General features: G+C 42.3%; 1 protein-coding gene and 1 long non-coding RNA gene across 2 annotated transcripts; one reads left to right on the top strand and one right to left on the bottom strand.

The window, feature by feature from the left end:
• The first annotated feature begins 80,528 nt into the window (after positions 1 to 80,528).
• Positions 80,529 to 91,965, top strand: LOC309352443. The gene is made up of 3 exons (XR_014161321.1): positions 80,529 to 80,647; positions 88,216 to 88,327; positions 91,363 to 91,965. It is a non-coding gene; the product is annotated as an uncharacterized lncRNA (long non-coding RNA).
• Positions 91,966 to 103,091: 11,126 nt separating this feature from the next.
• Positions 103,092 to 138,327, bottom strand: SLCO4C1 (solute carrier organic anion transporter family member 4C1). Its single transcript, XM_081880640.1, has 13 exons — positions 137,754 to 138,327; positions 132,463 to 132,726; positions 121,330 to 121,527; positions 120,255 to 120,351; positions 119,642 to 119,763; positions 117,343 to 117,452; positions 116,391 to 116,535; positions 114,398 to 114,593; positions 112,059 to 112,215; positions 109,936 to 110,117; positions 106,844 to 106,908; positions 105,124 to 105,261; positions 103,092 to 103,372 (listed from the first exon to the last, which is right to left on the bottom strand). Exons 1-13 carry the CDS (start codon positions 137,989 to 137,991, stop codon positions 103,248 to 103,250), a joined length of 2,037 nt encoding a protein of 678 aa, XP_081736766.1. The 5' UTR covers positions 137,992 to 138,327; the 3' UTR covers positions 103,092 to 103,247.
• Between the last annotated feature and the right edge of the window lie 5,852 nt (positions 138,328 to 144,179).

Raw genomic sequence — 144,179 nt, 5'->3', positions numbered from 1 at the left:
TATCTCATTATACATGACAAAGCCATTTTTCACCTTCTCACCCCTTGCTTTTTCCTGTTAGACCTATTGCAGTCGTTAAGAGTCGTCAACAGGCTCATCGCAGCTATCTGCCAATCACCCATTCCCACCACCCTTCTGAGTAATACCCCTCCCCACCTTCTCACTATATAGAAAGGTCCGGTGACTTCTGTTTCAGTGTATCTGAAGAAGTGTGCATGCACACGAAAGCTCATACCTAGAACTAACTCAGTTGGTCTTTAAGGTGCTACTGGAAGGAATTTTTTTATTTTGTTTTGACCATGGCAGACCAACACGGCTACCTATCTGTAACTGGAAATATGTGTATTTGTTACTTTTTATTCATTTCCAATCATTTTTTTCTCCTGGTTTTAGTTTGCTTGTTCAGGGCTTTACCCTTCTCTCTTTGGTTTTAGAATACCAGATGAATTACTGCTGTCTCATATTATTTATATTTTTATTAAGGTTTTCGCACCTTCCCTTGCTATGACTGATACTCCCCCCCCCCACTTAGCTGAACCTTCTTGTCCCTGAAGTCAGCTTCCAGTTGTGTTGTTGATTTCCAACCCATTTATTTCCACTTACCTAAGGAAACCTCCTTTGTGTCACCAGCTTTCAGACTGATTACTCACAAAGCATTGGGGGGTGAAGTTAATTGATTTCTGTTTTACCCACCTCTAAACTCCAAAGTCTGACTTTGCAAGAAAATCACTTCACCTATTATTTTGAAAGTTGTCGGGCTTCATCTCCTCAGAAAGGACAGCCACTCTTGCAAATTGCACCCAATTCTGGCAGGGGAAAAAAAGTATTTTTCCCCCTTTTCTTTATTTTTTAAAAACACCTTTAAAAAGTTTCCTGCAACAATAACAACAAGAACCTTGCAGGTAGGTATCTGACAGGCTTAATCCATTATGGAGGGACATGTTTCCCTGCAAATTTCATCCACTTCTGCAAAATGGAAAAAAGAAAGAGGATATGACCATTTTTAGATTTTGCATTATCATCCATAGGGGAAACAGAGATTTGGATTCAACAGATGAGTAGAATACTGTTCTGATTTGATCAATTTGATCAATTTGGTAAGGTCTTTTATGCATCCAGACACCATATAGCAATGTGGTATTTTGTCCTCACTTTGTAAAACGCATCTCTCTTGCTCTTCTCAGATTCTTCTCAGAATTAGGTAACAACTTCATCAAATGGCCAAGTGAAGGAACAATAGATCTGTTAGTCTTTAAGGAGCCACGCAACTCGTTTTGCTGTTTTGTTGTAATTCTTTACACCACACAGGAACTTGGCAATGGCTGATGTCGCTCTTAGAACAAAAAAAGATAAATGAAACATTTTAAAAGTTAATTTCAAATGCAGATACTTTTTATATATATAAAGTTCCCTGCTGCAATATGACCTTTTTTCAACTGCAACTTATGCAATCACAGAAATAAATGTAAAAAATGCTGAAGTTAATAAGAGGAAAGAAAAGGTGAAAGTGAAATCATTACATTTCACTTTAAAATAATGGCTAGTACACTGGGCAGCATATCCTATAATTAAGGTGATATTGAACATTCGTTCCACCTTCAATTTTAAATTACTGTCACATGCTGATTTGAAAAGGAGGTTCAGGAATGGGAGGTAAGAAGGTAATCAAATAAGTGCACCTTCTATATTTTTCTTTCTTAAATGTGCTTCTTGAATTTAGGACATAGGTGCTGAGAAACCAGCTGAAGTTAGTAGCTATGATATATGCTATTGAGATGAAAATCCACAACCAGTAAGCAGCACTAAGCATGCAGCAGACTGTAAATTCTTGGAACATTTGATCCCATGCCAGTGACCCTGGCCCCGCTCTGCACATCTCTTAAACACATGAAGGTTTTAACATTTTTTGAGAGTCTATCCATAAAAAATTAATAAATAATAATCATAATAATGTTGTTGTTGTTTTGCTGGCCAATCACAGGGGAGCAAATTAATAGTCATGCCTTCATCTTTGGCAATGCAGTTCACCTGTGTAGAGAAGCAGAAGGTATCAAATCCAACAAAGGAACTTACCTTATGCTTAATCAGGACATCGGTCCCTCTAGCTCAGTACTGTGTACACTCACTGACTGTGACTCTCCAGGATTTCAGACATGGGATATTCCTAGCCTTCTGGGAACTGAACCTGAAAGCTTCTGCATGCAACACAGATGCTCTACCACTGAACTATGGTTCTCGGGTTGGAATCATTCATCCCCTCTTAAACAGATGATCAGGACTGTCAAATGGAGAAACATTGGCCATCTGATTAGAGGACCGGCACACACAACTCTTTGCTTTCCATGTGTTTCTGGATCCAGGCTTCATGAGTACTTCCTTGGGATGAGGGATTGACTGTTAAGCCATGTTGAGAATTGCAGCTATGTTCTGGGGAATGAGGATCTTCTAGCAACACTCAGCACTCTTAACAAACTACAACTCACAGCATTATTTGGAAGAGCCCATGACTGTTGGGCAGTACAATACCACTTTGAATGAGTGCAGATCTTTTGCCCTGTAACCATGGATAACAATTTCCTCCACTTTTTAATATGGTTCTGTCCAAGTATTTTGTGCCTTGATTTGGCACTGCAACTTGCTTCAGTGCAATTTTCTTTTTTCACTATGAGACAAAACCAACAATAAATGTATTCATTCTCCCTTTAAGTACCCAGTACGTCTCCAACACCCACATGTAGTAAAGCAGAGGGAGACAAAATTATATTTCCCTTCCTCATTAAGTGTTTAACAGTTCCAGGCTAGAGCATCTTCCAAGTGTACTATGAAACAGAAAGCAACAGATGTTGCTGCCATTATTGCTAAGAATGAGAAGGATCTCTGGTAATGCCACCACTTGAAAGAAAACAAAACCATGCATTTTACTTGACTTTAATTTGCCAGCTTGACCCTGCAAAACACTGACATTTGGGGAATGTGTGGCTAAAAGACAATTCTGTGTATCTCTAACTATTCAAAGATGCCATCGGGGTAAAGTCAGAAGGGTTTGAATAAAGATGCTTGGTGTTTTTAAGGACATTACTGACTCTCTTTATGTCAACAAAGCTTGCAGAGTGGTGCCATGAAGGCAGTTGGTGAGAGAGTGTGGTATAAAATTGCCTGAAATTGGTTTTGATAAGTGTATCTTGAGGACAAGATATAATGCAATATAAACAGAGAAGTGACTCAGATCAGTCTACCAAAGAAAATTACATTCTGCCCCCTTGAAGCTAAGCAATCAATATGGGAATCTGTTTCATAAAGTCATGGCGCTTCCAGCATAAAAAAAGCTAAAGGTCATCTAGTCCAATGAATAGCAGTAAGTCAGGTTCCACAAGTTATATATTCGTAACTTTGAAATGTTTAGGTCTGGAGGTCCCTGACTTCTATATCAAATATAGAAAGTTAACAGCCTGTTATCAAGAGTGTCAGATGCAAGAATCAATAGGGACCAATATGTAGAATAATGGAGGTCTTTCGACCCCCAAAACGTTTGCACTGTGTTCTGACGAAGCGGCAACTGAAACCGTATGCAACATGATAAAATATCAATAAAATGAAATGGTAAAGCAATTAAAAAACAAATTAAAACACTGCTATAAAAACATCCCCAGCAAAAGAAACCAACACCAGTTGCCTTTGGCCAGCACAAAACACCTGTCTGAACTGCTAACATTAAACAGTTACTGAAATGCTAAGATAGAGGTTGCTGAATACACCTCTGATGGCAGAATATTTTCGTATTGGCTCCATGGCACAGAACACACTGCCTTTACACTCCATTGCACAGAACACATAGAACACCTCATCTGCAGATCTGACCAAATACAGAGGAATATTTAGATGGTGGCTCTCTAAGAACTGTGGGCTTTAGGAAGGGGTTTAGAGAAAAATAACCACACTTTGAATTGGACCAAGTTGCTTATATACACTTGGAGTGATATGCTCCCCCAGACCTTTTCCTGATCAGAAGTAAACAGCAATACCCTGTACTGAGTAACCATGGCTAATTGAAAGTAAAGTGAAAGTTTTCAATATTGTCTCCATAGCAGCAGTGGATAATAAGAGGAGAGTTTATGGTTTATCATTATGCGCAACCAGACCTCTAGCTTGAGCATTACAGTACGATTGCTGCTGGGAAAAGGAGGTGGTTGGGGGGAAATATCAGGCCTGCTTTCAGGAGTGAGCCAGCAATAAATCACACTGTGCAAGTTGGAGTTAACTCTTTATTAGCAAAAACATGATCTGCACAGATTTGGTGGAGTGTGAGGCCTAATGAGTGCAGCAACTCATCTCTAGTAGGTCTTGCCAAATGGATCAGTTGCTGAGACTGAAAGTCCCAGCTTCCCCACAGCCATCTAAGTCCCCTCCTCTCTAGGGTTGTTCCCAAGTAACCAGAGACTGTGTCTGCATGAAGCCAACCTCTTTGCTGCCATTTTCATGCCTCTTCTGGTTCTGGGAGACCAGAGGGGTGGGGGACTTGTCACAGCAGGAGGGAGGGATACCTGTGACTCTTCACCACCCTCACTCATCTCTGCCTCCTGGCCTCCCTTCTCCCCTGCTTCAGTTTCTGCCTCTGATTCTGGACTTCTTTCTGCCATAGTCTCTCCCAGTTCACTAAGCCTTGATGATACCTCTTCAGCTTCCAACGCCTTCTCTTTCCAGTCTTCTCCCTCTTCTCCTTCTGACCACTCATTGTTGTCTAACCACCACTCCTTGGGCTCTGAGCCTCCTTTTTTTGGTGGTTCACCAGTTGGTTCATGACACCTGCTAGCTAATAATACATTGTGGAGCTTTCTAGAACCAAGACAAGACCCAAAGCTGATTATTGTTTCCCTTTTTTCTAGGTTCATAGCTCAACAATCCCAGAATACAGTTCAGCCGCAATTCTTTTAAATTTAATTAGGTTAGGATTGTTAAAAGCTAGTAATAGCAGACTCATGAAAAGCTGCCTTTATCTCATCCCAAGCAGCTGAAGGATAGCCATGTTTCTGTGCAACAATAGATTTGAAATTTTAATATTGCTGAAGGTAGAATTGCTTTCCCTCCACATTTTGTGCAGAGATTTATTGTTTGTATCCCAATAAGGACTTTAATATAAAAATGGCAAAGGACAAACACTTAAAAGTAAAGTTCAAAACCTTTCTGTCAGGTCCACAGAGAAAATAACTAAATGCCACTTTTTAAGTGTGCTTCTTCCTTGATATTGGCTGAAATATCAGCCAGACAGCAACTGTGCAAACATTTAGTGCATTTGTCCTTTAAGGATTATGCCCATTTTATATTTTGCAGGCAGTCCAATGACATACGGAGGGTTGAAATTCTGAAAGAATATTAAACCATGCATACTAATAAAAATGGGGTACAAAGTGCTTCTGTCAGTGACTTAACACCAAATAGAAACAGATCGCACACTGAAGGAAGTCAGCTGAAATGTGACTCCCCCCCAAAAAAAATAATACAAGAAGGGTGGATATGCTGCAACAATTAACAAAAGCTAGCCAATATGTCTTGAGACTTATTAAAGACTAAGGTTTGGTAGAAAAACTAAAATAAAAAGAGTATTTCATTATAACAGCATAAAGGCTTTCTCCTTTAGGTATTTCTTTTTTTTAATTGAAAAAGAGGAAATCGTCAGCATCAGAACTCAAATTGCTGATAGGCGCTAGATACAAGTTCTGTCTGGACTGGCATGTACCTTAAGACCAAATCCCTACAGCAAGCTGTAACTCACTTGACTATTTTTCAGGAAGAGTAAGTGAGTGAGGTAACTGACCTGTAAATGAATAGCATTATGGAAGTTATTGACCATATAATTGCCACTTTGATGATGAAATGTGATGCTGAGTAAATAGTCAAAGCAGCAAAATTTCAGAAGATTAATGTATCGGACCAGCTTACAATCATAACCATGTCTACTAGAAGTCCTATTGAATTCAATTGTGCTTACTTTGACGTAAGTGAGGTGAGGGTTGTAGCCTCAATATCTGTAGCTCCTCTCTAATATGAATCACTTCAGTGGGACAAATACTGTATTTGAGATCAATGCTATAAAAGTTGACTAGTTAAAAAGAGGAAGAAACCAAATGTTGGTCAGAACTTACAGAACTTAGCAGGATGGTAGCTAAGCCCACCTATCTCTCAATTATGTAGTGTCTTTCTATTCCACACAAAGCCCAAGAGAACCCCTACAAAAATCCATAAATGTAAAATACCTGCTGCCAGCCATTATACCTGCTGCATCATTTGTTATTTCACTCCAAAACATGTTAAAAATTGGGGAAGGTCTCCTTAAACAGATGGGTGACCTAGAAACAGATCTTCCTTGACATTAGAGTGGGGGTCCCATGACAAAAAAGTTTAGTTGGATGCAAGATGGAACTTGTAACAGAGACTTCTTATCCTAGAACCTTAGAGTTGGAAGGGACCCCAAGGGAGAAAACAAGCTTGCTCCATCCTCCATGTGACAGCCCTTGAGAGGCAACCAGAAGAAATCAGTTCTTAGGCAACCAGAAGAAATATATTGGGGAAAATAGCACCCTCGGACACACAGGGCCTGAACTGATGAGAGATTAGAAATTCTAGATCATCACATTTCATACAACTTGGAAACATACAAGCAGTCATTAGAATAGCTTTTTATGCCTTGCCACCACCAGGAGATAAACTGCATATTTTGATATGACCAGCCTACCCAAATATGCTGAACCATTTTCAATGGTAACTCTAGCTCTCTCAATGTGTCACTCACATGTAGAGGGCCAGTATAGGGGAAGCAGGCCTTGCTGTGTGTTTTGTCTCAGTTTGCTGAGCATAACTTTTGCAGAAGGGTAAAGAAAACTTCTCTTTGCATGATTTAGCACTTAGGTCTGTCAAGGATCTTCCAGAGCTATCATGGCACAGAAAGAGTATATGCAAATAAAAGTTATACTTTCTCTTCAGCTGAAAAGTTCTACTTAGCACAGAAAGAGTGGGGGTGCCTGAGTGCCCATTAAAGTCCAGGGGAAGACATCGTTAGTGTAGTTTTCATGAAGTACCTCTTCCCGAGGGAGTTCAGAAAGTGTGGACAGCCACAGAGGCTGGAGAGCACTGGATAAATGTTTACTGGTAAAATGGAAATTAAGCCAACACAGAACAGATACAAGTCCCTTGGCACCTCACAACAATAAGGCAAAACCTCACACTTGCTGAAATTATAGAGTGCCTTCAGAATGAGGCAGAAGAGGGAAACATTTGAGGAATTGGAGGAGAGACCAGCACATCACTAAACTGAACCATTCTTCTATGAGACAAGAGGCTAACTTTTCACAGAACTGAGCAGAAATGTTTTGCTTGGTGGTGTAATATATGTAGGCACTATTGCAAAATGCATTAGCAAGAGTAGTCAAGAAAATCCATGGGGTGGATCCAAAGGTGGCCCCATCAGTTCATGGAAAGCTTCTTGTGGAAGGGAGGAGGTAATTTTCCCACAGGCCTCACAGTATTTTGGACAGTTCCCCAACTTCCGTGAGCACATTTGCATGAGGAGAATCAGAAAGAGAGAGAGAAGGACGTATCTCACTACAAAATCCAATAGTATCCCATTCCAAGAGTGGAATTCTGCCCACCAGGGCCAGTCCACCCATGAGACAAGGTGAGCTAACCACCTTAGGCAGCAGGATCCACAGGGGTATCAAATTGCCATGTAGATCTTTATTTCCCCTTTGTTCCTGATGTAGATCCTCACTTGCCTCTTCTCCCTTGGCAAGGAGGGAGACACCTCTTTGTGGTTAACCTCAGGTGCCAAAATATCTTGGGCCAGCTCTGCTGCTCACATAACTCAAGAGCCAACCCCAAATTAAACTGTACTCCAGTTTGTTGATTAAGCTATATTCCAGCCATTTTCCTTCTATTTTTTATGATTTAGCAGCCCCAAATAGCTCAATGGACCAAGGACCTAGGGTCTTTGTAATACCAAATTAGAATTTGAAACAATAAACCCCTTACTTAGCAGATTGGTGTTCTGCTGTACCACTGACCCAAAGGCATCCAGGCCATGATTAATTGCAACCCACATTTCATAACTAATGTAAAAGTCACAGTAGTTTTATGGTTTCAGTCATCAATCTTGAAAGTGATGTCACTTTTTGAGTTTTTCCCATCCCTGTGGCAAAGACGAATCGAGTTAATTTTATTACTCATTACTTTGAACCCTACAGGAGACTATTGTTAAATTTGTACTTTTGTTTATTTCATCAAATCAGTCCTAGAAAATACAGCCACAGACAATTGTACCATGAAATACACTTGTGGGTGTTAGATAGAAAATTATATTTATATATATAATTTTCTATCTCTGGATCCATGCATCTGGGAAAAACTAAATCTCTATTATGATATAAATAGCGGCCCAAATATGTTTGGATTAGCAATACTGTCAGTTTAATTCAATGGCTATTTTGGTACATTTTCATCTGCCATTGACATTTAGTTGTTGCCCAAAAGTCAAAATGCTATGAATTTTTGTTTTAAAGAAAAAGTAATGCATGCATGATTTGTTAGCTAATGAAGTTGGAAGTTAGTTCAATTAAGAGATTTGAGGAATTAATGAAAAAAAATATAATGAGCTGAGTATAATTCTGCAGCTCCCAAGGCAGTTTACAAATTCAGGCAAGTTCTTGAAGTAACTTCATCAGCTTGGAGAGTAAATTGGACTAAACAAGCCTACAAATTTTAGTGTTGGGATTTTATATATACCTACCTAGTATAAATAAAGTTAGGCCAATTCATATGTCAACAGATCCCACACAATCACCTTTTTGAAGGTGTGAAGAGGGCTCTAGTTCCTCAGGAAAAGTACATTGTTTCACTAGAATCTTGAAGAAAAAGACCATTTCAATGTGGAGTGCGCATGTGGCTCTCTAGATGTTGTTGGACTACGGCTCTCATTATCCTTCATCACTGGCCATGTTGGCTAGTGCTGATAGGAGCCCAACATCTGGGTGGGTTCCTCATTCTGACATACATTAACAGAATAAATGTAATTTTTATACCAACTTTTACTAACCTTCATTTCAGCAAATAGCAGATCTCCCATTGCCACTTAGCATTATACAGTACATTGACAATTAATTGCCTGCCCTCCACTTTTCAGAAGTCCTTCTCCTCTAGACTTCAGCTTCTACACAGCAAGAATGTCTGTCTACTCATGGTCCACTTATACCCTTTTTCAAGAGAACAGAAAATATATTACTCATGTTCATTTATAAGGCTACTTCATTGTGAAAACCTGGAAGACAGACAGGTTTCTAATGCACACAGTATGATAAATTTGCTTGTCTGCTTGCTTTATTATTAATAATCTTAGCAGTGCAGGTTTTTCTATTTCTTTTAATGCTCATTTCATTTTCATGGCCATTAATTTGTGAATTCAAATGTAGAGATCCTCATGAAAAGGACTCTGTTTAACATTTTATGTTGTGTACTGATTTGATTTATGAGACTGTGCAGCATGAATATTGTTCTCTAACCTTTACTTCTGTTGAAAGCAGTTTGAATTTCATTTTCTTTGTGCAATTTAAGCATAGCTGTATAGGATGGTCTTCGTACATCTTTGTAATTATTCCAGAGTAGGACAGGTTGAGAAAAGTGAAAGAGCATCTTGATGGGTTCAATTAGACTAAATAATAGTTTTCTTTCTTTTAGAGTTGAAACAACTGGAGAAATGCTTGTCTTCCATGTATGACAGGACAGGTCAATGAGGAAGGACATGGACATGTCCCTATTCTCCCAGCAGTGGAGTTTCTGCCACTTACCAGGAGGGGAGGGAGAGGTGGCAGGCAGGTCAGCACTGTGCAGACACATCAGTGGGAGCTCCAGGTTAGCTCTGCCACCATGCCTACACAGCACCAACCTCCCTGCCACCTTTTCCCTCCCAGTAAATGGCAAGAACTCTGCTGCTGGGAAGCCAGGTGCCCTTCTTCCTCAACCTCTCCTGCTCTATGTCATTGACTGTTGTAGGTTATTGCCAAGGCAATGCCTTTATTGAGCCAAACAAAATGTCACATAATAGCATGTAAGTTTTTGAGTTCTCTGAAACTCTTCATCCGGCTAGATGACAAAGCAAAGATGGAGGAGAGGAGCAGGTGGCTGATGATGTAGCCTTTGATTCTATATCAATAATGTTCTATGTAGGCTTCACGTTGAATATAGGGATGCTAGGAAGGAGATACATACAATGGTTGATCCCCCATTATTGAAAATATAAGGTCCACCTGTTGCCAAGGTCCATCCTTAGTTACACAAGACACACAGATTCCTTGGTAGGTGGAAAACAAGAATAGACAGTTGTTAGCAAACCTAGAACATAATTTTAGATGGTGTGTTAAAAGGTAAAGGTAAAGGTACCCCTGCCCATATGGGCCAGTCATGTCCGACTCTAGGGTTGTGCGCCCATCTCACTTAAGAGGCCGGGGGCCAGCACTGTCCGGAGACACTTCCGGGTCATGTGGCCAGCATGACGAAGCTGCTCTGGCGAGCACACGGAAACGCTGTTTACCTTCCCGCTATGAAGCGGTACCTATTTATCTACTTGCACTTAATTGTGCTTTCAAACTGCTAGGTGGGCAGGAGCTGGGACCGAACGACGGGAGCTCACCCCGCTGAGGGGATTCGAACCACCGACCATGCGATCGGCAAGCCCTAGGCACTGAGGTTTTACCCACAGCACCACCCGCGTCCCTAGATGGTGTGTTAGGTACTTAAAAAAAACTAATATGGTTTTGGGATTCCTCTCCCCCCACCCCGATGTGCCAACATGGTTTCCTTTACTTTGTATGTGACATGTTATTCCATGGCATAACAATGTTTTATATTCTCTGTGTATAAATTATATTACAGTGGTACCTCGGTTTACAAGCGTCTCAGAAGCCGAACGTTTTGATTTTCGAACGCCAAAAACACAGAAGTAAATGCTTCCATTTCAAATGTGCCTTGGAAGTTGAACGGTTTCCACTGCATTTTTTTTCAATTTTCTCAATTGAAACTGCAGACTGCCCTTTGTGCCGCAGTTTTCAAACGTTTTGGAAGCCAAACAGTCTTCCGGAATGGATTACGTTCGAAAACCGAGGTACTACTGTATCTAAAACTGTATCTAAAACTAAACTGTATCTAAAACTTAGCAACTTGTTTCATCCAAAATTCATTAAGAGTTCAAATAAGTGCATGACCCTGAAAAATAATCAAAAAATGTTAGAGCTTCAGGTGTTTTCTTGTTCACCTGGACATCCAACATCAATGAAAGCAGCAATATTCAGTACAGAGGCTAGACTTCTTCCCCTCACCTTTCACAACAGGTTAGATTTGATGTTGATGGAGTGAAGCCACACTGGCAATGGTAGTCTAGCTGTGGAAATGGTTCATGTGATAGTAGGTTTCCAGCTTACCACTTTCTTTGAATTTCTTTCATATGTAGAGATGGGGAATTTGCAGTTTTTCAAATGTTATTGGACTACATCTCCCTTCTTTCTTGACCATCAGCCATATTGACTGAGGCTGATGGGAACAGAAATCCAAGATCTGGGAGATTTCTCTCAATCCCTGATCTAAGAGATTGTGAACAGCAATCTTTCCACATAGCACTGATACCTCATCAAATTCACACAGAGACCCCATGATGGTCTATGTAGCTTTATTATTTTATACAGTGATACCTTGGTTTACGACCATAATCCGGTCCGGTTGTAAACCAACACAGGTTGTAACCCAAGGCGCGCTTTTGCCAATGGGTCTCCCAAAAAAATTGGTTATGATCCAAATAAAATGGGTTGTAATCCAAAAAAAAGGGACACACACTTCAGGGTTTGACGTGGTTGTAATCCAAAATGGTTGTAATCCAACAGGGTTGCAAACTAAGGTACCACTGTATAGCATACCATGGCAATACATAAGATTCCTAAAGTGTGGCCTCCAGTCCTATTATCAGTTCTCCCAAACATACCTGTTTGTTCAGATCCTAAATTCCTGTTTATCAGAATTTCTCACAGCCACACTAGAAAAGACAGTATCCTTAAATCAACTTACATTTTCTTGTTGGAGTATAGGTGCCTTATTTAGGATTCATGGAAACTTCAGCCAGTGTTCACAACTAGGCAGAGTTCATTATGCATACACATAAACAAATCCCAAGTGAATTCATTTGATATAAAATGTTCTTTCACTTTATTCCTTGTGGAGGGATGGATAACAGATAAAACACCAATCAGAGGCACCAGAATCTTGACAGTTCTTTTCTGAAAGAAAGAACTCCACTCTCTTAGTTGCAATCCCCACTAGTGCTGCGTTCTTCGGAAATGACAGGCTATTGCTGCCACATTCTAATTTATCCAGCTATGATTATAGCAAATGCTGCAAAATGGGTACCAAAGATTTTTGTTTTATTATGTGTAAATATGACTTCCCACTTTTGAGCGTAATTTTTAAACACTGGAATTTGGAGGCCCATTTGGAACTCAAAAAGGTACAAAGGCAGACTGTCACACCCACCCCTTCAAATAACACGAGTTGAGTGTTCAAGCTTGTGAAGATATGCATTTCAGAATTGCTGCTGACAGGTTTTCATTGGCTGGTATTCTGTGATAGGAACGTGACATGCCAAATAGAAAGATGTATGATTTTGAAACATATAATAAATGAATCTTCATTCCTTTAATCAGATCAGGTCAGTATTGGATGGCATGGATTAAATACAATATTACAGGAAACGGTTCATTTTACTAGTTTTGTCAGATTTAAGTCAGTAGAGAAATGCCATCTGCAGTACCGTATATAAAATCCCCTACAACAGGGGTCAGCAACCTTTTTCAGTGGTGGGCTGGTCCACCATCCCTCAGACCATGTGGCGGGCCAGACTATATGTGGGGGGGGGGATGAATGAATTCCTATGCCCCACACATAACCCACAGATACATTTTAAATAAAAGCACACATTCTACTCATGTAAAAAAAACCAGGCAGGCCCCACAAATAACCCAAAGGTGCGTTTTAAATAAAAGGACACATTCTACTCATGTAAAAACACTCTGATTCCCGGACCAGATTCCAGGACTAATCTGGTCCGCGGGCCAGATTGAGAAGGCAATTGGGCCACATCCGGCCCCCAGGCCTTAGGTTGCCTAACCCTGCCCTACAAACACATATTCTTTCCTGAAACAGAGATTTCCTTAGAGCAGACAATGTTACAATGACATCTCTAAATTACATTTTCTGTTGCTACTTGCTACTTTTTTAAGGGGAGGGACTTTCCCGTGAAAATGTTGTTTTTTCTGTTACTGCAGCACTTTCCTTTTGCAAACCTCCATTTTGTTCTCATCCAATGCTCAAACCATATATGCACATCTTCCTATGGGATGAAAAAAGGGTAACCAGAGGTTAATGCTTAATTCTGGCAGCAGCTTTTGGGAGAATAATAATAATTGAAAAGTAAGGAGAACAGGGAGCTCATAGAAAATGTTTAGAGGCACCATTTCAAACAAAGAGTTGCAACTACCCAATTTCCATTTTTAAAGGTGTTTTCATTGGCAAGAATTAAATGAGAGGGAAGCAGGAGAGCGACGTCAGAGAAGAGCTGTTCTTGCATCCAGGCAAAATATGTAGATGAAAATATTTAATGTCTCAATAGGGTACTTCAAGATATGGCACTTTGAAAATTCCTGAAATGAAGTAGGAGCCCAAAGTGCATGCAAAGAAAAACATCTGCCGATGTATATGCAATGAGTGTGTTGCATATTTTTAGTACTTCAGTGAATGAGCATCATGTTGGTTATTGGCTTAAGTTAATTTAACTTTTTTTCTCTCCAAAAGAAAGGAGTGCCCTTTGGTACCTACTCTTTCTCCAGCCACAATTGCCACAAAAGCTGGAGAGTCCTGACTCAAAACCTTTTACAAAAAACTAATGGCTAACACTAAAAACAAGTGGGATTTGTAACAAAAGGCCAGTGTTGAGTAGTGGTTAAAGGACTGGACCTTAGAGGTCAAGGTTCAAATCCCTCTCTTTCAAATTTACTGGGTGACTTTGGGTCACTTTGTTTGTCTCGGTCCATTCTACCTCACAGGGTAGTGGTTAGGATAAAATGGGAAAGAACCATGGGTGTAAGTCCTATTCAGAGTAGACCCATTGTAATAAAAGGACAGAATCTATTTTAGGACCACACAATTAAATGGGTCTCCTCTGAGTAAAACATCACTGAATATAGTCCTGTGTGTCCAACCTTTAGCTCCTTGGCAGAAATTGGGATACTAATATAACTGTTGCAGTGTGGAGAGACGTTATTTAGGATGGCACCCAAACTCCCTCTGCCATTTTCTATCCTATATCTAACAGTCAGCCAGAATCCCATCAACACTGGGCATGCTCAGTACTCATTTGGGTATTTGGTGGCAGGATTCTTCCACCCATTCCATCTGATCAGTGCAATGCAAAAACAACATTAGAAAATGGCACTGAAGTACTAGCATTATAATTAGGAAAATTAATGCAACACACCACATGCCTGAAAGTACCTATATACAGTCCAGGACCAGTTTTATTTGTGATAAGCAGTGTTATGAGGGAGGTTCTTATTGAGTAAGTCAGGCACAGGCAAACTCTGGCCCTCCAGATGTTTGGGACTACAATACCCATCATCCCTAGCTAACAGGACCAGTGGTGAGGGAAGATGGGAATTGGAGGGCTGGAGTTTGCCTATGCCTGGAGTGAGTGATAAGGAATGGCTATCCTCACATGATCCCAACCACACGGTCCCGATTGTGTGAGGGAGGAAAGCCAGACTTTGCTCACTTACCCTATCCCTTTTGTAGTCAGGTATGTGTGACTCAGCTCTGATAAGCACATTCTCGGATCAGACCATAGATAGTATTTTCCACTTGTGAAAGTTGCTGCTCTTCCTTTATTGTTGGGCCTTTAAAAAAGAAAAGGAATTTATTCCTGTGGTACCCACCCATTTTGGCTTAAGCAGTGTTTCCTTGAAAGGGCCAAGGCCTGAGGAGAGGATAACAGCAGCTTGCACTGACACCTATGACAGGAGATTTTATTCAGACCTGCAAAATAAAATCTGTTATTTCCAGACACAAAGGAGCGGCAGTCTGTAGGATGAAGGCCAGTGCAGTTTCAATACCATCTGCCTCTCTCTAATTGTATACCGGAGAATAATTCTTCAGAGAACAGAAAACACCCACCCACCCCATTGTGTCAGGAACAACACCACCGCCAAAATATCTAATGGTACAGAGAAGACACATTAGAATATGGTTTATGGACTTGGGAACTCCTCCTGACCTCTGGAGCAAGACATTTCATTATAACATTCAGATAACATTTAATTATAAAATGTTTAGTGCCACAGCACTGCAAAGGAAATGACACCAGTTCTCAGTAAGATACAACTAGGGGACAATTGCACAGGCACCAGGATCTTGATGACAACCCTTTTAAAAAAAAAATCAAAGAAATTATGGTTCTGGGAATGAGGCTCACATTGTGAACATCAGATCTGACAAAAGGATGTGACGGTGACTAGTCATGAATGTTGAGGAATACATGTACCATGATAACTTGGCTGGCCTTGGGTACTACGCACCTTGATTGGGGTACACCACACCCTTTGCTTCTTTGCTTCAGGTGGCAAAATCCCTAGGGTCGGACATGCTTCTCCTAGCTGTAAAACATGCTTCAATGTGCAGGGTAAATATTTAAGCACCTAGGAAAGCAATGATATAAATAACTGTGCATTCACTGTTACTATAATTATTCCACAGTTGTTTTCTCTGTGGTGAAAGTGGATGGAGAGATGTATCTCTCCGTCTCTCACAACACTAGAACTCAGAGGCCTACAAGGAAGCTGAATGTTAGAAGATTTAGGGTAAATGGAAGAAAGTACTTTGAACTTGTGGAAGATACCGTAAGTTCAAATATCTTATGGTGGATTAAAGGTAAAGGGACCCCTGACCATTAGGTCCAGTCGTGACCGACTCTGGGGTTGCAGTGCTCATCTCGCTTTATTGGCCGAGGGAGCTGGCGTACAGCCATGTGGCCAGCATGACTAAGCTGCTTCTGGCGAACCAGAGCAGTGCACGGAAACACCGTTTACCTTCCCACCAGAGCGGTACCTATTTATCTACTTGCACTTTGCTGTGCTTTCGAACTGCTAGGTTGGCAGGAGCAGGGACTGAGCAACAGGAGCTCACCCTGTCGCGGGGATTCAAACCGCCGACCTTCTGATTGGCAAGCCCTAGGCTCTGTGGTTTAGACCACAGCGCCACCCACTATGGAAGAATAGTAATAATATTTTAGTCCAATTTATGGTCAGTTGGCTCCTCATCTGTGATCTGCTGGGCACACCACTGCCAATCACATTAAACTTGAGCACTGGCAAGTTAATTACCTCCCAGACAGGGAGCCAATGAACTAGGGAATTTGAAGTGGATTTTCAATGGACATCTCACAGCTGAGGTTACAAGAATTGCTAGTCACTTAAAATAAAGCCAAAGAGTGTTTGCAGACTTCCTTTCGTTATCTCTCTCTTTGATTTAAGGTCTAAGAGCAAAGGATTCTGTTAGCTTTTGCTGAGCTGTTAATACATCTGGATAAGGTATAAAATAAATGCTGCTGAAGGCAATTGATGGCTTCTGCACAGACAAATGAAGTACCAAAGATAAACAAAAAGAGCCACAATAAGATTATTTTAAAACAGAACTAATATTCCCCTATGCTGAGCTGTTTCAGTGAAATAGAACAGAAGTAATCCTTCTATTATTTGATTTCCCACTTCCCTATATACTTTTATAGCCCTCAAAGGCACCCACAAATTCCACTGTATACTAAAGTAGGTTTCTTGTATTCATAAAATTGAAATGCTGGCATTTTTGATATGGAATGAAAGATGCAAAGACAAAAACGTACAAAAATTAGGCTGGGTATTATAGCATGAGATCAACTTGAAGACCCAGTTCCAAGACAGAGATTGCCAACTGAGGTTGCTGACTGTCTTGAAACCCATATCTGTCCCACATCTTAAATGAAATGCACAGAATCATGTAGGAAGAGGAAGAGGAAGAGGAAGAGGAAGAGGAAGAGGAAGAGGAAGAGGAAGAGGAAGAAGAAGAAGAAGAAGAAGAAGAAGAAGAAGAAGAAGAAGAAGAAGAAGTAGCCCATCTGGCTGGGTTTCCCCAGCGACTCTGGGCAGCTCCCAACAGAACAGTAAAAACAGAATAAAACTTCAAACATTAAGAGCTTCCCTAAACAGGGCTGCCTTCAGATGTCTTCTAAAAGTCAGATACAGTGTTACCTCAGTTTAAGAACAGTCCAGTTTAAGAAAGATTTGGTTTACAAATTCCGCAAAACAGGAAAGTGTCTTGGTTTGAGATCTTTACTTCGGTCTAGGAACGGAATCTAAACAGTGGAAGGGCACCGGCAGTGGGAGGCCTCATTAAGGAAAGTGTGCCTCGGTTTAAGAACGGTTTTGGTTTAAGAATGGACTTCTGGAACAAATTAAGTTCGTAAACTGAGGTACCACTGTTGTTGTTTATTTCCTTGGCATCTGATGGGAGGGTGTTCCACAGGGCAGGTGCCACTACCAAGAAGGCCCTCTGCCTGGTTCCCTGTAACCTCACTTCTCACAGTGAGGGAACCGCCAGAAGGCCCTCAGAGCTGGACTTCAGTGTCCAGGCTGAACGATGAGGGTGGAGACGCTCCTTCAGATATGGGCCGAGGCCATTTAGAGCTTTAAAGGTCAGCGCCAACACTTTGAATTGTGCTCGGAAACATACATAGTGCCTATTTTTTATATTTTATTTCTCTTCCCCACGTATTATTTTGTGTAACATCTTGCCTGCTGAAGAGTTCTGAAAAACCCAAAACCTTGCCACAATTTTTCGTCAATTTGGTTGCTTCCTGACTGTGAATTTCGGATTTATTTTTTTTTCAGTGAGGTCAAAGCTATTATTTACCGTATGCTTCTGGTATATGTGATACAGCCGTATTTTGTACAGTTCTTCTGCCCTCTTCTAGCTTCCAGACATGAAAGCCATATTAATTAATAATGTTCACAAATATTTTTTTCCTCCTGTTCTAACTCTAGCCAGCATTTAGATACAGCTGCAAATGCATCAGTGTTTAGGCCTCCTTGGTTTTCATTTTTATCAGTGCCGATTTCAGCCATGTGATGTGCAGAAATCTGTGGCACAACGAGGCAAGATAAGGGATGGCTTTTCAAAGCAAAATATAAAGAATTGCATATGCCTTTTATAATGTTAATGTGATATGTGCATAAGATTCCCAGAGCTCTGCTACAGTGCTTCTCTCTGTCTGGAATGGTGAATTCCACAGAAGAGCTCCCAAACACATTTTCTTTGTAATGTAGATAAGGAAGACAATGGGGCAGGGACTGCCTGTTGGTTGTAGCACAAACAAGCATGAGATGAAAACACCAGAGCACATTTCTCTTTGCACATCAGATAAGATGGCTGTAAGAAGAGCCAAATGCCTTAAAAAACCTATATTAGGTGTATCAAACCATTGCTGCCTTGACACCAACAGCAAGGCCTTGTCCCATCAAGAAGAACTCAGCCCATCAGAGGCTCAAAACATCTGTTGTCTGCAAATTATAAAAAAAGAGGAGGTTGCCAAGTACTTGGCAGGCCACAATACATGCCGTGTATGTGCCATTTGGCTCATGAGTCACTAGTTGTGCAGGCCTGATATGCAAATATTATAATCTATAGTCAAGATGATGCAACACTGTTTTGATGTTGTCAGAATCTGTTCTCTTTTGTGATTAGGCAGGCCAATGGGTACTGTAGATGGATGGCTACGGATGCCACGTTGCCTGTGTGGCTTTGGAGCAGACATGGGAACAAAACACCCACATAAGAGATTGTGACACTTGTCAGTTTGGGCAATGCTGTAATCATACCAGCCTCCAGGGGGATCTTTCCTAGTCTCTCTCTTGAAACATATGATCAGCACTTACAACAGTTGGTGCTGTGGGTCAGGTTCTGCTGTATGCTGAGCTCTTCAACTCAGGACCAAGTTCATACCCTCCAACGTTCCTCGGATGAAAATTGGGACAATTCTCACTCCTCCCACAACTGACCCTTCTCAACCCCCCTCCACTTTTTTGTCCTGCAAAGCATATATATATATATATATATATATATATATATATATATATATACTCCTTGCACTCTGCTCTGCTCCACTCCCATTTTGTTCCTGCTCAGGGTGGCCCTGCCCTCAACCTGCCCCTCAGAGCCAACTCATCACACAGAACTGGCCTCGGTGAGCACAATCTCTCCTCTTCCCCCTCCTCTTCACCTGCTGTCCAGCAGCTGCTAGCAGCTGCCCAATGGAGGATGCCAGCAGCAGCAGCCACCATGAAGAGGCTATGGAGAAGCAACAGGATGCTCCCTCACAGCCAAACCACCATCACTGCCATTGTTGTTGTTGTCGTTTAGTCGTATCCGACTGCTCATGACCCCATGGACCAGAGAACGCCAGGCACCTCTGTCCTCCACTGCCTCCCACAGTTTGGTCAAACTCATGCTGGTAACCTCGAAAACACTATCCAACCATCTCGTCCTCTGTCGCCCTCTTCTCCTTGTGCCCTCCATCTTTCCCAACATCAGGGTCTTCTCCAGGGAGTCTTCTCTTCTCATGAGGTGCCCAAAGTACTGGAGCCTCAGCTTCACAATCTGTCCTTCCAGTGAGCACTCAGGGCTGATTTCCTTCAGAATGGAGAGGTTTGATCTTCTTGCAGTCCATGGGACTCTCAAGAGTCTCCTCCAGCACCATAATTCAAAAGCATCAATTCTTCGGCGAACAGCCTTCTTTATGGTCCAGCTCTCACTTCCATACATCACTACTGGGAAAACCATAGCTTTAACTATACGAACCTTTGTTGGCAAGGTGATGTCTCTACTTCTCAAGATGCTGTCTAGGCCTGTCATTGCCCTTCTCCCAAGAAGCAGGCGTCTTTTAATTTTGTGGCTGCTGTCACCATCTGCAGTGATCATGGAGCCCAAGAAAGTAAAATCTCTCACTGCCTCCATTTCTTCCCCTTCTATTTGCCAGGAGGTGATGGGACCAGTGGCCATGATCTTCGTTTTTTTGATGTTGAGCTTCAGACCATATTTTGTGCTCTCCTCTTTCACCCTCATTAAAAGGTTCTTTAATTCCTCCTCACTTTCTGCCATCAAGGTTGTGTCATCTGCATATCTGAGGTTGTTGATATTTCTTCCAGCAATCTTAATTCTGGCTAGGGATTCATCCAGCCCAGCCTTTCGCATGATGAATTCTGCATATAAGTTAAATAAGCAGGGAGACAAAATACAGCCTTGTCATACTCCTTTCCCAATTTTGAACCAATCAGTTGTTCCATATCCAGTTCTAACTGTAGCTTCTTGTCCCACATAGAGATTTCTCAGGAGACAGATGAGGTGATCAGGCACTCCCATTTCTTTAAGAACTTGCCATAGTTTGCCGTGGTCGACACAGTCAAAGGCTTTTGCATAGTCAATGAAGCAGAAGTAGATGTCTTTCTGGAACTCTCTAGCTTTCTCCATAATACAGCGCATGTTTGCAATTTGGTCACTGGTTCCTCTGCCTCTTCTAAATCCAGCTTGCACTTCTGGGAGTTCTCAGTCCACATACTGCTTGAGCCTTCCTTGTAGAATTTTAAGCATAACCTTGCTAGCGTGTGAAATGAGTGCAATTGTGCGGTAGTTGGAGCATTCTTTGGCACTGCCCTTCTTTGCGATTGGGATGTAGACTGATCTTCTCCAATCTTCTGGCCACTGCTGAGTTTTCCAAACTTGCTGGCATATTGAATGTAGCACCTTAACAGCATCATCTTTTAAAATTTTAAATAGTTCAGCTGGAATACCATCACTTCCACTGGCCTTGTTATTTGCAGTGCTTTCTAAGGCCCATTTGACTTCACTCTCCAGGATGTCTGGCTCAAGGTCAGCAACCACACTACCTGGGGTATACGAGACATCCATTTCTTTCTGGTATAATTCCCCTGCGTATTCTTGCCACCTCTTCTTGATGTCTTCTGCTTCTGTTAGGTCCTTTCCACTTATGTCCTTTATTATGGAAATCTTTGTACGAAATGTTCCTTTCATATCTCCAATTTTCTTGAACAGATCTCTGGTTCTTCCCATTCTATTGCTTTCCTCTATTTCTTTGCATTGCTCATTTAAGATTTCTTTGGAAATCTGCATTCAATTTCCTGTATCTTTCACTATCTCCCTCGCATTTTGCTTGCCTTCTCTCCCCCGCTATTTGTAAGGCCTCATTGGACAGCCACTTTGCTTTCTTGCATTTCCTTTTCATTGGGATGGTTTTCGTTGCTGCCTCCTGTATAATGTTACGAGCCTCCATCCATAGTTCTTCAGGCACTCTGTCCACCAAATCTAAATCCTTAAACCCGTTCCTCACTTCCACTGTGTATTCATAAGGGATTTGATTTAGATTGTATCTTACCGGCCCAGTGGTTTTTCCTACTTTCTTCAGTTTAAGCTTGAATTTTGCTATAAGAAGCTGATGATCTGAGCCACAGTCAGCTCCAGGTCTTGTTTTTGCTGACTGTATAGAGCTTCTTCATCTTTGGCTGCAGAGAATATAATCAATCTGATTTCGATGCTGCCCATCTGGTGATGTCCATGTGTAGAGTCATCTCTTGTGTTGTTGGAAAAGCGTGTTTGTGATGACCAGCTTGTTCTCTTGACAGAACTCTATTAGCCTTTGCCGTGCTTTGTTTTGATCTCCAAGGCCAAACTTGCCAGTTGTTCCTTTTATCTCTTGACTCCCTACTTTAGCATTCCAATCCCCTATAATGAGAACATCCTTCTTTGGTGTCACTTCTATAAGGTGTTGTAAGTCTTCATAGAATTGGTCAATTTCAGTTTCTTCAGCACTAGTAGTTGGTGCATAAACTTGGATTACTGTGATGTTAAAAGGTCTGCCTTGGATTCGTATCGAGATCACTCTATCATTTTTGGGATTGCATCCCAGTACAGTTTCCGCCACTCTTTTGTTGACTATGAGGGCCACTCCATTTCTTTTACGGGTTTCTTGCCCACAGTAGTAGATATGATGGTCATCCGAACTGAATTCACCCATTCCCGTCCATTTTAGTTCACTGATGCCCAGGATGTCAATATTTATTCTTGCCATCTCATTTTTGACCACCTCCAACTTACCCAGGTTCATGGTTCTTACATTCTAGGTTCCTATGCAATATTTTTCTTTACAGCATTGGACTTTCCTTTCGCTTCCAGGCATATCCGCAACTGAGCGTCCTTTCGGCTTTGGCCCAGCCGCTTCATCAGCTCTGGATCTACATGTACTTGCCCTCCGCTCTTCCCCAGTAGCATGTTGGACACCTTCCGACCTGAGGGGCTCATCGTCCAGCGTCATAACTTTTATATGCCTGTTGTCTTTGTCCATGGAGTTTTCTTGGCAGGGATACTGGAGTGGCTTGCCGGTTCCTCCTCCAGGTGGATCACGTTTGGTCAAAACTCTCCACTATGACCTGTTCATCTTGGGTGCCCTGCTTGGCATAGTTCATAGCTTCTCTGAGTTCTTCAAGCCCCTTCGCCACGGCAAGGCAGTGATCCATGAAGGGGATCACTGCCATTGCTCAGGATAAATGCCAGCCTATTCTTCCTCCTGAGCTCAGTGGAGGTGGCACAGGCAGGTGAAATAGTGACATTTTGGGATCAAATGTAAGCATGGACCAATAGTACCAAATAGTATGGGAAACAGCCTTATTAGAAAAACTAACCAATAAACTGAAACTGACACGGGGACAAATGGAAGAAGACTCCTTCACCCCGGTATGGCTCCCCTTTATCACATACACAGCCCACCAAGATAACGACAAGAATCCGCCAACAGTATACAAATCAATATGGCTAACCTGATACAAAAACACCCGCCCACCCCACTCACACATGAAAACAACGTTCACCACAGCCAATCACAAACAAACAACTACACCCTAGGTCAACCCCAACCTCTCTCACCACCAAAGGAACACAAGTGGATAGTAAAGAGAAACCACACAAGCAACGCTGACCCAAAACCCCACACATAAAGTAAAATAGAAACATCGCCACCCGACTCCACCCCCACTCAACATGGCCCCCTCCACCTCTTTCCCCCTTTTCTTCCTAATGTAACACTAAGGTCTCAACGAATGAAACTGGTCTGTAGAAAATGTAACTTGAAAAAAGAAACATTGCACATACTTTTGTAAACCAAGAAATCTTTAATAAAAAATACGTTACAAAAAAAATACGTTACAAAAAAATAATAATACAGTAGTACCTCCGGTTACAAATGGGATCCGTTCCAGAGGCCTTGCCATAGCCTGAAAACTTTGTAATCGGAGGTGTCCTTCTGCACACGCACACAGCGCGGTTGAGCACTTCTGTGCACACGGCGAAACCCGGAAGTATACACTTCTGGGTTTGCCGTGGCTGTAACCCAAAGATTCTGTAACCCAGAGGTTACGCAACACTAGGTACCTCTGTAAATCATAAGCCAGGTTGGCTTTCATAATTCTGGGACTGTCCCTAGAAAATCAGATTGCTTGGAGGATAGGCAACCGGCATTGATTTTGACAATATTCATGGCATCAAAAAGTAATCTTGGAATGATGCACAGAGAAGGCATTATGAACTCCTTGCATAAAACTCCACTTCTAAAAGAAAGATTCCACGTGTGAAGGTGTATGAAGAGAGTTATCTTTTCTTTCTGTGCATCATTTGTCCATTCCAAGACCTACAGCCTCTTGAAAACAATAAAGTACACTGTACAGCAAGGTTGTGCAGAAAGGATTTTATTTTTCCAGTCCTCAATTTCTAAAGGTAGGAATGGCAGAACATCAGAATGAAGTGAACTAAAGTGGGGGATATTCTAATTTAATGGGATTGTAAACATCAGTCTGCACAGAATTTATTTCAAACAGAAAGAGCTGAGAGAAACTATCTATCAAAGGGGGGGAAATATGCAGGGCTTCAATGAATAAATGGGAAAATGAGAAACATCTACTCCTATTGGAACAGATGGTGTTTGTATATGTTATCATATCTCATCCTTCAGCGGAAGGAAAGTACATGGAAGAACTGATTAGGTATTGAAACTGCTGGGGTTATAATGCATATACTTAGGTTTTCTGTGCCAAAGCTTCCCCCTAACAATTTAGAAGATCAATAAAAGCATAGAAACTCCATGCCTCTGAAGTCATTACCACATGGCCACAGATCTTCATCGAGCCCTTACAACACTCTGAAGCATTTACCTTCTTTGTTTCATTTTTTTATCCAAAAGTAAACTTCTGGTCTCAGACAATGAACAACTTTGAAAGGTGTGCTTGGGACTTGTGGTTGTGAGTGGTATGGAAGTAGTTGTGATTTTGCAAGTTGCCGTGGGACTTTTCTGTGGGAAAGACATATAAAAGCATTTTAAATGTATGGTATGGATATGACCAAAGAATGAAAAACATGTTCAGACTGCAGAAGACAGCTAAATCAAGGGAGCACTGTGAGAGAGGTATAGAGTGTCTAAAGTAATGAGATTTTCATTTCCAAGAATTGCAAGTGTCGTTTATTAAAATAGAAAAGAACAATTTGCCATGGACATGTAGGCTGTTCACATCAGTGCCTCTACACAAAGAAACTAGCTGTTAGCACTGGGAAGTTAGAAGATTTGAAACTGGGGTCCACATGGGAAGACTCTTTTCCACATTGACTGCATTATAAAAGGGGTTTATTTCCCAGCAGAATGCATCACTTCCTCTAAATAACGAATTCAGCTGGAGAGGCCAACAGTACTGTAGGCGAAATGGGGAGAAACAATGTACAAAGATGTTTGAGGGATCCCCAATGTTTGCAGAAGTACACGGAATTCTTTAGGAAGGAAAGCGAAGGGAGCAAAAAAAGAAAATAAAAGAAACCCACCCAAAATATATAACCCAATGAGAAGTGAGAATGCTAAGAAGTGAGAATGCTAAGTACACTTCAGAGAAACATGGGAAGTCATGTTATACTGAGTTAGACCATTGGTTCATCAAATTCAAGTATTGTCCACACTGATAGACAGCTGCCCTCACGCATTTCAGACAGGATATTCCCAGGCCAGCCTGGAGATTTATGGGGTTAAACTATACAATGTTTAGAAGTCATCCGGAGGCAGGAAGTAAGTTTTTAATGTTTGATGTTTTATTATGTTTTTATATCTGTTGGAAGCAACCCAGAGTAGCTGGGGCAACCCAGTCAAATGGGCAGGGTATTATTATTATTATTATTATTATTATTATTATTATTATTATTATTACCACTGAGCTATGGCCCTTCCCGGGGACGTGGGTGGCGCTGTGTTAAACCACAGAGCCTAGGACTTGCCTATCAGAAGGTTGGCGATTCGAATCCCTGTGACGGGGTGCAAGTAGATAAATAGGTACCGCTCCGGTGGGAAGGTAAACGGTGTTTCCGTGCGCTGCTCTGGTTCGCGAGAAGCGGCTTAGTCATGCTGGCCACATGACCCGGAAACTGTACGCCGACTCCCTCGGCCAATAAAGCAAGATGAGCAGGGCAACCCCAGAGTTGGTCACGACTGGACCTAATGGTCAGGGGTCCCTTTACCTTTATGGCCCTTCCCACAAATCTCTGAGCAACCATATCCTTCGAGCTTCATTCCCCTGTTCTGTCATTTTCAAAGTAACATTCTGTTGTTTCATCCACTAGCCGGACAAGTGTGGGGTTACACAAACTGATAGAAGCTAGCTATCAACAACCGTCAATTATTAAGAACCTTTCTGTCTAGACTCAAGTGGGCTACTTTGCACAGTCGGCAAGAAGTGTGTTTACATCTGTCAGTCACTTAACAGAAGAAAGTGATTTGGCACCTTTGACTGTGATGATTGCAAGCTATATTTCCCTTGTGTATGTAAGTAAGTTTCGCAACTGGCCTGCTGTTTGCTAGCAAAATGTCAGATATAGAGATTTGCTGGTTGTTTTATCCCATTTATTGTCAGTAAGTATTGTTGTTGGTGAGAGGATCCTAAGACACATGCTTGCTTTGCACCTGCCCTAAGCAAATGAGGCAAGGGATAATAGCACTTATTGACTAGCAATGGCTAGGAAATCTACTTACTTTTTGAGCCTTTTTAGAAATTAAAATGCAAAATCAAGCACAGAAGGAAAACAGATATGAAACATCGAAACAGAGACTTCGATGGGGGGACTGACTACATTCCAGACTTTTGATATAATAGAAATTATAACAAGCCTATAAAAATATAAACACCATTAACACGGCTATCCCTTATTTTGAGGGAGGGTAAGCTGCATTTTCAATGAACCTTAGTTTGCGAAGCTCTGCATGTATTCCTATTTTATTGTATCATCCACAGCCTTTTATAGGCTGGGGTGGGGGGAGGTCGTTTATGCTCTGCATTGTTAACAATAATAAAATGATCCCAAACAGAAATAAATTTGTCCTTAATATATTGACCTCTACAGGTTCTCAGTTTATACTGTATGTCATTTTTTTCTAATAGTTCAACCCCGTGCTTTTTTTCTTTTTAAAAAAACAAAAAATGTTTAGGGGTAGTCTCATTTGGACTCGAGAAAATCACCATTTTATAGTTCAAATTGGGAAAAACAAATACAGTAAATGGACAAAAGTACAAAGAACATGCATTACCTCACATTACACAGCTGAACTCTCACAGTAACTTATACATTGGCATGAGGTTGTGTGCAGTAACATCTTCCTTCCTACTTCCAACTGCTACGTCACACATTAAATGCTCCCTCTGAGACTCAGGAATCACCGTGAAAGGAAATGAAGCCACTATCAGGGGTAGTAATGGAACTGATGATTCACCATGCTAGAGAATAAACTTAATTTTTTTAAAAAAATAGTTTCTTCTCCTGTTAGATTCACAAAATGTTTAGGGGTATGCGTACCAGAAAAAGCACTGGTTCAACCCTGATCTCATGTTGAATGGGAAGGTCTGAAGGAGGGTACTGAGGGCAGATCCACAGCATACATTTAAAGCACGGTCAACACACATTTAAAGCAGATGACTTCCCTCAAAGAATTCTGAGAACTGTAGTTTCTCCCTCACAGAGCTACAATTCTCAGCACCCTAGGCTGTTTCCAATTCCCAGGGGAATGTGTTTTAGATGTATGCTGTAGATCTGCCCTCATAGCACATTCAGCTGAACCTGCTTAGAAGGCTCCCTGCAACTGAGAACTCTGAAAACACAAAGTTCACCCCAAAGCCCTTAGAAGCCCCCTTCAAACCTTCCTACTCATCTGAAGGTCAGGAGTGAGCTGGGACTCGGGATCAGGGTTGCGGTATGCAACTAGATTTCAAGCTTAAACAACCAAATATGGTATAAATCTACTGTTTCAGTTAGAGATGCTTTTTTCCTTCTCAAACATAGGGTGTTTGATGGATGTAATTGTTCACAGCAGTATTTTTCAAAGCATGATTCATTCAGAAGAGTCAAGGCGCCGTCTTCTGCCACATGACTCTGCTTAAATTCGTCACTCAGGTCACTCCTCTGACTCCCACTGCCTTCTGAAGTGAAGCTGTGGTGAATAGAAGAAGGTGGTGCCCTGTATTTATTTTATTTGTTCATTTTGATGATTTATATGCCGCCTTTTGCAAAAGCCAGAGAACAGTTTACAACAAAATCAAAGAATCACAAAAAATCATGCAATGTCACTGTTGAAATGTTCATGGCTGCCGTCTTAAAAAATTATTTCAACCAATTCATTACTAAGCAGTTTTTAATGCTTGTGTTTCATTGAATTTTGTGTGTGTGTGTTAAATATCATTTTTCATTGTCTCATATGGGTTTGTTTATGCTTCCAATACTGAAAATCACTAGAAGTCTCTGAAAAGAAAACTACTCTATTCCTTTTCTTCTTCCTAGGGCAATAACAACCTCCTTTTAAAAAGCTGTGCATTGCAGATAAAGACATTGCATAATATTATTTATGTGAAGCATTGTTAATTTAATATAAACAGTTCAGGCACCTTCCTAGTTGGACTGTCAACAATGTTTTCCTCTTCTGCTTTAACCCTATTAATATCAAACAACGCATTTAGCAGGCAAGCCACAAATCATCTCCTCTAAAGTATTCTCACAGATATGCTGAAGTGTAGGGAAACCAACTTGTGTTTCCAATTACACATTCTAAGTACACTCTATAAACAGCTCTGCTTTCCATAGTTGTGTCGCCGCTGCAATTTATTGGCCAACGAATGGGCCTTATTTCTCACAGGTATTGTCCCTGATGGTCATCAATGGGAAACATCATACATGTGTGGCTCAAAATTTTACTTTTCCCCCCAAAATGCAAACAGTCTATAATCCGAAGATGAGGTCCTACCTCCAGAGCTGCTTCCAGAAAGTAGTTATGGGCAGCTATTGTCTGACACCATTGTCTTGTGGTGTTCCAGAGGATTCTTTCTTGTCCTCCTGGCTATATAGCATCCATGTGAAGCCTCCGGGAGCTGTCACTGGAAGATTTGGAGCAAAGTGCCATCAATATGCAGATGACACCCATCTCCAGCTCCCTGTTCCATCTGCATCAGGAAAGGTGGTTGATGTGTTAGACCAGTGCTTGGAGGTAGTGATGGGTTAGATGAACAAGTCCGGAGTTTGGAGGTGCTCCTGAATTCAGCACTGTCACTGGAAGCTCAGGTGCAACATGCTCGTTGTGGGGCTGACCTTGAAGACAATTTGGAAACTTCAGTTGGTCCAAAATGCAGTAGCTGGATTACCCAGAGTGAAGGATGGGTAATAATTTCATCATCAACAACAACATCAGCATCATCAGCATCATCTTTGCATTAGAAGGAAAGTTCCTATTTGCACCACTGGAAGTCACTCAACCAGTGTAAACAGCAGATGAAGAGGACCTCATCCAACAGAGCCAAAGCAAGAACAGAAAGTTAGTGGCTTCTTGTACCAATTGCATTGTTGTAAGGTGGGGAGATGGCTTCCCCCGTTGGCCAATAGTAAAATCATTTAGATCAGGTTTCCTGATCAGTTCTGAAGTGTGATGCTAGGCCCACAATCAGTAGCTTTTCTGGAAAAAAATAGTAGTTAAGCTAGACAAAAATGTATCTGGATCCCCACCCCCAACCCCCCCAAAATCAATTATAGTTTATAATGCGAAAGATCAGACAGTGGCAGCTTATTATAAAGAATGTCTTCCAATAATTTTCTATTTGCTCTGAAGCATCTGGTTGCAAGAGAAGTCACTTTTCCTAAAATGAAAATGAGAACTGCTAACCAACAAAATTCTAACAAGAAGAAATCGTAAAAGAGCTGGGACTTGTAAATTAAAATTGATCAGTTTCTGCAATACAAACAATGAAATGGAACAATTTGCTTGTTTAATGCATTGTTGTCACGAATATAGAAGAAAAGAAGCTCTTTAACAAATTACAGTTCTTCTATCAATCTCTATCTAGATAAAAGCATTAACACATCTATCAAAATGATATCTGTACACACTAGAGAGAGTTTAATTTTCCAGTTTGCTTACTGATTTTGCCTGCATTGTTACTATATGCTACATCTCCAAAGAAAAATCAAGTCCGGTTCAGCTGCCAGATTATGAAGGCCTGGTTACTTTTGTTCATTCTCCAAAACAGATATGGGTACTTGTTACCAGACTTGCCCATGTTCACATTTATATATTTAAATAAACTTGAAGATCACATGTGCACCCACAGAAGTGCAGCTTCAGGGGAGGGCACAGTGTATTTGACAGGCCTAAAATCGGTCTAAATGAACCAGAGGAATGCTCGGGTGCTAATGACAAAGCATTTGGGCATTGCAAGGATTAAAAAAAAAACACCTCAAGATTTAAGAAGTGGGAGTAGAAGTCAGAGGAAGAGATAAGACACCAACAGCCACCTATCCTGAGGAAGAGGAAGAAGGACATGGTTTTCTGAATTACACCGTGACCTGTGAATGAAGGGTCTGAGCTGTACACTGGAGCTTTAGAGAATGCTATGCACAGCTTCTGTGGTGGTCAGTCATCTTTGAGCAAAAGAACCAGGTTGCAAGCCAGCTCTCTTTCACCAAGCAACTAGATCCAGTTCATGAAAAGATGGGATAGCCAAAAGTAGACCAGCCTTCACAGGTCACCCTTGTGCTAAGTCTATCCTGGCATAGAGGAGGAATCTTAGCTAAGGCTAAAATATCTCTTCTTGCAGTCATTCATGAGGGTGATACAGTTTACAGAAGAAAAAGGTGAAGTATGGAAGAGTCTCATGTAAACAATTTTGAGAGGGTTTTACATGGGCATAGGTTACTAATACAAAGAGCCATTTCATTATTGGTTTGTATTTAGCAGGATTTGTATAGCGCGTAACTGCAGAAAAAGAAAAAGAAAACCCAGTGTGAGGCTTACATGAACATTTCATTTCAGTATAGACCAAGAAGGGGACATTAAATGACAAAACATATAGGCACCAAGTTGTCCGCATGTATAACAATATGGGTATCCCCATATTGCAGAGTTGCAGATTGGTAATGAGGTATTCTTGGGCCAATCAGAACACACACTCAGGTGATTGAGGTACCCCACATGTTGGTATTTTCTCAGGGAACACAAAATCATACTCATTCCATGTAGAAAGATGTGGCTTGGAAGGGATGACGGTAGCATTCTGTTATTATACGTAGATATAGATCAAGCAAACATCCCAGGAATTAGACATAGGCATGTTCACAATGTGTGTGCTACTTAGGGAAGTCATTCTTCTTCAGAGAAGGTTTGCTTCCTCTGTTACTTTCAAATGGTACCACACTCAAAGCACAGGGCAGAGCCAAAATAGTCACATAGGTCATGCCAAGTTGCAGCTGAAATGAACTTCTAAATAACAGTAAGTGCTACAATTTTCCACGTTTAATTTCCGTGCATCATATTGTATGGGTTAAAATAGTTATTTGCTCTGAAATCTGAAGGGGCCTAATCTGATATGCCTAGCCTGTTTATATTATGTGTGCAAAATGTAGCAACATCACCTTCACTCCACATTTGCACAGCTAAGTGTCATAAACTTGGTCAACATTTGATAGTTTCTGAGAATGCTGTGCTGAAAGGATATAGCCATAGAGTGCCAGTGGGGGTAAAACAAGGATTAATGTGAAAGAATCAGACCAATTGTCTTGCTGGCTCACCATGTTGGCTGTTGACAGACCAAACAGATAATTCAGAAAAATTCACAAATAGTGTATAATAGTAGTAATAATAATAACAACCACAACAATAAACCCTTTGTTGATCCCTGACATATAATATTAGCAGTGCCTTTTTTCTAGATAAATAAGTGCCGGTATTCACCATGAAGTTGCTACAGTAGGTGCCATTCTGGTACTGGTGCTGCGTGCTCTTGAGTGCCCCCTGAAAAAAAAAAAACACTGGATATTAGAGGAGTCAGATTTCTAAAAAGAGAGGATGGGGTGTCACCTTTGACTTTCAGAAGAAGTCACTATGCAGCTAATTATAGCTTCCTCCACAGTATACAGGGACGCGGGTGGCGCTGTGGTCTAAACCACAGAGCCTAGGGCTTGCCAATCAGAAGGTCATTCAACTCCCCACGACGGGGTGAGCTCCCGTTGCTCGGTCCCAGCTCCTGCCAACCTAGCAGTTCGAAAGCACATCAAAGTGCAAGTAGATAAATAGGTACCACTCCGGCGGGAAGGTAAACGGCGTTTTCGTGTACTGCTCTGGTTCGCCAGAAGCGGCTTAGTCATGCCGGCCACATGACCCGGAAGCTGTACGCCGGCTCCCTCGGCCAATAAAGTGAGATGAGTGCCGCAACCCCAGAGTCGACCACGACTGGACCTAATGGTCAGGGGTCCCTTTACCTTTTACCACAGGAACACGCTTGTTGCCATTCCAATGCCCTATGGAAATGAGTTATATAGTAAGTTTGATTACATCTTGTATGAATAAATGCTTCTGTTTGCTTGTCATGAAGAGGCAGCATACCTTGCCTTCACTTGTGGATCAGGCCAACAACCTTAGTCATTGTTAAGTATCCTCCACAAGAATCATGGTACATCATATTCACTCAGCAGTGTCTGAAGTGCTGTTACTGCATCAAATGCCATAGAAAATTTAACAACTGAGCTTGTAGTGATTTTTTTTTTAATCTACCCAAAGTCACAGATAAGAAATCTGAGGATGTTTTGGACTCTTTTACTCAGTCCCCAGCTGTGCTTTGTAAGTGCCTACTTTTGAAAATAGCCACTTATGCACAGCACGACAGCTGGCCAACAAGGGATTTAATAATCCAAATTGGTCTAACGTTTGTTGAGGCTGTATGCTTTGAATATTTGAAACAATGACTCTTTCCACATTAGACTTTTTATCTGCAGATTGAGGAATGTTAAAAACATATCCACTGAATAGCCGAGCACTTAATGAATGACCAATTTCCCTTCAATCAGAAGGAAACAAAACAGGATTTCTGAACAAACCTTTCTGCATCTCTTGCTAGGCAGTGTTTTATTCTGCATTATCACAAGGTCAGCTAGAATTCTGCCAACTTCAGATATTTGTGTCTATTGTCCTCTAGAAACTGGCATTATGTAGAGCATAAAGTGTTGGAAGCACTTTGCATACAACATTCGTTCATTCGTACACATTCCACTTTTCACCCATTATGGATTTCAAGGTGCTAAATATAGAATACTCAGCCTCCCACCAGGCACTGACCAAATCTAGATCATCTTAGGCAATTAGAGCATGTCTTCAGACCATGTCCTAGGGCATGGGGGTCCCATGGGCCTCTGGGGCTGTTAGACTGCAACTCCCATCATCCCCAGTCAGCATGGCCCATGGTCAGAAATGATGGGAACTGTAGTCCAAGAACATCTTCAGGCCACATCTCTGCCCTGAGACCTTGCTCAGAAATCTTTACTTCAACTTTGCAAACTTGGACAGTATTACTATGGCTGAAGTCCACATTATGTTTGGAATATGGCTACATCTCTGTAGCAAACTATGAGTTTGCAAAATTCACCGTATTTGAGTTTCTAAATTCAAACTGAGTTCACATTTTCTGATAAATTCCTTTGATGAAGCTTTCCAAAGTGGATATTAATTACATGTTCACTTCATCGTCCATTACTGAGCCTCTTTCTTCAAACATGGCTGTAGTTTATAACTGATTGATTGATTGATTGATTGATTGATTGATTGACTAGTGACCATAGTAGATGAGAATTGCTGAGTCTTTAGTATGCTGATACATTGCTGCTACATATGAAGCCCCATACATTTCTCAGGCCATATGTAGGCACAGACACGTTTTTAAAAAGAATTTAGGCCAGTGACAAGTGGAAATGGGGGACAGTGGGTGACTTATATTCAAGTAACGTTCAAGAATGCAGACAATATGTTTTTAGTGGGGATAAGTACGAAGTTCAGGTATGGAGAACCTGTGACCTTCTGAATGTTGTTAGACTACATCTCCCATGACCCCTGACATTGACCATGCTGGTTGGGGCTGATGGGACTTGGAGTCCAGTAATATTTTTCGAGGGTCATAGGTTTCCCATCCCTACACATGACTCTAGCAGGGTAAGTTCTCCTTGAGGTCTACTGCACCAAAGCTCTGGAGCTTAATTTATGCCTAAAATTAAAATAGCAAATAATAAATTTTAAGTATTAAATGAAACCCAAATGGGTCCTTGGATCTTATTCCAGACTTCTCTGAAGCAATTGTTTATTTATTCCCAATATTTATAGACTGTTTATAGATTTGTAGATGTTCACAAAGCAGTTTCTGCTACAATCAGCAAAGCATTCCATCCACTCATCAAAATAACAGGGCGCTTAAAACAGCCAAAAGCCCAAGGTAAAAAAAAATAGTTCCATAAAAAGGCACAGTATATAGTAATGAAAGAGACTCCAATAGAGAGCATTCCATGTTAAAAAGGAGGGCAAGTGGGCACCCTATCAGGAACTACACAGAGCAGGGCCTTTTCACTGATGGTGCCCATTGTATGGCTCACTCTTCCCAGACCTGTTCTCTTTTGGCCTGTATTTTGGAGCTTTATAATTTAGGAAGACTTTGGAAGAACTGGTTGACAAGTCTTATCAGTCACTGACGTATGAGCATGTTTTATTTGCTACTATTCTGGGCTTCTGGTGCACCAGGGTTTACACCAGCATAATAGAGTTGGCCAGGATGCCAGAAGGGATACAATTTATGAACTTTCCCCATTATCTGAACAGTAAAGGGTGTTCAGTCAACAGTGCAAAGGCTGAGCTACAGCGTTTCCTGCAGGTAACCTGCTTTCAGCTATAGGGGTTGCTGTTTGGTAGTACCCAATTGATTCTAGAGTTCCCTATTGCTACATATTGGGTGTATATTTCAGTGGTTGAACATACAGGTTTATGGCCATGCTGTAGTGTAGTGCTTATGTGAATGTGAATAAAAGGTGGCTGGGCTCATTGTCTCAGGGTTTGGGGGGGGAGGTCACAAAACTGATTTCCAATAAGTGTCCCCTCCCTTTATTTCCATAACAAGTCCTTGAGTCTGTACTCTGAATAGTGACACCAGGGACTTAGAAGATGCAGGGCTTGTCAGTCCAACCCCTGCACAGTCTCATCAGGGCTGACCTTAAGGCAATTGGAGCAGTTTGGCCAAATTGGGGGCCCCGTGCCGCTCCTAAGGGGCCCTCCGCACCAGGGCAGTCTAGATGGATTTTATTTATATCTGTAAAAATTTGCAGACTTTGGCCCTACAAAAAAAATATTCAAGTTGTGTCCCACTGCTTCAAATTGGGCCCCACTGGCTAGCCCTGAGTCTCATAGTTGTTGGGCCTGAGTTGCCCTGCCCTTTCATGAAGTCTTGGGTTTGCAATTTTGGGAGAGGGGGCACTGTGGCACTGGGGAGTGGGCAGGTTGGCAAGGCCCCCTAGATTTAGAGGCCTGAGTTGCCCTGACCTCGCATGAAGTCTTGGATTTAATAGGTAGCCATGTTGGTCTATATATATACATATATTGCATATATATACATATATGCAGTCTATATAGTAAAGGTAAAGGTACCCCTGCCCATACGGGCCAGTCGTGTCCGACTCTAGGGTTGTGCGCCCATCTCACTTAAGAGGCCGGGGACCAGTGCTGTCCGGAGACACTTCCAGGTCACGTGGCCAGCGTGACGAAGCTGCTCTGGCGAGCCAGCACCAGCGCAGCACACGGAAACGCCATTTACCTTCCCGCTATGAAGCGGTACCTATTTATCTACTTGCACTTAATTGTGCTTTCGAACTGCTAGGTGGGCAGGAGCTGGGACCAAAGACGGGAGCTCCCGGGTGCTCTCTAAGGTGCTACTATGGGACACGGGTGCAAGTAGATAAATAGGTACCACTTTATAGCAGGAAGGTAAACAGCGTTTCCGTGTGCTGCGCTGGCTCACCAGAGCAGCTTCGTCATGCTGGCCACGTGACCCGGAAGTGTCTCTGGACAGTGCTGGCCCCCGGCCTCTTAAGTGAGATGGGCGCACAACCCTAGAGTCGGACACGACTGGCCCGTATGGGCAGGGGTACCTTTACCTTTAAGGTGCTACTGGACTAAATATGTGTGTGTGCATGTGTGTGTGTGTGTGTGTGTGTGTGTGTGTGCCTATGTGTATATGTGTGTATATGTGTGTATAGAAAGATAGTCCAGTAGCACCTTAGAGACCAACTAAGTTTGTACAGTGGTACCTAGGGTTACATACGCTTCAGATTACATACACTTCAGGTTACAGACTCCGCTAACCCAGAAATATTACCTCGGGTTAAGAACTTTGCTTCAGGATGAGAACAGAAATCATGCTCCGGCGGCATGGTGGCAGCGGGAGGCCCTATTAGCTAAAGTGGTGCTTCAGGTTAAGAACAGTTTCAGGTTAAGAACGGACCTCTGGAACGGATTAAGTACTTAACCTGAGGTACCACTGTACTTGGTATAAGCTTTTGTGTGCATGCACACTTCTTCAGAAGTCTTGGGGTTTGCAATTTTGAGAGAGGTGAGGTTGCCTTCTGGGGATAAATATTTATTTTACTGCCATATTTTTACCCATTTTCTTTCTGTTAAACTATATCCATGCATCTTCCAAAACCTTGCAATGGCAGCTGGTTGTTCATTTGCAATACAGTATTCTTCTTTTTTCATCCCTTAATCACAGCACATTATTTATCACTTTACAAATGGTTGCATTTTAAATGGTACAAACATATTGTTGTACTTTATTACAAAATTCCCTCTAGATAAAAGGTCTTAGCCCACAGTTGGTTTCAGGCTATGGAAACAAAATTTACAGGGAAGAAATGTCTCTGAAGCCATCTAAGTGAAATCTTTTTGCCAAATAATTCTTCGGTTGATCCCTTAAACCTTTAAACTAAAGAAAATTCACATTCATAAGTTAAGCTTCTGCAGCCTTAGGGTAGACTTTAGTTTAATTCCTGCAGAGAACCCAATTTCATCTTATTATACAGATCTTTTCTTTGTTGTCAGTCATTGCATTATTACTCCTTCTCTGTGCTTAATCAAACATTATTGCAAGAAAAAATCTAAACATTTCAGCCCAAAACTGTTTTGTCAGTTTTTGTGTTCACACACACACACACACACACACACACACACGTACACACAATCAGGAAAGGTGCATGCATGCATGAATGAATGGGGAGGGTCACATTAAACTATCCAAATAGAAATGTTGTTTGGAGGGGATGGAATTGTTCCTTTTTACTAGGAGTAACTTACTAATAGTAAGTTATCAACAAATGGCATAAATCTATAAAGTCAGATTAGCTGGTGGCTCTTGCGATATTAATTTATTGATACGTAAGATATCTGTGTCACTTTCCTGATCCACTTAGGGTTCTCAAGGATACAACCTAAATCAATCCGCTATTTAAAATATCAAAGTAAGTAAAATGTTTTCATCTTTCTCTTTGCTCCAGGGGAACGACTTCCCTTTACATATCAGGCAGGCACCATCTCTGCTATCTCTGTGGAAGACTTTCCTTTTCCAGCAAAGCCTTCAAATCGGAAAGTTGTATCCTGTTCTATCTCTGTACTGAAATTGTTTCTATTGTTGATGTTTTAATTTTTAAATTGCTTCAGGTCATAGGAGCCAACTCCTAGGGGCTGAGGTCCTTTTGGGCCCCTCCCCAATAAAATATTTTGGCCGCTGTCCCCCCCCCCCCAGTCCATGAGCACTGTCATTCAATGGGCATGTTTGTGTCACATGTTGTGATCAATTATGCAGAGCAGGACAAAAAGGTTTTTTAAAAAGTAAAGGTAAAGGACTATGGGGTTGCGGTGCTCATCTCACTTTCAGGCTGAGGGAGCCACCATTTGTCCACAGACAGCTTTCCGGATAATGTGGCAAGCATGACTAAACTGCTTCTGGCGCAACCGAAAACCTTGATGGAAACCAGAGCACAGAAACGCCATTTACCTTCCTGCCACTGTGGTACCTATTTATCTACTTGCACTGGAGTGCTTTTGAACTGCTAGGTTGGCAGGAGCTGGGACCCTGTCAGACAGGACAGGAACTTACCCCGTCAGACAGGACAAGGGTTACCTAGCCTCCTCCCCCAAATTTAATGATTTTGCCACCCTTGCTTTGGGTTTATTTTATGGGAAGTGATTCATAAAAAAATAAGTAACAAATAAATAAGAAAACAAGAGGTGTGTTTCTCTATATTCCTCCAATTCATCTGTTTTTGAGGTACAGTGGTACCCCGGGTTACAGACGCTTCAGGTTACAGACGACTCCGCTAATCCAGAAATAGTACCTTGGGTTAAGAACTTTGTTTCAGGATGAGAACAGAAATTGTGTGATGGCGGCGCGGCGGCAGCGGGAGGCCCCAATTAGCTAAAGTGGTACCTCAGGTTAAGAATGGTTTCAGGTTAAGAATGGACCTCCAGAACAAATTAAGTTCTTAACCAGAGGTACCACTGTATAGTGACCTGCAATAGAGGCATCCTTGCTCTCACCAGATATTTAAATTGTGCAGATGGTCAAAAGAAGGTTCTGTGCGTGCATGCATACTCAACGTTTTGAGTTCCTTATTATCCCACCTTCAACATACTCTGGAGAGAACACAGTGGGGCTTAATTCTCACAGAAGTGTGATTGGACTATACTACTTCATATTGCAAATGAGAATTCACATGACTGGATGCTCCTCATCTCCAGTTGAGGAGAATGGAGGTGTTCAAAGATTTGACTGGAGGGGGTGCTACCCCAAAAAAAACATGTGCCACATTAGGCAATTGTTTCATACTGCCCTGGTACAACATGCTTGCCACCTCAGAACTAGGATAGTAGATTCTGGGATAGGGGATACTACAAGTCCTCTACTGATACTTAAAAATATGTTGTAATTTGTTACTCACCTTGAGACTTGGGAGTTTAAAATCTAATCAATCAGTGATTGGATGGGTACATGTTTTTTTGTTCTTCTGAACCAATAAGATCTTTAGTTCCCAATGGCGTATGGCTATTTCCTTCCTGTCCAGAAAATGATCATTCAATGGGACTTAGTCACAATTAACTTTTGCAGTAACGTGCCTGTTGACTCATTTCATATTTCAGGAAAGAGTTGGTGCCAACATGCAAAACTCCTCCCAGCTACCCCTGCAGTTCCCATGGCTCCAGGGTTCTGACACTCTACTTCTGAGGGACTCTGGGAAGTATACCTTCATATTCAATCTAGTTCTACAGTTCAATTCATCTCTGCAAATTCCATAATACATAGTGAATGAGAGCTGTAGACACAGAAAGGGAGGCGACATGAAATGGAGGGAGGAAGCCATTCATTAACAAAGCCCAAAGTGCCAGAGGCCGCCATGCATTTGGCTGGGTTGTTAATGCGCACATTTGCACAATCTATGTGATGAACAAAAGGCAGGAGTTGTGCAGAAGACCCTTGGCACAGAAGCCGCAGCTGAATGTGTGAAGGTCATACACAGAGCTGGTCATCATGACCTCACCATCAAGACTGCCTCACCCTGGCACTTTAATTGGACGTGTGGTTTTCTGCTGAAGAGTGTTGCGTTGAGCAAAGTACGTACTACTATCGGATACAATCAAGTGCCATCATCATCTTTAAACATGTTAGTTACTTGTTACACATGAAAAGTTTTGAAGGAACTTTTAGCATTGTTAAGAGCATGGTGGGTGGGTGTAAGCTTTGGCAGCACAATTTACAGCCAGCAACATCACTGCTGTCCATCAAAAGCCTGAAAAAAGAAGTACGTTTTTATCTGCTGCCAAAATGATGTAGGCAAGGGCCCCAGGCAAACCCGATTCCCACCCAAGCAGTATCAGTGGGTCAAAGATTTGGTGATTTCAGAGACACTTGGTATTTTCCTTAAGTCAATGATTTATGTCAAAACAGTATTTTTGAGAGTTTTAAAAGATTGGTTTCTTCCCACTCTTCCTCTGCCAGTTTAATTATTTCTCAGATTTCCCTGTGATAAGTTTTGTGGCTCCAGTGCCCCAGCACAGTTAAAAGTGGTTTGCACCGTTAATCGTTTCATTGACACGAAGAGAGCTTGATTTTTTATATATAAAAAAGGATAAAAATCTAATACCGGATTATGCAAAAGTATTATTGACATAAGCAGGAGGGTATTAAAAAGTAGAAGAATTTAAATTAAAAACAGAGGGGTAGGAATTGTATGCAGTCAGCTCACAGCAATAGTTCCCTTAATCCGACTGTAGTGTTGATAGCAGGGCAGAACACTATTCCACGTCTCTGCTTCTGCTGCCTTCTTTCAAATCTATTGATGTTAAGAATGCAAAACAGAAAGCTGTTTCTGCCTTAGAAGAATATATATTGGATCACACCAACCCTCTTGAGTTAGGACAGTGACTAAACACATCATTGCTGTTTATATTATTAATCAGTGTTAGAATATGTTTGTCCACCTGCAGTTTGTCTTTCTAGTGTACTACATAAGAGTAATGTTTATACCATTTGTCTACCTTGATGAAGAAAGACTGTTAAGTTCCATAGAAAATGGGGAGGTGGGGTTTCTGTCACCTCCAGTAGGTTTAGTTGCTAAAGGTTGTAAGCCAGGGGTGGGAAACCTGATAAGTCATTGGACTAGTGCTGGCCCACCCATGAAGCAAGGTGAGTCAACTGCCTCAGACGGCAAAATCCACAGGGACAGCAGATCCGGCCTCCAAGGAATGCATCAGCCATTGGCAAAATGCAGTGCTTATAGCTGACCCAGGTCCTAAGTCTCTGACTTCCAAGTAGATAAATCCTTGTCAGCTCTCCCCCCCCCCCCCGCCGCCCATGATGTATCCTGTTCTGCTGCATATGAGACACCTATAAAGTATTGTCAGTTACTTCTTCTGCTCAAATCAAAAAATAGTTTCAACGGTTGGATACTTTTGTTTACCTGCTCCCCAAATTTCCCTCACTTTAAAGTACATTGAGTATTTGGTTTAGGGAGAGAACTGAACTTTTACATTCAATGCTGTCGTTTTTTTAAAAAAAACAACTTGTAAAACAAACACAGAGCTTAAAAATATCTGAAAACACCCTGCTGTACTGACACAAGTAGGTCAATTGGTTTACTCACGAAAATATTTCCAGCAAATTCACAAGGATGGAGTAAGCTTGCTGGCATGGTATCAAAGTCATCGCTAAATTATAGACAACCACCCTCGGAACGCAGAAGTCACAATGAAATATCCCATTTTTACAAAGAATAATATTGCCCCCTTCTGGTTGTGATAATCAAATATGGACATTCAAATTGATAGTATGTAATATGACTATTAATGTGATAATTATAGCCTGCATTGTTATACTAGTCCTCCACATAATGTGATGGTTAGACTCTGAAAGTAAAAGAATATATCCTAATTTGTATTTCTCTCTATAGAACAATAAATGTCAGAATATCACTTTAAAGGGATTGTTGTATTAAATTTGAGTCTAAAGATAGATTCGTTTTTGCAACTTTTTATTAAAGCAGCAGCAGCAGTCAGATGAAGCAATGGAACTGAACAGGATTTTTCAAATGACGAATATAAACATAATCTCAGTGTTCTGGAGGAAAATAGAATAGCACCCTACTGAAATTGCTAGTTTCTCTGCATAAAACAGAACTGGAGAATATGCAACACAGCTCTAGCAAACCAAACAAGATTCAAATACGGTAAAGATCCATGTCCTCTCACTGAATAGACCACTAAGGGTGACATCCAACATTATTTGTGAAGTATAACCACTGAAATCAAAGGACTTAAGTAACTTTCCCATTGATATCAAGGGATCTGTTCCAAGGCTGGCCTAGGACATTTTACTGCTTGAGGCATAACACCACCTGCTCCCCGCTGCCACTGCTGCAGCCCTGCACCATGCTGAAGGAGCTGGGGGGTTAAAAGGAAGCTTCAGGGGAGCAGATGGTAGCCAGCAGTAGAGGGCAGCAGAGGAGGAGGCTGCAGCAATGGCGTCAGACGACAGGAAGCAGTAACCCACCCACCCTACTCACACATGAAAACAAAGATCACCACAGCCAATCACAAACAAACAACCACACCCTAGGCCAACCCCAACCTCTCTCACCACCAAAGGAACACAAGTGAATAGCAGAGAACTGCACAAGTGACGCTGACACAAAACCTCACATATATTAAGTATAATAGAAACATCAACACTCAACCCCACCCATGTTTTTTCCCCCCCTTCCCCCCTTTCCCCCTCTTCTTCCTAATGTCTCAACAAATGAAACTGATCTGTAAAAAATGTTACTTGGAGAAAAAAAGAGAGAGAGACATTGCACATACTTTTGTAAACCAAGAAAATCTTTAATAAAAATACATCAAGAAAAAGAAACAGGAAGCAGTAACCAGCACATTCCTCGGAGAGTGGATCTACTGTCTGAGGTGACTGCCTCACCTTGCCTTATGGGTGGGCTGGCCCTAATCTACTCCAAGCATATGTGCCAATTTGAGCAGAAGATTGGGGGTGGTTATGCATGCATTGATGCACATGTGACACTGGGATGTGGCAGAAGCACCACAGTGGTGGTTTGGCTTCAGTGGCAGGCAGCTCCTTCTCACGGGCACCCAGACTCTTCCTCCTGCCACTGCCACCGGCCCAGGGCTGCTTCCCCACTCCTTCTCCTCCGCAGCAGTGAGCCAAGCGCAACAAAACAAAGAGCAGTCTGGGCAAAGGCTCCACCCAGACCACTCTTCGTTTTGTGGTGCTCAGATCCCACTTGAGCATGGGACCTGGAAGGCAAAAGGGGTCTTCTTGCATCCAGACCATTCAAGCCCTTTCCAGCCAATTTTGCTTTGCCTCACAGCTTCAGTCTTAGCACGGGGTACTGCAAGGCAGGTTTCAGAAGAGGGAGGGAGGGAGGCAGCAGTGTGTGGTTTAGGTGGGATGCAAGAGGCCCTGAAGCTGTGAGGCAGAGCGAAATGGGATGGGAATGGCTTGGCTGGCCTGGGTGCAACAGCCCTGATTCCGATGGAAACAAAACAACGAGTGGTCTGGGTGAAGATTCAACACAATCAGCCCCTTGCATCTGCCGGCATGACACACTTCTACACTTCCCTCCCCCCTCCTCCTCCTGCCATGGAGGAGAAGGAGGGGGGAGCAGCCCTGGGTTCATTGCATCAACCTTAACATGGAGGAGGGGTTATGCCCCATAATAATATTATTGGGGGCACGCAAAGGATCCAAGCCCCCTAGAGTTGGCACCTATGAAATCCACCCCTGATTGTCTTCAACATGCAGGGAGAAGGGAAATTTGCCCCCTAGAGTTGGTCCCTATGACTCAAGTATGACTTCCAAGTAAGAGAGGCTACAGACTGTACCCTTAGTTGGCTATCACCTAAGATGCCATAATGCAAGGTACTTTCTGATCTGGAAAGATCACACTTTATTAAATGAGTGCAGCTGATAACAAAGGCTATCTTTTTAAGCAATATCTGTTGACAAGGGTGATGATAGACTTGTATTAGAAATGAGTTATCTAGAGACTGAGGGGCAGGGAGAGATTGAGAAGGGGCTGTACACAGGGACGGGCAAATTCATCATTTTCTCTTGCTTTCAGTTCTCCAAATTTCCGCACCAGTTTGCATTTTATATTTTAAAAGCGCTCATGAAAATTCATACATATTTTACTTATTTCTCATATACACATTTTTGTATGCCATGTTGCCTGATTTACACATTTCTGCGAGCCATTTTCCCCATTATAATGCACGTTTGCATGTTATTTCTACCAATAAATGCATTTTTAAGCACACTTTGCCCTGGCAAAGATATTTTTTGTAAACATTACTTTGCTGGGGAACAGGATTGCAAAACTTGGAGAAGTTTGAATTTTGAACTGTGGTTGTGTTTCAGTTTGCATATTGTTTTTAGAGGGTGTGGGTTGGGTAGGTTTGTCTTTAAATAATTCAACTTTATCCCCTATTCCTAGCTAGCTATACAGAAAAACTGCTACTACAACTCTTAAAAGGTATTGTTCCAAACATGTACCAGATGCCATGGGATGCAATGGGGAGGGATGTAAGGAATAAACAAGGCTTTGGAAAGCTACATGTGCAAAATTAGCTCATGCTCTGTGTCAGCTGTAGTTGAAAGTGCCATAACTTTCCACTAGCTTTCTAATGAAAAGTACCGTATTTTTCGCCCTATAGGACGCACCGTCCCATAAGGCGCACCTAGTTTCTTTGGGCGGGGGGAATAAAGGGGAAAAAATTATTTTCCCCCCCCAGGCCCGAGCTTCCCCCGACCCCAGCCCCCTGCTGCTTGCGGAGAGATCTGCGAAGCCTGCATTCGCCCCATAGGACGCACACACATTTCCCCTTCATATTTGGAGGGGGAAAAGTGTGTCCTATAGGGCGAAAAATACGGTAATGATCTCATATAGTAATTTAGCATAATATCTCTCAGCCAACATACTGATGAGCTTACAAATTTCAGCCCTATCATGATACCTCTGACGTGACACAAGGAGCAGGATGTGGAAGTTGTACCTTTCTGTAGCAAATAAGGAATTAGTCATTTGGTAAAAGCCTTGGGACAAATGGCTGTGTCTTACCGTTATCAAACATTCGGCGACAGTTCTTGCTGTAGAACACATAGCTGTTTTTCCACCTGGAAGAATGTGATAAGTTCAATTTATTCTTTTAATTACCATTCATTGTGATGCCGAAGGAAGTGCTTCAAAATTATTGCGACCCCTACTAAGCCATGCGATTTTTCCCAGCTGACCAGCATGATGAAATTTGTTAGGAGGCATCTTCTATATAAATTCTGTTTGGCCATTTTGTATCTAAGAAAACCTATTTTCGTATATCTTAGGGACATGTTTGCAGGTTCTGGTGGGGATTATGCTTCTCTAACGCCACAAACCTAAATGCATTTACTGTACTTGGAATTTATGTTCCATGGAAATCTTAATGTACTTTGGATCAAAGCTTATGCTCTGTTTTTCATCAGCTGCTATGCTATGAGTGATTCACACAAACGAGGGACTACATGCACAGTCTCAGACCAGCTCAAATTACTGTAGGAGGCAAAAGTATACCCTTTGGGATAGAGGGAGCAATTTATACTAAGATTTAAAAAAAATAGGACAGTGAGGGAAGGCGTTAGAACTAGCAGAAGCATTCAAGAAGCAATCGTAATAATGTCTAGAAAAGGATGTGTAGCAAGGACAGAAGGTTTCATACTACAGGAAAGTGGTAAGATGCTTACAGTTTGCCGTTTTGTTCAGCAGTATATAGGATTCTGGGGAGGACATCATCCAGCACTCATCTTAATCTGGTGTGGAAGGGCAAATAGTTGTTGCCAGTGGTATCACTTCTCCTGAGCATCTAACCTATGAACATGAGTGACTTATTGGAAGGGACAAACAGAGAAAACGCCAGGGCCATTCATTACTAAGGGATACTTGAGTAACCACCAGCCAGCAAGGTCGGCTGAGAGTTAGTGATCAGAATACTTAACAGCAGAGACACTGTCTAGCAACGTTATCAAGAATCAGATAATAATAATAATAATAATAATAATAATAATAATAATAATAATATAAATAAATAAATAAATAAATAAATTTTTATTTATACCCCACCCTTCCTGGTTCAGAAAACCGGGCTCAGGGCGGCTAACAACAAATTTAAAACACTTAATACAACATAGAAGCAGCATAGAATGCAGTATAAAAGCATGAAGAACAATAAAATTCAAAGTTCAAAAATCAATTTGGGGGAAATCCATCCAATAAACATTAGATAGTCACCAGGTAGATAGCCACGTGTTGGACAACTGGGAAGCTGTCCAGGAGGTTACTAGACTAGGAGATGGCCCATAGTATTCTTGGACTAAAAGCTTCCAAGGATCAATCAGGAGTTTTTTGTAATAAACCTGCTGCCATGCTCTTCCTGGTGCACTCTGAACCTGACCATGCTCAGGGTAAGGATTCCTTCTCTTAAATAGTGTTTTCCCAGGGTGTAGCTTCTGTCACATTCTGACATCTTCTAGGAGCCACAGGTGAGAGCTGAGTGCAGGGTGGGGTGCAAAGGTGGAGAAACTACCCCAGAAGGAGCATGATGTGCCCCCCAACCAGAGGTACTACCCCTCCCCCTAACACCCCATACATCCCACTGTTTATTTCACCATAGGTGTCTGGTGCGCTATGTACTGGTAATGTAAACAGAAATCCTGATTTATGGCAATGAAATTCTGTTTGAAAGGACAGAAGACACTTCCCATACTAGAGAGTCTAAACACCTAACATGAGATGTTATTATTTGTGATAACAGTCCCATCTGCTGGGAAATATGAGAGCTCTTGTAAGTCATGACTCAAGACATTTCTGCAAAAAGATTTGCTGCAGCAGCAAAGACATTTCCAGATTCAGACAAAAAGTAGAGCAGTGGCGGAGGTGGGGAGGGATGATTTGTCCAAAAGAGAGTCAGATAATTAAACACAGCCCATCCCCAGGCTCTAAAGCATGCTGGCATCCTCCCAAATACTCGATTCAGCTTGCAGACCCCTCTGTGGTAGCATTTGCAAAAAATAGTAACTCTAATTTGCAATAAATTAACTAAGGGGACTGGAGGCAGCCGGCAAAGGGAAGGCTGCCACTGTTCGTGGTGTCAAAATAGGAAGGGAGGCTTTTTCTGATGTGACAGTTTCAGCTGCAAAGAGATGAGCATGCTGTCACATTGCCCAGCAGGAGTCAAGAGCAGAGTACTACTGATGCTGTGTGGCTGGCAATCAAGTGGTGAGTAGCCAAGAGAACGTTACGGTCAGGATGATCCCATTACACCATACGGTCTAAATTCTATTTCTCGGAACACAGAGCTGTCATTGCATCGGGAAAAATCTGCATTACAGCTGCTTCCTTTACATCTGCTCTTGCCCTGTTTTAGCTGTGACACACACTGGCATTCAAGCAGAGCTCATCTGGAGTACTCCATTCACCGTGGTTCACAGAGGATATTGATAAGCCGGGAAAGGACCAAGAAAGAGCGGTAGTGGTAAGAGAAGGCCTAGAAGATAAAATGTAATGTTGCACACCACCTCAATCTCTAAGCAGTGCAAGATTCCAGGAGTTCCAGGGTTTGAGTTTCCTTTTGGAAATGAGGCACAGTAGAGACTGTGGTGTCTTTAAGATATATGGTTTATTTATACATATGTACAATGTAAAAAGTTAAAGGACCCCTGGATGGTCAAGTCCAGTTGAATTCGACTATGGGGTGCGGCACTCATCTCCGCTTTCAGGCTGAGAGAGCCAGAGTTTGTCAGCAAACAGCTTTTCCAGGTCACGTGGTCAGCATGACTAAACTGCTTCTAGGACAATGGAACACCATGATGAGTGCCAGAGCTCACGGAAACACTGTTTACCTTCCTGCTGCAGTGGTACCTATTTATCTACTCGCGTTGGTATGCTTTCGAACTGCTAGGTTGGCAGGAGCTGGGACAGAGCAACGGGAGCTCACTCTGTCGCGTAGATTTGAAATGCCGACCTTACGATCGGCAAGCCCAAGAGGCGCAGTGGTTTAGACCACAGTGCCACCCGTGTCCCTATGAGCCTATGATGGAGGGGGTCACAGCATTAACACCACAGCCTTGGATTCAAACAGAAATCAAGCATTGCTCAGACTCTCAGCAGCTTGCTGCTTTGCTTCTGGCCCACATTTACTGCAATACAACTCTACCTTTTTGTATTTCTAACGAATAGACAGTTGAGGGAGGAGGACCACCCATTTGGCCTTTGGCAGAGAACCACTCCCTTTGTTCCCTTAACGACCCATACTTACAGGGCCTTTACCAGGATGCCCTGACTATTCCAATGATTAGAAGGGTAGCCCAGGCATTAGAAGGCTCTTGACCTACAGCCTACTTCCCTCAAAATGCATAACAATAAAACGATTAAAAGATGAAGGAGTTAGGCAGCTATGAGGGAAGATTGATGTATAGCCAAATGGTGTGCATTTTTGTGGAAATTCCTCTTTTTGGTGAGCATTGTCCTCCATCTGAATGCTTTTAGGAAAAGATCATGTGATGAAACTGAACCAGAGGGAGGACAAGGTCTCCTGCATTCCTTGCTCTAGAACCTGATTGATAAAGAAAAATGGTACCACTAGTATGGATGGGTGGCTCTGTGGGTTAAACCACAGAGCCTAGGACTTGCCGATCAGAAGATCGGTGGTTTGAATCCACACGACGGGGTGAGCGCCTGTTGCTCGGTCCCAGCTCCTGCCAACCTAGCAGTTCGAAAGCACGTCAAAGTGCAAGTAGATAAATAGGTACCGCTCCGGCGGGAAGGTAAACGGCATTTCCGTGCGCTGCTCTGGTTTGCCAGAAGCGGCTTAGTCATGCTGGCCACATGACCCCGAAGCTGTATGCTGGCTCCCTCGGCCAATAAAGCGAAATGAGCTCCGCAACCCCAGTCAGTCACGACTGGACCTAATGGTCAGGGGTCCCTTTACCTTTACCTAGTATGGATGGGGGGCAAGGAGAGAATGCAAGTCTGTTTGCATTTAAATGTGAACTTACCAGATTCATACTTTGCAAAGCAACATGCAAACTGAAATGTGACTGTCCTTCAAAATCTTCACTTTCCCAAATTTTGCAGTACAGTTCTCCAGCCAAGCAATGTGTACAGTAATATTAGGGTAAAGTTAGTACAGTGGTACCTCGGGTTACATACGCTTCAGGTTACAGACTCCGCTAACCCAGAAATAGTACCACGGGTTAAGAACTTTGCTTCAGGATGAGAACAGAAATCATGCTCCGGTGGCAGGGCGGCAGCGGGAGGCCCCATTAGCTAAAGTGGTGTTTCAGGTTAAGAATGGACCTCCAGAATGAATTACAGTGGTACCTCAGGTTAAGTACTTAATTCGTTCCGGAGGTCTGTACTTAACCTGAAACTGTTCTTAACCTGAAGCACCACTTTAGGTAATGGGGCCTCCTGCTGCTACCGCACCGCCGGAGCCCGTTTTCTGTTCTCATCCTGAAGCAAAGTTCTTAACCTGAAGCACTATTTCTGGGTTAGCAGAATCTGTAACCTGAAGCGTGTGTAACCTGAGGTACCACTATAAGTACTTAACCCGAGGTACGACTGTAGTGAAAATAACATACAAAAAGGAATCATATTGGTAAAAAAAAATTGCTTGCAAAATAGGTAAATTTGGTGAAATTGCATACAAAAATGTGTATATGGGGAATTCACATTGAAATGCAGATGAATTTCCTTGAACACTTTTTTTTACAACTGAACTTAAGGTTGAAAAAAACAAGAAACAGAGAGAACAAAAAATTGAAAGATTTGTCCATCCCTACATACCAGTAGCAGGATCATGATTGTTTTGCTGCCAGCAACTTCATTCCATGCCGTATTCTGTTTACACCACCTAAAATTGCCAGAATGTCTCCTCTGACTCCACAGCATGAGAATGGAATGACAAAGCTCAGGAGTAGATTAAAGGATGTTTTGGCAGCTTCCAATATATCACCTCTATGTATATGTTTGCTGACCCTCTCAAATAATTCTAAAAGGTGAATGAGACAGGACTTACAGCAGAAATAAAAAGTGGGACCATTTTCCATTCTTGTTATTGATGAAAAGGAAAGGATGAGCAAAATTAAATGGTAAGAAAACAAAAACTTCCTAGGCATTTCCTAATTCACACACACAGTTAGAATAGGATAAAACCCTTCAAAACTCATGCAAATGTCCAGCAGTAGATGAAGGCTGCCTCATATGAAGAATCTGCTTGGACTACAACACACTCTATGTGTGGCTACCTTTGAAGGTGACTTGGAAACTAAAACTAATCCAGAATGCGGCAGCCAGACTGGTGACTGGGAGTTTTCACTTGGGCCAAATAACACCGGTCCTGAAAGACTTACATTGGCTCCCAGTATGTTTCTGAGCACAATTCAAAGTGTTGGTGCTGACCTTTAAAACCCTAAATAGCCTCGGCCCAGTATACCTGAAGGAGCGTCTCCACCCCTATCGTTCAGCTCGGACACTGAGCTCCAACACTGAGGACCTTCTGCTGGTTCCCTCACTATGAGAAGTAAAATTACAGGGAACCATGCAGAGGGCCTTCTTGGTAGTAGTGCCCACTCTGTGGAACACCCTCCCATCAGATGTCAAGGAGATATAACCTTTAGAAGACATCTGAAGGCAGTCCTGTATAGGGCAGCTTTTAATGTGTAATGTTTTATTGTTTTTATATATGTTGGAAGCTGGCCAGAGTGGCTGGAGCAACCTAGTCAGATGGGTGGTGCACAAATAGTAAAATTATTATTATTATTATTATTATTATTATTATTATTATTATTATTATTATTTGAATCATTCTGGCAGTTTTTGCATTGCTTTTAAGGCTCTTTTTCTGGGTGGGAGTGTTGATCACACAATGCAAATAAGACCAGTATCACATGGGGAGCAGTTTCCACATGAATTCATTTTCAAATAGCCTAACACAAATGCCCTTTGACTATTCCGGCTATCTACCTGCTAATGCTTAGGTCAGCAGATCTTAAGAGGCTTACAGATGCATGCTCCAGACAGGCACTTTGCCATCTGTGCAACACTATCTGATTCTGTTTGATTCTCCCTTTCAAAAGAATCTTGTTCATAACAAAGAATTATTAAATAATGGTTGAAGCACACGAAAGCCAACATTTGGTCAATCCGGTGCAGTTGGGTGCAAGCAACACTGACTGTGGTGGGGTTTCAGATTCAGAAGAAGAGGGAGGAACACAAACCCAGTGTCCAAATTATACTGAGTTGCCATGAAATTAGGAGTTGGTGCTTTTGAGAATAAAATCCTCCTTTTTTTGAATTCTTTTTCAGGTATCACACTTACCCACATCAAAGCTTCCAAGTGAACTATTTTGTGGATTAATTTAAGCATTATGCTTTGCTTTCTTTTGGCTTGTTTGGGTTTTGTTTCGTGTTTTGTCAGGGAGACCAGAGTAGGGATGGAAGAATCTGTTGGTTTTCATTTCTCATAGTTTCTCATTTTTCAAATCTAACTCACCAAATTCCATACTAGCTTGCAGTTATTATTTTTCTAAGGGCCTTGTGAAAATTCATCACCATTTTGGTGCAAATTTTTCCATATATATATATATATATATATATATATATATATGGGTATGCAATTTTGCTTAATATGTGCATTTTTGCAGAGGAACTTTCCATAATAGAATGCATTTTTGTATATTATTTTCACTAATATATGGATGGCAGGGGTGTCAACTTGAATAAAATATTGGGGGGCAGGTAAGCCCCTTCCCTGCATAATCATAGAATCATAGAATCATAGAATCATAGAATCATAGAATCATAGAGTTGGAAGAGACCACAAGGGCCATCGAGTCCAACCCCCTGCCAAGCAGGAAACACCATCAGAGCACTCCTGACATATGGTTGTCAAGCCTCTGCTTAAAGACCTCCAAAGAAGGAGACTCCACCACACTCCTTGGCAGCAAATTCCACTGTCGAACAGCTCTTACTGTCAGGAAGTTCTTCCTAATGTTTAGGTGGAAGCCACCCCTCCCAGTTTGGTGTCATCTGCAAATTTGATCAGGATGCCCTTGAGTCCATCATCCAAGTCGTTGATAAAGATGTTGAATAAGACCGGGCCCAAGACAGAACCCTGTGGCATCACTCTTCTCCAGGATGAAGAGGAACCATTGATGAGCACCCTTTGGGTTCGGTCAGTCAGCCAGTTACAAATCCACTGAGTGGTAGCATAGTCAAGTCCGCATTTTACCAGCTTCTTTACAAGAATATCATGGGGCACCTTGTCAAATGCCTTGCTGAAATCAAGGTAGGCTACATCCACTGCATTCCCTTCATCTACCAGGGTTGTAATTCTGTCAAAAAATGAGATCAGGTTAGTCTGACATGACTTATTTTTCAGAAATCCATGCTGACTATTGGTGATCACAGCATTCCTTTCTAGGTGCTCACAAACTGTTTGCTTAATGATCTGCTCCAGAATCTTCCCTGGTATTGATGTCAGACTGACTGGGCGGTAATTATTTGGGTCCTCTCTTTCCCCCTTTTTGAAAATAGGGACAACATTTGCCCTCCTCCAGTCTGCCGGGACTTCGCCTGTTCTCCAGGAATTCTCAAAGATGACTGCCAATGGTTCTGAGATCACATCTGCCAGTTCTTTTAATACTCTTGGATGCAGTTCATCTGGCCCTGGAGACTTGAATACATCTAAACTAGCCAAGTAAATCAATCACAAGCCATGGCATGAACACACCATTTGAATGGCAATGCCCATCAGTTTGTGGGGAGCTTCACCCTCAAATAGTTGATTGAGAGGTGAAGGGTCCTCTGACCCTAGGAGTTGGCTCCTAAGATGGACAGTATTCAACTCAGAGTATATATCAAGTCCTGACCCCTGACTAGCAGCTGCTCCCCACGGTTTCAGACAGGGTGTCTCTCCCAGTTCTACCTGGAGATGTAGGCAATTGAACCCTGGACCTTCTGGCATGCAGAGCAGATGTGCTATCACTGAGCTATTGCCCTTCTGCCATAACGAGAGACCTATTGTCCAGTTACAGAAGACCTGATGAAATTAATCGCCTAACTTAGTCAAGTTCATTAATATCAATGGGTCTACTCTGAGGACAATGCTTTACTCTAGTATCCCAGCATTTATGTAGACATTATTTGACGATGCAAAATTCAGAGAATTGACACATTTCAAAGGATTGCTAGGATTTCACTTGTGTATTTTTTGGAAAGTGGATATTAGGTAGGCTCACTTTTCAATGCAAACTTGCACGCTTGATGTTTATCTGTTATATTTATGTCCTGCCATTTCTCTGATGAGATGAAGATGAGATCCATGCTTATCTCCCTCCCCACCAACTGTATCACCACATGCGTAATGTGATGTAGATTCATAGCGACAGATGGCAGCTGGTCAAAAAACATCCAGCGAGCTTCATGAGCCCAAGTCTCTCTAGTCTCAGTTTGCCACCCTTACCATTGCACCACACTGCCTCATTGGAACGAATTGGGTATTTATTTAAGATTTTAACAAATTCCATCCCCGCTGTGGTCCAGGAAACATTAATGTGCTCTAGGAAGGATCCAGCTTGTTAGATTTAATAGTGAGATGACTCCATTTAGCTCAGTTGGTTAGAACATGGCGCTGATAAGGCCAAGGTTGCATATTCCTGCACTGCAAGGGACTGGACTAGATGATCCACAGGATTCCCTCCAACTCTACAATTCTATGATTCTCTATCTGAGATCAAGATCTGCTTTCACTGTGAGTTCACCTGCTGGGATTGGTGAGACATTTTCGTGCCATTCACTTCCTTATTTGTAGAAGGTTTTCCTATATCACAGGATCGTTCTGACAACAAATACTAGAGGCTTATAGAAGTCTTTTAAATGCTATAGAAGTCATCAATCATAAAAAAAACCCTAACAGGCCAATCATATTTACTCAGAATTAGGTGCCACTGAGTTCCTGGTAAGTACAGTGCATAGTATTTTAGCTAAAAACCAATGGAACTGAAACAAGATGAATTTCCTAGCACACGGTGACATGCAAAATATCTAGCAAGATGGCCATTTCCGATTTTATGTGTATTCCCATTTCACTGAAGCACAATCATCCAAAATTGAAATGAAAATGTTGTGAAAAGACTTGTCTCCCCTTTGTGAACTCATTCCTGCCTATTGGGTCCTACTGGCAAGAATGAATTTCCACGCTTCCTCGCAGTATGTACTGATTACTCTTCTGTCTCTCTTCATGCTATGTAAGTCTCAAACTACCCTCTTCTCTTTTTTCCCCTTCTTTTTTCACCCATCTAATATGTGACTTTCCTGCCAAGGCTGTTAAATGAAACTAAAGTCGGTCCCAGTGCACAGAGATTGCCTCGAAGTCACTGCTGATTGCCGTAATATTCTGCTCAAAACCAGATGGAAAATCTCAAACAGCAGAAGGTTGTTTTTTCTTTAACTATTCACAAATCAAGTTGAGTTTAGTAGCTTAGAATAAATGTGTTTCCCCCACTCTAGTCTATTTACATACTTAAATAGAAGACTCCTAAAAGCCAATTCTGGGGTTACATTTTCGCTACTGTTTAAGCTCTGTGTAGGCATTTGCGGGGTTTAAAAAAACTGGACAATTTTCACACATTATGCAGGGATAATAAAGCACCTGCCACAAAGGGCATTCACATGTTACATTCATAAAGTGTATAATCTGTATTCTTGCATACACAAATGGCTGAGCTGTACACTCACATAGTTATTCACATGTAATGTTCAATGAGTGCACAATATGTCCACACAAAATTTGAAGCGCACAAACCAGCACCTATATACTCTTTAACGCAGACCCCTCCACATGGATAGAGTTTGTAACTGTGCTTAGTATAACGTGTGAACAAGCCTAGGCAACACTTGAACTACAGCGTTGAAAGATAGTTGAGGGAAGCTACGTAGCTCAGAGCAAGGGTGGTGGACACAGACCTGGGGGGCAAAATGAGCCCCCACCCAAAGCTTCTCTAACTGGCCCCCAGACCTCTTACCAGGGCACACACACCCCTTACCGGGCCATATTTCTCACCAGCAGTGGTGTGTGGTAAAAATTTCCATAGGGGAACAGTTAGGGCCAGAGGTAAGAGCTTGCTAGAGCGATTGGAGGCGGAGACAATGTAACATCACACATGTGAGCCTCACAACTCCCTTCCTAGGCCAGGCAGAAGTTTCCCAGGCTTTGGGAAGAAGGCAACAGGCTTTAATACTTTAATACTCTAATTTACCAGAAAAATTCAGGGAACTGGCCTAGTCCCTCTAGTCCACTGATCGCATGCCACTGCTCACCAGAACTACTTCATGGCCTCCTTGGCTGGATCTAGACACATCAAAAAGGCATTTCAGGAAAACACGTTTCATTATAGGAAATGATGGTGGCAAAATATGGGACCCCAGAGCCCCATAAGGTGTCACAGTGTTATAATGCATATGAAACACTTTTTCTTTACTAATGTAGCTGAGTCCCTTAAGTGCTTTTGACTGTCTGGAATGTGTCCTTGGACTCTGGCGATGCCTCTTTCTATCCTGAATGGAGGACAGAGGGGGCTGTGTGTGTGTGTGTGTGTGTGTGTGTGTGTAGAATCTAGCTTATTGTACAAGGGTAAAATTTACATCAGTTGTCCCACACACTGTTTCCTCTGGCCCAACCCCCCACTGTCATCTGACCCCCGGCAGGTTGGGAAATGCAGCCCTTGGGCTGAGAAGGTTTGCTGTGCAACCTCACAATGTAGGAAGGTCCTCTTTGCAAAAGAGCATGGAATAGTGGAGAAGTGGATTATGGTGGCCACAAACAGCCACAAAAGAAGCAAAGGGAGAGTAGCTGGTGTGTGCCTTGCTGGATTTTTGCTCTGTTTTGATGTGGAATATCAATTGCTGCACAAATTATAATGTGAAGGTCTTAGCAGGTAACCACTTATACTTCCACAGAATGATGGCAGATTTCTGAAAAAGTGTTTTCAGAGAGTAAATAAACAGCAAAAACACCAAATAGTGGCATACACTATCCCCAAGCTTCAGCTGCATATCTTTGCCACATATACTAGCAAAGATACTGTCCATTCTGCAATCCAAAAAGAAGGTATTCCCTTCTATGCAGTTCTATTTGTCCCTAATGCTTAAACTTTGAAAAGTGCATCAATCACTTCAGAGGCATATTGATTATGGTAGAAAAAATGCATGAAGCTAGAGAATAAATATTACAAGCAGTGACACCATTTTAACTGATGCGAGGAGACAATTGAGCCATAACCTTCTATGGGGTTTGGGAGTGGTTGCTTTAGGGCATAGTCAATGGAATGGAATAGTCAGTGTTTCAGGAGGCCGGATTGAGTTTTTACTTGGCAAATGAGAAGATTCTTGATGTAACGCTTCTTCTATTAGGATCACTGCCCGGGGGCCATTGCCGAAGGAACAGTAACTAGCTAAATAAAAAATGGCTAGAGAATATGACTAAGTATTATTATTATTTATTAAATTTTTATACCGCCCTTCATCTCACCTCATGCCCTAAACACCATTCTGTGCTGACTGATTTGCAACCAATGTTACTCTGAAGGTGCCCCCATGCACATACAGATCAATGCATGTAGGGCTCTCACCATGTAAATAAAAACCCTGATCACACCTCTGTGCTGCATAGAATGTTTAATGATGTTTAATGCTTGATGTTTTTATTAAGCTTTTAGATATGCTGTAAGCTGCCCAGAGTGGCTGGGAAAACCCAGCTAGATGGATGGGGTATAAATATTATTAATAGTAGTAGTAGTAGAGAGCCAGTGTGGTGTAGTGGTTAAGAGCGCTAGAACCGGGTTCGCTTCCCTGCTCCTCGACATGCAGCTGCTGGGTGACCTTGGGCTAGTCACACTTCTCTGAAGTCTCTCAGCCTCACTCACCTCACGGAGTGTTTGTTGTGAGGGAGGAAGGGAAATGTTAGCTGCTTTGAGACTCCTTCGGGTAGAGATAAAGCAGGATATCAAATCCAAACTACTCTTCTTCTTCTTCTTCTTCTTCTTCTTCTTCTTCTTCTTCTTCATATGCATATCAGAATATTTGTGGAAGCGAGGCCCTTAGGCTGATGCCAAATGTAAATCAGCTCTCTCTGTCTGTCAGCATCTAGGAAATGGGGCTATACAGCTGCATACTAGAGAACACCTTCATGTGTTTGACACCCATGGGTGCTGACTGGCTGAACAAAGTTATAGATTTATTTATAATTTTTGTTCTCTCGAGTCATGTCTCTCAAGAAGAATAGACGGAGGGTGCATTGAGACATGGGGAATATGGTGTTAGTTTTCATTATTATAATGCTAGCACTTTTGTTCCATTTTTCCCATGTTCCTTTCACGCTGCAGCTTTTTAGCTGCTATAGCAGCATGTCACACTAATTTTCATTCACACCTGTGGGCATGGCGTGACACAACAACAGGCGATGTTGCTGCCTTTCTCCACATGCCTGCTTCTATTCCCCTATGATTCCCACATGAAAACAGCGGGGGGGGGGACTGTATGCCACCCCAAATTTCATCACTTTACTCCTGTAATTTTACAGGTCATGGGGGCCGCAAACAGATCTTTTCTGGAAGCAAACAACATGGAAATGAGCACTAAACATGCTCTGTATTCCGTTAGATTTCTGGAAATAGGTTTTATGTCATGTGAAAGCTCGAATGTAATGCAGAAGCTAACACTTAGGGAACTGTCAGGGAAATGGAATATAGAATATACTGCCATGGGAATACATTCTGCATGTGGATGAGAGTCCAGCTAAAGATTACAGCTTTAGACTAAAACTGTGCCTGCTGAAGATGCTTTAATCCAATTGACTTCAATGGGATCTGAGGAGATTAATAAGGGGGCTCTCCATTTTACTTTGTGGCCTTTGGCTTCCAAATAGCTCCAGGCTAGCTAAAAAGTAGTGGGTTATAACAATAAGGGGAAAAGGCAAAACTCCAAAAAGATTGTGTGAGTATTCATTTAATGTTTAATGTAAGTTTAAAGTGAATGTGTTGCTCTTTGTAGAGTCTCATTGCCATTCTCCTCATGCATCTGCTATGAGGGAATGAGAAACGGCACATTAGGAAGATGAAAGCGTGTGATGTGCTAAAGCGAACGATTCTGCTTCTGTTCTGTGCCTCCCCATCTACACACCAGCATCCTTCTGTCTCTACCCATCTCTTCCAAATGACAACACAGCCCCAGAGAAAACATTATAGAGGAATGCTCTATAGGGACAGAAATTAACATCAGCCAGAATCAATTAAAGAGAGAGCGAGAGAGCACCTCTCGACACTAAGAACTGCAAATGAACACTGGGAAAACAGAGATGGCAACTTCCCAGGGGTTTAGGTTTCCTGTGCCCGATAATAAAGAATTGCTGAGTCGGAAACAACCATTTGACCTGAGAATCCCCTGCCTCACTCTCTCCCTTTTGCTCCTCAATCAGGGACACTTCTTTTTTAAAAAATAGATAAATAAATGCTTTGACAAGAACTACTGTCACATTTTTATTTTATTTTTATTTTTTTAAAAGCTTCAAGGAAGACATTAATAAATTCATTGCTACTATCTAATAATTCAGAGTGTGGCACAAATCATCTGTTAACCAAGAAAAGAAAAATCTTGTTTGCTGTGATGAATAAGATAAATTCCCTTGTCTTTTGTTCAGCTCATACATCTTATATTTTTTACAAAGTGCCTGCAATAGAAAGAGAAAGCAAACAATTGTGACATACAGCCTGAGTACAGCAAGCAGGGATTCATGAAAATCTATCATGGACAGATTTAAGGTTTTCCTTAATACCTAAATGTGATAGTAACAAGGTGGGTTTTTTCTTTTTATTTGTGCTGTGCCTGTTCCAAATGTATATCAGCTGACACCGATCCTGTTTGCACACTACCTTCCCGAAACACAACAACAGCACCTCTAGCATGAGGGCAAGGAAGATATCTTCTTCATGCTAGTAATGGTACAGGCTCAGCAGCAAGCGCTGGGTCCAGAAACCAGGATTCCAACATACATGAGCTAGGCAGGAGATGCAAAACTGAACAGAAGCAATGAAGATGTCCCAGCAGCTATCACATCCTTCCTGCCAAGCTTTTAAAGATGAGACTGTATGAGCTCACTCATGAGACCTCTCACCTTATGGTACTGCTGCTCATTCAAACACACACTCCTGCTAAATGGGTGCATTTTTTTAATATAATAATATTTATTAGTTTTCCAACAATTTAAACACTACAAAAAAAGAATACAATACAAAAACAAAAACACTACATAACACTAACACATTAAACTAACAAAACAAAACAAAACAAAACAGTTTAAAAACACATCAAATAATTTCAATATATTATCTTTCATTCACTTATTTCCGCGACCTCCTCACACCTCCCTTTTTGTATTCCACTTCTGTTAATTGTTTCAGCAATTCCTTTCCATCTTCCTCTGTTTTCTATCCTATAATTATCTTAACACATTCTAACCTTATTTTTTCTTTTAATACTCTATTAATCTATTAATCTATTTATACTTAATTCCTTATAACATTTCTACTAAAGCCATATTTCATTCCAACATTTTTCTAACATTCATTAATTTTACAATATTTCCGTAAATAATCTTTAAACTTTTTCCAATCTTCTTCCACCGACTCTTCTCCCTGGTCTCGGATTCTGCCAGTCATTTCCGCCAGTTCCATATAGTCCATCAACTTCATCTGCCATTCTTCCCGGGTGGGTAAATCTTGTGTCTTCCAATACTTCGCAATGAGTATTCTTGCCGCTGTTGTTGCATACCTAAATGGGTGCATTTGATCCCACCAGTGAAGGTGGTGCCTGGATCGTGGCAACAAGACAGTCTCTCTGACTTTAGCTCCACCTCTTCTTCCTCAGCCCCTCTGACTAGCAGGTCAAAGTCCTTCTCCCTCCCCAGTGAGGCTCTGTAAGGGGGATAATGGAGAGAACCAGAAGATCTGCTTCTTCTTTTCTGACAATTGGATGCACAAGGGGAGGACTTCCACCCTCCACTGCTGGGGGCTAGCCTCCAAGCTCCCCTCTCGACTTCTTCTCCTTTCTCCTCCTCTTGTTTCAACTGGGGCTGCCAAACCAGGTCCTGATTAAACTGAGGGGCCCATGACACTCTCTGTGCTTATTCAGGCATGGTGTTCAAGGTGGGTTGTACAAGAATTGCAACATTGTAGGTGTTCAATAGATTAGAATGGGGCATCACAGCATCTGCCTCCACCCTGACCTACACATCCTTCATTAGAATTCTTGTAGAGAGCGCCTATGGTTCACTTGTGCATAGGGATCACTTTTTGTGTGCACACATATACGTGGCTGGGTGCGGCTCCCTGCAGATTTTCTAATCATGCAAAGGTCATTGTGGAGCCTCCCTCTGCACTCCAGCTACTCTCCACACATTCCTAGAATCATAGAATTGTAGAGCTGGAAGGGACCCTGAAGATCATCTAAGTCTAACCCCCTGCGATGCAGGAATATGCAGCTGTCCCATATGCAGATGGAACCTGAGATCTTGGTGTTATCAGCACAATGTTATAACCAACTAAGCTGTCCAGTCTTATCCATCTTATCCCTGTTGAACATACGTAGGAGGCTACATTTTCAAAGGCCCACATGCTCTGACCTTGCCTTTAAAGATGAACCAAGTCGAATTTCTCCCCCAGCCCTATTGATGGCCCTGCCCTGTGACAACTGAGAGCATTCAATGTGACTGGTTGACAAGCCACTGGTCTAAGCAGCTCACTATGGGCAGCGGGGGTCTAGGGTGTATAACTGGGGAAGAAGCCATTGTAAGGTTTCATCAAAGGTATAAAATTGCCCGAGACTGATCCTGCAAATAATTATTTGGGTGCTGAGAATTTTGCTGTTGAGGTTGGATTTTATAGCCATCTTGTGAACGATACATTAAAACTGCAGCGTTTTTTTCCCTTCAAAAATGCTTACGAAAAAACAAGACAGAAATCTTTCTGTATATAGCTTCGCTATAAAACCTTTCCCAAAAGTGCAACATTGCTTTGCCAATATTATCCTGAGAGATCTTGAAGAAATTCAGAGTGATATCAGGAAGCTAATAAAAGCTTGCAAGTGCAGACCATTCACAAAATAAATATTAAAAAAACATCTCAGATGCTTGGATTTTAAAATGCATCAAAGCATTACAGAGTGGAAGATTGTGCTGAATGTACAGACATATTTGATATTTCCCTGAAAATGTCTTTTTACCTTAATATTGACTTTATAACCAAGCAATGTCATTCGGCTTTAAGTGGTGATATGTGGATTTAATTCAGCCAGGATGAGTTGTCCTAGGATCTATAAAGCTGAAATACATTGTTTCACCAAGGGGGCAAAATGGGTTTCAAAAAATCAATAAAAAATATTATTTTCTCATGAGGCTCATCTGGCCCCTACTCGTTCTTGATCATTGCCCTATGGCTTTTATAATCCCTTTTAAAAAAAACCAGCAGCTTAGCTATATACCCAAGAGTGGGTCGATTCCCTTTTTCTACACATGCAAACTCAAATTACCAAAAGCAAAAATGTTAGGAAACTGAGCACTTAATAACGGCTCTTAAAATCTAAAAACACACAACAATTGATCAGAAAAATTAACATGCTGAACTACTGAAATCTGTTCAGTAAGAGGACCTCCGAGGAGTAAAAGACTCAGTCCCTGACATATCCAGTTAAAATATCTATTTGGTTAAAGAATCCACTCTATTCTACCTTGGTCAGACCACACCTGGAATATTGCATCCAATTCAGGGCACCACAATTTAAGAAGGATGTTGACCAGCTGGAACATGTGCAGAGGAGGGCAACCAAGATCACCAAGAGCCTGGAAACCAAGTTTTATGACATTAGATCCCTGAGACAGAGAACAGCACCATATTGTGATGTCTGGCTTCCAATGGAAATCAAGCAGCCACAAATGTAAGCCCCTGCTAAAAGAATATCAATTGAGCTTTCAATATTTCAAAACAAACAAGGGGTCAGGGAACAGGGGGGTGGATTTTCTGAATGGGTACCAGGCACGTTGGTGGTGGTGTGTAAATAATTGCAGCCATGGACTAGAACTGAACTATGACTCCTTTTTCTAGATCCTTGAGTTCTCAATTACCGAAGAATCAAAACAAAGGCTGCGCTCCAGGCTACAACTTAAAAGAAAAGTTGGGACTCATTTTTCACCTTCCAGATAAGCTGAGGCTATATAAGTCAACATTATGGGCTCAGAGGAAATGTGCAATTCAATCATAGCCAAGTTGAAGAAGAAACTCTTTGTTGTCCTTACAGATTCATGATGCCTATCAGCAAAATTTGTGGGGGGTCTTATGTTCAGACTTAGTACCTCTATATACATAGGAAGAGAATTCTGGAAATGATGTATCAAAACATTATTCAAAAGTGGCTACATTAAGCATGCGTTAGTATTATGCCGCTTCTTCAACATTCCTAATGAGATGAGGATATGCAGCTATTTGCTATTATTCGTACTAACAAATTTGTTGCCTAGAGGCCATGATATTACAGAACACAGAATGAAGCATTAACACAGATTTATCGCCACTCCTATAACCTTTAACTCAGTATTTTATTACTAAAAGCTCTGTGGGAAGTGCTTATGGAATATGCAAAAAGCATTTAAGGTACTTTTTATAGCCAAAAACCCTTGCATGTTACTTAGCCATAAACAATAGTCAAACAACCCAAATTTACATGGAAGTGTGCCTATGCATAATGGAAAAAGAGCCACCGTGTCATAAAATAAAATATATGGGACAATGGGAATTATTTTCTTTTCTAATTCCTCCTCCCTAAATGCTCATTGTTCCCTTAAATCACAGCTTTTCTTTTCTTTTTAGTTCAAACTCTGTCCATCAGTGTATTTACTGCCTTGATGAATTCGTTCAGAAATGTGGGAGGAGGGGAGCACACATCAAAGCTTTTCCCATAAACTTTTTCCCAGTAAAAAGGGTATTTGTTATATAAAGTTGCCCAAGGGATGGCTGACAGGAACTAGGGACACTTTTTTGTATTCAATAGGAAATCATGAAGGAAGAACGATAGCTCAGGGGTAGAGAATATTCTTCATATGTAGAAGGTTCCAGATTCAATTCCTGACACACATACCCCTAGAGGTGGAAAATATGCTTGTTTGAAACTTCAGACTAGCCTACTGTTGCCTACACAGACTTGTAGCAGCACTCTAGGATTTCAGACATCTGTCTTTCACACCCCTGGGTGTGGGGCTGCCAGGAACTGAATCTCAGACCTTCAAACACTAGGCTAGGTGTACCAGTTGCCCAATTTGGTGTAAGATAGAGTCTTGCATTGCAATATCCATACAGTGGTACCTCTGGTTACATATTTAATTCGTTCCGGAGGTCCGTTCTTAACCTGAAACTGTTCTTAACCTGAAGCACCACTTTAGCTAATGGGGCCTCCTGCTGCCGCTACATGATTTCTGTTCTCATCCTGAAGCAAAGTTCTTAACCCGAGGTACTATTTCTGGGTTAGCAGAGTCTGAAGCGTCTGTAACCGGAAGCGTCTGTAACCTGAGGTACCACTGTATATGCATCTCTAGCAATTATATTCAATTTAATTTCGTTACCTCAACATATTGGGTCAGAATCGCCCATAATGACTGTCAAACCCAGTGTTTTTATCTTTCTACCAAAAGAAAAAACACTTCCAAATGTTTAAGGAGTATCATCTATATAAATAAGGCACCCGAGCTAAAATATTATGGGCAAAAGTAATCACAGTGAATCATAAATTCACAGGATGCAAAAACTGTCAAGTTTAAAACCTGGGAAGACTTTCTTGCACAGAGAAAGAGCCACATGCCTTGCATGCGGGAGATCCCAGGTTAAATGCTCCTCCTGGTTTTGTTTGGTTTTTTTAGAAAAACGAATCAGGAGTATGTGATGTGACAGCTGTATGCCAAGACACTAGAGAGCTGCTGCCAGTCAAAACTACACAATGCTGGTCTAGATAGAAGACCTGGTATAAGAGAGATTCCTAACACTCAAGTAACTTCTATGTTCAGCTATATTACATTTTGGAAGTGCTTGCGAATGAAATTCATTGGAGAGCAGGCAGGATATGTTGGTGAGAGTGAGGGTTGACAAATTTAGCAGCATCCTTCTCTCTTATCTTTTTTAAAAACATCAACCTGGTGATGTGGAAAGAAGAGCTGTGTGTGGACACAGATGCTCTATTACCGGTAATTTGCTCAAAATACTACTGGGCAAGTAGGGATGCATGAATCTGTACTTTGCTGTCTAGCATGCAAATGCATAATTTTTCCTGTCTCTTCTTCTTTTTCCATGGCAAATCATACGTTGTTTCTGTACACATCCAATTAGATGTTTTCCTTACATTTTCATTACATATGGAATCACGCTGAAGAGCTGGCTAATTTTGTCAAGTAGATATTCTTCTGTCATGTTCCCATTCGCTGGAAGAATGGTCCTTAGCATAACTAAAAGACTGGCCAAGTATAAGTGATTTGTTGCCATAGTAGTTAATAGTCAGAGACTGAGATGACACTTGCAAGAGGTAATGACAGTGTAGTACTAATTGCCTCTTGAGACTCTTGAACCCTCTTTTTTAAAATTTGGCTGCAGATGTACATATGTTTGTGGGTACTATACACAAAGAGGGTGTTTATCATGGATGAAGTGTCCCAATGAATCTAAGCCTGTTGGTACTTAGGATGTCCTGCTCCATCCACAGAGAGGATCAAAGTGGGGAGGCATGGACCAGCCAGGAAGGAGGGGTGGCTAGACAGCTGGAGGAGAAACCAGAGAAGCTGACTCCCATTCCCATCACTAGGAACTTGGTGCTGCTTCTGTCATTGACAGCAGACCCACACACCTTGGAGAAAGGTGCACCTCCAAGTCCACCATTCTTGTAAGGAGAGAGAGTCTCATGAGTAAGCATGCTCATCTTCCTTTGAAAAGGTGCCAGGAGGGGCATGTCAATGATACATTGCTATGGTTTTCATCCAGTCCCTGGTGTTATTCCTGAACTCCATAGCCATACCATAGATGACCTATAGCCTGATCTGTACTGTTACAAGCCTTGAATAAAGCTTACTTACTCGCACATAAGGGCACAGGAGACAGGGCATATGATCTGCGTCTGCAGAAAAGAACCAAATATGGTCAAAGCTCTTTTGTTAAGTAGATGGCCTGGCACATTTCTCTTTTGTTGGGATAATGGCTCTATGCATAATGAAAGAGTTGGCTGAGTGTAAATGATTTGTTGACATAGGAACTAATGGTGAGAGATATCGTTTGGAAGCAGTAATATCAGCATAATGTCCACTAAATGGATGATTTTACAAAACTGATAATCTTACAAAACCAAAACCCTTTTTGGCAGAGTCAAGAAACATGCAGTAATTCACCATGAACATGCAGGTTTCATTCCAAGATGGACGTCAGGGTGTCAGAACACCCCAAATCCATGTCTAAATGTGAACTGGGAAAATTTCCTCAAACATCCCTAATATTAGGGCAACAATGGCCTGCAACCGCTTTGCCTGGTGCTTCTTATCTGAGTGCTGGGCTGAGCACCACCACCCATCCCTACTATTCCCCATCAGTGCCTGAAAAGCCTCTGAGGGGGGGGGGGCACATTGCCCAAGGCCCCTCTCAAGTCTGTCACTGTCATTAGATTGTTTGTCTAATACTTTGGCAAATAAGCCCAAATACAAAGAAGCTCTCCTGTGACACAATGGAATGATTGGCAATGTTTTGGGCAATTGACACATTTTAATTTTGCAGCAATTACTTTTCATAAGTTAATACTTTTAAATCAGACGTTCCTTTAAACTCCTTGTATTTTGTTGTTGTTCAGTCGTGTCTGACTCTTCGTGACCCCATGGACCAGAGAACGCCAGGCACTCCTGTCTTCCACTGCCTCCCGCAGTTTGGTCAGACTCATATTGGTAGCTTCGAGAACACTGTCCAACCATCTCGTCCTCTGTCGTCCCCTTCTCCTTGTGCCCTCCATCTTTCCCAACATCAGGGTCTTTTCCAGGGAGTCTTCTCTTCTCATGAGGTGGCCAAAGTATTGGAGCCTCAGCTTCACGATCTGGCCTTCCAGTGAGCACTCAGGGCTGATTTCCTTAAGAATGGATAGGTTTGATCTTCTTGTATTTAGACTCCTGCTATTTCATGATTCCTCCCCACCCTCAGCCCTCCCTTCCTGAACATAATTTCTGGCTACAAGGCTGAAGCCAGTGTTCGACTCCAATAAAAATGATCAAGCAAAATATAGTGTGCCACTTGGAAAAGAACCCTGAGTAGCTCTGCATAGTAAGCAAATGCCTGTTATTGTGATGCAATCATCACTTGCCTCCATTTTCTCTCTTCTCGGTGCAATTAGACATAATTGTGCACAAATAAATATATACATTTGCAACCAAACTGTAAAATGGAAGCATTTCTGCTGGATTTTTCCACAGAAAGTAAGAGCTGGAAAATGACGTGCACCTCAGCTTTTACAACAATCAGCATCCATCCTGATTTGTTTGTGCTGTATTTGTAAGAGCCAATGTGGTGTAGTGGTTAAGAGCGGTAGACTCGTAATCTGGGGAACCGGGTTCGATTCCCCGCTCCTCCACATGCAGCTGCTGGGTCTGAAGTCTCTCAGCCCCATTCACCTCACAGAGTGTTTGTTGTGGGGGATGAAGGGGAAGGAGATTGTTAGCCGCTTTGAGACTCCTGAAGGGGAGTGAAAGGCGAGATATCAAATCCAAACTCTTCTTCTTCTTCTTCTCATTGCAAGCCTAGAAGAAGGACGACCACAAACAGGAAGGCGGGGAAAGAGTATGTGGGGAGATCAGGGCTGGATTTAGGTGGGGGCTTGTGTGCTTTGCTCCGGAATGAGAATTATAGCAGGCCTGCCAAAAAATGGTTTGGTGAGAGGAATGGAAATGAAACCTTGTAAAGTTGACCTGAATAGTGAAAAAGCCCAGGTGGGGCTTGGTAGCTTGGGAAGTAGGTGTGTGATACCTGAGCTGGAGTAAGCTCAGGTGAGGGTCATTGGCCTTGTAAAGCCAAGAGGATATAACAGGAAGACCAGTCTGCATCCTGGCCAGGCCTTCATCTAATATCATCATTTGGGGATGCATCCTGGCCCATCAACAGCTGTCTGGGTGTCAGGATGGAAGCAAACACCTTCCCCTGGGCCCCTGATTTGTTCAGCTTAACTAAAGGGTGATGGACTCCATCCTATTTTAGACCCTTCTAGACTACAAAAAGCAAAATATAATGGGAAGAATTTGCTTCCTGAATCATGGTGTAAATGAAAAATAAACACAGTAGTTCTCATACGTTTCCCTGCAAATGCAGTGATGTTTTTTGGAGACACAGTTGCTCTCCCATCAGGATCTAAAGCAGCGTCTCGTGCTGCACTTCTTTTCTTGAAGCACCGAGGATTTCAGAACTATTTCAATTATATCTGTATTGTAACCTCTGTAACGTGCATTTTTTATTTTAAATTAAACTAAAAATACATCTGAGTGATAATTGAATTTTAATATCATTACAGGATTATAAATTCTCATGGCACCTCAGCAAACTTTTAACAAGGTTGTAGCGAACGTCTTGTGAATCAGAATGTTCACTTTTTATAGGGAGAATGAAAACTTCCTTTTCGTACAGGGGTTGCCAATATTTAACAAGATACAAAAACGACTTTCTCATGGATGTTGATAGACAGCATTCAGATTCAATTTAGGAGTTAATTCACACCATAAAATATTGATGTGATTTCAGCTCGTGGGTGTAAAATTTATTTCTAACAGTGGCAGGCAATCAACGGTCTCTTGCAAATAACTGCCCCAGTAAAGCTAACCTAGGAAGATAAGACTGCTTTTAGTGCCACTGCTATCATCCCTAGAGACTGTGATAGCTTGCTCAAGCTTCTCTTCCATTGGTCAGCTTTCCACCATCCTATCCATCTGGAAAGGATGAATGAGTCTGGGTCATCAGGCATGCATGCAATACACAGGCTTTGCCATGGAACAACCCCTGAGTCCTGAGTGTAACTGGCTATATTGGCAGGTAACAGTCCAGAGGGAAGAAGTTTTCTCTCTGGTCCTCTCTCCAAACCTCACCCCCTAGCTCTCATGCCATTGACTGCAGCTGTGGGCAAGCTGGCAGTAAGCAGTCCTTGTCATTGTGACTTCAGCAGTAAGGGATGAGGCAGGAATTCTTCTAAGTGGGGTTCAGAAATGAACCTGCTTAGAAGAATGGGAAGCAAGTGTCCCGGCTCCCCCCAATTTCCTCTCTGTGGTTGGATCAAATGCCAAGAGACAAGAGGGACAAGTCTAGGGAATGGAAGGGGAGGGGAGGGGAGGGGGGGAGGGGAGGGGAGGGGAGGGGAGGGGAAACTATTTTGGAAGGTGGTGGGGACGGCATTGGCAGTGGAAACTGCAGAGGCATCTGGTTGGTCACTTGTGAGAACAGAAGGATGGACAAGAAAGGCCTTTGGTCTGACCCAGTGAGAAGATTTCACCCCTCCCATATCCAAGAATCTGCTGATGAGTCTGGTGATTTTCCAGAGAGGAGGGGCGATGTCCTTCTCTCTACTTATTTCGCTCCAGCCTAACATCAGTCAGTCAGTCAGTGTGTCGGAGAGAGAGAGACTGAGTGTTAGAGATTGTGTGTATAGATAAGGTTGCTGCTAAGAGCAGCTGCAGACACTCAGTGCAATTCAGCATTCATTTTAGTTTAGACCTCATTTAGCTTTGTATATAGTTGTATATTGTAGTTGTAGATAGAATAAAGAAGATATTCTACAGAGCTGCTCTCCGAGTCGTTTATACTCTGCTATACTCTGCTGTGCGACGACTGTCTTCTTGTGGAAGTGAATCCGGCGCTCACAACTCTAAGCTGTGAGTCCACAGCACTTTGACCAGTTCCTGTGCAGAAGGTGGTCTCTGGAAGTGCTACCCAGCTCGCCTAGCCCAGTCGGGGTTGAAGTGGATGAGTCCAGTTGGTGACACTGGCTCAAGGGCGATGCTGACACCCAGCAGGACTCTTCTTAAATAGGGGAATTTCCCCAAATCAGTCTGACTGGCTCAGCATATTATTATTATTATTATTATTATTATTATTATTATTATTAAAATTGGTATACCCCCTACACCTGCAGGTCTCAGGGCAGTTCCTATTTTCCCTATTTCTATTGAGAAAAATATATAAAAATCCCAAACTAATCTGGGGAGAGCCTGTGAGGATCATTACTACTCACGGGTTCTGAGGAAGAAACCAAGAATGCATTTTTTTAATATTAATGTTTTTATTGAATGAATTACAATTATAAAGAAATAAAGTGATACAAAGGGGGGGAAGGGGGGAAGTGAGCATCAAAAAGAACAAATATACATATAAAAGAGAGAGAGAGAGAAACAGTATACAAAAATGCAAGGTAATATTCTCCCATACATTCTTAAGTAAAATTGATATAGTGTTATTATCTTAATACATAGATGTTAATTGCCTACTGCATTCTGTATGAGCTCATCCCAAATATTGTCATATTTATCCAAAGTCTACATCTATAAGTGGTCGGTTCATAAGTTGCAAGTGTTGTCACATTGTGGATCCATTGAATAGGCTGTGCATTGTGAGAAACCTGCCCTTACTCTATTTCTATCCCTTGCTCATTTTAGGTTTGCTGAATTCACCCTGATCATTATATATGGTGACTGCCATGTTAGTAGGCATCAGGCTGATGGAATGAGCACAGAGGAAATCCTCCATTTTTAAAATTAAAACCTAGTGTACATCTGAAGAGAAACTGATTAATGAAGCAGCAGGACACCAAGACCTCCTGCTAGCATTAATAAATTTGAGCTTCTGTAGCCATCCTCATCCAAGGAAACCCACTGATCATAACTTGTCGTCTTGTGAAGACTTTAATATAAACTCTAGATTCATTAATTTTTTATGGAAATTTAGAGCAGCCCTGAGTGGAGACCTTCTTCAATAATAAAACAAGAAAATGAAAATAGACTCTGATTATGACTAGATATTAGAAGTGCAGAAGAGGGAAGATTAGTAATAACCGGACTGTGTGTTAATATTGGGTTCTTTCGACAACATCAGCCCAGTGAGTTCTTAAAAGACAAAGTGCTGGTGGTCTGATATCCGAGAGAAAAGCAAGCAATTTACCAACTCATTAGAAACATTTATTTACATTTGATTTGCAATTCATTTCTTTTTCATTAGGTCTCCTGGGTCCCATAAGAACAGGATTATGAAATTAATTTTGACTAGCTGCCAGTTGTCGCTGCTTCTGTACAATTGTAAATAAGAAAAGCACAGTCATCTTCTCTCTATACCAGCTATCTCTTGAAATCTGCAATGAACCTCAATCACCATTCGAGGGCCTCTGAATTTATTACCATCTTATTAAGGGATCTCTTGAGAGGGCTACGTGAAAATAAACTATAAATCAGAAAGCTCATGCAATGACAGAGGGGAAATTTTGGATCAAGCAAATGCTGAACTGAGGAAAGCTAGAGAGTGTCCATCTCCCTGTGGCCAAAAATACATTAGGATAATAAGATTTTGAGGAATGTTAAGAGGGGAAGCAGAGCTAAAAGAACACATTCTTAAATCTCTAGAAGAAATATTTCTGTCATCCTCAGTGCAAATTCTACATTTAAAGCACTATGATATCACTTTAAGCAGTCATGGTTGTGGTTCGAGGACCCGGTCCCTGCTTTGTGGAATGAAGACACACAGACACAAGTTCAAGTTAGTTTTATTGCGGCAAAAGCCAGCGACACACAGACACAGTGTATAAGGTTAATGGGCAAGAAAAGGTCACAACATTATTGATTACAGCAAGTGAGAAGGTATTGGCTTAGGCACTGGACCACGACAGATTGACTCCACCCACTCGAAGAGGGGTGAGCTCTGGGAGGAGAATAAGCACAAAATCCCTTATCTCCATTCTGAAAGTTATTGGGTCAAAAGCTGACACATTTTTTAAATGGACCTATCAGGGACTGAACCTTGTACTTATTTATTTTAGCATCCATATCCCACCTGTTTCTTAAAATGAGCTCAAGGTGGCATACATGATTCTCGCCCTCCTTGTTTAATCCCCATGACAACCCTGTGAGGTAGGTTAGGCTGAGAGGCAGTGTGTGGCCCAAGGTCACCAAGTGAGAATTTGAACCCTGGTCGGGACATGGGTGGCGCTGTGGGTTAAACCACAGAGCCTAGGACTTGCCGATCAGAAGGTTGGCGGTTCGAATCCCCGCAACGGGGTGAGCTCCCGTTGCTCAGTCCCTGCTCCTGCCAATCTAGCAGTTCGAAAGCACATCAAAGTGCAAGTAGATAAATAGGTACCGCTCCGGTGGGAAGGTAAATGGCGTTTCCGTGCGCTGCTCTGGTTCGCCAGAAGCGGCTTAGTCATGCTGGCCACATGACCCGGAAGCTGTACGCCAGCTCTCTCAGCCAATAAAGCGAGATGAGCGCTGCAACCCCAGTGTCGGTCACGACTGGACCTAATGGTCAGGGGTCCCTTTACCTTTACCTTTACTTTACTCCACTACACCACACTGGCCCTCGGTGTGCTCCACTGAGCTAAGGTCCCTGCCCTTGATTTATATTTCAACATATGACACTGAGATCTTTTGCCAATATTTCCAGCTCCCGGGCATACATTAAGCCATTCCCTTGAATTACAAGCAACCATTAACAGTTCCTCTTAGCTTGGTAAGGGAACAGAAAACTTCAATAGTTTGTTGTTCAAGATTTATTTTACAGCCATTAGGCATAGCTGTTCACAGGCCATGTAATTGCTGTTTATAGGATAGGAAAAAGGAGAGTTACACAGTATGCTTGCTGCCTCTCTTTGCTACAAACAAGAAACACAATTACCAATATTATTCTTTTCTTTTGTCTTGCAGATCTCAGATGTCAATGCACATTGTTGCTATACAGCATGGTTTTTGTTTTGGTTTTATTGTCTTAAGGTGCAATCATAGTTCATAGCTCAGTGGCAGCACATCTTCCTAGCATGCAGAAGGTCCAGGTTTGACCCCTGGTATCTCCAAGTAGGGTTGATAATGTCCCCTGCCTGAAACCCTGAACAGCCACTGCCAATCATCAGTGTAGACAACACTAAGCTTAGAGACGGAAGTAAGACATTATTTATCGGGAATATGAACTGGCTAGGGGTATGAGATCAGTATGCTGGACGATTTGGGCCATTGGCCTGACCCAGCAGGTTTCTCTTATTCCCAAACATTCCCCACTGCCTAACAAATGCAGATTCCACCTCCTGAAACTACTGTCTCAGCTATGCATTCAGCTTTCCCCATCTAGCCAGCCTTGTGCACAGAACCGATAGCATTACAGAGAAAGGCCTTGGCTTACAACCTCCTACCTGGCAAGCTAAATTTTGCTTCCATAATGTTTCCCTGCTTCATTGGTGCCAACATGCATTATGAGCACTAACTCCTCACTAGCCTTGTCTACCATCTGCAGCCCTCATTCCAGAAAGGCAGGTCAACATGCAATCTGGAAATCCAACTACCTATGTCCTTAATTCTCAAACTCTGCATCCATTAAGCCCTTCTTTAAAAACGGAATTTAATCTAGGTTTCTGGTTCCGTTTTACTGTGGTTCCTCAAGGCTGCCTTGCTAGGATAGAACTGAAAACTGGGTTTCTGCCATCTTATCACCCACTGGATTTAGGTTAAGGGATTTTCAAGTTTTACATCCTAGCACCCAGTGCCTTTGATATGTATCTTAGGTGACATTTTATTTATTTACTTCATAAAATTTATATACTGCTTGATTGTAGAGAAAAGCTCAAAGCAGTTTGCAAGAAAGATAGGATTTTTTGTAATATTTTAAAGAAATAAAGAAATACCATTATGTTGTTGTTGTTGTTGTTGTTGTTTAGTCGTTTAGTCGTGTCCGACTCTTCGTGACCCCATGGACCAGAGCACGCCAGGCACTTCTGTCTTCCACTCCCTCCCGCAGTTTGGTCAGACTCATGTTTGTAGCTTCGAAGACATTATACCATACAGTATACCATTATACTGTACTTCAATCTCTCCTCACACAACTGTACTTCAATCTCTCCTCACACAACTGCCTAACTCTCTTTCCCCTTTACACTTTGTCACTGAAGTCAAGATACTTTGTTAGCTGGGGCTGATCTCCTGCTGTAATCCTGTAGCTACAAGAGTGTCTCTTGCCAGTTATGGAAAAGGCAAATGCCTTGTTCCCTATTTACGGTATTTCTAATTAAGGTGTGAGGGACCCTCCAAATGTTGCTGGACTCCAAGTCCCATACATATCAACCTACACAACTCAGATCTTTGTAAACACTCCTGATTCCCCCATTAAGTTTGATGCACATAAAAAAACAACAATAGCCTATCTCTCTCCCCCCATCCCTGGGCTTTCCTTGGTGTACTATTTTTGGGAAATGTACCTTCTTTTACAGCCATGTTCCATAAATATCGCTAAGCTTCAGTCTAGTAAAATATAAGTGCAATCATGCTTCTTTACTATTGCACTCTAAAATGAGTCACGGCGGTCTTACAAGATTGACAATTAGGGGCAAACATTTTGAAATGAAGGACACAATAAGGTACATCAAGCTTGCTATAAATGATGGAAATGATACTTTACACAGAGCTGTAAGTTGTACTGCAATTGGATGGTTATTTTTTTTCTCTCTCAAAAGGACTGGGAGTTTATAGGACTTAGAACATCTGTTTCATGGAGCTTTATGGAGCTCAGGAATATTTATGGAACAGGAGTGTGTGAAATGCAGTGTATTTTCCAACAGTAGTTAAGCTGAGCATGTCATAAGGTAAGAGGAGCTATTCCATCAAGCCTTGACTGCAGAATCCATTGTGCCATGGAACATCTCCAGGCAACCTACTTGCTATTGATTCCAATAATGTAGCAACTGCAACAACAATGAAGAGTCAATCCATTTTTCCAGGGAAAGAGGGAAAGAGGACTGTCTGACCCCTACCAAAGCATATGGGCTTTTGAGGCCCATTCTGATTTCAGTTCATCAGTCTTACTCACCTCACAGAGTGTTTGTTGTGGGGGAGGAAGGGAAAGGAGATTGTTAGCCATTTTGAGACTCCTTAAGGGGAGTGAAAGGCAGAGTATCAAGTCCAAACTACTACTACTACTACTCCTCCTCCTCCTCCTCCTCCTCCTCCTCTTCTTCTTCTTCTTCTTCTTCTCTGCAGATCATAGGAGCCGACTCCAAAGTGTGGGATATAAAGGTGCAGTCAAGTGCAACATTCCAACAGAGGACTAACGGCCTCCATGTTCTAATCGGCTGCTGTGACAACCAGTTTGTCAGTTGCTGATAATTTTAAAAGATAACTGCTCAGTTGCAGTCACCTCAGGACCAACTTCCCTCTGGTATAGTTTATTTGCTTGTTATGTAACCTAAGCCTGCCTTCAGGTACAGTTCTGTAAACCTGAATGAATCTGAGAGTAAAATAGTTTTATATTAACATGAATCAGATTTGTGTGTGTATTCTTTAAGAGGGGTCCAAAGAGATTTTTAACCAGGAAGGCATCTTTATTAGTAGAACTCAGACGAGTCAGCAAGAAGCTGATCGCTGCATAAACTTATAAAAGGGATTGTTTAACTCTGCTAAAGTAAACCTTCCCACACCGAGTCTTTGGCCTCCCTAATAAAATATTTGAGGGGGTTGGACCCCCCCCAAAAAAAGTTGATAGGCATTGCCATTCAAATAGTGTACATGCATCACATAATATGATCAGCATTATGTGGGGTTGGACTTACCTGCTCCATCCCAATATTTTTTTCAAGTTGGCCCCCCTGCTGTAGATTGTGGGAAGCTCATGCAGGGGAAAGCTAGTAGGATGTACACACATTAAATTTCTAGTATTACTGCCTTTATTTGACAACTTTGTTGTTGTTGTTAGACTAGGAAACATTTTCTTCTCCAAATCAAAAAAAAAAAATATCAATATTTTTGAATCTCCATCTATCTACATGCCTCTTGCAAAAAAAAAACCCCCAAAAACCCCCCTGCCTTCCCTTCAAGAGGTCTTAGACCAAAATGTAACCATTCATTGCCTTTAAAATTGAGCCAACTTTGAAATGCTTGTGTGACAATTGGCCTCATAAAAGAAAAATGCATCAAAAATATGTTCAATAAATTCTTAACTAAAAGCATTTAACAGGTTTGGGGGGTTAGATTAATGATTAATCTGGATATGAAGTGCATATTATCCACAGTGTTTTCCTTCCCTTTACTTAGATTAATTACTCTCCAACCTCCTTTGATTCCCCCCCCCCCATTTTTCTACTGCTCTTATGGGGGGGGGGGGAATAGGTGTAGCAGTAGTAGGTAAAATGAATATGAATCCCAGAAAATGATTTGCAAATCTTCTTGCTGAAGAAGAACATTTTTCATCCAAGACAGCTCTCTTTCAACTTTATTTCTCCTAAGCAGTAACAGTGGCATCCAATGGTCAAATGTATTATTGGCCTGTGTATAAATTCTAATGTTTTCACCATAGCTATATGATAAATCAGATGCTTCTCTCAGCTTTGGACGTTCAACAGTGATCATTTACAAGATCTGAAGCATTTACTAGATCTCTGGGACTAGCCTATGTGACCTGTATAGGCCATTTGTATTTCAGATGCATGAACTCTGAAGTTATATAATTAAGATGTCAAGTAAAAAAAAATCAACTGTATTTCACAGCTCAATAATGTTAACCTGCTTTTGTGCACATTTATTTCTCAGTTTATCCCACGGGGGTTATGAACATACGAGAGACAAGAAAAATAATCTAGGGTATCTGCATTGGAATATTTGATAGACTGCCTTGCATGTGGCTAGCAAAAGAATATTATGAGCAGGGTTTTTCATTTTCATGAATGGAAGGCTATAAGGAATCAATCTAGTTTATTCAAGTTATAAAAGCAGGGACTTACCAGTAGTTAAGAAGACGAAGGGGGTGGAATATAACCCTCCTTCTTAGATTGTCTTTGATTAATTCTCAACAACACCTACCTTTCTACCTAGTTTGCTACTTATAGACATCAGCAGAATTATCTCAGTTGTGTGTACTCAACAGTAAGTTCCATTGAGTTCATCAGGACCTACTCCTGAGTAAGTGTTGCAGCCTTGGTTATTAGTGTTTTCTAAATAATTACAGGTTACTGGCCTGTGCAGTAACCAGGGGCAGTCCAAGATGTTTTATTTCTTGAGGCAAAGGACAAGGTGGCATGCATCCCATTCTGTATGTGGAAGTCAGTTGGACTGACAGCTGCATCTTACTTCAACACCAGTGATGGAATTGTGCCCTCTAGCACACCTGAGGCAGCTGGCCAGATTAGGGGCATTAACACAGGCCATGTGGCGACAGAGGGGATAATAACTGGGGGGCTCAAGAGCAGCAGCTGGGGGCTGCCTTCCAAAAATCTGCTGCCTGAGGCAGTTGCCTCAAGTTGGCCAAATGGGAGTGTTGGACTTGGTACTCACCGGACATGACAAAGATGCAAATTGCTTTACTGAACACAAATGGGGTGTGTGGGTGTGTTTGACCTGCATTGATACAGCTAAAGTAAACCATGTCAAATACTCTGAACATAAACTGATTATTATTTTTAAAGTGATCTTAAATATATTCAAGAGCAAGCATCTGAATATTTAAGACTCTGCCACTGAGTACAGGATCTGTTTTTGTGAACAGATAGAAGACTCATCAGTGAAAAAGATTACTGTTATGTGTGCATATCCTCTAATTCTCCCCATTATTATTTGGATCCTGCCCATCTGACTGTGTTGCCCCAGCCACTCTTGGTGCCTTCCAACATTAAAAAGCTTCCCTATACAGGGCTGCCTTCAGATGTCTTCTAAAGGTTATGTAGTTACTCATCTCCTTGGCATCTGATAGGAAGGCGTTCCACGGCCGGGGCGCCACTACTGAGAAGGCCCTCTGCCTGGCTCCCTGTAACTTTATTTCTCACAGTGAGGGAACTGCCAGAAGGCCATCGGAGCTGGGCCTCAGTGTCTGGGCTGAATGATGGGTGTGGAGACGATCCTTCAGGTATACATGGCCAAGGCTGTTTAGGGCTTTAAAGGTCAGCATCAACACTTTGAATTGTGCTTGGACACTTACTCCATACTCACTGGGACAGGGAACTGAAAAATAATGCTAGAAACTAAATGCAATGCAAATTACCAGAGCAGAAACTCAGAAGATCCTGAATGCTGGAAAATAATGCTATAAAAATGCTATAAAAAACCCCCAAAACTGTCTTCCTTAGGGTGGCCTAAAGCTATGGTTTCTGATGACATGTGATGAAAGTCAGAAGGGACAAGTTTACTTTTAAATCTAATGAGCTGCATTACCAAAAGGTTAATGAGGGATTTCAAAGACTCTGAAGTGTGACACGATTTAATACAATATTCCAGCCAGAGGTATTGCTGATGTATGCACTAATATGATGCATTAGACACCGGTGCGCAAAATGAGACAGAAAATTACAAGCCTTCGTGGAACTTACTAAAATCAGGACAGAGATATAGATCAAATTTAGAAAATTATGTTAAAAAAGGGGGGGTTGTTTATATATTTTACTTCAGTTATTAGAAAATAGAACTAAGTGTTCATAGTATCAGGAACTGGAGTGTTTTGTAGTAAGAAAGTGAAGAAAAGGCAGGGAAATTGTTGTGGTTTTTTCATACTAGTGTGCTTTATGCACAACCATCAGCTAAAAGCAATTACCAAGGGGAAAAGATATTACAAAAGACAATGCAGAATTTCCATGGTGACAGTAACTCGAACTATATTGTAAAGTGTACAAATAAAGCAAATAGAAAAGTCAAGAGTTTATGAAGGGACGGAATAAATTATTATAAAATGGAATTCAGAATATTTTCTTTGCCTCTGAAAATGAGAGCTGCATTTAGACAACATGAATTTGCAATTACCTTGTGATGAGATGTATACGGAGGGAATGTTGAGCACCAGCAAGCTTGTGCCTCAAACCCTCCAAATCAGGCTTCTCAGATGGTTTAAAGGCATCCACTACAAGCTCATTCACACAACAATTCTTCAAGCGGCTTTCCCCATTTATAGCAGTATAGTTGTTGTTTGATGTAGCATTTTTAAGAACAGATTTATAGCTGGTTGTCTGTACCTTTGGTCAAATGTCACCATAATTAGAGAGTGAGTGCAGCGCTTTCCTTGCCACACTAATGGTAGGTTGGGCCTGAATTGAGAAAAGTGCTATGGCTGCAGCTACACTCCTAATGCATCCTTATGTTCCTCTCAGCCAGTACAGTGGTACCTCAGGTTACATACGCTTCAGGTTACATACGCTTCAGGTTACAGACTCCGCTAACCCAGAAATAGTGCTTCAGGTTAAGAACTTTGCTTCAGGATGAGAACAGAAATTGGGCTCTGGCGGCGTGGCAGCAGCAGGAGGCCCCATTAGCTAAAGTGGTGCTTCAGGTTAAGAACAGTTTCAGGTTAAGTACGGCCCTCTGGAACGAATTAAGTACTTAACCTGAGGTACCACTGTACATGTCAGAATTATGAGCATGCAGATGGGGACAGCTCTTTTGCAGGGTTCCCCCACCCCCTTAATACCTAGTCTTCTGTAATTCTAATCTCATGGGCATATAGATGATGAGAAGAGGAACTACAAGTCTGCCTGAGCTATGGTGAACCTCGTTATTGTGATGACATTTTGTCAGCAGCTAATGATTGCTGCCATGGGCAGTACTTTGACTCAGCACCAGTGTCTCAATTTGTCAGATCACTCCTCTGAATGGAGTTTGCAGAATGACAGCTCAAACCGGTCAGAAGGAAGTGGAATGAAACAGTCATCTCCCAAATCAATCCCTACGCCATCCACACAAAAACAAGGTTGATGCTTGTACACATGTCAGGCTTTTTCTTTCTTTCTTTCTTTCCTTTTGCAGTAGACGGGAAAACGTTTGGTTGTTGATTTCATTATTCTGGAACACTGAATATAGATGGTGTTGTGTGGCAGCATGCAATATATATATATATATATATATATATATATATATATATATATATATATATGGATATATATATATATATATATATATATATATATATATATAGGAGAAAACCCAGCAATTATACTAGAAATGTCAAGTGTGAAAAGGCCCGTATAAAATGATTGTGCATCTATAGTGGCTGGGTGCAACAGAATTTTATCTGGAAAACATGGAGGAAGACCTAGTCCATTTCACACCTGCCTCTGCAGCTGGCATATGTTAAAGTGATGGATTGACACATTTACATCACATTTCTAGCTGAGCCCTAAGCAACAGTAGCACATCAGATAATGAATTTGCCGCAGCACCAAGGTTTCAAGACATGATTGGTCTCAAATCGGAAACCCTGGGATCATATGTCTATACCAGGGAAGCCCATCAACATCTGGGTGGCCTGAACTTCCATCATCCCCCAATCACTGTGTGCAAGATTGACACACTATGTGGTTAGAGTATTGTGTTTAATTCTTTAGCTATAACGCTGTTTCTGGACCATATCACTGGGCAGTCCTTAATGGAATGTTACCATAATGTGTGTTTTGACCTCTTCTCTGCCCTACAACCATTTCCTGTACTGGAGATGCATGCCGGTATTTCTGTACTTGTGCTCACACACTAAAAAATAAATTTAAAAATCAGGATGTTTCAAAGAGCAAATGTTATAAGCTTTGGGCACAATAGAGTCTTGTGCTTTTTAGGAGAAAGGTCAACAACCATTCCATTCCATTTATTTATTTATTTTAAACAAAACAAACAAATAATAATTACAGATAGGTAGCCGTGTTGGTCTGCCATAGTCAAAACAAAACAAATTCCTTCCAGTAGCACCTTAAAGACCAACTAAGTCAGTTCTTGGTATGAGCTTTCGTGTGCATGCACACTTCTTCAGATACACTGAAACAGAAGTTTCCAGACCCTTCTATATAGTGAGAAGGTGGGGAGGGGTATTACTCAGAAGGGTGGTGGGAATGGGTGATTGGCAGATAGCTGTGATGAGCCTGTTGACGACTCTTAACGACTGCAATAGGTCTTACAGGAAAAAGCAAGGGGTGAAAAGGTGAAAAATGGCTTTGTCATGTATAATGAGATAAGAATCCAAGGTCTTTGTTCAGACCAGGTTTCTCCATGGTTTTGAGTTTGGTGATAAGTTGTAATTCAGCAGCTTCTCTTTCCAGTCTATTTTTGAAATTCCTTTGTAGTAAAACAGCTACTTTGAGATCTTGTATAGAATGTCCTGGGAGATTGAAATGTTCTCCTACTGGTTTCTCTGTCTTGTGATTCCTGATGTCCGATTTATGTCCGTTTATTCTTTGGCGTAAGGTCTGGCCTGTTTGTCCAATATAGAGAGCTGAAGGACACTGTTGGCATTTTATGGCATACACAATGTTAGACCAGACCTAACACGGACACTGGCACCAGAGCCTGCAATAAACCCAGATGCCAACTTTGCTGCCACATACACCCGGACAACACCATTACTGGCCCCAACAACATCACACATACCATCTCGGGACTATTTAATTGCTCATCGTCTAACAAAGCCATTTTTCACCTTTTCACCCCTTGCTTTTTCCTGTAAGACCTATTGCAGTCGTTAAGAGTCGTCAACAGGCTCATCACAGCTATCTGCCAATCACCCATTCCCACCACCCTTCTGAGTAATACCCCTCCCCACCTTCTCACTATATAGAAGGGTCTGGAAACTTCTGTTTCAGTGTATCTGAAGAAGTGTGCATGCACACGAAAGCTCATACCAAGAACTGACTTAGTTGGTCTTTAAGGTGCTACTGGAAGGAATTTGTTTTGTTTTAAATAATAATTAGATATTGTACAAGACTGATATATAGCTATTGGTTATTTATTCATCTTAGTCATTTTATATCCAGCTTTTCACTATGTCTCAGAGTGGCAATACTGTAATTCTTATAAAGAGGTTTCATGCAAGATCTCGATATTAAAAATATGTCTGTTTTTGAAAAATACTATATTTGGTTAAGGTCTGCTTAACTACAATAACATGTCTCCCTTTTATAATGTACACAATACCTTTTTTCTTTCTTTATTTTTTGGGGGGTTCTGTTTTGTTTTCTACATGGGTACTATTTCTTGTTTCTTCTTTTTTTTACTCTAAGCACTTGTCATTTTGTACTTTTTATTTTTCAATAAAGAATATAAAAGAAAAAAGTCTTGATGTAGGTGCTGCATTTAAATTCTCCAAGATACCTTCCCTCCAGATGTGTTACGGTCTTGACAGGATAGCACCTCCAAACTGTGTTGCTGAACTTCCAGCATGCTTTCAAAATGCTGCAGGTAATGGAAATTAGCACACTTGTATTATTTTGGTTGGCAGAAACAAAATGGCGAGGTTGTGTTCCGATGAAGGGCAAATAGAATCTGGGAATGGGGTAGTACAGACATCACCACACCCATGTCTGTGACAAGTTTGCACTCCAAGTGATGACTGCAGATGCATAGCAGGTAGTTTTTAAGTACGGTATCTTTCCACCATAAGAGAAAATCTGGAATAAATGTAAAAATAAGAAGTAAAAGGTTGTTGTTTTGATGATGATGATGATGTTCTGAAGATGATGGGGTGAAATGGTATGAAAGTGTAGCACTAACCCCACAATAAAGCTCCAAGATCTCCTGTGCTCAGTTGCTGCAGGAAACCACTGGGCTTTCCTTCTTTCATCCAAATATTTGCTGCCTGCCAAAAAATGGTAGTCAGGACCTTGTCCGCTATTGGACCTGGGCACCTGGTCTTTCTTTTCATTGGTGTGGAACAAAAGGGCTCTTTAGCTGTATGAGGCAATTTCCTTGGACAGGCCAGCAAAGAGGTCCCGTACCACTAATCTAGAGATCGTGTTCTCTACCCTTTCATCCCAATCTTCTCCATCTGGTTTGCAGTATAGAATTTACAGTTCTTGCTACTTTTATTTTACAGTTGCGGCAAAGAAAGAGTCTTTGCTTGTTTCAAGACTCTCTCTTTTGCTTTTAATTAAACAGCAGATTTGCACCTTGCATTGTGTTTATTATGTCTGCAAGTTTTAATCAATTTAATCAGTGAAGTTGATTAATTGGAAGGGGCAATTTTCATCAGCAAGGCAGAGAGCTGAGGGTATTTTTGTACCTACTTTTGGTACTGGTGTTATTACTATAATATGGAATGAATCAAAAGTATTGAACGTTGGTTCTGTTCTTACAAGCAGCTAGTAGTTTTTGCTTATTATACTGAAAGTTCTCTCATACCTTCATTGTCTCAAAAGGACATTGTTGGGCAATATGCAAATATTCTTAAATGTAATTAAGTGTTCAGTTAATGGGTCAAATAGCAGGTGATTAATCAGCTAAAATTGTTCAATCAGTTGACAGCTATGCAATATGGAACATTATTGTACAACCACTGGGTTTTCTCACGAGAACCTACATTTAGAAATATATTTCCAGAGGAGCTAAATAAAGTATAAAATCATGACTCTATGTTCGAAATAGGTATAAATGAGTACTTTGAAGTCGGGCCAGCTGTCAGCTATTTTTTACTGCTATCTCCTGCTATTAACTTCATTATGACAGGTCTGTTTTATTGTTGCTGCGATAAACTGATTTATATTAAGCACGATAGGTAAGGTTTGGCAGACTTGACATGAGCAGCTTCTAGTTTAAAAGGCTCAAAATTCTATTTTAGGAGTTTGCAAACTAGTCCTCACCAGAATTTGCATGTAAAGTCAGTTATCTGAGAGCCAACACAGTGTGGTGGTTAAGAGCGGTGGACTCGTAATCTGGTGAACCGGGTTCGCGTCTCCACTCCTCCACATGCAGCTGAAGTCTCTCAGCCCCACTCACCTCACAGAGTGTTTGTTGTGGGGGAGAAAGGGAAAGGAGATTGTTAGCCACTTTGAGACTCCTTAGGGTAGTGATAAAGCGGGATATCAAATCCAAACTCTTCTTCTTCTTCTTCTTCTGTCTGTGCCTTGGTGTCATACCACATACAGTAGGTTCCTTCCCCCACCCCTCCCTCCCTCCCTCCCTCCCTCACACACACTGAGGAGCAATCACATTTTAAAATGTGCTTAATTGGGACAATGTTTGGTTTAAATACCACTTATAAGAGTTTGCTGTGTATGTGAAGAATTGAGTATCCATTCGTGGTTGGCAGTGATTGTTACTTAGCAACATAAAGCCGATTGCGGGTAAGCTGGCTTCTTTTAATGCTGAGTTACAGGATTGTAAAATTGCTCTTCTGATTGGCTTGCTAGATAGAAACTCTTGGTCACTCATTGGACAGGAAGTGTGGTCTGTATACCAATCAAATCTTATTGGCTGAAGGGCAGGCTGGTTGGAACATAAATAGGCTAGTTCTAGCACAGCTTAGGGAGCGTGTGACAGATTGCTGACCAGAAGAAGAAGAAACTGGGAGAGAAAGCAGAGCGTAGGAGTCTAGAGTTGAAGCAGAAGCCGGAGGAAGACAGGCAAGAGGTGGTTGAGGAAAGCCTGGGAGTATCCTCTGCTTCCAAAAAGCTGAACCACCATCTTAAGCAAATCAAAGGACTCTGAGCAGTGAGGGAGAGTTCAGCAAGGAGCTCCTGGAGCTGACCAGAGCGAGAATGCCTGCAAGCCTGACTTAAAGGAGAACTAGCCCAAGGCCTTTTTTGCATGGCAGTGGTGAGAACTTACTGGTTGCTATGGGTAATTGGCAACCAAGTTAAGCAGGGATAGGAATTGTGCTTCACCATTGAGTCTTATGGAAGTTCCTATATTTGCAAACAACAGCCAGTTATAATAACAACCACCTTGTAAAAGCAAGCACAAATCGTTAACAGGTAACCAAAATATAGTATTTACCTTGTTTTACTTTTCTATTTAATAATAATTGGAGAATATTTCATCATTTTGATTTACTTACAAAGTGTGTCTGGCTTGCTTTTGTACCATGTCTAATCTACCACAGCTACTAGTATTTTAAAGGCGTTGGTTAACAGCACAATACAAATATATGGCAGCAGCAGTTAGAAGCTGGTTCTCTACCTATTGAGGAGAGCTAATACACCACTCATTGGGGGAGGGGCTTTGTCATGGGGCATCTAGTGCATAGTCTCATCCCCTTCCCTTTCTACCAATTAGTCTGAATCGGAGTGCTCAGAGGGAACCATGGCGCTGAGCATCATGTCAGCATCTGCAGGCATCTGTTAACAAAAGATGTCTTAGGAGAGCTTGACCCTAAGAAGCAGCCTATAAATATTTGCACCAGAGTTTGACCCCTCTGCATTACAATTTTCTTATTTCAATTGAATTAAATGTTATTTAGGTTGTTTCAGATGAACAAACAAAGCGATTCCTAATGCACTTTCCTATTTGCTGGGCAGATGATGTTACAGTTCCACCAATCCCAAAGGATTCACAGTATTAAGTGCTCTGTGACCCTATAGTTCACTTGAAAGGCTCTGTGAAATTTAGTAAACAAAGACACTACTCCTAGAAATGAGGGTATCTCTTGTTTTCTAATTACAGATAGGTAGCCGTGTTGGTCTGCCATGGTCAAAACAAAATAAAAAAATTCCTTCCAGTAGCACCTTAAAGACCAACTGAGTTAGTTCTAGGTATGAGCTTTCGTGTGCATGCACACTTCTTCAGATACTTCTTCTTCTTCAGATACACTTCTTCAGATACACTTCTTCTTGTTTTCTAAATTGCTGTTTCAAAGAGCAACAAAAGACTTCATTTAAGATCACTCCCTTCTCTCTTTAGAAATCTTCTCTCCTTGTAGACAGAGGAACAGATGGGGGAGGAGGTACAGAATCTATGAACATAAAAGAAAAAGCTTGTCAAAATATTCTTGTATGTCTTCCTTTAAACCTCCCTGCCTGAGTAATCCATTATCAGAGACAAATATTAAACATTTTTACAACAATCTACTCTTTTAAACCTAAATGCTACACTCTAGGAAGTTGAGCCTCATAAGACAAAACCCAAGAATTCCACACATGGGTAAATGTTTTATAAACAAGTCACTAACTTCATCATTTGATTTTCTTCTTTGCCCATCACATATTGCCTAGGGAGATAAAGATTTATTTTTGTTAATTTATTCATTACAATAAAACTATTTGCCAAATAATCTCTCCAAAAAGGCAGGCATGGAAATTATGCTTAAGCCATTTTATCTTGGAGTGTGCACACAATAGTTTGATTGCACACTTAGAGAGATCATAGGAGTCTGCTCCCTCAAGGGTAAATCACATAGGAAGGCTTCCAGGGTAAATAATTGCAACTCTAAATCCATGTTCTTTGCAGATAGCTAGGCTTGAGAATCCTTTGTTTTGGGGAAACTTGTTCCAGTCGAAGAAGAAAACACAAAAGAAGTTCAATGCAATAAACATTCCTAGCCTCCCTCCCCACCCACAGACACACAAGTATAAAGAGCATAACCCAGGAAAATGGAGGACAAAATGCATGCAAATGACTCCTGGGCCATGAGCATTTGCATCTAGCATATATAGAGACTTATCCTGATTTAGAGCTCAGAAAAATCAGATCATTGGGTTATGCAGAACAGCCTCCACCCCTGACTCACAGCTTAGGGGGCAAATTTCTGTGTCAAGTATTTCAGATTTGACTTCAAGAGCTGGGTTGCAGTCAGTAAGCCAGAGCTTTCCAAACTTTGTGTCACGACACGTTAGTGTGTTGGCTGCAGTGTGTAGGTGTGTTATGCGAACGCTCCTCCCAAGGCTGGAAAGGGTTTGGTTTAACCTCCAGTTTGCTAGTAAAACTGAATTACTGTGTAGCAAAATGATGCATGTCTAAAAAGCATGAAAAGTTTGGAAAGCCTTGCTTGAAAGGCTAAGACTTGGAGAAGCAGTCTGAGTCACTGAACGAGCTTCCTTGCATGCTCTACACAAGGTTTCCTCCATCCACAAAGCCAAAGCATCCCCTGTTATGACATCCACAGCCAGCTGTACCCAAAGCTAATCCTACTCAGAGTAGACCCACTGAAATTAATGGGCATGACTAACAGGAACAGCATGTGGGCTGGACCTGGGATCAGCCAGTGGATGGGCTGGCTGACAGGAAAATCCTTGTCCCATGCCTTACCAAACTTGTTATGTCTGTAAGCATTAAAAGAATGGTTTAGGGTATGTTTAGCCTGGAGAGTATTATGGTCTCCACAATTTGGTCTCCCCCAAATGCCTTTCTCAGTAGAATGGAGCATCACTTATACTCCTCCCAGCTAGATAGCTCAGAAGGATATCATGCAGGGTAGCCCACCAGAGCCATTGTTAAGCATCTTCCACTGCCTGACCAATACATTATTTTTGTGGAAGGCCCTTGGAATTGACTGATTATCGAATGTTACAATTTATATTATTATGTTTGATTTTTGCTGTTTTCGCTTTGCTTTTATGTTGGTATTAGTTACTTCCTTGTCTTAGAAGACAGGCAGAATATTAAATAAATAGGTAAATTATAAGGTAGACAAATACCTTTGTGTTGTGTTTTCCCTACACAACTTTTTATTTTTTGAAGCTAGGAAGTGCATATTTTAAGCAGAAGAAACAATTGAATTAAAATGTACAAGTATAAGACTAGGGTTTTTTCCTAAAAAAATTTAATGTCAAAAATTTTGGGGGCGTCTTATACACAGATAGTAAAAAAAATATATATTTTTTTTCTTAAATCGGAGTCCCCAAAAATAGTGGAAAATAGTGGGCGTCTTATATATGGAAAAATACAGTATATGTAATAATTCATTGAATAACTTCTTTTTATATATAAGGTTTTCCCCCTCAATGGAGCTTGTCCATCTCATGGTATAATGTTCATCTGTCACATTGTGTCTGCTTCTTCTCACATCACCATGCTGGTCAGGACAGAATTACAGAACTGAAAGCTACCTTGGCGATGGTCGAGTCCAACAACATACTCAGTGCAATGCCTGCAATGCAAGCTACAACTACAACCTCCCGAGCAGATGCCTCTCCAGCCTCTGCTTAAATATCTCCAGCCTAATATTTGCAGGACGTGAGCCTCCCTGGGCAAAGTATCCCACACCATTGCCCCAGAGGGCTACTCTGGGGACCCATCTGCACTATGCATTTAAAGTAGTATAAGAATAAGAATTTATTTATATCCCGCCCATCTGGCCGGGCCTCCTCAGCCACTCTGGGTGGCTCCCAGAAGAATATTAAAAACACAATAAAACATCAAACATTAAAAACTTCCCTAAACAGGGCTGCCTTCAGATGTCTTCTAAAAGTCAGATAGTTGTTAATTTCCTTGACATCTGATGGGAAGGCATTCCACAGGGCGGGCGCCACTACCGAGAAGGCCCTCTGCCTGCTTCCCTGTAACCTTGCTTCTCACAGTGAGGGAACCACCAGGAGGCCCTTGGAACTGGACCTCATTGTCTGGGCTGAACAATGGATCTTGTATCATACCTAGATTAGTTTCTTTTGTACTGTATTATGAAAAGGCTTAATAAAATTTTATTTTTAAAAAGTAGTATCCTGCCACTTTAAATAGTCATGCCTTCCCTCAAAGCACCCTGCTGAGAGTTGTTAAGAAACCCCAATTCTCCTCAGACAGCTACAATTCCAAGAGTTCCTTGGGAAGAGAAATGTATTGTTAAACCACCCTGGGAATTGTAGCTGAGAGGGGCCCGGTTCTATACCAGAGGAGACTGTTACTCTAAAGGTTATATAACTACTTCTGTACACCCAGTTCCAACTATATAATTGCAACACATGGTGCCACACAATCCCAGCTGCCAATAAATAACCAATCAGCCCTGGTAGCAAACATAATTGCCAAACCTGAATTCAAAGTGGCGTTCAAGGCACAAATAAACAGAAACTGTCACAGCCAAACAATTACACTCTCCTTGTTGGGCTGTAAATGAAGATATTCCCAAACAGAACATGTCCACCCATGGGCACACACTCCGTATGTACGTTGGAATCAATAGATAACAGGCACAAGTAAACACCTGGCTGAAATGATGTGGGGGCAACGTTTGGCTCCCCAGATGTTGCTGAACCACAACTCCCATCATCCCTGGCCCTTGACCATGCCTCCTGGGACGGATAGGAATTGTAGTTCAGCAACATTTGGAGGAAAAACAAGGTTCCCTGCACCTGATCTATGTAGCCATGAGTTCCACAGTATTCTTCTATTAACACTTTTCAGATTCATAGAATGTCACCTTGCTCTTTATTGGATAAAGGAAAGTGGAAGTGCCAGCCTGACCTTCTCAATATTCTTCATGGTTTTATATATCTATTTAATGGCCTCTCTTATTAGCCTCCCTCCAGAGGTCTTCCCATTTTTCTTATTTTTACTCTGTTCCTATGTAGCTCTTCTATTTCTGTTAGCTGTTTTATGAGATAGACTGGCAAAAAGTGGAGTATTAAGTGCCCTATTGATCCGTTCTTGTAATAAGTTCAGCCTCACGCCATTCTTTATACAGAAACAAAACATTCTAGATTTGTTTTCCATTCTAACTGCCATTTTGGATCATCAGTTGTATTAATTTGTCAAATACAGTATATTGCTGATATGTGTCCAGTTTTAAAATGTCAAGGATGAAAGTAGCTACTATGGACATTATGTGGAATTTAATGCTGCATTCCCATGCACATTTACCTAGGAGTAGGGCCCGTTGAACTCAGTGGGGCTTCCTTCTGTTGCTTCATTGTAATTTTCCTTTCTGAGGAAAATATTTGAACTAATGCACTTCATTAACACCATTAATTCCTGATTACATTCTAATTTGCTTTTGACTGCCAGTCACATTCTTAAGATGTCTATGGCATTTCAGTACCATTGTTTTAAATGAAATATATTTTGTGATCATTATATTTAGGATTTCGCTTGTTTTGCTGCAGTAGTTGTTCAGAGGCATCACAGTAAAAAAGGAGAAGATGCAAAGCAAGAATTTGAAAGGCTCCATTAAATATATCGGGAGCTGTTTGTGGGAAGCTTCTCTCACACATAAAGGTGAACAATCAAACTGTGTAAATTGTATTGCAAGTCACAACTGGTTATTGCATATGCAATCATGATATGTATTTTAAAACATCAGCCGATCATACTATACCAGTTCCAGTTAGCAATGGCACACTGGCAGAAAACAGGAAAAAATAGAGAGCGCAGCTCATTCTACAAGTAATTATATGCTGCTAAAAACAACAACACTTGAACCTCATGGCCTTGCTGTGGTGATTCAGTTTCAGATATATTTTCTCTTGTGGAAATGTATCATTTCTAGAGCTGAGTTTAATGTTGGCTGGATTTTTATGGTTATCAAAGCTCCCCAAATTCTCTATGCACCTAGCTGCAAATCTGAATCAAAAATATAATACTGCCAGACACTCAGGACAAATGTGAGCAATTACCTTGGGTAGCATGTATGTAGGCAGGCTGCAGGCAGAAATCAGAAAGGATGGAGCCCAGTGGTCTGGTGAAATGGCGGGAGGACTCGGTAGACTCTTTCAGCTACAAGTTTCCCAGTGTAGGAGGAAGGGAGCAAATCTGGGAGTCTTATAGCAGCCAGCCAGGCCACCAGATTGGTCCTCTTATTTCCCAAGCCAGAAGGATATGGGCTGTGATGTGCAGCTGAAATTATATGTAATTGCCTCCTTTGAGCAACAGTCACAATAGCCAAGGAAGCCAGTATCTGATCCACTGTGTTCCCTGGTCTAAGACCACTCATCAGCTGATAAGTGGAGACTTCATTCCTGCTCTCTGCTTCTACAGCATTTTCCCTGCAGCATATGTGTTGTCAAAGCAGTACCCAGAAGGACTGAACTCGCTACTCATGAGCTGATGAGAAGGGAGTGAAATCCTACTCCTTTGTCATTGTACCAGATCCTAGCAGGACCCCAGTGGTGTCAGCTGATTGACAGGTGGGTGTGGCCTTGGGGAAATTGCCTAATTGGCCAAATTGGACCCCCTGGCTGGAAGTCCCATACCCCTGGGGTGGGCAATATTGAACCAGTCAGATGGTTAGTCTGGTGCTGAGTACAGCAGCTTTTGCTTATATCCCAATAAATGTCGTTAACATATCATCAGGGACCAACTAAAATAACACAAGGAATGAGTGACTTAGAAAATTATCTACCAAAGACTTTCTTTTTGTGTTAAATGCCTCTTCCTTTATAGCTAATGCCAAAGCGGAATTTCAGGAGTCTGTATACACCACTGAAGGTTTCAAATGCATTGGTATTGCAATCAGGACTCACACCTGGGAAAATATATATGTATACAACTCATTAAATGGAAGAAAAAGTTCATTAAGTTGGCCTTGTCCATCTAGTTTTTGGGTTCTTTAGTCTTTAAACAGTGTGAGGAATGAGGGGTGGGGACTTGCGTATACCAAATGTAATGTTGCAATCCTTGTATAAAAAGGACATTTCATAGTGACTAGTAGCAATTTCATTACTGAGTGCAACCATGCCATAAGGCAATGAATAAAACTCAATATTCCCTGAAACACTGCAGAAAAAAAATAAAGTGTGAGTTTCATAATTGCACCCGTTATGCATATAGTCTGAAATGTATTGCACAGTATATCAACAATTCAAACCACTGTACTCCTAGATTCCACAGATTGCTTCCTAAAACAGTTCTATCTCATTTTCCTAGAATGAATTAGTAATGAGATTTCAATTTTGTTCTCTCACTGGAGTTAGCAGATGTTGTTCAATTCCACCTCCCATCCATCCCTGTCAGCATGGCCAATGGGCGGGGGTTGATGGAAGTTGTCACTCATCAACATCTGGCGAGACACAGGTTCTCCACCCCTGTTTTTGTGCTACAGCATAAAAGAAATCCACTTTTTTAAAATAAAAAAAGATAGAATAAGGCTTTCTCAAAAAGAACAAAACAATTGAATTAATTTGAATCCACAATTTACATAAATAATCCATACAGTTTGTACCTCTCTGCAGTGTAATGTTTCTTTGTTTTGAAAGAGCAAAATCTCATCTTAATTTGATTAGTGCATGGATTGCACTTTATCTGCTATCTTAAAGGCTTAGGACATTAACATTTGTATGCTGCTATTCTATACATATTCTACACTACATACAATTTATCTTGTGCTAGCTAGCCACGCACATTTATACCATTTATACCTGAAGGAGCGTCTCCACCCAAGGGCCTTCTGGCGGTTCCCTCATTGCGAGAAGCAAAGCTACAGGGAACCAGGCAGAGGGCCTTCTCAGTAGTGGCGCCTGCCCTGTGGAACGCCCTCCCATCAGGTGTCAAAGCGATAAATAACTACCTGACATTCAGAAGACATCTTAAGGCAGCCCTGTTCAGGGAAGTTTTTAATCTGTGATATTTTAGTGTATTTTTGGTTTTTATGGAAGCCGCCCAGAGTGGCTGGGGAAACCCAGCCAGATGGGCGGGGTACAAATAATAAATTATTATTATTATTATTATTATTATTTAGTCAGAACAGATTACCTTTGTTCACATTAGCCTTGAGTGATTATCCACAATATCCTTGAGTAACTTTAGTCCTTGAGAAAGATACCATTTCTCCAATGAAAATAGAGACATCCTAAAGAAAAGCAGGACATTCTGGGATCAAATCAGAAACTGGGACAGCTTCTGTAAATCCAGGACTGTCCCTAGAAAATAGGGACACTTGGAGGTCTGGAATAGGGTTTGTTTGTTTATTATTTTATTTATTAAATTTCTATGCCTCTTTTCATCTGAGGATCACAGGGCAGTTTGCAATTTTAAAAAACCCAAAAATGCATAACAGTAACAAATAGTAACAATACCCCCAAGTCTGGGGAGTGTACTGAGGACCAGATAGAAAGGTTTGGAAGCCACTTTTGACCCCCATGCCTAAGGTTTCTTCCCCCTAAGTGAATGAAAGCAGAAAACCTAGTCATGGATTTCCAACTGGATATCTTTATTTGGAACCACAATATGAAACCTTCAGTCCTGCTGAATGCAAAAACAGCTAAGCTCTTTCTTCTTGATCTGAATGCTTCTATCTTCTGTTTCTTTTGTATTAGGAAGAGATGATATAAATTGCAATGGGGGGTCTCCACCTCTCGTAAGTTACCTTGCAGGAGAAAGGAGGAGAAACATCAAAGGACCCTTCCATTGGCCAACTTTTAGCAATTTGTATTCTATGCATGAAGCCTGGATTTTTTTTTCAACGTTGAAAAATAAACTTGGGACATAAATATATATATTTAAAATATAAATATCCTTCTCTTGGGTACTCTGTAACCTATCCAGGTTCACTCCACTTTTCTCCCAAGCTCAGAATATTCTTGTTCTTTGGTGAAACCGTATTACCTTCTAGTCTTGCCAGCTTGACAGTGGTGACAAATAATATATACTGCGAAGAATACATTCTCGCCCATGTGGAATAAATCTTTAAATGACATCTCAGTTTCCAGGGGAAGATTTTATACAACTACCAAATTCCATAGTAGACAGTGAAGAGCTTACGCAAGACCATCTTGACCATATCTTGCAGAATGCAGAAAAAGACCCTGCAGATAATCGGGTTGAATTCTCACACCTAAAGAGTATATAGGTTGTTTTCTTTTCCTGATGTGTGTCCAGGTTTGCAAGAAACTGTAAGAGGGGTTATCCTTTCTAGCAAAAAAAAAAGCAGGTCACAGATGCTGAAATGCAGCAGATTGCTGGTGAGATATGAAGCAAATTATAGAATCATAGAATCATAGAGTTGGAAGAGACCACAAGGGCCATCGAGTCCAACCCCCTGCCAAGCAGGAAACACCATCAGAGCACTCCTGACATATGGTTTTCAAGGATACATTTGTATCCTGCCCTTCGGTTGATATGTTCAAGGTAGGATAGTTATAGGGTTATCTCATTTTATAATTGCAACAAGACTGAACGGAGACTACAAACGAGAGTTGCCATATATCCTTTTCTATTGTAAGTGTGAAGGAGAATCCTCACTGTGCAAGATGACCTTCCAATTTGCCTGCCCTAAGACCAAAAAAAAGCAAAAGTCAAGCCTGTTCATGTATTTGCCTGAACATGTGAGCTCTTACTGTGTCCAAGGACAGGGGCAGGGGGCACAAATGCAAGCTCTGTCCCCAATGCAAGCTCTTTGTGCACAGTCCCAGAACTTCCTCATGTTGAATCCTTTTCTATTGTAAGTGTGAAGGAGAATCCACACTGTGCAAGATGACCTTCCAATTTGCCTGCCCTAAGACCAAAAAAAAGCAAAAGTCAAGCCTGTTCATGTATTTGCCTGAACATGTGAGCTCTTACTGTGTCCAAGGACAGGGGCAGGGGGCACAAATGCAAGCTCTGTCCCCAATGCAAGCTCTTTGTGCACAGTCCCAGAACTTCCTCATGTTGAATGCAGATGATCTGCACAGGCCGTTACTCATTTTCACTTGATGTGAACCCACAGCATGATTAGAAAACAATCTTCATTAGGATACCCAACTGTATGAGACACTATTGCATATGAGATCCTGCTCCACTTCTCATTTTTCTCTGATCCCAAGATGGTACAGAATTCAGAACTGATCTTCCAGGCATTTGTAATTCCTACCATCCTCTAATATCAACAAAGTGTTGCACAATAGCTTGGGGGGTTTCTGTGGGCACATCAGATCATCTTTTTATATGATGCACTATTTGCAACCCAACTGTGACACTGCCAGAAATGTTTCAAACCGCGAGAGCAGCAGTTGCTTGTTGCAACAATATCAAAGAGCCACAAGATGCAACCTGGGTGTGTTGAGCTTCCTGGAATGAACCAAGAACTAATTAAGAGCAACACTCATTTCCCCTGCCTTGAGGCGAGAGGAAGAGATCACGGACTGAGCCCTGCAAAACTTAAATAAAGTTGGTTTGATGCTATAAACAATTCCATATTCATAGAGCACTTTCATGTTTTCTACACTCATGTTTCTGAGGCGTAAAAGAAAGTTGAAAGAAAAGTCTTCCCATTGTCTGTTACAATATAATTAAAGAACAGGAATCCCCCACTAAATATGTAGATGCTGTCTATTGTGGGCAGTGGCATAGCGTGGGTTGCCAGTGCCCGGGGCTGTGCAGAGGGCATGGGGTGAAAGGGAGGGAAATGGATAGAGTACACATGCACATTCAACTGCCTAACGGCATCCGTATCACCCAGGAGATTGCAGTTGCAGAGCTAAGAAAAGAAGAGTCGTTCCATTGTCTGGAAAGGCCGCTTCCTGGTTTGCATGGAGAAGCCATTTTCAATGGAGCCCAGCGATGGAAGCGCACAGCTGTATTGAGGCAGCACCAGGTGTTGAAATTTTGTGCCCTAAAATTGTTGTGCCCGGGGCAACTGCCCCTGTGAGCTCTCTCCATGCTGCACCACTGATTGTGGGCCCAGGTGCAGTAGAGCCAAGGGCAGAAGGAAGCTGAAAACAACACAGGTGGGTTTTGTTCATTTATTATTATAAGACACATGACAGCATTGGCATCCAATGGATGGAGGAGTGTGCCATCAGTGATAAAGTGAAGCCACTGAAAAGTTACAGCACCTGCTGTGGCTGTACAGACCAATATGGGAGAGACATGTTTCGTTACAGCTGGGGCAAATGAAGGTGTCTAGTTTGCGCCATGGCATTTCTTCTCTCTGTGCTCCTCCCAGTGATCATTTCTTCTCTGGTCACTGCTGTGGATACACAACCTGTCTGTCTGTCTAGGCACTGTGGTCGTCTGCAAGGGATTCCCACATGGTGGGATTAATATTGCCAGCCTTCATGACATATTTGCAGGCATCTTTATAATGCAGAGTTGATCCACCAACAGGCCTGGTGCCTAAAACCACATACAGCACATCCTTGGAGATCCTGCCATGACAGCAGTATGGGATTATCCAGGCCACAGCTTTATTGATTACAGATGTTGGCAGGTTTTGTGGTAGGTATTGGGTATGTATCCTGAAATCAACCACCACACTGGCAATAATAAATTAACATAAGAATATGTTCCACATAGGATGAATAATCCACACCTCTCTGCCCATCAAAAATACAAAGCTGTTTACAAACTCAAAATTCCCTGGAATTCCTGTACAAGCGGGGTGGGTAACATTTTTGAGCCTAAGGGCCACTTTCACCATTCACTCTGGGGGCCACATGCAGAAATAGGTGTCGCCAGAAGTGGGTGTTGCCACCCAAACTTCAAGCAGAAGGGTTGCACCACACAGACACACAGCCCGCTGCTTCTCATCTCTGCAGATCAGCTAAGGAAGAGTGTATCACACTAACAGCATTCGCTCAGTGTTTGCTTTTATGACCTGGGGGTAGAGAGATTGGCATCTCTAGTAGGACCACGGGGCTTGGCAAGGTTCAAATCTCTCCCCAACACACTGTGGTGCAGTGGCGTAGCGTGGGGGGTGCAGGGGGGGCCGGCCGCACCGGGCGCAACATCTGGGGGTTAGGGTTAGGGGGCGCAAATCCACGGGTTAGGGGTCGCAAATTACTTGCCTTGCCCGGGGTGCTGACAACCCACGCTACGCCACTGCTGTGGTGTGTCTGCTTTTAGAAATTGGTTTCCTTTTCCTGTTTCCTGCCAAAATCAGTGGGGTGGAGGTGAGCTAGAAAAAAGCAAAGCTGATTGTGCTCTGAAATCAATGCTGAAGGAAAAAGCAGGGAAAGCACCAAACAAATAAACAAATGCAATCAAAAGAACAGGCAAAGCTGCTAAATGGTACTGAAAAGCAAGTCTTTATCAAATAATAACAGCCCTTGTGAAACCATAAAATTCCCAGCACTTTTCAGCTGATGACAACCTTCCTCAGGGATGCAAGATGAAGGTTCTTCTATCAAAGGAACATCTCATTTCTTTTTCAATACCTGTTCTGAGGCTCTTCTTTTGCTTCCTCTGGAATATATCTGAAGCAAATGTTTTGATCAATTGTCCCAAAAGGTCAGTTGAACAATACAATCTCGTGAGCTACGCGATCATTGTGCATTATCAGCAGAAGTGATGGCAACTGTGAGTTGAGCTCAGCACTCCTCATGCTATACATGGAGAAAACTCCTAAGTACAGAATACAAAACACGATCAGGCAGAATTATGAAAAGGAATCCTGGAGATATGGTAAAGGAAACTGCATACTTGTACTTTGGGACTGAGGAATATGGGAAGGTAGAGCATATGGTAGAGCAGCCCAACCAAGGGCCAGCTCCTAAGTTTGGGGCAGCCCTTGGCAAAATGTCTTCCCTTGAGGACTTTCTGCTAGCCACAAACTTGGGTGGCTTTTAAAGAAGGTAATACAAACTCATAGAAGACAAGGCTACCAATGGCTAATAGCCACAAGAGATATGTCCTTCTTCCAGTTTTCTTGGAATCACAGGTGGGCAGAGTACTGATGCGCTCAGGCTCTGCATTTGGGCTTCCCATAGGCATCTGGTTAGCCACTGGTTAGCCACTGGTCCAATCTTTACTCAATTCCTCATGGATCTCTAGGACTTTAAGCAGGACCACATCCCCTAGAACCCCTGAAGCAGATTTGAGTGTGTGTGAAAGGAGGACAGGATGGAAAGTCCCATTGCATTTGCAGTAATCCTTGTACTAACAAGACGTTGAATTCACACTACGTTGAATACAACCTACCATGTCTACACAACACCCATAGAATCACAGTGATGTTGCATGCATCGAAATGGTGAGCGATGCTAAGAGAATATACACAACTCTAAGAACGTAACTGGCTAATTTTTGTGTAAGCTGAATGGAGCAGGCATTCAGTTGGGATCCAGTAAGGCCTGGAAGGTGGGAGAAAATTAAGAGTGACAAAAAACAATTTGGAGTACTGTGGTTGTCTATAAGCAGTGTCTCAGAATGACAGCAAGGAAATATCACTAACAAATTAGGGGCATGGCAGGAAAATGAGCAATAATTAGGCAAAATATATGATATTAACATAAATTCACATAACACAAACTTACAATGTGAACTCATCTGAATATTAGTTCTGTTTCTTCGGGGATGTCTCTGAAAGGTTGTGATCTGCTGAGGTGGTTGATTTCTGCTGCAATTCCTCCCAACTTTTAAACACTTCCCCAGGAATGGAGTTGAATCTGTGTGCAACCAACTTTGATATGTGCCCATGCTCTTAGAGCATAAAGAACTGACTTACAAAACATTTCAGATGAAGGTCACCCACTTTGACTAGACCGAAACACAATAGTAATGTCCTTTTCTTAATCTTCTTGAAGCCTTTCCTTCCAAGCATTACAGTTTCATCCCTCATTTCTTTTGTCTCATTTCACGTCTCCTCTTATGGCTGCTTTAATATGCTTATTCGCCAATATCTCACTTGAACAGCTCCAATTCACTTACTGTAGGTAATTAGCTCGGAGTTCCTGAGCCCCTGTCATCTGCACTGCGGGCTGCTCTAGCTTGCTGGATTTTTTAAAAAAAATCCTCCTTGGTTAGAAACAAAAAGAGACTCTGGATAGAGTAATGGGATTATGTGGCCTGATCTTTTTGTCAGTTCCTGTTCAGACTTAAGACTATGTCTTCTTTTCTTGTGTTTGTTGTATGCCTATAGGCATGGGAGCCAACTCCTAGGGACCAAGGTCCCTTCGGCTCCCCCAATAAAATATTTCAGGGGGCTAGACCCCCCAAAAGTTGATGGGCATTGTCATTCAAATGGTTTGTGTGTGCCATATCTTATGATAGATTATGTCCCGTCCCCAATATTTTTATTCAAGTTGGCACCCCTGCCTGTAGGCGAAGTGGAGATTTTAATCTAGTTAGTATATTTAAGTGCGGAGAATCAGTGGGTTCAGTAGCACAGAACAGGTTGAAAATTGTTTGGATGTGTATATGGGAGCAGACATTGTCCAGTCTTCCTTTATTGTACCTGGTCCTATCTCAAACCAAGTGAGACCACTGGTCCATTTAGATCAATATCACTATGCTAACTGGCAGTGGCCCTCTAGGATTTCAGCCTAGAATGCAAACCATGTGTAGCCATTCCTTTTCAAGTCCCATGGAGCCTTCTTCTCCTGCTTGCAAAGGTCCATCCAATGCTAAGGTCCATATTTCATCTACTGACACAGAGTATAGTCTTACTCACCAATGTCTCACATCTACTCTTCAACCATCCATCATCCATATTTACAACTTCCATTGCCTGCTATCTAGTTGGCTTCTTCCTTGCCTCCTGACAGAATCAGCCTCACTATTCCTTCTTTACCTTCTGTAGTTTCTGAGCTGAAAAAAGCACCCACAGGGCTGGAAATCCCATCCACCAGCTCCTCCATTCAAGATGACCACCTAGAGTCAATTTGTGATATGTTGATATGTGTGGGTGTCTTTATGAAACTAAAGGCCCTTGAAATAAAATATGTTCTATAAATGGAATTTGTGTGGGCTTTTTTTACTTTTTTAATTTACAGAAAAGGACATTGCTTTTGACAAAGCATACTACAGTCTCAAGAGGAATAGCATAAAAAATGTAAAGTCATGGTCACTGAATGTATAATGAGAAACAAATCATACTCAGAAGATACTGCAGAGGAGTGTTCATACCACTGGGATTACCAACTTGTACAATGTGGACTACCAGAGCCGTCTTTCGCATCAGGCTTAGTGGTGCATTGCGCCAGGGTGCCAGCCTCTCAGGGGCGCCCCAGTGAGTGGGGGAGCTGCGCGGCTTTGCTGGCGGCCTCCCCTTTCCCAGCACACCTGCCAGCTGTACCCTATCAACCATATGGCTGGCGGGTGTGCAGCTTGCCTCCCAAGCCTCTGCGGGAGGAGAGCAATCCCTGCAGAGGTTTAGGATGGAAGCTGCGCCCCACCAACTATATGGCTGGAAGGCGTGCAGCTTCCTTCCCAAGCCTCCGCGGGGATTGCTCTCCTGTAGTGGCATAGGGGAGAGTTGGATGGCATGGATGGCAGTACACAGCTTCGCCCCCCCCCACCCCCCCATCCGTGGTAATTTGGGGGTGCTGGGCAGATATTTGCACCCCGGCACCACATCTGCTACAGACGTCCTTGCAGACTACTTAAACTCAAATTAGAGGGCCAAAGTTCAAACGCATACACAAGTGGGGTTTAATTCCAAGAAGATTGCCACTCATTTCCAGTGAATCCACAACAATCTGTTAGAGGAGCTGCCCCAATATGTGTTCTTATCACCGTATGTGGTGTCCTCCAAAGGTGGAAACTTTTTGGACTGTGATCTTGTTAGAAGTGGAAGCCATTACAAAGCAAACCATAGTTATGCTACTGTTTGATGTAACATTATGGACATTGTTTGATGTGGGCAATGAAGGTCCATAGAGCAGAGGACTGATCAGCCACTTTTCAGTGGCAGCACAAGTAGCAATAGCTTTGACATGTAAAACACTAGGGGAAGTCTGTGCAGCTAGGTGGCACAGACAGGTGTGGACAAAGTAAACAGGTCAAAATATGGGTGTTTAATTTTATCATGCACAAAAATAATAAGAAACAAGGGTGACCAATACAATTATATATAAACCTTTGGACACCCTAATCGTAAGGCATTGTTACTTCTCTGATGTTCTTTCTGTTTAGGAGGGAAGTCATTATTAGAAAGATACCTTAACAAAAAAAAGTCAGACTAAAAAACCGAGTTAAGAAAATGCAGTGATCTAACTACAGCATAAACTTACAAATCCAACATTATTTGATTGTGCCTGCTGGAAGAGAAAGGTAAAACCATTAGTTTTTTCAGACAGAAATATTCTATGTGCTTTTATATGGAGAGAGAAATCATTTTCTGTCCAATATGAGTTACTACATGAGCTGTCAATACTCATAGCTCCATAGTTTAGTTTACTTTAACTGTGAAGTAAAAATATCTTAGGTTTGATTCTTTGCTTGTATTATGTGCTGTCAAATTTTCAGTAAATATTACAGTATATAAATATTTTAAAGACAATGCATATTATCTCTTCCCTATTGCATGTACAGGAAGATGTATAGGAAGAGTCAATGTCTCCAGTCCACCCTCCAAGTTTGACTTGTCATTTCCCCCATTAGAAGTCAATAATAATAATAATAATAATAATAATAATAATAATAATAATAATTGCTCCACCCTTTTAAATGGTGGTTGCATTTCACATGATAAAGGATTGAATCTGTTGCAGCTTCTTTACTCTGATCTTTAAAAAACCAAGCAAAGCCTAAAAACCTTATTCAGCTTCCGAGAGAGGTGGTGTTACGAGAAACAACAGCACCATCTGTTGGCGGAATAACGCTAAAAAGTTTGGTCCTCTTTTCTCATGGCCCAATATGAGCTACTTCTTCACACAACGCATGCTTTTCATAGATGTAAGCAAAAAGATGTTATATGCACTCATAAAACTGTGGAAGTGGCACTAGTGTGGTTGTTCCAGCAACATGACTCAAAACAGGTAAGTGAACCTAGAAGCTGGGAAATAGCCCTGACAGCAGCTTTAAATTCTTCTGGATTACAGGTTTTGCATAAGTCTTGCCTTGTATTTGGAATGCAACATTTGGTTTAAAACTTTTAAGCTAATAAGCAAATGCAACAACATTATTAAATCATTCAGAAAGAAAGCAGAGTCCACAACATTAATACATTTGAAATAAAACTTTATTTCAAGTCAAATATTTAAAAAGAATCTGTTTGAACAAAATAAAAATTGTAAGGCATTTACCTCTTGGTGTGATGCTCTAAAATAAATACTCTATCATTCAAAATATTATGTGAAACTGTTCAACACAACAGGAGTACAGTCTGTTCAGGATCCTTTGCATAGAGTTGTGTGATGTGCATATATGTACACACAAATACATTTATTGATACAACAAAATAGTGCAATTATCTGGCACTCAGTGGCAATATAAAAGAGCATTCTGTTAGCTTGCAAAGAGCAAAATCATAATGTCCACAGACCCTGAGCATACCTAACTCTGTTAGATGGTTTCCATTGGAAAATACTATTTGACACTAAAACCCCCAAAAAACAAATCTTGATAAGTTCTTCGCACTGTAATTGAAAGAGGATTTATATACAATCCTGCACCCAAATAGTCGTATGTATAGAAAGGTATCTGAAAGAGAGCACAGTGATTTCTGCAGGAAAATTACACATAAATGGGTCCAGGACCATAGCCCACTCACCAAAATTTAGAGAAATGTGTTTGCCAATGTTATGTAAGTAGCTCTGTGCAAGCAACTTCATTTTGTCTAAATGCAATAAAGTACTCCCCACAATTCACAAGGGGAAGCTGCAAAAAGCAATCTGACAGAACCAGATTGCTATGGAGGAAAATAAAATAAAATCTTTCCATTGTCTTGATCACCCACATTTTGGATTGTGGCTGAACTCTTTAAGGCATTTGGTTTAAGAAAAGTTCTGGCAGTCATAATAAGGCTAGCTTAAAATGCCAGAAAGTTAATTGGTTCCCCCCAACTATATCTTTCGAAATGCATTTTAATGCTTCTAAAATGACCAGCCCTTTGACATAATAATCCAACATACATATAAAACCAAAGGTGTTTTCTAACCCTATGGATGTATTTGCATTATAAAAAAAAAAGACACAAACAGTACGGTTGATAACTTTGTCCAGGTCACTGCAAGAAGAGATTGTGATTCACATTGCTTGTGAAACAAAATACTGAGACAAAACTTTTTTAAAATGTAGAACTGAAAAAGCTTGAAAAACAGAAAAAGTAAAGCATATTACTTGCTTGTGGTGCAGAGATCCTAACTTCTGCAGGCTTCTTTTTTTTGTGATCTGTTACAGAACCCTTTTACTGCCAATGATCCCAAGGACCACTTTTCTGATACCCTTATGAAAACAGACAAGCCATGTTGTGAATCACTGAAGCTGCACCATTCTCTCTGCTCCATACTTTCAAATGGCAATATTTTTATGACTGCTGGGGGCATAAGATGCTGTAAATGCATCCTAAATTACCCCTCCTCACCATTATTTTGGAATTAATGGAAAAACATGTGATAGAAAATAAGGTGGGAAATGATAACATCCCCATGTATCCTAGCATTTATGAAGACGTTTAAGATTCAACACACTCCATTTTATGGCACTAATATTGAGAACACATGAGAATGTTTAACTTGACGTTGGAATGACAAGAATCACAAATTAATGTTATGAATGTCTAAATATAGACATATTCTTTCTGCACTTCTCAGATACACTTCAGTGAAAGTTGTGTATCTGAGTGTTCAGACATACAAAAAATAATAATTCATCTGCGATTGCCACTATTCATATATGAATGGTGACATACACCTAATGGCACTGTAAGGTACATAAAAATGTGTAAGGTTATTGGTTTAACTAGTTTTCAGGTTTAAATAGTAGATAAAATATATATGATTCTCCTGACTAAAATTAGTCTGTTTATAAACAGGCATAGGACAAGGGTTCAAATAGTTACATCAAATGGGTTTGGAGACATGGCAGCAACCATTTTTCTTGAACATAAAGAGCTTAAAATAACCTTCTTGAATTGAGATTTTTTTTGAGTTAGTATTCCTATGGTTACACACACACACACACACACACACACACACACACTTAAACAATGGTACTGGGTCCTGCATGTGAAAATCTTTCTAGCAATTTCCTTGAATTCTTTTGTTGAGCCACACAAAGACAAAATGCCTCTGTTGTATAACATTCTATATGCTTTCATATATATAAAAGCATATATATAATTTCATATATATATGAACAACAGAGGCATTTGCCAGAGCATTTTTTCTTTATGTGGCTCAACAAAAGAATTCAAGGAAATCGCTAGAAAGATTTTCACATCTTGTAATTGTAACAATTTCTGTCAAGTCAAAGCCTACAAGTCAAAGAAAGCCTACAAAACAGGCACTCGGTTTTGTCAACCTGGCAAGCTATGTAAACAATCCACATTTATCCTTTGAGAGACAGAGGTGCAAATAAATGTAAAACACTTTGTATCTATGGTCAACTAGCCAACAGTATTGTTGCATAGTGTGCCTGGTTTGTAGAAAACATTACAAGAGCTTTAAACAAGTAAACTTAGCTCTTAGGTGGCTAATTTTCTGTAGTGCATCACAGTTCACTGACAGGCTCAGGAGTATAGGGGCAACTGCTGGGCTTGTGGAGATACCAACTGCATGAATAAGTGGGGTCTATGCATGTGGCTGTCATTATTTGCAAAACAACAGTAGTTACATGTATCCGCTATTTCATACAGAAAGTGCTTCTGTGGGGTTCAGCAGTGTCATAAATCTGCTGGTGGCACACAAGCTCCTAAAGCCAATTGCACATAGCTGCTGATGACTGGAAAGAAACAACATAAAATTTAAATATGCCTCTGATCTCTTTGACATAAGATTAAAACAAAGTGCTGTTTTATATTCTGCAACATTCTAGGAGATTGGATCCAGATTTGCCTTTTCTGTTTGCAGAAGAGATTCCAATCCAATGGTACCTCCCACTGGGGTTTATTTCTGGAGGCAATTTTTGACGGTTTCCTCTTTCCTCTGCAACCCCCAACCCCTCTTCCTCCCAGGCTGGTGCAAATTTGGGAGGTTGTCAGAGGAGGTTGAGGAAGGAATTGGGATATCAGTACATATTTCCTCTTCTCCCCATCTTCTCACCTAGCGGAAGAATACTCTTAATGGAATTGCATTTCTGGGAAGTCTGGATCCAACCTCATGGTATTTTTCCTGAATGAAACATTGTTTGAGATGACTGAAATAAACCTGACAGGCTGTGTTTATTTTATTTTTATTTTTTTAAAAAAAAAAAACCACTTGAAACAGTTGCTCAAGATGTGCTCCGGTGCTGGCATGATTCATATATAGCAGAGCCAGCTGCTTTGACACATTCTTAGAAAGCCATCGCTTCAGTCTTAGTTTTTGCGTGAGAGTTTCTATGAAAAATTTAGGGGTTTGCTGTGTTAAAGTTGTACAGAAGTCACTGCTTCTTCTTTCTTCTCTGAAGACTCCAGTTGCTCTGGTGGAGGGTTATATATGAAAACTGCTGTAACAGTAAAAATGATGGAGATGACTTTGGCAATGACGCCTGTGAAAGGGAAAGAAGGAAGATTTGCAGCATTTTAACAATTTCCCTTTTGCTAATTTAGCAATTAGTGATAGCTTTCGGTTTATTGTGTTGTAGATTTATTTCACACCTCTTTGGAGATATCAGCAACATAACCTATATTGAAGCTTTGATATTCCACACATTGATTGATTTATTGATAAGTTAAAAGGCAGCCAATTAAGATGCAGTCTACAATTGGCATTGGGCCAGCTGAGGGAGCTATAGAAAGAAGAAGAGTTTGGATTTGATATCCCGCTTTATCACTACCCAAAGGAGTCTCAAAGCAGCTAACATTCTCCTTTCCCTTCCTCCCCCACAACAAACACCCTGTGAGGTGAGTGAGGCTGAGAGACTTCAAAGAAGTGTGACTGGCCCAAGGTCACCCAGCAGCTGCATGTGGAGGAGTGGAGACTTGAATCCGGTTCACCAGATTAGGAGTCTACCGCTTTTAACCACTACACCACACTGGCTCTCAAGAAAGAGGCAGAAATAGTGCTCTGTGTAGAGGGAGGCCTGCCAGACTACCATGTGGAAGACTGCAAGGCCAGTGGCACATCATATGCCCGCGCTGCCCAGGGTGGGCACATTCCTGAGGGGCGCAGGGGTGCATTCCCGAGGGGCATAGAGGGTGCCCTCCAAGGCGTGGGATAGCCAGACGTGCACCCACCAATCCCGCTTCCTTCCTCTCTCCTTCCTGCTTGCCTGCCTCCTTCCCATCCTCTCCCCTGCCTGCCTGTCTCCTCCAGCCGGGAGCATGGGGCAACTGCACACCACCCACAACAGCCCGTGACTCCTGGCTGGAGGAGAGGGTGGGAAAGAGGCAGGCGAGCTGGAAGGGGAGAGGAAGGAACCAGCAAAGCAGCGCAGCAGCTCCCCCCGCCCCTTCCTCCAATAGCTCACGGTAGGGGTGGGAGTCCAAGTCGTGGTTGGGTGGAGCGCCGAATGTCACCCCTGCTTAGGAATGACACCCGGAGTGCCTCCCTGCACCCACCTTCCTCCGCCAATGTGCAAGGCTGAGGCTGTGTGACCATACCAACCAGGGCAGCTGATTGATTCCAACAGTGTGCCCACGAAGTGTGAGTCTCACCATTGGGTAGCCACCCGCCCCCATCTTGGTAAGCAGCAGTGACACCTCTGCTGGGAGGCTATTGCTGCAGCTCCACCTGACGAGGTGAGTCCTCCGTCCTGACAAGGGATGACTTCCAGTTTCCTCTTTCATGTCTGTTGTCAGCCATTTATGCATTCGTATGAAACCGACATCTGTCCATGTCTGTCACAATAACTTCCAGCAAGCATCAGGGCACGTTAGGTCGCCTCTCGCGAGCGATAAAAATCAGAAACTGCTGATCCTCAGACCAATGTACAGTGGTACCTCGGGTTACATACGCTTCAGGTTACAGACTCCACTAACCCAGAAATAGTACCTCGGGTTAAGAACTTTGCTTCAGGATGAGAACAGAAATCGAGCTCCAGCAGCGTGGTGGCAGCGGGAGGCCCCATTAGCTAAAGTGGGGCTTCAGGTTAAGAACAGTTTCAGGTTAAGAACGGACCTCCGGAACGAATTAAGTACATAACCAGAGGTACCACTGTATTCAGTTTGCTTAGCATACCAGACAAATGAGAAACAAAAGAGTTCATTCTAACTACAAGGTGCTCCCCCATTCTATATCCTCACTGGAATTGTTCAGACTCAGACTATTTGGAGCACAAGGCTTTGGAGAGATACTTACTTATGCCCACTAGCATATAGGCCATTCTGTGGTTGTTATAGGTCCAACATGATCCTTTACGTCCACACTTATCTATATCCCATAGCGTACAGGTACTGTCTATTGAAACACCAAAGAGGATTGGCCCAGGTATGCTGCCTGTAGAAAATGGAATGGTGAAAAACAACAACTGAAAATGCAAACTCAGATGCCGAAACCATGCTGTAAAATGGAGGTGGTGTACCAATAGTGGACTTCTATAACCAATAAAGAAGGCTCTTCAAGCATTCCAGAATAATATAAATATATTTTTGCCTTTAACAAAATGCAAGATTGCAAGACTTGAAGACGTAGTTTATATGTCTAAAACTATGGAAAATGGAAAACGTTAAAATATTTCATATTTTAAGACTCAAATTATGATCCAGGTCCTCCTGTTCTCAGTTACTTCTGCAATGTGCTCTCTCAAACAAGAACATTTCTCTGTGCATTCATGCCTCCAGATCATGCCCTCTGAATGTACAGACTAGCCAGTGCCACCATATTGTTGCTTTTCCTCCATCTTTAATAAGTTTTCACTTGATAAATCATCAAAATGGAAATGAAACATAGAGCCTGGCAAAGTTCTTAACACAAAACTATCAGACAAATTCGCAACTGTTGAAGCAAGGGAGGGCAAATCCCCACACACACCAATTTTCAGTGATGGGAGACACTCTGAGGGACCCAATCCACTGGTCAGATTTGGCTGATAAGCAGTAGTGGAGTACAGATGGAAAGCCCTGGGGAAAACCAGAAAAAATGGGGGGGCACTTTCCCCCCCGGGTTGTTGTTGTTGTTTTGCAAAGCTGTTTTCCCCCAGAAAAAATGGGGGGGGGGGAGTGTGTGGAATATTAAAATTATATCAAACTGTTTTTTCATTTTTTTGCAGAAAAAAACGGCTTTGGAAATAAAATGGGGGGGGGGTTTCCAGGTTTTTTCCAGGCCTTCCGATCTCTATATGGGAGATAAGGAGTCTGTTCCATGTCTCCAACCCTGCTCCAGAGCTACAACAGAGTAACAAAGTGTGCTGCAGAGCAAAACTCCATGAGTTACTATAAGGAATCAGGGAAATATGGCAAGATTGTACTGCTTGGAGCACTATATGTGGCAGTTTATATAAATGAGTTATGGGATGTAGAAGAATATTGCTTATTTAGAAATCAACAATATTCCAGAAGCCTATTCATTTACAAGTTATTTATTACTAAGTTTTGCTCAAAAGAGACGGTGGCTAGCAAAATAGAATTTAATGAAATCTAAAAATATTCAATGAAACGAGCCTTTCATGTGTATTTTAAATAAAAAATAAACACAAATCAGCAGCAATAAATTATCAGTAGTATCTCCTCCAGAGTCAATATCAACTTAAGAAAGATATGTTTTAAACTTCAGCCTGAATAGAGCTAATGATAGTGTACATCAGCCATGATCCAGTCACCTGTTACCTGCATTTGTACAGGTAACATCCTGATCCTTCCTTTTCCATAGTTACCGTATTATTTGCTCTATAGGACTCACTTTTTCCCTCCTAAAAAGTAAGGGGGAATGTGTGTGCGTCTTATGGAGCGAATGCAGGCTGCGCAGCTATCCCAGAAGGCAGAACAGCAAGAGGGATTGCTGTAACTATCACTTGTGATTCTTAGAACTGTGACCATTGTTCCTAGTTCCTACTTAAGTATAGAGGTTTTAGAAAACATACCCAAAATTCGTAGAAAGAGCATGTGAACCCCCATAGCAAATGATCGGTGCCTTTCTGGTACACACCTGTAAACCAAAGTTTGATTTATTGTTTAATATTGATTTATACAATCCTTCAGCAGAAATTATGAGGATGGTTGACAGTATAAAACATGCATAGCTATCTTAGAAAAATACAAATGTTAAAACAGCAGTGAGGGAGAGCACCAAAATTGGTATGAAAACCTCATCCAATTTTAAAATACATTAAGATTTGAAGTTTAAGGAAATGGCAGCAATGTAACTTTCAAATCTACTGCTTCTTCTGTTCATCTATATTTTCAAATCATGCTTCCATTTGTTACTTCTCATTTGGAAGTATGAAAACAGTTTTTGTTTTCATTCTGTAATTTTGTAGATACAATGCCTACTTAAGAAAAATGCAGTCTTTACGAATAAACAAGAGAGACAAGAAAAAACATGATAAACAAGAAAATCAAATTCAACAATATATCTGCAAATTGTTCCATGCTGGCGTCTAGTTTTTAAGGAAAGGAAAGGCAAAATTATTATGTGATTCTACAACATCAAAGAACAGTTTTTGCATCGTATGAGAGTTCCAAAACACACATACAGCAAGGGATACTGTTATCCACAAAGAAGATGTTGTTATGCAATACATTGCCTACAAAATATCTTAACTGTTTTAGCTATCCAGGCTGCTGGTGTGAATTCTGGAATAGGCAAAAAAATAGACACCATAAGCTCCAACCAATACTGATTCGTGTCCGGCCTGATATCAGCACCCAGAATCATTGGACAGCTGCCAGGGCTCTGGAAAACCCACAGTGCCTACCACTGGTGCCTAATTTGGGTTCCTGTTAAATAAATGTCCTTTTCCCAGTACTGGGCTATAGTGCAGGAAATTAAAATGTTAGCTTCCAGTAGAGACCAAATGTCTTCAAACTTGAGTCCTGTTGCTGCCCACGGATGAATAAATGAATAAACTGTGGGGGAGTCCTAGTTTAGGCAAGGATCCACCTATTTGCCAATGGCCCCTCAAACCTGGAAAAAAGCCCTGCTTAAGTATACATTTTACATTCAGGTTACTATAGATTATTATTATTATTATTATTATTATTATTATTATTATTATTACTACTAGGAATAGTCAGCCTCTCCATCCCTCTATACATTCAAGCACAGATGGACAAATCAGTCAACTTTCTGTTATCTCAGATTCTAATTTTTCCTATCTTAAATTTAACAGCAATTTGCATTGGAAAACAATTACAAAAATGTGTCAGCCTTTTAGTGCAAGTTTCTTTTAATATGTAATATACAGTTTTGAAAATATATGCATGTTTGCAAGCAATTTTCCTGAGTAAATGTATTTCACATGCTATGTCCACTAATATATGCATTTATATATGCCCTTCACAGCCGTACCTTGGTTCTCGGATATAATCTGTCCTGGGAGTCCATTCAACTTCTGAAAATGTTTGAAAATCAAGGCACGGCTTCCGATTGGTGGCAGGAGCTTCATCAATCGGAAGCCACAGCCACTCACTTCTGGGTTTGTGGCATTTGGGAGCCAAAACTTACCAAGGCATTCACAAACCAAGGTACGACTGTATGTGTATTTTTGGCTAGCTTGACTAGAGAACTGCATTGCAAAGTTTAGAAAATTGTGTATTTCAGGGGATGGCTGTATTTCAGTTCACACCTTGTTTCAGAAAGTATGGGTTTGGTAAGTTTGATTTTAAATGCAAACTGAATCAGATTTCTCCCCTATAAGATTCCCCCTACCCATATTCAGCTTGCTTGTGTTATTTAACTTACAGGCAGCTTTCAACTTAAATAGGGGTTATGTTCCAGAGATAACGCCTAAAGCCAAAATCAAATATAATCAGAACCCATTAGGTTTAATGGCAGGTAGAATACCAAAAGTCTTTTTTTCCCAGACACCCACTCCATTTCCACCCCATTTACCATGTGTGTGTGTGTGTGTGTGTGTGTGTGTGTGTAAAAGGTAAAGGTCCCCATGGAGACTATGGGGTTGTGGTGCTCATCTCACTTTCAGGCCGACAGTGACGGAAAACAGAGCGCACGGAAACACCATTTACCTTCCCGCCACAGTGGTACCTATTTATCTACTTGCACTTGGCACACTTTCAAACGGCTAAGTTGGCAGGAGCTGGCAAAGAGCAACGGGAGCTCACTCCATTGTGGGGATTCGAACTGCCAACCTTCTGATCAGCAAGCCCAAGAGGCTTAGACCACAGCGCCACCCGTGTCCCTGTTAACATATATATATATATATATATATATATATATATATATATACACACACACACACACACATACATATATATATATATATATATATATTCATAAATCTAAATCCAAATAAGTTGTGTGTTACCTGTACTTCATCATCTATAGACATCAACCATACTGCTAGTTATATTCATAAACAATTTTACAGATGACCACTCCACTAAAACACACATTAGTCACGTAATGTATGACACTTCCTCCCTCTTAACATCATTTAAAAGGAAGTTAAATAAAGTTACAACATAGTCAATATCCTTCACCTCTACCCAGAATATCTCTGGATTGTATCCAAAGTTAGTCATGCTCAGAGTAGACTTATTAGCACTGAGTAGCACTTTGTGCAAATGGAAGTAATTCCACTTACACAACAGGATAACCCCCCCCCCACAATGTTCTGGGGGGTTTCCCCAATGTTTCAGAATGGGTTTGTGGAGAATAGGAAGCACACATGAGGAGGAGAGCAGGGAAAGTCCCACTGGACCAGCAGAAGTCATTCTGTTCACACATTTATTCAGCTAAACACTGCCCATTGAAATGAATGGGCATGTCTAACTTAGCTGTGTTGATTCCAATGTGTCTACTCTGAGTATAACTTAGTTGGATGTAACCCTCTGTTCCTTTCTGAATTGTGCTAGAGAAGGAGGACAGAGAGGGGTAAAAAGAATGAGTGGTATTTATTTATTTATTTATTTATTTATTTATTTAAAAAAAAAATAGAGAGGAAATTTATAGCATTTTGCAGTGATCAGTAAGTAGGATAGAAACAAAATTTACCTTAGAATGGCCACTGTTGTTGGTGTCACTGCCATGAACGTAAAAACAATAGTGAAGAAGAAGAAGCCAAGGAACAGAGCCAGGGATGAACAGTTTGATGCACATTTCCCAGGGGTAGCCCCATAGATGATATTCTCAATGGTAGATTTGGGATTCACAACACAGTCACAGTTGGTGAAGATCTATAAACAGTACATATATACAAATATGAGCACAACAAATGAAGTAATCACTGTTTCCAATATTAGCAATACTGAACAACAAAGTGATTAACAAATTACAGCAGAAACAGAGAAGGTGTTTCTTTGGAACTGCCTTCATTTCAACAGGAAAGGGAGGACCATGAAGTCGACCCACACCTTCTGCAATGTGCCTGGAGAACTACCCTGGACATAGGGCTGGTGGAGGAGGAAATCAGGCTTATAACCTAAGAATGCCCGTGTAAGGAAGCTCACAGGAAGGAAAGTTCCCGGGTCTCCAGGATCCCTCCATGCCCAACCCAACATTGTTCAAGATGGCTTCTCACTCTTTAGGGGGTGGGGACATAGCTAGCAGTAGGGGAGATGAGGGGGGTGGCAAACTTTCCTTCTACAAACTTCCTTAAGCTAACTTGCCTTATGATCCAAGTAATGCAGTGGTACTTAGGGTTACGAGCAGTCTTGCTTACGAATGCTTCAGGTTATGAACTCCACAAACCCGGAAGTAGGTGTCTCGGGTTGCGAATTTTGCCCCAGGGTACAAATGCAATCTGCTTCCAGGGCCATGGGAGGCCTATGTAGGGAATGTGTGCCTCAGGTTAAGAACGCTTCGGGTTAAGACCGGACTTCCAGAACGAATTAAGTTTGTAACCCGAGGTACCACTGTAATGAGAACTATCTTGCTGTGTGGAGGAGCAGATCCCTGCTTTAGTTGAAAACTATCACCATAGTGACAAACATGAGGCATGGAGAAGCATGCATGAGCGAACTAGCCCCACATCCCATCCTGCTATGCCATCATATGAAAATATTTTATGTAGGGATGAGCATGGAAGAATCAAGATCTATCTGAACTGAAGAGTTCAGATTACCAGACCAACCCCCAAAACATGCTTTAATAAATTTGTCTTGAGAAAATAACTTCTCTTGTATGCTATTCATACAAGTGTTGTACAAATGCTAATAATGATTAAGAAAATTAATGAATTAATATGCATTTGAAAAGGACACGTTTACTAAATACAGTGATACCTCGGGTTACAAACACCTTGGGTTACAAACACTTCGGGTTACAGACTCTGCTAACCCGGAAGTAGTACCTTGGGTTAAGAACTTTACCTCAGGATGAGAACAGAAATCGTGCAGCGGCGGGAGGCCCCATCAGCTAAAGTGGTACCACAGGTTAAGAACGGTTTCAGGTTAAGAACAAACCTCCGGAACGAATTACGTTCGTAACCAGGGGTACCACTGTAAGCACTTTTAGCACCCAGAACTCAGAGGCAGACCAGTGGGCCGAATTTTGCCTGAGAAGCTGTTTTCGACAACCACACTCACCTGCACCACACAAATGTCATATGTGGCATGAGGTGTGGGGTAGGCAAAGGCATGGCTGCAGTGGAACAACTGGAAACTTAAAGTATGCTCCTGATTGTACCTTGGAAAGCAGGGCTCGCTTAGCAGCACCAGTCAGCTGACTGGTGTTGATAGTGCATATTCAAAGTCGCTCAGTGTAGCATCCAATCAGCTGATCTGCAGTGACAGTGAGCCCCACTGAAGTTTTTCACTTGCAAATGTGGTTTGAATGCAGACTATGCCTCCAAATAGTCTTTAACCAGTGTTATCAGCTGATCAGCAGCTACGAGTCCCTTTGAATATGTGTCTTCATTGCCTATCAGCTGACAGTGCACCTTCAAAGGGGCTCATTCTTAGTTCCCTATCAGAGCAAGCCCCTTTGAAGCTGTCAGGTGTTATCAGGTGACTGGCAGATTTGTCAGGTGATTGGCAGATGGCATCAGGTGACTGACAGGTCTGTCCTGCAGGGGATGGGGAAAATTAGGATCCTGCCTGCCAGCCAAATTCATTTTGCCACCCTTTAGACCTAAGGTAAATTCTGCATTGTCAACCCACGATATAAAATAGCAATACCTTTGAACCGTCTTGAATAGTAACAGCAGAGGTACATCCTGCATAACATGCAGAAAAATACTGGACTCCATCTGTGCCACAGACTGGTAAATAGTTTGAACGCAAGCATCTACAGTGGGAGTTGCAAGGCGCAGTTAAGTTTGATAATGTGCCTGTCCTGAAACAGAGAGATAAAAGTCAAATGAGCTAAGCATATGCAGCTTTTTGGTATCTCCTAAGAACATATTCTGAACAATTAAAGAGTAAGAACATAAGATCTCTACAGGATCAGACCAAAATCTAATCTAGTCTTGCCTTGTGTTTCCCACTGTGGCCAGCCAAGTGCTGTCAGGAATCCTGCACGCAGACATGATATTTATCAAAATATTTATATGCCTGGTTTCAAACAAATATCATAGCGGTTTCCGAAAGTTAAACCTAAAATCATACGACAAAAACCATGCAAGCAGTTTTAAAATCTGAAACAAAGGAAAGATGTAAGTTCTTTTAAAATGAGATATACCAGAGAATGAACCTGGATGTTCTCCAAACAAAGATGGTGGGCCTTTCACTCCAAACCCTCTGAGGATTTAAAAAGCATAGAGGACAAGGTGGGACCTTGTGGGATTACACAGCACATAGTATGGAGATGAAGTCCCCCTATGATACTTATTTATTTACAATTTTATCTAGCAAATTTATAAACTGCTTGCTCAAAAAAAGAGAAAAAAATCTCCAAATGGTGCACAGGTCAAATTATATATAAAACTAGCTACATTGGATTTTTGTTCTCATAGCAGTCTTCTTCTTTGGCGATCACTCGTAGCCGAGTAAGATTGTCTTCCATAAACACGGTTTTAACAATGAGTCCGTAAGTGACTGTGAAGGCCAATTCTGTATCCCACACGTCCTTCCACAGTGGGGACATAGGTTTCCGGGAGGGAATTGATCACAGTGTGGATTTGCCAAGTGTGCCCTTCCTCTTAGCATGTTTCTCCCTTGCGTCCTGAGTTCAAGTGTCTACAAAGCCCATGACACCTTTGGTAAAGGCTGTTCTCCAACTGGTGTGCTTGCAGGCAAGTGTTTCCCAATTGTTGGTGTTCATACTACATTTTTTTTAGATTTGCCTTGAGACAGTCTTTAAACCTCTTTTGTTGACCACCAGCATTACGCTTTGCATTTTTAAGTTCAGAATAGAGTAGTTGCTTTGGAAGATGATAATCAGGCACCCACACAATATGTCCAGTCCAACAAAGTTGATGTTGAAGAATCATTGCTTCAACACTGGCAATCTTTGCTTCTTCCAGTACACTAGTATTAGTTCACCTGTCTTCCCAAGCGATGTGTAAATTTTTTCATAGACACCATTGACGGAATCTTTCAAGGAGCTGGAGAAGGCATTTATAAGTGGTCTATGTTTCACAAGCATACAGTTAGGTTGGTAGTACAATAGCTTTATAAACAAGCATTTTGGTTTCCCTTCAAATGTCCTGGTCCTCAAACACTCTGCACTTCAATCGGAAGAAAGCCGCACTCACAGAGCTCAGGCAATGCTGGATTTCGGCATCAATGTTGGCCCTTATGTAAAGATAACTGCCCAATTAGAAGTGATGGACATTTTCTAACATTACACCATTGAGTTGGATTTGTGATGCTGCAGAGGGGTTATTTTGTACTTGTTGGTGCAGCACTTTGGTTGTTTGGATGTTGAGCGATAGGCCAAACTTTTTGTAAACTTCTGTAAATATATTTAAGATGGTTTGGAGGTCATCCTCTGAGAATTGTCATCAGTATAAATAGAAAGGATTGTAAACTTTTCCAATGTGCAGTAACAGCGGCGAGAATATTACTGGCCCAGAACTGGAAACAGGAACAAGTACCAACACTAGAGGAGTGGAGAATGAAGCTGATGGACTATGCAGAACTTGATAAATTGACAGGGAAGATCAGATATCTACGAGATCAAAAGTTTATCGAGGACTGGGGAAAGTTGGTGGAGTATTGGGAAGGTATAAGTGATAATGAAATAATGTTGGTGGCATTTAAAGAAGCTCTGTAAAAGCCTAAGAAATATTGCAAAAAAGAAAAACAGGTATCAAAGGGTATACTAAAAGGCAATAGCAAATTCAAGAAATGTGTAATTAAAAAATTTAATTTGGATTATTATCAGAGAGGCTGAAGGAAGTCCAAAAGTGAAAAATTTGTTAAAGTTGTAATGTGATGTGATATGTATTTTTTATGATGAAAATTAATAAAAATTATTAAAAAGAGAGAGAGAGAATTGTCATCAGTAGTATACACTCATAGAAGTACACACAGTCAGACCCATCTCATTGTTATTCTTTTGAACAAATACTTACCCATTATAATCTTCTGAGACACCCGCAAATGGCGTATTCCCACATATAGCAATTAAAAAGACCATATTGAATCCAAGCGCCACTGAACAAGTAAGGACGATGAACTTGAGTATGCTTTTGCAATTTAGTTTGAGCTTGGAAACTAAGATACCACTTATGATTTGGCCTATTGCTGCTCCTGGGACCAACACAAGTCCTGCGGGGAAACAAGGTGACAACAGAGATTGAATTCACATTTATTGTTAATAATAGCAGAAAATATAAAACAGTGAACATATAGAAATGGTACATGCACATAAAACTTTCACAGACAGAAGCAAAAGTGGGTTATAATGCTAATCCTACCCCAACATGGCGCACAGATACCAATATCAAGGATGCAGGACTCGTGAAGTGCATCATGCTGAGGCAAGGCTAGGTCCCATTTCCCTTTCTACCCATGAAAGACCTACATGACTATCACACACAAAAAGGGCTTAAGAATATATTGAATGTTAAATAATATCTAAACAACAGTTAAATCAGTTTATTTATTATAATATTTATATTCCACCTTTTCCTTCAAGGAACTCAAGTTGTGTGCATGATCTTCCCTCCTCCCCATATTGTCACAGCAACCCTGTGGGGTTAGACTGAGAGGCAGAAGGTCACCAAATGAGTTTCACAGTTGAGTGGGGATTTGAGCCTGTGTCTCTCCTAGGTCCTAGTTCAGCACTCTAACAACTGCACCACCCTAGCTTGCCACTCCAAACTCCATCTTACCACATGCTTCAAATCATTTTGATTTTGTACCCATGTGGCTTGCCAGTCAACTTTTGCTGCGCATCACAGGGCCAGTGAACCTAACTGCACTGTTATGCATGAATCTAATGCTACACACAAAGAGCCAAAGGTTATATATCTTTGATCTCAACTGCACTTTCTCTTCTGGCCAGCATGCTCTCTCAGTGCCAAACCACATGTTACGCTAAGTAGACTCCCTTTTTTAAAAACATGCCAACTCAAGCTGTGTCCCCAGTAAAGCCTCTTTATGGTACAGCCTCATCCTAAGAGCCACACAAACATATTCTGGAAATGTCTCTTCACATTTGGGGCACGGGACAGAATTGTGGTCACACACATGGAAAGTAGGAAAAAGATGACTTCTTAAAAGTTGCTGCTACTACCAATTTGTTACCACCCTATGGTTCAGAAAAACCTTCCCACACCAGCACAAAAAGATGGTATTACCCCTTTCCAATTCACTGTTTCTGTGTGGGGAAGCAAATCTGAGGAGGACATTTTTTCCTCAGTTTAGAAATATCTGAAATAACCACCTAGTCAAGACCAGTGTCTGACATACCCAGGGCTAATGCAGAAGCAATTAAATAAAGATCTAGCCAAGAGGAGTTTCATACTGCTTAAGAATATAATAACATTCTTCCCTGATCAGGCCAAAGGCTGTCAAAGTCTAGCATCTTGTTTTCCAGGTGGCCATGCCCAGGGGATCCTGTAAGCATTCTTCCCAATAGTGATTCCCAGCAATCAACATTCAGAAATACTATATCTGACATAGAGGTATAAACAGTCATTGTGGCTAGTTTCCCTGATTCCTCTCAAAGGGATCAGTGTGCAGGCCAAGAGACGTCAGCTCAGTTCCTAGCTGATTCTTACATCCCCCTGCAACATTTCTCCAATGAAAATAGGGACATCCTATGCAGGAAAAGCAGGACCTTTGGGGGTCAAATCAGAAACTGGGATGGCTTCTGTAATTCCAGGACTGTTCCTAGAAAATAGGGACACTTGGAGGGTATGTTCTTAGCCATGCACTAGGAAAACATACTTGCACAGAAATAAGCCTCACAGGGTTCAGTGGGCCATATTCCCCAGTAAACCTGTTTAGAACTGCAGACTTTGTATTACTAATCCAGTTTTACTCTGCTCTTGTTATTAAATTCAAGCAGTAAACAGGTTAAGAGCATATTCTGTAAAATAGATAAGAGAAATACATTACCCCCTAAGGTGGCTGAATAGCTAGATGTATATCCAAACTGGTTTTCTATAAATTTGGGCAAGAAAGTTGCAAAGCCAGTGGCAACACAGGCTTCCATTGAGGCGGCGAATACAAGACACATCAGCACTGGGTTCCTCAGAAGCAACTAGAAAAAAAGGGGGAGGAATTATTTTGTGACTTCTGACATTTTCTTATATTTTGGCAATTAACAAGTTTGATACTGCAAATATTGGAACTGATATGGATTTTTGTCACAAAACTATTATTAGGAATGGATGGGTAAGTCTAATTCTGGTTTGCAGCACTTTTGTAACGTGTTCATTTTTAAAAGTCAGTTCTGTCTCCTTCTTACATTATTTGGGGAGGGATTAAAAATAGTGTCACTTTGAGATGGTCTAAGCCTGGGATGCCACTGGCCTAAACGCAGGCTTCCCTTCTGTTGCAAATGGCAGTTTCCAAGCAGGGATTTCTGTTCGGACCATGGCAGGGAGAGAATGGTTAAACTCTCAGCTTGCAACCCCCCTGAAGCTACTATTTTACATTTTTCAAACTGTGCATGTTAATTGCATTCATGTCGTGTGTAACCTGGGCTTAGGGGAAGAGGTGGACACAAAACAATTCTGAGAGATAATAATCAGTGACTGTGCATTGACAAGCAGATTTACTTGTGGGTGTTGTTGCTTTTAAAAAAAGTATGTGTTGATAAACTGTATTATTCCTAGTTAAAGCATTGCTTTGGGGTTATAATTCTGTTTTTTACTTTGTCCCATTTACCAAAAGTTATGAATTAAATAACGTGATCAGATAGCCAATCATACCTAGCACCCAACCAGAAAGGAAACATGACAAGAGGGTCATGTTGTCTATGGAAGTGTTATTAGCACTTCAAGCACACAGATAGGCAATGACATGAATCTGAGGAAACTGTTCTAGATTCCTTGCTTATAATTACCCAGAGTGTCAGCAAAAAGTCTCTGAGACTCCTCCCACCATATTCAGACTGAATGTCAGCTCCACCATGATGTGCTTCAGAAATCTTTTCAGCTCGTATTTTGTGCGTACCTGAGGCGGTGGGGGAGAAAACTCATCAAGCATATATATATATATATATATATATATATATATATATATGGTAACAGAAAGGCATGATTAACAGCTGTACCTGGCACTAGAGAACAGAAATCACAAGGAAATAAGCTGCTGTTTTTAATGTTTGACAAATTAACTTCACAAAGCTCCATATCTGGGACCATTTGGAGTCAGCCAATTTGCTTGGATGGGTGCATGTGTGTATGTGATTCCTTTGTGAACTGGAGTCTGTTTCCCTCGTCCCCCATGCTGTTGAACATGTGCTGTTAAGTATAAACAGTTACAAGGAGTCTGACACTCTTATCCATCTCCGATGTGAAAAACTCGGCACATTTAATTTCTTTTTCAACATCTCTAATTGACTCACACAAGCCTTCCTTCCTGACAACTGTGGCTGATAGGGATTGGCTTATATTCGGTCTGGTTTGTTTATTTAAAAAGCACAGCCAGGACATTTAAAAGACAGCTCTGCTTTTTAAAAGAAGAAAAGAAGAAAATCTCTTGCGGGCCAAGTCACAAAGCCATCCCCACCCCCCGCCTGTCGGCAATGAGATAACCTGTGGCAGAACAGGCTCGGGCAGACAACCTATTGGGTTGAAAATGGCCACAACTTTATGGATTACAGGTGTAGGTGGATCATTGGCTCAGGCATTGGCTGTATATCTATTTCAGCCTCCTGTGGGAGGGCTGAAACCGCTGCAGGGTCGTTCCAAGGTTATGGCCTCCCCAAGATGCTAATCTACGGAGGTGGCCATCCTAAGGCCACTGCTGGAAGCTTTATGGCCCATCTGCCCCACACTTGGCTTCTGGACAGAGATTTCCACCAAGCCCTTCTACCCTGAATTTGCCGCTGCATCAGAACTGGGTGATGCATCACTTCATCCAAGTTTGAGGGCGAGGATTCCACCCATGCTTGAAAAAAGAAAAAAGAAAATCTCTATGCGTCAGAGGGACCTTCCACAGTGGCCTAGCCAGGAAACTGGGCAAAGCATCACAACCTTGGATCAAAATAGGAAAAGCCAGTTCTGTGCTGCATTGGGGGACCACTGCCTCATTCTGCTAAGTGGTGCCCTGGACTTCTGCCCCAAAGTCCCACCCTGTCAGCATAACTGCAGGGATTCACGAGGGGACTTGGTATTTTGTCTGAAAGACATAAGCTTGTGGCCATTTTCTGAGATACGTTAGAGTAAGATGACAGTTTTCCTGCAAACAAGGTCTTGGGGTCCACCTGGCCAAAATCATTATAGCCCAGGTGTTTGAGAAAAGTTTCTTCCTTTATACCTTTTTACCTTTCTAAAGGTAAAATCTGATTCCTAAAACAGATTCAGTTTTATAGTTCATCTGCACCTGGCCTCCACACCTTCTTAGGCAATGTGCAAGGAAGAGCTGTTTCTCTCATAATTATGGGTTTTTAAAATTATAAGACATCCAAGTGATTTCTAAATATTGGGCATTCTAGCTACCAGGAACTAAAAATGCTAGACTGTGGCAGTTCTTGATTGTTTTACACATGCATACAAATATATGAATGAATCCAAATCCCCAACGGATGATTAAAGTAGAGCAGTACAGGTAAACTACATAGAAGTCTCAGATTTATATCTGTCTCTATCAAAAAATGAAAAATGGTGGCTTCATGATTCTGTTAGAATCCCTGCTTTCATATGTGAGTGCGTGTGCATGCTGCTTTCAATACTTCAGTAATATTACTTGTCAGATAAGCCTAGGGGAAAGCAACATAGCATGAGCTAGCACAACGGGACTTCTTTGTCGTCCTCTCCACCTTCAGCCCACAAAGGATTGCCACATCTACTCTGGAGGATAAGGGAATATTCTGGAGCAGATTTGAGGGGGCAAGGCATTGGAAGGCAGAAGGAAAAACCCGTTGCACTAGTGGAATTTGTCATGTGCAAGTGGACAGACGTAACTGTGATCTCTCCATTGATTACTACGAGGGCTAAAACAACTAACGCAAATGATTCTCAAGCACCTCACAAAATCTAGGTCACCATAAAACAGGAACACTGAAGCCATGTTTAGGCCAAGGCAGCTTATATATTCCAAGCCCTTTTCATACTAGAACCTTAGAGCTTCCAACTAGATATTCGAGGCCCTAACCACTCAGGATGGCACTTCTCTCCTGCTTCAGAAAATGTGTTTACCTGGCAATTGCTTTGGGAAATATGAAAACGGTGCTACCAAAAGGCACGTAGAGAAACTGCATGCAACAAACGCTACCCACCAAGCTCCAACCCAACGTGGATCTTCTGGAGTGATATCATGTCTAGAAAGATAGTAATTTAGCAAACACAGTTTTAATACAGACATGATTAGCTGAGTCACTTTCCAGTACATTCTGCCAGGCTATTCTGCAAGATAAATTATACACCTCTTGCTTATTCATCACATACTGAGCCCTTTATGATCCAACGCAATAACAATTATATAAACAATGGTACTGCTGCCTTACCAGCTGGGAAAATTACTGTCTTTTACAGTTCTGGTTCACTAACTAAGTTTTATTTTTCTACTTCATTGATCAAAAGCAAATAAACAGTAAGTTAACTAAAGAAAATGCCTCTTAACTCTGTGGTTGTTCTGACATCCTAATGCAAGTTGCCCCAAGCCCAGTTCCACATCCAGTGGGTATATTTTTTATCTGTTTGGCATAAGGCTAACATGCAAAGTTTAGTAACATTGTTGTTGAGGGGGGTAATGGAGTTCTAGGGTAACACTATGGAAGTAAAAGGAAAGAAGAAGAAGAAACCTCCTTGCCTCGGGTGACGATGGAAATCAACATAAATGTTAAGCAGCTGTCCTCCTAATACATAACCGATAGCTGGACCCATCAATGACATGGCATAACCAATTCCTGCAGAGTAGAAATATAAGATAATAGTTTGCATTGCAAGGATCCCAAATGCATTTAGCCCAGATGCCAAAACAGGTTGATCACTTTTAGATTCCACAGAAGCCCACTGAAAGCATGGAGGGTAAATATGCAGGAGGCTGGAGCTGATCCCAGGGGCGAGCCCCACATATATTCAACTTATTTCTTTTTATCCATTATGACATTTACACGCCATCTTTCCTCCAAGGAGCTCAAGGTGGTATACCTGGTTCTCCCTCCTCCCCATTTTATCCTCACAAAAGGGCATCTAAATAATAATAATAATAATAATAATTTTTATTTATACCCCGCCCTCCCCAGCCAAGGCCGGGCTCAGGGCGGCTAACAAAAACTTAAAAACAACATTAAAATATTGAAACATTAAAATATTAAAATGCAGCCTCATCATAGGAGGAGAACGGAAAAGGGAAAAAGAAAGAGGGGGAGGGAATCAAACTGGCTCCAAGCCAAAGGCCAGGCGGAACAACTCTGTCTTACAGGTCCTGCGGAAAGAAATCAGATCCTGCAGGGCCCTGGTCTCATGAGGCAGACCGTTCCACCAGGCAGGAGCCAGTGTTTAAAAGGCCCTGGCTCTGGTTGAAGCTAATCTAACTTCTTTAGGGCCCAGGACCACTAGGGTGTTGCTATTTATGGACCTTGAGGCCCCCCCCCCCCCGGGTAAAATGAGCTTCATGGCCAAGTGGGGATTTGAATCCAGGTCCTAGTCCAGCTTTCTAACCACTATGCCATTTTGTTTTTTTTAGCGTATGTTCAACCTCTTGCAGTTCTGCACACACTGGACTCCCATTGGACTCAGCAGAGCTTACGTCTCTTATAGGCATGTATACAATTGTAAGTAAACAAACAGAAGGCACAGAGGTACTATGGACATTCTTCCAAATATGGCTGGATAATCAATATAAATGGACATTTCTTGAAATAAGTTTCAGCTAAGCTTACCTATGTAGACTGAAGACTTGTGCTTGGGGACACTGTCGTCAATGAAAGCTGTTCCCAGCGTGTAAAGAGGAGTCCCACCTGCTCCCATTATCAGCTGTCCCAGCAGGAAAACGTAAAAGTAGTTGGAGAGTTCAGTCTTTTTTAAGCCAGGCTTGCATGTGGCATTCTTAATTGCAGCCAGGTTTACTGGACAGGTATCTGGAAGTGAACGTTTATTACATCAGTAAAACTTATTTGCTTTCAGAGGAATTATCATAGTTCTTTGGTTGTCCACGGTACCACTGAACCCAACAATTGGTGCACAATGCTGAAGAAATGTCAGGATGCTGTCAGTGGCTCCCGGCTGGTTGCCCAGGAAAGTATAAAGACAAGGGAAAGTTTCTTACCGTCCTTTTTTATTTCAATCTTTACAGAGAGAGGCTATAGAACCCAGCCTCTCGGACAACAGCGTTGTCCCAAGTGAATCTCGACACCCCCCCCCCCTTTTCTCCCACTTCCTCATTCGTCATTCTCATCGTCTCTTCTATGGGTGCTGCTACGTGCCCTCTATCTTTGAGCTCTTTGCTCTCCTTCTGTTAAGGCTCACTGGGTTCTGGGAGATGGAGGCTCTGGAATGCTTTCTAATGACAACGTATCAGCTGAGTGTTGTTCCAGCTCTCCCATGAATTACCAGCTTCCCCCCTCATCTGCCTCTGAGCTGCTACCTCCCTCCAACCCCTGTTGTAAATCTATATTGTCTTCCTCTTCCCCCTCCCTGGAAGGGTCAGGAGAGGGAGCCGGTCTCCACCATTCCTCCTCTGCCCAGCCCCTGAGAAGAAGTAACAAAGCAGCTTTTAAGCTGACGTGGGGAGAAGATGCAGGCTGTTCAGGATAACAACATTCAATGGTTGTTCAAAAAAAATAATCTTGGGTAGCCCATGTGAGGACTACAACTCCCATCAACCCTGATGACTGGCTATGCCGGCTGGGGCTGATGGGAGTTGTAGGCCAGCAACATCTGGAGACCATCATGTTGGATAGAACAGAGGGTGACACTGGAAGTGAGTGAGAATGAATCACAACAACGAAAAGTTAAATGTTAAAATGAAGCTACCTTCCAACTTCTGTGCTTCGCCCACCTGCAATTTATATAATATCGCCATTAGAGATAATATCACCATTGCAGAGTGGTGGGTATGTATTGCTAAAATAATAATATCTTATGTACTTTGAACACCTTCTCTCACACACAAAAGTGCTATACGGATAGATGTTGCTGTTGTTATTATTATTATATACAATTATATAGTGTGTTTTTACTCATCATCATAAATAGCATGACATACATGTATGAAATACCTTTTACAGAGCTGCAAAATATTCATCGTGCATAATGTCAGCACTGCTCTATGAAGATCACTGACTTTTCTTGTGGGGATATTTTAACTTCGCTCAATTGAAAGAGTACTGTATTGATATAGCTTGGATATTCATATCACATAACCAGTGCAGGTAAGACTACATTTTTATTCACCCAATGTGTATGGAAATATGGAAGGCAAGCTTTCAGAGGGTACAAAGTTCTTCCTTGGAGAAGGGTCATTGTGCAGTGGTAGGACATCTGCTTTGCATGCAGAATGTCCCAGGTTTCAGTTTTCCTGCTCAGAATCACGGAGAGCCATTGCCAGTCATTGTGGACAATACTGAACTAGCCAGACCAGCACTCTGCATAAGGAAGCTTCCAATGTTCCTAAGTTTTTCTAAGAATTATTATGAGTGCACATTAGTAGCATAGCAAGTGGAATCTGCAACAAAATTTTGCTGTGTATCCTCCTATCTAAAATAGTATTTTTCAGTCCAGCTATTCCCTCTAAGCCAGTGTTTCCCAACCGGTGTTCCGCGGCACACTAGTGTGCCGCGAGACGTTGCCTGGTGTGCCGTGGGAGGGAGGCAGGCGAGTCGGGCGGCGAGAGGCGGGGCGGCAGCGGCGAGCACACGCGGGGCGGCGAGCGAGCGAGCTCCCACATCCCATCGCCGCTCGCTTCGGCCGGCCGCCCCGTGCTCCGCGCTGGTGTTGGCCAGCCTTGCGCACCCGGGGGATCTCCCCCCGAGAGTGCAAGGCTTGCGGGCGGAAGCCGGCAGCACGGAGCATGGGGCACCCTTTGGAGGCCGCCCCGTGCTCCGCGCTGCTGTTGGCCAGCCTTGCGCACCCGGGGGACCTCCCCCCGAGAGCGCAAGGCTTGCGGGCGGCAGCTGGCAGCGCGGAGCACGGGGCGCCCTTCGGAGGACGCCCCGTGCTCCGCGCTCGTGTTGGCCAGCCTTGCGCACCCGGGGGATCTCCCCCCAGGAGCGCAAGGCTTGCGGGCGGCAGCTGGCAGCGCGGAGCACGGGGCGCCCTTCGGAGGACGCCCCGTGCTCCGCGCTCGTGTTGGCCAGCCTTGCGCACCCGGGGGATCTCCCCCCAGGAGCGCAAGGCTTGCGGGCGGCAGCTGGCAGCGCGGAGCACGGGGCGCCCTTCAGAGGATGCCCTGTGCTCCGCGCTGGTGTTGGCCAGCCTTGCGCACCTGGGGGGCGCGGGGGGCGCCCTGAAACAGAGGTTTCCCCATGCTGCGGACTGTAGCCTGCCGCCCGACGCGCGGGGCGCCCTGAAGCAGAGCGCCCCTCGCGCCAGGCAGACATGGGCCAGCCCCACAAGCTTGGGGGACAGCGGGGAGGCGCAGCACCGCCATCCCACTGTTCCCCGACCTGGTTTTAGGGGGGAGGAAATAAAGGAAAAAAATTTTTCCTTTATTTCCCCCCCCCCCAAAAAAAGTAGGTGCGTCCTATGGGACGGAGCGTCCTATGGGACGAAAAATACGGTACTTACTATTTCATAATAAAGTAATTATAAAATACTTTCTTTGTGTTTATTTGATGCCTATTAAAGAGAGTTACTTTATATATAGTCAATATAGGCACAGAGTTAATTTTTTAAACATTTTCTAATGGTGGTGTGCCTCGAGATTTTTTTCATGAAACAAGTGTGCCTTTGCCCAAAAAAGGTTGGGAAACACTGCTCTAAGCAGGGCATCCCATTTTGTCATGTCATTCTATGGCTATTGATCTTGCTCAGTTTTTATTGAGCTGCTGCTGTTTTTTGAGGGAGAGGAACTTATAAAGTTCTTTTTCTCTGCATTCTTTCAGAATCCCTCAAGCCTGCTGCTGCTTCCCTCTTGTTTCATAATGGCCCACTTTGACTACAGTCCTGGTGGTGTTTGCCATTCACGTTCACAAGCAAAAGGAGGTATAATAATAAATGCCACTAGAGGGAGCTCCCATTTAATAAATCTGAAGTATGAGAATCATCTTCTATCAAAACAGTGTTCACCTGAAGAAATGCAGGATTTTTAACAAGAGAGAGGGAGAATACATAATTGATTTAGACATTTTTTTTCCAAATGAAGTCACAAACTGCTGGTATCATTCATTATGTTTATTCCAATCCAAATACTAGCCACTGGCCATGACAAATCTGAATCAAAAATAAGTACAAGCAAAAAGGGGTGTCACGCCACAAATAATGGTCTCTATTTAGATTTCTGCATCTCCCTTACAGTTCACTGCTATATTGTCCAGGGTCTTTTTTCTGATCTTTTTTGGCCGCCAAGGGAAAAAAGGGTGATTTTGTGAGTCACTGAAGTGTTTACATTGCTAAGAATGGATGCCTATCATCATAGCAAATAAGAGATAGAAAGAAAGGCCTCATATTTTAAGGGTTCCAGAGTGGAAAGGCAGGGGGAAACAGCTCTCATTGTAAATCTAAAGCAGACCAGCCTATGTCAAAGATGCGAAACAGTATTTCCAATCGTCTGCATGTCCCCGCCGCCAAATAACTACGGTAACTAACCAACTAACTACCGTAACTAACTTTTCTGGGAAAGAAACCCACCAAATAAGCCATGTGGAGAAAAGGGTGGGCTATGAACTTGCATAGTTAAAGGTTAAACTATCATTTTTATTTTGAAAAAATCCCAAGTGCCTTATTATGATCAATCAAATTGTCACAAAATAGTGGGCAAACTTTTGAGTCCACCAAAACTCTTCATCAAGATGGATATGTTAAGCAAAGGGGAGGGAGATGAGAAAAACAAACCTGGTTCAGTACTGAATCCATAATGTCCGCTTTGATTAACAATTCATTTTGTTATACAGCTTTAGAGGGATGCGGCTTTGGCAGTCAAGTTTGTTGATGATACAAAAATAAATAAATTAGGGTGGCTAAAACCACATGGGGTTGTAAGGAACTCCAAAAGGATCCCTCTAAACTGAATGGGAAGTAAAATGGCAAGCGCAATTCAATGTAAGCAAGAGATGCACACTGGGGTAAAAATAAAATAATAAAAAATCCTAATTTCTCATGTATGTTTATCAGGTCTGAACTGGGAAAAGACCTTGGGGTCACAGCGGACAGCTTGAAGATGCTGACCCAGTGTGCAGCAGCTGTGAAAAGGGTGAATTTCATCCTAAGGATCATGAGGGTAAAGATTGAAAATAAAACTGCCAAAATTGTAATGACATAACACAAATCTAGAGTGCAACCACACTTGGAATACTGTGCATAGTTCCAGCCATTGCATCTCAAGAAGTATACGATGGTGCTGAAACAAGGTGCAAGAGAAAGTCCCCTATGAGGAAAGGTTACACTGTTCTTTTTTTGGGGGGGGGGTTAGTTTGGAGAAAATCTAAGTGGGGAAATGACAACGATGCATATAATTTTGCATGGTATGGAGAAAGCGTAAAGCAAGTTTTTCTCCGTCTCTCATGATACTAGGAGTCACGGCCATCCAATGAAGTTGGATACTGGAAGATTCAGAATCTGGACAAAGATGCCTAGGGGAAGCCCACAAAGGGGTTATGGGCGCAACAGCACTCTCCCCAAGAGGCAGTGATGGGCACCAACTTGGAAGGCTTTTAAAAAGGAAGAGGCAAATTCATGGAGGATAAGGCTATCAGTGGCTGCTGACCACAATGGCTGTGGTCTACTTCCGCTGCTAGATATTTAGTTGATAGAGCAGAGTCATCTGCCTCTGAGTGACTGAGAATCCCACCTGTGGCGTTCAGGTCCTGCTTGCAGGCTTCTGGTTGGCATCTGCTTGGCCATGATGAGAGCAGAATGCTGGATGAGATCAGCCTTAGTCTGATCCAGCAGAGTTCTCCTTAGGTCCTTAGTGAGGTTGTCTTGAAGAGTGCCTGAACTCTAACCCGGCTCTGCTAACCTCAATTATGTGGCAATTTATCCTCCTAAAAACCTTGCCAATTTCAATGTATAATGGGAGAAAGTGAGTCTGTGTCATCCCATATGAACGAAGATGAAACGTGCTTGACCACTGGGCTAAAAGATGGTGCCTCAAATAGACATATTAATTTGACTCTTCCCCATCTGAAAGTCTACTAAAGCCCCGTTCTACTGCACTTCATTTGTTTGGGGCGGCAGGTTTTCCTCAGTGACTGAAATGTATGAAACCCTATTGATATCTACCATTCCAACTGCCTAGCACTAGCTAAGGAGCTATAACAAACTTACACTGTATCTGAAGTGTATCTGTATCTGTATCTGTATCTGAAGGAGCTATAACAAACTTACACTGTAACAAACTTACAGTGTATCTGAAGAAGTGTGCATGCACACGAAAGCTCATACCAAGAACTGACTTAGTTGGTCTTTAAGGTGCTACTGGAAGGAATTTTTTTTTTATTTTTTTTTAACTTACACTGTGTACACACTACACCTTTAAAGCACATTTGAAGCACATTCTTTCCCTTGAAGAATTGTGGGCACTGTGGTTTGTTAAGGGTTGTTGGGAATTGCAACTCTGCGAGGAGTAAACTGCACTTAGCGTAACTCTTTGAGGGAAAGAGTGTGTTTTGAATATGATTTAAAGGTATGGTGTGTACACAGCCTACAGACCAGAATCTTGAATGCCAGCCATTAGATGTAGTATTTATAATTTCTTTTAGTTCAGTTCAAGTATTTTTCCCCGCACTCTTCAGCCAACGAGCCTCTCAGTGGGGTAACCTGTTCTGAAACTCAACATGGCCTCCTTCCAAGCAGCCGGTTGACTGCAGAGCTGTGTTTGCACTGCTCTCTGTCAGGCACCTATTCAAAGACGTTGGAGCCTTCCTTACTAGGCAACCTTTCCCAGCACTCATTAACTCCACTTATGATAAAGAGTAATGGGATTATGTTTGCTTATGCCAGATTCTCACAGAATAAGAAGATTACAGAATTTCACGACAATCCACTTGTAAAAAGAACCAACAAGAAAATAAAGGGGAGATAAAGAGGAGCAGCGGGAAACACCCTTATGGAGACCACTTCTTTCACACACAATATTTCATTGCAATTGTTAACTTTCATTTACATCAACAGCTTTGGTTTGCTGGTAGGTAGCCGAAGACGTAATGGTCTCTAAACTGCAAGAAGTGAGATGCTTAGATTGAAGTGGCCTTTTCCAACCGTTTGGGTTCCCTTTTTTCCCTCTGTTATGGGATAGAGAGGCTCCATAACCTTGGTTAAAATGGTGGTGCTAATACAGTGGTACCTCAGGTTACATACGCTTCAGGTTACATACGCTTCTGCTTACAGACTCCGCTAACCCAGAAATATTACCTCGGGTTAAGAACTTTGCTTCAGGATGAGAACAGAAATCGTGCTCCAGCAGCGTGGTGGCAGAGGGATGCCCCATTAGCTAAAGTGGTGCTTCAGGTTAAGAACAGTTTCAGGTTAAGAACGGACCTCCGGAACAAATTAAGTACTTAACCCGAGGTACCAGTGTAATACAATGCAATAGTACAATTATGCCATTTATATGTTATAACACTGGGGGCTTCTTAAAACATAACATTAAGAATTAACTGAGACACCTTTTGTGTCAGGGCTAGCCCAGGATGTTTTAGAATAGAATCATAGAATCATAGAATCATAGAATCATAGAGTTGGAGGAGACCACAAGGGCCATCGAGTCCAACCCCCTGCCAAGCAGGAAACACCATCAGAGCACTTAGGCAAAATTGAGAATGCTGCCGTACGCATTCACACCACCTGAGGTGGCCTGGCGAGTAAAAGGAGGTGGGTGGCAGTGGTGGCATTCAGGTGGGTGGGTGGGCAGAGGATGAGTGGATCCACCACCAGTGGATGGATGTACCACTTGGGGCAATGGGTGGGCCATCCCTGCTTTGTGTTCTGCTCTTCATGCAGAAACTCACTACAAGTCAGCTAATGGCAGAAGACCATTTCTATTTTTGATGAGGCTTGGAAGCCCTCACAGACTAGGTATTTAACTTCTTCACCCAGGCATTACCTCTCGGAGCTGGCCTTCTGGGTCATAGCTGTTTCTCTTAAAGGTTAAAAAGAAAAGAAAAGTGGTCTCTTAAAGGACCACCATGCTAGATATTTAGGTGATAATGCATACATTACATACACCCTGAAGAATCAGAGATACATAGAAGGTTATCAAACTTCTAATTAAAAAAATAATTCAGCAAGTTCAAACACTGCAGGCAACACACTTAAAAAACAAATCTGCACCCATTTCTGGCATTTTTCCCTTCCAGCAGCTCTCCCTAGTCTGGGCTGCAAACTGCTTTTAGTTTTAAAAGTGGGTTTGATGAAAGGAATTACAAAAGCCAACAGGCCAGAGAGAGAGAGAGAGAGAGAGAGAGAGAGAGAGAGAGAGAGAGAGAGAGAGAGAAATTTAAGAGAAACAAGGAAAAGAAGGGAGAAAGCCACTAAGACAAAACGAGGCAGGTAGACAATTCAAGGGTACTCTAAGTAATAGGAGCAGATAGAGTTCACTGGAGTTAGACAAAGGTGCGCATTCAGAGTCTCTCAGGCCTGTCTCTGGTTACAAAGTCCTGGGATGCAGACTCCCTGCCAGGAGAGCCTGTGGTTAATAAATACTGCTGTGTGAGAGCAGGAAACAGTGGAGTGGGTGTCATGTGTGCTCTCAACCCTGCTGTCATGCCCTCACCAGCCCCACCGCGTGCCAAATTATAATCTGTTTACTTCATCATGAATAACTCAGAGTACAAAGCAGTCCAAATCTCCAGACCTCACTCCACCTTTGCATAGCCCCACCCTAGGTTCACATTATTGATTATGGTAGTGCCATGCTCTCCGATTTCATGGTGCCCGGACAGCCCCGTGGTTTTCCACGGATCTGAGGGCAATGAAACAATTGTTGAGACGGCTAGAGTGCCGGTGGCGGATAACTCATTCTGAATCTGACCGGACACAGGTTAGAGCTCAACGTCGAGCCTACCAAGTGGTGATAGCGACGGCGAAGAAGAATTTCTTCACCGCCTCTATTGCATCTGCAGAAAACAGCAGCAGGAGACTTTTTCAGGTGGTTCACAATTTAGCGGAACCACCTGCAACATCAGGGCCCAGTACGGGCCACATGTTCTCCTGCAATGATTTTGCAAAGTTTTTTGCAGATAAAATCGCTCAGATTCAGGAAGAAGTAGACTCCACCGTGGGAGCAGGGCTGGGGCGGGAGAGTGCTAGAGTTCTGTCTAGTCAAGTTGAGTGGGATCAATTCCAATCTGTTACCTCCGAGGATGTGGACAGGCTGCTTGGACGAGTGAAACCAACCACCTGTCTCCTGGATCCTTGCCCATCCTGGCTTATAAAAGCTAGCCAGGAAGGACTGGGCGATGGGCTTCGTGGGGTGGTGAATGCTTCCCTCCGTGAGGGAGCCTTCCGAGACCCACTGAAAGAGGCGGTTATTAAACCGCTTCTTAAAAAACCATCTTTAGATGCAGCCACGATGGCCAACTATCGCCCAGTCTCAAATCTTCCATTCTTGGGCAAGGTGATTGAGCGAGCAGTTGCCAAACAACTCCAGGCACGCCTGGAAGAAGCGGACCATTTGGATCCCTTCCAGTCGGGATTCAGGCCTCATCATGGGACTGAAACTGCCTTGGTCGCACTGGTTGATGATCTCCGGCGGGCTAGGGACAAACGTGAGAGCTGTTTCCTAGTTCTGCTGGATCTCTCAGCGGCGTTTGATACCATCGACCATAACATTCTTCTGGACCGTCTTGAGGGGCTGGGAGCTGGGGGCACTGTCATACAGTGGTTCCACTCCTTCCTCCTGGGCCGTGTTCAGAAAGTGGTGGTGGGGGATGAGTGTTCAGACCCCTGGGCTCTCACTTGTGGGGTGCCTCAGGGTTCTGTCCTCTCCCCCATGCTTTTCAACATTTACATGCAGCCGCTGGGAGAGATCATCAGGAGGTTTGGGCTGGGTGTTCATCAGTATGTGGATGATACCCAGCTCTACCTCTCTTTTAAATCAGAACCAGTGAAGGCGGTGAAGGTCCTGTGTGAGTGTCTGGAGGCGGTTGGAGGATGGATGGCGGCTAACAGATTGAGGTTGAATCCTGACAAGACAGAAGTACTGTTTTGGGGGGACAGGAGGTGGGCAGGTGTGGAGGATTCCCTGGTCCTGAATGGGGTAACTGTGCCCCTGAAGGACCAGGTGCGCAGCCTGGGAGTCATTTTGGACTCACAGCTGTCCATGGAGGCACAGGTCAAATCTGTGTCCAGGGCAGCTGTTTACCAGCTCCATCTGGTACGTAGGCTGAGACCCTATCTGCCTGCGGACTGTCTCGCCAGAGTGGTGCATGCTCTGGTTATCTCCCGCTTGGACTACTGCAATGCACTCTACGTGGCGCTACCTTTGAAGGTGACTCGGAAACTACAACTAATCCAGAATGCGGCAGCTAGACTGGTGACTGGGGGCGGCCGCCGAGACCATATAACACCGGTCTTGAAAGACCTACATTGGCTCCCAGTACGTTTCCGAGCACAATTCAAAGTGTTGGTGCTGACCTTTAAAGCCCTAAACGGCCTCGGTCCAGTATACCTGAAGGAGCGTCTCCACCCCCATCATTCTGCCCGGACGCTGAGGCCCAGCGCCGAGGGCCTTCTGGCGGTTCCCTCATTGCGAGAAGCAAAGCTACAGAGGGCCTTCTCGGTAGTGGCGCCCGCCCTGTGGAATGCCCTTCCAGCAGATGTCAAAGCGATAAACAACTACCTGACATTCAGAAGACATCTTAAGGCAGCCCTGTTCAGGGAAGTTTTTAACGTGTGATTTTACTGTATTTTTGGTTTCTATGGAAACCGCCCAGAGTGGCTGGGGAGGCCCAGCCAGATGGGCGGGGTATAAATAAATTATTATTATTATTATTATTATTATTATTATTATTATTATTATGTATGTATGTATCAATCTATTCAAATACTGCTATATCCTAAAAACAACAAGAACAACAAAGCAGTTCTTGACTATGATACTGATCTAAATTGCCTGCATAAAGCTAGGCAGCATAGAAAAATTATCAGCAGGCATTTAAAGGTTGAAACAGAAGGCACCTGCTGAATCTCTATTGACAGAGCATTCAATTGGTCTTATTTTATGAGCATGGTGGAATCCATCTATTGGCTTTTACATAAAGGTAAATTGCACACTAAGCAAAACAAGAAAACCCCATAGATAAATGTTGTCAATCTCAGGTATAATAAGGAGGAGGGGGGAAAACCGTTCGAAAGCCGAGGGACAGCTTCTGAAAATTGTTCGAAAACTGAAATACTCACTTTCGAGTTTCAATCATTCAGGAGCCGGTTTATTCGCAAGCCAATGCTTTTGAGATCCAAGGTATGTCTATATACGAAATGTATAAATTCAACTTGTGTTTAGATCAGGAGTAGGCAACCTAAGGGCCGTGGGCTAGATGCGGCCCAATTACCTTCTCAATCTGGCCAGCGGATGGTCCAGGAATCAGCGTGTTTTTACATGAGTAGAATGTGTCCTTTTATTTAAAATGCATCTCTGGGTTATTTGTGGGGCCTGCGTAGAATGTGTGCTTTTATTTAAAGTGCATCTCTGAGTTATTTGTGGGGCATAGGAATTCATTCATCCCCCCCCCGGAAAAAAAAATAGTCTGGCCCACCACATGGTCTGAGGGACAGTGGACCAGCCCACAGCTGGAAAAGGTTGCTGACCCCTGGTTTAGATGATAGATGACATACACACACACACACACACACTGTATATCCAGTAACCATAACTTCAAAATGACAATGAAAGAAACATTTAAAGCATAAGAACTTACCTTCTGCTTTATCCCCGTATATATATGGCCCGGCAGTAAAATGTGGCAAGCAAAAAACAAGTGCTCCTAGTGCTATCAAGAAAGATGCAAAGGCCAGCCATCTTGGTTTGTGCCCTCTTTCTCCGTAGAAGGATATAAAAAGGCAGAGCAAACAGAAGGAAATGTCATAGCCGGAGGAGATTATACCAGTGAGGGAGCTGTTCAAATCATAACGCTTCTCAATGGTGGAAATGCTCACGTTTACCAGTCCGTTTACCACAATGCCTAAAAGAAAAGAGAAATAAAATCAGATAATTGAAGGATACATCGATTTATTTTTTTTTATAATGATAGCACCTTTCTACATGGGCTCCCTTGTCTTGCAAGACAGACAGATGCCAACAACAACATGAGCTGGGTAACGTTCTGCTCTTTATACATCAGTATTGTTCCCCCAAAGTATTTTATTATTGTGAAATTGGTACAATGATTTGAGCCAAAATATACACAGTGAAGTAGTGGGAGCTGGGGTATGCGTGTTTGTTTTTTATCGATTCACCATTTCAGACACTGCTTAGAAATGCAAATGATTAAGCAGTATATAAATGCCGGGGGGGGGGGAATCGAGAGAAATTGTTTTTGTTAAGTACTGCCATTCACTACAATAGGGCACATTCACCCATATTAGTTGCCACCAATGCATTTTCGAAGCGGCACATGCCGGTACCACCACCTCTTCCCTCCTCTGCGCTACACCTTTGCCTATCGCCGCTGCTGCTGGTCACTGCAGACAGTTATTCAGCCCAATGGTCTGAGTCAATTTCCTATGAAAGCTGCCTATTGTCAATTTTGCCATTTGCTGTGGTTGTCCTGTCACTTTAAGAGTTGTGTACACCCCATATACTTAAAGCACATCACAAACACACACCAAGAAAACAATATTGGGAGCTGTGATTTCTTAAAGAGTCCTGGGACTTATAACTCTGTGACAGGTAAACTATAGCTCCCGAGATAAATGTATGGTATGTACACAGAGCCGTCTTCAAAAATGCTGCTCTGAACTGTCCAACACCTTGGTGGATTAAAAGGAAGTTTGGACTATGACTTCAAAGCTTGCAAGCAAGAATTCTCAAATTGCATTATTCATTTGTTAAACAAATTACTTGTGCAATTACCTCTTCATGGGCAACTACTCTATTATTTTGTATAATCAGGGTTCCCACTAAAGAATAATTAATAATCTTAAAAATTAGCAAGTTTTATTCCCTCCAAAGCCCCATAAGACCAACTTGCTTTCATGCCATCTGTTCTGGAATGCAGTACAGTGGTACCTCGGGTTACAAACTCCGCTAACCCGGAAGTAGTTGCGAACTTTGCCCCAGGATGAGAACAGAAATTGCGTGCCAGCAGCATGGCGGCAGCAGGAGGGCCCATTAGCGAAAGAGCGCCTCAGGTTAAGAATGGTTTCGGGTTAAGAACGGACCTCGGGAATGAATTAAGTTCGTAACCCGAGGTACCATTGTACTGCAATGTCAGTCCAATAACATGGAAGTTTTCTCAAAAGTCCAATTGAGCTCCTAATTAATTATATTACTTTTAAATGATTTTTAAAGATATATGAATATAACCATCTAACTTTGAGCCCAAAAGATCCCAAAGACTGGTCTGTAATACAACTCAGTTAAGCAGCTCTAGTATTGCAGCTTTTCAGGTCAGACTCATTCTGGTCATGCAGCTGCCCAGTTCTAAATTGTCTCTTTTGAAGTTACAGATGTAGAACTGTAAATGAATTGCAATCTCTAAAAACTGCTTAGGCCAATAGGCAGAACTTGTTTTTCAGGCCCTCTGCCCACTGATGTGACACATCATGCCTTGTAGAAAGTCTTTGGCTATGTATGATTCCTGAAGGAACAAAAACGTGCCTATGTGTTGTTCGCTTTCGTAACATTTAATTTAATGTGTGGGACAAAGCTCATCCACACTCACAACCAAGAGAGGCAAGACTTGGGTTCAGCGCCCTTAAAAGCAGGAAAGAAGGTGGGAGCGATAGGGTTAAGAAATGAACCCATCCCTCAGCACAACCTCAACTCAATATGAGAGAAGGATGGGAGACTCCAATTCGCTTCTACTTCAAGTAACACAAGGTCCCATCATCTCTGGTGTGGGTGACACTTCCTTATGGCTCCATCCCACACTGTTTCTGCCATGTCTTGCATATAGGAAATGTGTGTAACAGACTGATGGAAGGAACTTTATCTTCAATCAATCCACCTCATGTGATTTTCTGCGTATATATGTTACCAGAGCAATATGGGACTGAGCCACAAGGAAGTGCAACAAAGCTGCCATTGTAACGTAAGAACTGTCCTTGTGAAATCTGATCTCTTAGCAAGAGACAGTCAGTTGCTGGTGTATACTCAATATCGCATTACTACCACCTTGGAAGGCTAATAAAAATGGCCAGTCATATCTGTAAACATAGTGAGGATTCAAATCCAAAGTTGTGGCTATAAAACTGGGGAGGTGGTTCTGCTGAACCCAATAGCTTTGAGTGTCCCTGAGCTCAGAGAGTCAACCGTCCTCCTGAACCTTGAACCATTGTTTTCAGCAGGTCATTCCAGGACTTGGCAGGGGAAAGTTGCGCCTGCGAAAAGCACCTTCATCTCCACAACTGCCAAAGGACACCAGAGCACTTCCTGAACTGCTAGCCAAATTAACACATAGCACAGGAGGGTGGTAACAGGCTGGCACCATCAGCAGGCTTGGCATGGGCTTCAGGAAGACATGGTGGCACCAACACCTGAGTGACTCCCGCTGCTTCTGGAAGAATCTCCCTCCAGTGGGTGTATGGGTGATGCCTGAAGGGGGGACAGCGGACAAGCAGCTCACCCCCACACTTGCCCTCCCATTGCTGGACCTCCATTAAAATATACTGTTGTTTTACTTTATGTTAACTTCTGGGACACAACTTGCCCACCTAGAAATATGCTTTGCCATTTCTGTGCCCCCTCCCCCCCCAAAAAAAAAATATTTCTTGGTGCCACCATTGAGTGTGTGGGTTGCTTCTTCCACTGTGTTGTGTTTGTGTCTTTGCCCCAGGCAGTGGGAGCTGCCTTGTTTTTTCTCCTTCACACTTAAACTAGGCAAGCGAGTGGAAGTTGAAAGTATTGGCCCTCTGCCCAGCTTCCCACAGGGTGTCAGTAAAGGATTAAGAGATAGTTGGTTCTCTGGCAGGTAGGGAAGTAGGTGATGCTGGCGGTGGTGGTGAGGAGAAGTTATGGCCTTCTCAGTAAGAGCTTTGTCCTACAGATTTCTAGTATATTTCATATAAAGAGGTATATTCTCAAATAAAGGCCTCTCCCCCCCCCCCAGTTTGTTGGTTTTAAATAGGACTGCAGCCTCATTTTATTTTACAGATCACAGATGTTATAACTTGGATGGATTGCTGGTTAGAGTGTTGAACCAGGACCTGGTTCCCCACTTAGCCATTAACCGAACGGTAATTTTTCGCCAGTCACGATCTCTCGGCGTAAACTACCTTGCAGGGGTTCTGTGAGGACAAATGGTGAGGGGAGAGAATGATGTACAGTGCCATGAGTTCATTGGAGGAAAGGTGGGACAGAAATGAAAGAAATACATAAAGATAATGCACACGTTGTCCATCCATACATTTCACACAATCATAGAATTGTAGAGTTTGGAAGGGACTCTGAGGTTCATCAATGCAGGAATATATTAGCCATCCCATGTGGGGATCAAACTTGCATCTTGGCATTTCCAGCACCTTGCTCTAACCAACCGAGCTATCCAGGACGAGGGTAACAGAGAGCTCCACCACTGGGGGGTGAGGAAGCAGAGACCACAGCCACAAGGAGCAATTGCAGCCACCCCTCACCTGCCCCCTTCCTCTGAATAGCATGGCAGAGAGCATGTGGCTGAGTTTGCTCACTCACATTGCTGCTGCAGCAGGGACAAATTGGAGCCAACTTAGCTTAGTGGGAGAACACAAAAGATCCCAGTTTCAATCTCCACATATGGAAAGAAAGAACTCACTCTGAAACATTAGAGTTAGTGTAGGCTGGGGCAGGGGGCTAACCCACTGCCCTCCACAGTGTTGGACCACAGCTCTCATCATCCCTGACAAAAGCCAGTGTGGAGTATTGGTTAGAGTGTCAGACCACAGGCTGCGAGATGAAATCTTCACTCAGCCACATACCTCACTTGAGCCACTCGGTGCCTCTCCGCCTAACCTACCCCACAGTGCTGTTTTGCTGATTAAATGAGATGGGAGGGAGAACCCCATTTGCCACCTCTGGCTCCTTGCAGAAAAAAAAGGTAAGGTATAAATGCAATGAAATAAATAAAAATAATAAAATAAATAGTCTGTGATGTCAGGGTTGGTAGGAGCTGAGAACCCAGCAACATCTGGGTTGTTTGATTAGAGTGTGGTGGCAATAAAGCCAAAGTTGAAGGTTCAGTTCCAATGTGGGACAACTGCATATTCCTGCATTGAAGAGGTTTGGGTTAGATGATCCTCAGCATCTCTTCCAACTCTACAAATCTAGGTTGGCCACTCCTGGTGTAGGTCACACTAAGTCTACTAGAAGGACCAGTGGCCGGATTCAGCTTGTGGTGCCCCAAAACCCTGAACCAGTGATGTGCATATAATTATAGAATCATCGAGTTGGAAGGGACCCCAAAAGTCATCTAGTGAATTTTAGTCCAATCACGTGCACTGCCAAAATCTTGCCCACAGTGAAATATGAGAGATCCCTTCAATGAACAACCTTGAAGGACACCCGTGATTTGGGTGGGGGCAGGGGTGCCAACTTAAATATGGAGGGCAGGTAAACCCCACCCCACATCATAGATCACAAGACATGGTGCACACATACCATTTGAATGGCAATGCTCATCAATAAATATTCGAGGGGTCTGGGTCCCCCAAGGAGTTGGCTCCTACGTTTGGGGAGGTGGCCAGGGTGCAGGTGGAAGAGGAACATAGTTTCATCAAACCATCGAATTGTACAGTTGGAAGAGACCATGGGGCTCGAACCCTGAGATATAGAGTTTCATTCTCTACCAGCTGAGCTATCCCAGGCGTTTGATCTGAATCCTCTCCCCCCCCCCCCCCGCCCACTAACCCTCTACTTGCACTTTTTTTTCCATCTGCCTTCCTCCACACCACCGCAACCCATGCGCCACAAGGGCGCACTTGACCACGCACGCCTTGGAAGCCTTGCGGGGGGAAATCTCCGTTTCCTGAGAGTGCGGGGGGGAGAGAAAACCCCTCTGCCTTCTTTTCTCCTCACCTTGGAAGATGGAGAGGAGACTGTAGAAGAGCAAGTAGCCCTTGGGGTTGTTGCAGACCTGCAGCGCGGCGGGCGCGAACCTGCCGATGCCGCAGAGGTGCTCGTCCGGGTCCAAACTGCAGGACGCGCCCAACGCCGGATGGCCGAGGCGGCGTGGGGAGAGCGCCGCCCGCTTGTGCTCGGCGCCCTCCGGGCTGGAAGGCTCGAAAGCCGGGTTGTCCACGCCATCTTCGTTCATGGCGCGCAGCCCAGGAAGGACCTGAAGCACCTGCCCCCGACTTCCCCACCCACCACCGTCTCCGGAGACTCGAGGCCGCCGGGTCCCACCAGCAGCAGCCTCGGCGGCTCCAAGATCAGAGCGCGCGCGGAGAGAGAAATGGAAAGAGAACAGCAGGCGGTGTGGCAAGGAGACCGTCCCGGTTCCTTAAACCGGGAGGAGCTGCAGAAACCCGAGGATGAAACTCCCCGGGAGGTGGGGACCTCTTGGGGAGAGATGGCGAGCGAGCGTGGCTCTGCTGGAATGACCAGTTTTGTGTGTGCGCGCGTTTCCCCCGCTCACATGGCCAAGGCGACGGTTGTCCTCGTTCGGCTCACCTACGCGTGAGGAAAAGGCGCACAGGGCGCAGCCTGAGGGGCAAAAGGCCACAAATAAGAACAACAACAGAACCACTTTCTTCCTGATGGACATCCCTCTCTCTTTCTCTTTCTCTTTCTCTTTCTCACACACACACTGCTTTCCAATAGTTTCAGAGATTCTTCAAGGAATAAAATAAATAAAGAACAGGGAACCTGTAGGTGTCACCAACGACCACGCTAAATGTTGCATCTCCTAAGGTGTTTTTTTGTTTAGAACTGCCACTCAGCTCCCCATATTTCTTTCCTCATGAAACTCACAGCCTTTGCCATGTTGCCACATCCCTAAGCAGGTGAAGCGCATGTGAAAATGTTGCAAACAGGTATGCGAGTATAGGCATGCCTAAGAAATATTTATTTAGAGTCTATGGAATCTATGGGCCAGGTGAAATCGTAATCCAGCTTTTTAAATGAATAAATAAAGCTGCCACAAATGGCAAGCAGAATGGGTTAAAAAAAGAAGAAATTAACTATTGCAGGAGGAGGAGCCCTTCTGGAATGTTGCAGGCAGCCTGCTTGGTGACAGTTAAGAGTGGCAGTTGGTCAGGGACGCCATGGCAACCAGGCTGATTTGGACCAGGATTGAGGCTGAGGGCACATTTGATGCTTGAAACACAGTGAGGTTGTTTCCCTGCCCCTGCTGGTTTCAAGTCACTTTCTTACCATGTTCAACACACCAGAGAGACAGAGGGGATGTCTTCACCTGGTTGCCCAATACTTGATTTGTTTCCTCTTGCCATTTGTGCACATGTTGTCATCTGCGCATGTGCAACAGCTGCCTGAAATGTACGCACCTCAGCTCAACAGCTTCTTTGAGGGAAAGTACCTGAGTATTTCTCAAGAAGCCACAGGATATAGATGGATTGTGGCTAACGCCATGTGCATACAGCTGCAGACACCAGCGGTGGGAGCACAATAGAGCCAGAGTAAACAATAATGTGCACACAGCCCAAGGCATGACATATGGAAAGTCTTTGGCGCTCAGGTGTTGCTGAACTGCAAGTGCCATCATCCCCTGGCATTGGCCATGTTTTCTAGGGCTGACAGGAGCTGTAGTTCAGAAATATCTGGAGGGTTGGAGGTTCTTGACTGCTGCAATCCACATTCCTTCTGAATATGATCATGAGATATCAATGCTATATCACCTCTAACCTTTGGGAAGAAAGGGAGTCCAGGTTTACAATATGACTACTTCCACTGATTTCATGTGGAATTACTGACAGAAGCAAGGAATACTGAAGCTTGCTATGCTTTAATAAATGTACTGTGTTTCTCTCCCCCCTCCTTGTTATCAGATGTGTTGGATATCCACTTTGATCTAAGTGTTGGCAAGACTCAATTTTTAAACAAATTGTATCTGATCCTTCAAGTTACTAGCTCAGCTCAGCTCAGTTACTAGCATGAGACTTAATCTCAGGTGGGTTCGAGCCCCGCTTTGAGCAAAAGACTCCTCCATTGCAGGGGGTTGGACTAGATTACCCTCTTGGTCCCTTCCAACTCTATAATTCTATGTTTCTAAACATGGAAAATAGGCATAATTGCTTGTATCACTGGTGTACGCTAGCAAAGTCTCTTGTAAGGGCTTTTTTCCTGTGGATTTTTCTTTTCTGTCTTTTGCTGTTGGTTGTTGACTTTAAATATTATATATGCATTGTATTTTTAATGGTGTTGTGCTTGTAAGCCTCCCAGGGGATAATTGTTGATTGGCAGCTGTTAATTTGTGGCCCGCTGTGACCCTTCTTGGGTTGCTTGTTAAACTGGAAAATTAAGTCCCCCGCTTAGAAATGACAGACAGGTATGATCACAGTTAATGTTTAGCTTCCTATTGTTAGATCAGGAAGGGACAAGCTCTTCAGATAGGTTATCACCTCTCAACCCAGTTATATAGACACCCTGAGTTTGATAAGACAGGAAACCAACTTTTTTTTCAGTCTTTGCTTTCATTTTAATCATTAAACACTCATAAAATTGGTTGCTTTCTGCCACAACAACTAGGAATGTTTTCCATCTGAAAACAGACTTTCTTTCCAATACAAGAACTCTCCTCAGGACCTTCATCCTTCTCCTCTTCTCTGTCACTCTCTGTCGCTGAAGAGGAACCCACCTACTACATCAAATGCAAAACTCACAGAAATAAAAACAAATATTGCACGCACTCTCACTGACAGGTCAACACCCCACTCTCTTTCCTCTTCTCCTATATTCTTCTTTCAAGCCTAATCACAAGCCCCTTTCTCAGGGTGATCTACTCTCTTTCTCCTGTTCTCAATCTCCCTTTCTTTTCCTAAAGCAAGTGGTTCAAGTCAATGTCCATTTTTGAAAGACCTACATTGGCTCCCAGTACGTTTCCGAGCACAATTCAAAGTGTTGGTGCTGACCTTTAAAGCCCTAAACGGCCTCGGTCCAGTATATCTGAAGGAGCGTCTCCTCCCCCAGCGTTCTGCCCGGACACTGAGGTCCAGCTCCGAGGGCCTTCTGGCGGTTCCCTCACTGCGAGAGGCCAAGTTGCAGGGAACCAGGCAGAGGGCCTTCTCGGTGGTGGCGCCCGCCCTGTGGAATGCCCTCCCATCGGATGTCAAGGCGATGGACAACTACCTGACATTCAGAAGACATCTGAAGGCAGCCCTGTTCAGGGAAGTTTTTAATATGTGACATTTTAGTGTATTTTTTATCTCTGTTGGAAGCCGCCCAGAGTGGCTGGGGAAACCCAGCCAGATGGGCGGGGTACAAATAATAAATTATTATTATTATTATTATTATTATTATTATTATTATTATTATTATTTTCTTTCTGAGAACACCTTCACCCATTCAGCCACAGGCTCCCCTCTCCTTCCTGTCAACATCTCTGTCGCGCCCCCCCCCCATCTTTCCCTGGGCAATTTCACAGCATCCTCCTTTCTCCGTGGATGCTGATAGCTTCACTCCTTTGAAACGTAGCCTGTTTGGTCATGTATTGCTTATCGTAGAATCAAAGAAACATGGAATTCTAGAGTTGGAAGGGACGCCAAGGGTCATCTAGTCCAACCCCCTTCAATGCAGGGTCCTTTTGCCCAATGTGGGGCTTGAATTTACAATCCTGAGATTAAGCGTCTCATGCTCTACCAACTGAGCTACTTGTTATGAATGTCTGTGTTAACTGATTCTGTCTTACATCATTTAAAGAAATATGCTGGTTCACTTTTATTACCGTAAATTGCTTGAATTATTAACTGGTGGTATTCTTTGACTTCATAAATCTTTAAACTTTCTGTTTCTGGACATGCCCTGGTCTCAGTGTCATAAGATCCTAAAACGGGTGGTTACATATGAGAAATGCAGGCTTGCATGCAAACTACACATATAACCTTTTATTAATGGGAAGCATGGGAACTGAATATATATATGCAGGGCCAGATTTAGGTTTGATGAGGCCCTAAACTACAGAAGGTAATGGGGCCCTTTATATGTCCAGCTATTGTTTGTCAACAACAAATGGTCACTGTTTTTTGTGTTGAATATATGCTATAGGGTAAGTCATGGACCTAATAGGTATCTAAAGCCATTTGCACATAACAAAATATGTATTTTATCAAAGTTATTGTTGAACTGAAATACAATTAAGAAGAAGTATATTAATAGTGAAATTGGGGGGGGGCAAGAGAGTGGGGCCCTAAGCTATAGCTTGTTTAGCTTATACGTAAATCCTGTACTGTATAATATATGTTTGGTTTTTGCACCTGCAAACACATACACATATATCTAGGAAGGGCTGGGAAAGGTAGTAGGTAGGTGAGGGTTGTTTTCCCTTCTCTGTCCAGCCCTCTTCAGCTGTCTCTTGCTCATCCATCCCCATCTGCATTAAGTAGGAATAGTTCCACTGCTGCCCAGTCCCACTCCAGAGCTTGGAGAAAGAGAGAGGGAGGCTGGGAAGGAAGAGAATGGGTTGGTTAGGACAGTGTTAACTCCTTCCCCACTTGGCCATCCATGGCTCCTGAAGTGTCATGTGATAATCCAGGTCTGTATGCTCCAAGTTTTTCCTCGGCAGCTGTGGCTTTACCTGCCCTGCACCTGAGGCAATATGACACGAAGGGAGGGAAAGTGGCCATGCCTAGCCCTTCCCCAAAAGCCAGATTCGTGTGGCTTAGTGGGCCTAATTTGTCCTGCAGGTTGAAGGCTTCCCTCTGCTGCTTAGGAATATCACACCTGTCCTCCATGATTATGGATTTGTCCAATCTTGTATAAAAGCGATCTCAGGATTGAAGAATGCATCACATGGAAATATGTGTGACGAACACCTGACGTTTCATTTCTGTCAGGGAAAAGCAGCATCAGGAGGGGTGTATTTGGTGTTTTGTTTTGTTTTGCTTGCTTGGATGATCTCTCAAGATCCCTTCCAATTCTTGATTCTGAGAGTTATTGAGCCTGAAATTAGCCATGCAGGTCTGGCCCAGGTACATCATTTGTTTGAGGCACATTGTTTGCCAAATGTTTGGCCAAGCAAGGGCTGCCAATGAAACTGAATATTGGCTGGTGGTTTGAATGTTCCAGTAAGGTGCCTCCCGCCCCGTTAAGGAATGTTGTGATTCAAATGCCTGCAATCCGGGGAAAGGCTCAAGAGAGACACAGAGAACTCAGTTCATTTCTGCAAGAACCTGGTGCCAGCTGCTTCCCCGAAGGTCTGATGCTGGAGCAGCAGGGCTTTTCTTTCTGTGTGTCGGGGGGTGTTTAATGCTGTAAATAAACATCACTTTTGCAAAATGCCAACATGGCTCTTGTGACCTTTTCCAATGGAAACCAAATCCAGGTAAGCACTGTTAAGAGAATTGAGGTGAGCACAGTGCTATTTTCCAAAAAAAGAGGTGCCGGAACTCACCACGAACTTCTCTCTTGTTCTCTTAGAATGGCAAGGACACTCAGCTGAGCTTCTGTGAGCTCTGGCTGGGGGGAAAAAACCCTGGATGTGCATAACTTACCCAGACCCTGTGATCATCATCTTCCTGTGCCACCTCCATGAGAGGTCTGGGCCTTTTCTGCAGTGGCTCCCTCCCTGTTCGAGGAATGCTCTCTCCAGGGAAGCTTACCTCTTCAGCCAGGCTTCTGGCTGATTAACATCCTATATTGTTTCTGCCTGGTTTGCTTTTGTTCTTATTATGTATTGTGTGTTTTTATCTTGTATTTTTATGCTGTAAACTACCCTGAGATCTACAGAGGAAGGTTGATATGCAAATTTAATAAATAACAACCACGCAATACATGCACAGAAGACGAGGTGAATGCCCTTCTCTAATGGATGGGAGTAAACATTTAACCTTATTTCTGTTTTTGTGTTTTTTTAATCTACCAGTCAGGAATGTTGTAAGGAGCAGTTCAGTGCATGCATGTTTTGAACTTTGCTTTATTATCTCTGCTCCTAATCTTAAAAGCACTTTGTTATGGTTCATCCTCCAGGTGCTCAGAATCAACTCCTCCAGGTGCTCAGAATCGATGAGACACCCATGGTGATAAATATGCCTGCTAAATAATGTTATGCTCCACCAAAAAAAGTATATAAACAGTTAGTGCTCATCCGCACTTCAGCTTGCCCCATGCCTAGAAACCATGGGTCCAAGCAGTTTTCCATTTGACCCACTCTTTTCCCAGGGAAAACCTGCTCTTTAATGCTAAATCAGAGCAACTATCAATCTGGAGAAAATCTGAATTGCCACTTGTGCCAACTGAGCACTAAAGAGCGGTTTTCCCTGGGAGAAAGCAACAGGGCAAGGGGAAGTGTGGATAAGCCCTTAGAAACCAGAATCCAGCATTTTGATAGCA

Source organism: Podarcis erhardii (genome assembly GCF_964252035.2).
Source record: "Podarcis erhardii genome assembly, chromosome: 11".
Taxonomy (NCBI): Eukaryota; Metazoa; Chordata; class Lepidosauria; order Squamata; family Lacertidae; genus Podarcis; species Podarcis erhardii.
The sequence above is the reverse complement of the archived record's forward strand: the minus strand, read 5'-3'. Positions and strand labels throughout refer to the sequence as shown.

What these genes read in the sequence shown, in the direction of transcription:
- SLCO4C1 (XM_081880640.1), bottom strand. Translation starts at nt 137,991, where the DNA reads ATGAACGAAGATGGCGTGGACAACCCGGCTTTCGAGCCTTCCAGCCCG. An exon ending in ATACGGGGATAAAGCAGAAG is followed by an intron (nt 121,528 to 132,462) that starts GTAAGTTCTTAT and finishes GTTCACTTCCAG; the next exon opens with ATACCTGTCCAGTAAACCTG. An exon ending in ACAACAGTGGCCATTCTAAG is followed by an intron (nt 106,909 to 109,935) that starts GTAAATTTTGTT and finishes TTTGGTTTACAG; the next exon opens with GTGTGTACCAGAAAGGCACC.